At 37.6% G+C, this 144,179-nt stretch overlaps 3 protein-coding genes and 3 long non-coding RNA genes across 7 annotated transcripts; 5 read left to right on the top strand and 1 right to left on the bottom strand.

Annotated features, from left to right (window-relative positions):
* The first annotated feature begins 12,819 nt into the window (after positions 1–12,819).
* On the top strand, positions 12,820–14,364 carry LOC125781043 (uncharacterized). The gene is made up of 3 exons (XR_007424090.1): positions 12,820–13,075; positions 13,235–13,370; positions 14,315–14,364. It is a non-coding gene; the product is annotated as an uncharacterized LOC125781043 (long non-coding RNA).
* A 9,090-nt stretch (positions 14,365–23,454) lies between these two features.
* On the top strand, positions 23,455–34,463 carry ankrd1a (ankyrin repeat domain 1a (cardiac muscle)). Its single transcript, XM_049463941.1, has 9 exons — positions 23,455–23,619; positions 26,161–26,337; positions 27,205–27,330; positions 27,807–27,914; positions 28,070–28,168; positions 29,323–29,421; positions 29,522–29,620; positions 30,756–30,854; positions 32,751–34,463. The coding sequence occupies exons 1-9, from the start codon at positions 23,593–23,595 to the stop codon at positions 32,847–32,849; spliced, it is 933 nt and encodes a 310-aa protein (XP_049319898.1). The 5' UTR covers positions 23,455–23,592; the 3' UTR covers positions 32,850–34,463.
* Positions 34,464–38,550: 4,087 nt separating this feature from the next.
* kif20ba (kinesin family member 20Ba) lies at positions 38,551–87,409 on the top strand. 2 transcript variants are annotated; one of them, XM_022672689.2, is made up of 34 exons: positions 38,551–38,699; positions 42,473–42,584; positions 42,677–42,763; positions 43,290–43,409; positions 44,396–44,534; positions 45,058–45,242; positions 45,342–45,603; positions 46,749–46,860; positions 47,019–47,090; positions 47,648–47,794; positions 47,898–48,054; positions 49,887–50,144; positions 50,600–50,739; positions 50,842–50,965; positions 51,373–51,580; positions 54,404–54,453; positions 54,702–54,821; positions 57,968–58,103; positions 61,324–62,437; positions 65,481–65,619; positions 67,862–67,984; positions 68,297–68,354; positions 68,450–68,575; positions 69,559–69,701; positions 69,806–69,961; positions 71,285–71,461; positions 72,652–72,804; positions 75,563–75,655; positions 76,901–77,113; positions 80,029–80,094; positions 84,114–84,191; positions 84,373–84,499; positions 85,313–85,440; positions 86,694–87,409. In XM_022672689.2, the coding sequence occupies exons 2-34, from the start codon at positions 42,477–42,479 to the stop codon at positions 86,766–86,768; spliced, it is 5,394 nt and encodes a 1,797-aa protein (XP_022528410.2). In that variant the 5' UTR covers positions 38,551–38,699; positions 42,473–42,476; the 3' UTR covers positions 86,769–87,409. The 2 variants fall into 2 exon arrangements, with proteins under 2 accessions (XP_022528410.2, XP_022528411.2); XM_022672690.2 differs by lacking the exon at positions 80,029–80,094.
* Positions 87,410–91,715: 4,306 nt separating this feature from the next.
* Positions 91,716–114,067, bottom strand: LOC107197376 (procathepsin L-like). Its single transcript, XM_049463940.1, has 8 exons — positions 113,968–114,067; positions 105,713–105,855; positions 99,950–100,144; positions 97,930–98,118; positions 95,295–95,454; positions 95,000–95,108; positions 94,047–94,145; positions 91,716–91,969 (listed from the first exon to the last, which is right to left on the bottom strand). The coding sequence occupies exons 1-7, from the start codon at positions 114,065–114,067 to the stop codon at positions 94,049–94,051; spliced, it is 993 nt and encodes a 330-aa protein (XP_049319897.1). The 3' UTR covers positions 91,716–91,969; positions 94,047–94,048.
* Positions 114,068–136,993: 22,926 nt separating this feature from the next.
* Positions 136,994–138,300, top strand: LOC125781044 (uncharacterized). Its single transcript, XR_007424091.1, has 3 exons — positions 136,994–137,123; positions 137,789–137,851; positions 138,126–138,300. It is a non-coding gene; the product is annotated as an uncharacterized LOC125781044 (long non-coding RNA).
* Positions 138,301–138,470: 170 nt separating this feature from the next.
* LOC111195572 (uncharacterized) lies at positions 138,471–139,144 on the top strand. Its single transcript, XR_007424089.1, has 3 exons — positions 138,471–138,696; positions 138,851–138,900; positions 138,988–139,144. It is a non-coding gene; the product is annotated as an uncharacterized LOC111195572 (long non-coding RNA).
* Positions 139,145–144,179: the final 5,035 nt, after the last annotated feature.

The following is a 144,179-nucleotide window of genomic DNA, read 5'->3' on the forward strand; positions in this document are numbered from 1 at the left end:
AGCAGTTAATCTGACCAAACTATCAAATACACTACTCATATATAATATAAACTGCTGTTCAGGTGCAGTTTAAACGGATTAATTACCCAGAAATTACCATAGCTATGAACAAACTGTGTATGGTAAATTTTCTTTGTTCACTGTTAAAGGCACACTATGCAACCCTTGGTTGGTTTTCTCACAAGGCCTTCCCTTACAGGCTGGGGGAAAATATTCACTGTCGTAAAGACGTGCTGCTTGTCCTCTGTTCCCTCCCCATACTCATGCGTGATTGTTTTCGAGAACAGCAATTCGGCAAACACAACAAAAATGGGTTTGTGCATTGTGCAAGTGCATGGTTAAAAGTAAAGCTTTATGGCTAGCAAACGACTATCAACTAGATCTTGTACCGATTTCTGATTGATTCAGTTCATTTGTAAAACGCATTTCAAACCATATCTGCACCAAATAATGAGCTATTTCATAAAGTAAGTACACATAACTATATTTTTTGTATATAATTTTTTACCCCATTTTCTCCCCAATTTATAAGGCCAATTATCCGACCACTCATTAGGACTCCCCCTATCACTAGTAATGCCCCAACACACCAGGAGGGTGAAGACTAGCACATGCTTCCTCCGATACATATGAAGTCAGACTCCACCTCTTTTTCAAACTGCTGCTGATGTATCATTGCCGAGTTGCATCACAGCACGTGACATGACATGACAGTAAAACAAGTATTGGAATTTATTATATTATATTATATTATATATACTTTATGTTATATTATATAATAAATTGGAGTCAGACAGCTATTTTAAAGTATTTTAAGTAGTATGTGCATAAGTCCGCCTGTTTGTCTGCATTTGTGCTTGATGTTTGCACATCATGTTATACCACCTCAGCTGCTCCTGTAACAAAAGCCCATAAAAACCCTCAAGTCTCAAGTCCAACTGTTCATACCAGTGTGTGTGTGTTTGTTTCCATAATAGGGACACCAAATGTTGCTCTGCTTCTACTCAAGCTTTACTTTTTTGCTTGTTTCTCTATAATATTATTTATTTAAAGTTAATCTAATTAAGTGAAACAACCTTAAACTGATCAGGTATTTTCACCTTTCCTCAAGCTTTATTACTTTAAATAATCAAATAGATTGGAGAAAATGTTACTTTAATGCTGTTTTAACTGAATATTACAGATTTTAAATGATCTTACAATATTCTTTTGAAGAGTTAGCCACTTTCCTTAGCTTTAACATGCTTTCATTTTATTGCAGCCCATGCTGGACAGCAGCCAAGTTCAGCAAAGCCTTCTGAACCTCGATTCGAACCCAGATAATCTCTTCGGTCAGATCTGCTGTATCATTCTTTATCGCATGCTCAGAGCCTTAACATTCATTTCCTGTGATTTCCACTGAAGTGACTCCAGTGCGGGGAGCATCAGACTTGTTAAAATACTGTTAAACTGTGCATGCATTATAAAAACCTAATGCAAAAAAGTAACACAAAACACACTCATGATACATTAGGAGAATTAGTTCATGTCTTTTGCGCATTTTGAGCCACACAAGGTGTACATTTGTTCCCTCACAATACCACAAAGACACACCGACACGCCTTAAATCCAGCTGCGCAATGTGTAAATGACCGGTGTTTAAATAGGGCCCTAGGAGTTTTTGGATCACGTCAGATTAAAGATGTACTTGGGTATTTCAGTTAATGCCCTTTCATTACCTTTTACTAGTCATATAAAAAACATGATGTCAGTCCTGTCACTGTCTGTCTGCCTGCCATGGACTCTGATGCTCCCATTAAAAGCTCACACTTGCATGCACTTCTTGTATCGCTCTTCTACCTCATGTTTGTTTTTTTTTTCTTTTCACCATTTGTTTCTGACCTTTTTTGCCTTTTGGACTACTCTCTTGCTTGGCCCCTTTGTTTGTTTGTTAGCTTTCTCTATATTGACCTATTTTTCTATTTTGACCATCCCCTTTTGCCTTGCCCTTTTTACCTCGTTTGGATATCATGTGTATGACCTCATTGCCTGCGCACTCTGGTATGTTGTTTGCTTATGTTGCCATTTTGTTACTAACTGCCTGCCCCTGACCATTCTTATTTGCCTTGCCTTATCTATGTTTTATCCACAGTTGTCTGACCCATGTGTGGCTCCTGTGACAAATAAAAAAACGACAATTTTTTCCTTAGCATTCAGTTACAATACACTACAGCACACTAATGTTACCAAGGAGAGAACTTAAGCTAGTGATGAGCTAACTAACCTTAGCGGCTAACCTTAGTGATGAGCTAGCTAAAATACTAATGTTACCAGGGGGAGAACTAACGCTAGCGACGAGCTAACTAACCTTAGCGACAAGCTATTTAACCTTAGCATCAAGCTAGCTAACACACTAATGTTACCGGGGAGAGAACAAAAGCTAGCGACGAGCTAGATAATCTTAGCCACAAGCTAGCTAACCTTAGTGATGAGCTAGCTAAAATACTAACTTTACCGGGGAGAGAACTAAAGCTAGCGACGAGCTAACTAACCTTAGTGACAAGCTATTTAACCTTAGCATCAAGCTAGCTAACACACTAATGTTACTGGGGAGAGAACAAAAGCTAGCGACAAGCTAGATAATCTTAGCCACAACCTAGCTAACCTTAGTGATGAGCTAGCTAAAATACTAACTTTACCGGGGAAAGAACTTAAGCTAATGATGAGCTAGCTAACCTTAGTGATAAGCTAGCTAAAAAACTAATGTTATCGGGGAAAGACCTAGAGCTAGCGACGAGCTATCGAAGAGCTAGCTAACCTTAGTGACAAGCTAGCTAACTTTAGTGATGAGCTAGCTAAAATACTAATGTTACCTAGGAGAGTACCACAGGTAGTGATGAGCTAGCTAACATTAGCAACAAGCTAGCTAAACTTAGCGACAAGTTAGCTAAACTCAGTGATGAGTTAGCTAACTTTAGTGATAAGCTAGCTAAAATACTAAAGTTACTGGGAAGGAAACTACAGCTAGTGACGAGCTAGCTAATCTTAGTGATGAGCTTATTAAAATACTAATGTTACCGAAGAGAGTACTACAGGTAGCGACGAGCTAGCTAACATTATATTAATACTAGCTAACCTAAGCGATGAGCTGTAAGGGCAAATTGCGATTGTTTTTTTTTTTTTTACATTTTATACTAAAAATGAATAGAATTTGATTAAGTTGACCTCATGTGGTGACTTCTGATTAAGTTTTAGAAGAGACAGATTAAGCATAATTTTGATAAATAGAGAAATACTTTAATGTCTTTATTTTTAAATCTTAATCTGGTCTTTGTCTTGGTCTCGTTTTTTTCCAGTCTCGGTCTTGACTCAGACTCGACTGCTAAAATGTCTCGGTCTTGACTCGGACTTGACGTGTCCCGGTCTAGGTCTAGACTTGGACTCAACTAGCAGTGCTGTCGCCATGCATGCATGCTCCCCAGGACCCCCCTCTGAGAGCCACTTGTGTTTTAGAGCCCTGTGTTTCAAATCTGATCCTACACATGAAGGACAGGCCCATGTTCACAAGGCGGCAAGGCTTTGGGGACTCTCTAGGGATTCTGGAATGCCATACCACCAGCCTCAGGAATCTGCTTCCTAAAGCAGTGTCTATATGTCTATAGTGTGTGCTGCTGCTGTTGCTGTGTTGACTGCTTATGACTGGTATGCGGTCTTCACACCCCTAGAGTAACAAATGTTGTGTGGGCCGACTGCTTGTTTTACCCCCCAACACACTCGCTATATAATACCCACGCTTGTTTTGACACACAGAATTGTAAGAGTACGTCAGTGCGCAGACATCCTGTCAGAAAAGCACCTGTGAAAAGAACAACACAAGGCTGCAAGCCAAACTGACAATGCTCTGCCAGCAAGGAAACCTTAGCTTTTGGTTTACAGCTCGTAAATGAAACAGGTTGGTTGCAGAAATGGGAAAAAATAAATACCACTCAGAGACTAAATTAAGCAATAAAAAATTGCAAAAAATATAATAAAATATAATGATTCTGTTTTGGTCCTCATCCTCAATTTTGTCAAAGGACTAGAAATGACTTTTTGAGGGTGCAGAGTGGTCCAGCAGTCTAAAGTGCTGCCACTATGATCGAGAGATCACTGGTTGGAATCCCAATCATGCAGCTTGCCATAAGTTGCCGGAGCCCCGAGGGCACAATTACCCTGGGTGGGTAGATGGCGCCCTTTCCCCTCATCACTCCTAGAGTGATGTCAATCAGCACAAGGCATCTCTAAGCTGATGTATCAGAGTCAAGTCGCTGCGCTTTCCTCCGAGTGATGTGATGCTACTCGGCAATGCTGTATCAGCAGTAGTTTGAAAAGAGGCTAGTCTTCACCCTACGTGTGTTGTGGCATCACTAGTGATGGAGGGTATCCAGCTGACTAGCAGCTGAATAGAAAGGATAACTGGCCTACAAAATTGGGAGATATAAATATTTTACTTACTATAAGCTGTTCCATGTCCCATATAGTGCTTTCGGACCTCAAATAATGCAAAGAAAACAAGTACATATTAATTAAGAAACAACAACAGTACTAATATTAAAACCTTAAAAACCTGAAATCTAATCAAGAAAATGATAGTTGGCACAAGCCATCAAACAAAGCTGAACTGCTTACATTTTTGCTCCAGGAGCGGAATGAGGTCACCCAAAAGCAGTGTGTAAGACTTGTGGAGAGCATGCCATAACACATTAAAGCTGTAATACAGTGTAACCTAATAAATGTTGATTCTCTTCCTAACTTCAGAAATCAACAAAACATTAAGTTAAAACTGTTTTCTTTGCATTATTTGAGGTCTGAATGCACTGCATCTTTTTTTGTTATTTTGAACATTCTCATTTTCTGCATAATCATTGGAGTAAATTAAATGGTATTATGTAGATATAATCAATAATCTGGTAGACATTTTCATGTAAAATGAGAAAAGTGAGATTTTTCCTCTGTATAAGACATAGCACAAAACATTCAGAAAAAACAAGTTCTGCAATGAGACCATTGCACATGTGTACATATCAGTACTAAAACAACATATCGTGCAGCCCTACATCCGATGAATATTTAAAGTTTAGGCCACAACCATGTCCTGTTAGCTATTTATACATAGGAACTAAGCTCTAAACAGATACAGATAATGGCATTGCGTTCCATCGCTAGTGTGTAGTGAGGGTGTGGTGACGGGGTATTCTAGGTTGTTTATTCACGTTCCACAAAAACTCTAGTGGCCATATGGATATTCTTGTCCGGTGCCAGCTTTCTGACCACTATAAATAATAATCATCATCGCAGTGATAAATAATATTGTCAGCTGCTGCCCAAACAAACACTTGTATATCTTCAGCTGAGTCAAGCCGAGAAAGTCATTGGTGAAGGACAGTGTGTTAACAGTGCTGTAAACTAACTCTGGCTCTAAATTACAAAAAATAAGCCTTATTTACCCTTATTACTGACTCCAGATTCACCTAAACCATAAAAATCTTTAAATTATCTTAAAAAAAAGCTTTTATTCGGATTTGATAGGATTTCGGCCTCTGCTCATGAATATTCATACGCAAACATATCGCCTCTGATTGGCTTACAGCACCATGTTGCTCCTAGCACTATTAGCTCCTGTCTGACGTGATGACATCACTCGGCCAGCGAGACGGTGGCTTCAGCTCTGCCTGTGGGCAGTCTCGAGCCAAAGTGAGGCTATGAATACTAATTCACGGGTTGACATAGATACGGGTGCTTTTACTGATCAACTTGTTTTTCTGAGTATTTTCCATTTCCATTTTTTAAAGATTTAAAAGAAAAGTGTTGTCTTTTAGGTTTAATTAAAGATCTTAAAGAAAAATATCATATTAAGCCATTTTTCTACAAATGCTTCTCATTTCAGGAGCTCAAAAGGTAATTGAACAAATGATCTCAAAAGCTATTTCATGAGCTGCAAATGCCATTCTCTCATTAATCCATCATCAGTTAAGCAGGTAAATGGTCTGGAGATGATTCCAGGTGTGGTAATTGCATTTGGAAACTGTTGCTGTGAACCCACAACATGAGATCAAAGGAAACTTATCAGGGGTGTTGCCTGGGTGTCTAAAGATCCGGGGCTCAGCCCAGCCAATTATAAGATTTTTTTTACATATATATATTTTTAAGCATCCTACATCGTATGTAGTTTTTATATTTGATGGATTTAAACCTGTGCTGTAATTCAGCATGGTTGATTGTCTTATTAAAAATCTTTAAAAAACTTGGAAAAACTGCATGTGAACGAAAACTCTAAAAACATTAAAAAAAACATCACTAGCTTTCAAGACATAGAGTTTCCACAGTTTCCCCAGCATTTTATGTAACAATGTAATTTATTTTTAATTTCTAGTAGCAAAATTATAGTTACCTTTTACTTTTGCTCACAAATTAGTGAAAGGACCTCTGATATGAGGTATCAGAAGGTCTCTGATCTCCTCTAAACATTACACAGGTCCAGTTATTAGTCAGTGAGTAGTCTATAAGAAAAATGAATAGGGTTTTTAAAAACCCGCCTCTGTCACATTCTGTGGTAAATAAATCTGTTCAGACCCCTGTACGTTTTATTCTGTGTACATTTTACTCCTGAAAATCACTGGATCCTCTAAATTACGATATTTTTTAAGGGTCGTAATGAGAAAAATGCTAACTTTAAGCTAATGCTACACACTAAGAAAAGTAAGTACAGATTTGTACTTAAAAGAGTACAAAGCTTGTCGCTGGGGCTGTACCTTATATTGAGGTACAAAAAAGTACCTTTCATTGAAAGTCCTTTTTTGTACCCATGTTTTTTGTGCCAGTAAAGATTATAAAGATTATAAACATTATCATCAACTAAATATGGCTCAAAAACTTAATGATTCAAAATTGTCTGGCTTTCAAATAAAAAATGTGCAAATAAAATATATATTGTTTATTAGTATATTAGTTTATTAGTAAATGGTACAAATTTGTACTTATTGCTGTTAGAAATGACTTTGTACTTCAGAGGGAACAAATCTGATCCTGTAAAGACCAATATTGTACCTTTGAGGGTACAATTATGAAGAGTGTACCTTTGAGTACAAAAAAGTACTCATATCGTACCTCTGTTTTTTAGAGTGTACAGCGGAGTGAACTGACCTCCCGGCGCCGCTGCAGAGATTAGCAGGGGACTGTTTTTGGCGCAACACCAGAGAACTCCAGCTGTAAGTTAGGAGCTTTTAACACACAGCTGAGCCTAATAATGAACTAACTACCCTTACTGAAGAGAGCTGAGAGTGTGTCACAGCATAAAATCACTAAAACAGGTCAGTGATCCTCCAGAACCAGCTGTAACACGTCTTTATTATGCAGTAAAATAAATTGGTGTTTATGGTTGGTTGTCGCCTCAGTGAGGGCAGGTAGTTAGTTGATTAGTTAGTTGTTAGTTGATTATTTGGTTCAGGTGTTGTAATTAGTATAAACTAATAACCATAATTAAATACTAAACGTGCAGAGAAGCGCTGATCCTAAACTGAGAACCACTTTCTGAGAGTTGTCTTGATGAGCCCATGATGCCACTCTTCAGAGGAGATTCAAATAGGAGAACAACTTGCAATAGGCCACCTTAAATACCTTTTCTCATGATTGGATACACCTGGCTATGAAGTTCAAAGCTCAATGAGGTTACCAAACCAATTGTGTGCTTCAGTAAGTCAGTAAAAAGTAGTTAGGAGTATTCAAATCAATAAAATGATAAGGGTGCTCATACTTTTGCACCGGTCAAATTTTGGTTTAATGCATATTGCACATTTTCTGTTAGTACAATAAACCTCATTTCAATCCTGAAATATTACTGTGTCCATCAGTTATTAGATATATCAAACTGAAATGGCTGTTGCAAACACCCAAATATTTAGAACTAAAAATGATTAAGATTAATAGGGGTGCCCAAACTTTTTCATATGACTGTAATTTTACACATTGATTGTCCAGACCTTAACCTCATTGAGAATCATTTGTGCTGGAGCAGACTTTGCGCAGTGCTTCAAATCTCCCTTCATCAATTCAAGATCTTGCAGAAAAATTAATGCAGCTCTCGACAGTAATAAATGTTGTGACATTGCAGAAGCAATGGAAATGATGTCACGGTGGATGTTTAAAGCTGTAATCAAAGCTAAAGGCAGTTCAACCAAATATTAGTGTGTGTGAGACCGTTTTTTTTGGCCAGGCAGTGTATATTAACAAATGAAATAAAGTTGAGCAGACAAATCATTTAATATATTGGGTTTATATTTTTACCTGCAATCAAATTGGAGTAAATGGAGGAAACACTGTGTTTGTCTGTTTTGGGGTTGTATACTGTTACCAAGCACATGTGAAATAGGATGTGTATAAGCTGTTATGTAATCAGCAACTGCAAATGACAACCGAGTCAGGCAATTCATAGTTAGATAACACTGTTATAATCCCTCAGGGGTCTTTGATGTTTAGTGTAGTGTCTCCTGCATCCTGTGTCAGTAGCCCCTGTCATGGGCATTGAGAGATTAGTGATTAGATTCAGGTGTCATGGAACAGTGTGAGTGTTAGGTAATATGGGACAGTGTGTTAGATAATATGGGACATTTTATAGACCCTGAACCACAGCCATCCATTAATTCAGTAACATTTTCAATGTTATATCAAACTAATGCAATATATTTAAAGTAGGGCTGGACAGTAATTATTATCAGAAAATCATAACAGAAAATATTTAAATAATGGTAAAATTATGTTTAATTTTTTTTTCAATATAATTTCATTTCTAATTTTCATTCCATTTTCTCCCCAGTTTACAAGGCCAATTGCCCAACCCACTCTGAGCCATTTAAAACTTATTTTTGATCTTTTGATATCACTAAGAATCTGTCCGAGGACTGCATTCAACCCCTAGATATGTTGTTCAATTGTTGTTCAGATTACTGACCCTGACTTTAAATCAAATCAAATGTATTTATATAGCACTTTTTAACAAATAAGGTTGTTGAAAAGCAGCTTTACATAATTTCAGACAATATGTAAAACATGAAACATTGAACATCACCCTGCTGGAAAAAACAGCTCATACCAGCTTGGATTCTAAGATGGTCGAGCTGGTATGTAGCTGGTTTAGCTGGTTGAACATCTTGGACAAGCTGGTTAGAGCTGGTAGACCAGTTAGGTCAGCTGGTCAGTGGCTGGAAGACCAGCTAGGTTAGATGGTAGACCAGTTAGAGCAGCTGGTCGAGGCTGGAAGACCAGCTAGATCAGTTGGTAGACCAGTTAGGTCAGCTGGTCAGTGGCTGGAAGACCAGCTAGGTCAACTGGATGACCAGTTAGGTCAGCTGGTTGACCATTTAGAGGAGCTGGTCGAGGCTGGAAGACCAGCTAGGTCAGCTGGTTGACCAGTTAGAGCAGCTGGTGGAGGCTGGAAGACCAGTTAGAGAAGCTGGTTGAGGCTGAAAGATCAGCAAGGTCAGCTGGTTGACCAGTTAGAGCAGCTGGTCGAGGCTGGAAGACCAGCAAGGTTAGATGGTAGACCAGTTAGAGCAGCTAAAAAAGCGACACATAAAAAACTGCATATACTTAAACATAATAATAATTATTTATTTTAATACTATAAGTAATAATAGCTGTTCCTTAAAAACCCTTATATACATATATATTAGGGTTTTTAAGGAACAGCTATTATTACTTATAGTATTAAAATAAATAATTATTATTATGTTTAAGTATATGCAGTTTATATATAGTTTATATTTATTATATATACAGCTCTGGAAAAAGAGGCTACATCAAAATGATCAGTTTTTCTGATTTTACTATTTACAGCTATACGTTTGAATATGTTTGAGTAAAATGAACATTGCTATTTTATTCTTTAAACTACTGATAAAATTTCTCCCAAATTCCAAATAAAAATACTGTCATGTACAGCATTTATTTAAAAAAAAGAGAAATGACCAAAATACCAAAAAAAACAAAACAAAAAAAAACAGAGTTTTCAGATCAGAATAATCAGAAAGTTTATATTTATTTAAAAACAACAACACTAAAGTTTTAACTCAACAAGTTAAGAAATCAGTATTTGGTGGAATAACCCTCATATTTAATAATACAGTTTACATGCATTTTTTAACGACATTGTTCTGTAAATAAATTATGTAAATGACAATATTTTTATTTGGAATTAGGGAAAAATGTTGTCAGTAGTTTATAGAATAAAATAACAATGTTCATTTTATTCAAACACGTATACATTTAGCTATAAAGATTAAAATCAGAACATTTTTTTTTCGGGAGCTGTATATGTTAGGGTTTTTTAAGGAACAATTATTATCACTAATAGTACTATTAACATAAACAATTATTATTAAAATAATAACACTTTTGACTATCTCCTGTCACTGTGCTGCAGCAGGTTAACACTCGCTACATTTATCCTTGCTTTTAAGAAAATGTTTGCGTACATACATTACATCAATGATGGAGTGAGGGACATAGTACACGTAAAAGACATCTCTTTTGAGAACCATGACCTGCTTTCCGACCTGCATGTAGTTCTAACTGTTCTACAAGAACTACAAAAACCTATTTGGAATTGGTTTATTCTCTACAGAAGCTAACTAGTAGTGATGGGCACAGCAGCTCTTTTAGATAAACTGAATCATTAGAATCCGTTCACTAAAAAGATTCGTTCAAAAGATTAGTTCATTCGAACGAATCTTTTGTGCTGTTTGTCTGTGCTGTACTGGAGAAGCTCCAGTGAGTTCAGATCAGAAACTGTAAAAAAAGATGGACGCCGTGTCTCCGTTCCCATTCATTCAGTGAAAATGAAGCCAAAATCTTCCGCCATTTTGGTGATCCTGACAGCCGATTCTGCGCAGTAGAGACCAGAGGAGGGAGAAAGACTGTGGATAGCAACCTACTCATTTAAATAACCCCGCCCCTGAGGGCTGCCTCGTGGTCACAGACTGCAGAGCGGGGCGGAGCGGAGCTGACGGTCTGTTGTTGGTCCCGCCCATAACCAGCCCTTTTACAATAACCACACCTTTTTTGAATAGAGCTGAATAACGTTTTAAAAAACGAATTCTGTGGGGATATAAAAATTTGACAATATAAGCAGAGGTTACACTAGCTGTTGCATTTAAATAATGGAGGTAGAATTACAGTATATTAGAAAAAAACGTGTTTGAAAGTTGTCTGTTTTGCCATTGAAACCTATGGGGATGGGTGGAGTTACACAGCTTTCTGCAGCCGAACAGCAGGGGGCGCCCGACCTGTGGTGGCTTCACTTTTGAGAGACGATGCTCTGTCCAGCTATATACAGTCTATGGTTCAGATAGTACTGGAAAAGACAGATTACAGGTAAATCAGTGGGTATTTATATTTTGTAAGAAGCTTAAAATCTTAATAAGAGAGTGTAAATATGTGAGGTATAAGTTGAGTTAAAGTGTTTGTTTTAACTGCTAAAGCTGTAGGCTAGCAGGCGGAAGCTAGCAGCGATTAGCATTAGCAATTAGCATTAGCGATCGGGTTAAATGTGTAGATATATCATGTTAAGTGTAAAATATGGCTGTTTGTAAGCTTAGCTAACAGTAAATTGCCCCAAACTGAAAGATACATTTTAGTCTGGGGCTTGTAAAAGCTTTTACTGATACTGTGTTTTAGTTTTAATATTATTTCATGCTGTGCTTTTTTGGTGGTGAGGGCTAACAGTGCTACTCTGTAAACATGCTGTTTTATCAGTTGTAGACACAGAAGAAATGTCTTGTTTCAGTCAGATTACAATAAAGTAAACATTTCATGCTAAATAAGACAAATTGATGATGGTTGTAGTTATTTTAATGTGCTTTTTACTTTCTGATGGAAAAAGTAGCTTACATGCAGGTGGATTTTCAACTATTTATGTAGTACATAACAGTCTACTGTATATATGTAAAAAAAAAATACATTAAATTATATATAACATATAACATATAATCCACAATGTTAAAATTCTTAACCCTGGTTGTTTAGTTGTAGATTTGTGTTGTAAATGTTACAAGAGTTAAAACTAAGTGTTTTAATTGTGTTCATAGACACCTCTGAAGAAATAGAAGAGGTACTGGCTACAGTAGTTCTGGCAAATGTTCTACAGTACTGGCAAATGTAGTTCTAACTACTTGGGCTGCAGTATTGGAACGGCGCTTGGAGGGAAAGGAGCATTTTCCACAAAATCTGCGCACTGTAACACTAGAGCATTAATAAGCAGCGGGTTAGAAATGTAGATAACTGATGGTAATCACAGCAGCCCTGTAACAGATCATGAGCAGAAAATGCTTTAATCTCATAATATTAAGACTTTTTTCTTAAAGTCAATTATATTTTTTTAAGATTGGCCCTAAAACACCATTGTAGGTATTTTTTCCCTTAATAATTTAAATGATTTAATTAATTAAGAAAAAGCTTTTTCTATTTTGTAAGGGGTGTAAGGGGGAAAATGTAAGGGGGAAAATACTTTTTTCGTGGCATCTTACACACACACATACAATGATTTGCAAATTTTATATTTACATAAACATCATTTTATATTTTGAGCCTAGAACACATATCATATGTCGAAAGTGAGCAATTTTACCATTTCTTTATTCTTAACATTATACTAAATTAAATGTTCTGACCAGCTATGAACCAGTTACCAGGTACAAACCAACTACAAGCTTGTTTTAGATGTTCTGACCAGCTAGAAACCAATTACCAGGTACAGACCATCTACAAGCTGGTTTTAGATGTTCTGACCAGCTATACACACCAGTTACCAGGTACAGACCATCTACAAGCTGGTTTTAGATGTTCTGACCAGCTATACACCAGTTACCAGGTACAGACCAGCTACAAGCTTGTTTTAGATGTTCTGACCAGCTATACACCAGTTACCAGGTACAGACCATCTACAAGCTGGTTTTAGATGTTCGGACCAGCTATACACCAGTTACCAGGTACAGACCAGCTACAAGCTGGTTTTAGATGTTCTGACCAGCTATACACCAGTTACCAGCTAGAAACCAGTTACCAGGTACAGACCATCTACAAGCTGGTTTAGATGTCCTGACCAGCTATACACCAGTTACCAGCTAGAAACCAGTTACCAGGTACAGACCATCTACAATTACCAGGTACAGACCATCTACAAGCTGGTTTTAGATGTTCTGACCAGCTATACTCCAGTTACCAGGTACAGACCAGCTACAAGCTGGTTTTAGATGTTCTGACCAGCTATACACCAGTTACCAGCTAGAAACCAGTTGCCAGGTACAGACCAGCTACAAGCTGGTTTTAGATGTTCTGACCAGCTATACACCAGTTACCAGGTACAGACCATCTACAAGCTGGTTTTAGATGTTCTGACCAGCTATACACCAGTTACCAGGTACAGACCATCTACAAGCTGGTTTTAGATGTTCTGACCAGCTATACACCAGTTACCAGGTACAGACCATCTACAAGCTGGTTTTCGATGTTCTGACCAGCTATACACCAGTTACCAGGTACAGACCATCTACAAGCTGGTTTTAGATGTTCTGACCAGCTATACACCAGTTACCAGGTACAGACCATCTACAAGCTGGTTTTCGATGTTCTGACCAGCTATACACCAGTTACCAGGTACAGACCATCTACAAGCTTGTTTTAGATGTTCTGACCAGCTATACACCAGTTACCAGGTACAGACCATCTACAAGCTTGTTTTAGATGTTCTGACCAGCTATACACCAGTTACCAGGTACAGACCAGCTACAAGCTGGTTTTAGATGTTCTGACCAGCTATACACCAGTTACCAGGTACAGACCATCTACAAGCTGGTTTTAGATGTTCTGACCAGCTATACACCAGTTACCAGGTACAGACCATCTACAAGCTGGTTTTAGATGTTCTGACCAGCTATACACCAGTTACCAGGTACAGACCATCTACAAGCTGGTTTTAGATGCTCTGACCAGCTATACACCAGTTACCAGGTACAGACCATCTACAAGCTGGTTTTAGATGCTCTGACCAGCTATACACCAGTTACCAGGTACAGACCAGCTACAAGCTGGTTTTAGATGTTCTGACCAGCTATACACCAGTTACCAGGTACAGACCATCTACAAGCTGGTTTTAGATGTTCTGACCAGCTATACACCAGTTACCAGGTACAGACCAGCTACAAGCTGGTTTTAGATGCTCTGACCAGCTATACACCAGTTACCAGGTACAGACCAGCTACAAGCTTGTTTTAGATGTTTTGACCAGCTATACACCAGTTACCAGCTAGAAACCAGTTACCAGGTACAGACCAGCTACAAGCTGGTTTTAGATGTGCTGACCAGCTATGAACCAGTTACCAGCTAGAAACCAGTTACCAGGTTCCAAAACACAGCTTATGCTGGTTTTTCCAGTAGGGCAAACTCCCATTGAGTGACAGTGGCAGTGGCAAAGATAGACAGAGCTGGAGGAAGAAACTTTGGGGTACAAAGTAAAAAATAATAATAGAAAAAAATAAAGCAACATAACAAAACAGATTATCTTTTTCATAATATGGCTTTTTTAATGTTTCAAAAATGTTTGTACATATGGGCCTAATTCAGCGAAACACTGACGAAGGAAGGTGCCTGCCTGATGACCCCTGAGAAGAGCTTGCACTGAAGTTTGTGTTAGAGTTTGGATGAAGGGGATTGGTGTGGTCCTGCTCTTGTAATAATTTGTCTCATGAGTTTTTGTAGACGTCTGAGTACTTGGCAGTTGAGGCACGGACCATGAACATAGTTCGCTATGCTTCTGGATTCTTGTCGAGCCAGTATCAGATGGTAGTGGTTGCTGTGTTCTGCTCAAGCAACTTATAATGTGATTTATTGTGTGTGATTGTGCTTAGGTAAGTGTGTTGTTGCCATAGTTAAAGGAAGTGAGCTTAGATTAAGGAGGTATTCTGTTTGTTCATAGGTTATTTTTTGGTAGGTCTGTTACTTGGCAGTTGAGGCAATGGACCATGAACATAGTGTTAGGCTGTGCTTCTGGATTCTTGTCGAGCCAGTATCAGATGGTAGTGGTTGCTGTGTTCTGCTCAAGCAACTTATAATGTGATTTATTGTGTGTGATTGTGCTTAGGTAAGTGTGTTGTTGCCATAGTTAAAGGAAGTGAGCTTAGATTAAGGAGGGATTCTATGTGTTCATAGGTTATTTTTTGGTAGGTCTGTTACTTGGCAGTTGAGGCAATGGACCATGAACATAGTGTTAGGCTGTGCTTCTGGATTCTTGTCGAGCCAGTATCAGATTGTGGTGGTTTTGCTATTGTTGTTAGTTGAGTGAGTAGTAGATCCTGGCTGAGCCCTATGCATAACCCCAGCTGTTAGGTGCAGGATTTGTCAATTTCCTGTATTATATTACTATCACTACTGGCCAAAATTTTAGAACACCCCTATTGTTTAGATGTCCAAAAAGCAGTGCTGTATGACCCAGACAAGCAGCTTTATTTCTCACCTTATCAATGTATTTTTTTATATTGCACTTTATCAACGGTCAGACCTCTAATTCTTCTCTTCACTGCTGAAACTGAGACTAGGTCCAATCATGTTAAGCTGAGCTAACGGTTAAAGTCTAAGTTGTTGCCATGTGGGTCAGCCAGATGTGACTCTTCCTATACCAGTTTTCTTCAGTTTCCAAGAGTCTTTTGAAGGTGTAAAAAACTGTACTGTAAAAAAGACATGATACTTTTAATAGTTACAGAGTTCTCTGTGTTTCTCTGTCTTTTTCTACTTATTATGAATGATGAAAGTGTGAATGTGCTGTGTGTAAGTGTGTAAATGCTGCGAGAGCTGTAACACCATCTGTTCCAGCACTGCTTTACTACAGACAAAGTCTTTGGAAATTGACATATTTTTTTTATTAATTTCTTTTGTTCATTTTGTTTTTTCATTTATTTCCATTACTACTTACCAGCTGTAACGTATTAACCAATAAATTGTTTGCTAAAAAAATGTTTTTTTGTCTGTAAATTTTTTTGAACTTGGGGAATTTAGGGCCCTCTCTGGTGAGAATGAATAATTGCACAGAGCATGCGGAAGAATCATTTTTAACTGGCCGTGTGTGATGCGGTCTCTTTTCAGAGAGCGGATGAATCCGATTCCAGGTTATGTTCAGTCAGAGAGAGCGCGCTCAGTCAGAAACTTTACTTTATGAGCCGAGCTCTGAGTTTCTCTTCTGAAGTCTCCATTGCTCCACCAGCCGCTCGCATTCAGTAAAACTGAGCCTGATTCTGTTTTAGAGGCTGTACGTATGACGTAAGTACACGGAAATGCGTGACGTGGCCAGAATAACTCCCGCGAAAAGCATCCGACACCCCAGTTTTTAGAATGAAATATATTAGGCTTAGCAGGGATGGTCATTCCAACATACACTGGTACCATTAAACACAATATTTTATCCCATCTCCACTCAGAAATGCTTCTGCTTTCAGTTTAGAAACAAAAATAATATGGACTGCCACTTTAAATAATATATGATTTTTTTTCAGTTATTTTTTTAAATAACTTTAACTTTTACAATATACTATTTTTTCATTTAGCTTTTTTTTACAACACTAAAATGATATTTTAGCTCATTTAATTCATTTGAAGTCATGGGACTTTACTGCACAAGTGTTTACACTGTATTTTGTACCATTTCCAGTTACTGTCTGAACCTTTTGAGCAGGATCTGGCAACACAGTAGCGATAGCAGCGAGTGTGGGGCAAATTCGGGCATTTGCATAGAAGATGCTTCTGCTACTTTTAAGTTGTATGTCTGGCTGCATTTTGGCTTTCCAGTGGAAACAATAAACGGTATAAGACCTAGAAAGTTTAATTCTTATTTCTATTTCTTATAGAATCAATGTGTGAGAGAAACCAGTCTGTTAATTTTTGATGTTTTCTTTAAAATTAAATTTTTAAATCTCGTCTCGTTCTCATGAACCCAGTATCGTGTCTCGTCTCGTCTCGTAATATTAGTGTCTTGTCACACCCCTACCTATTAGAGTTGCATGATGCACCGAACATTTGATGCATTTTCAATACTACGTCGTCACAAACGATTCAATTTTTAGCGTTTAATGTTTTCAATACTGTATAAAACCCAGTTATTAGCTTTAAATGAGTCAAATTAGCGCAATTTGATTCACAGAAAATATGTTAAATCCTCCAAAGAACAAAAAAACAAGTTGAGAAATCTGTGTTTAGAAATCTAATACAGCAATTAGACAGAAAGTATGATCATTTTATTGTTGTGTTTTTTCCTTCTTCTAAGTATCATTTTGGTATTAAGAATCGTGAAACTGCAGTTGGTATTGGTATCAAAGCCAAAATTCTGGTATTGTGACAACCCTACCTCCTATACAACACCAAGAGATCTCTGTCATACATCTACCAATACATCAACTTCAACATACAAACTATTTTACTGCCTATTCTCCCCGAGTCCAAACACTTAAAATAACCTGTCAGCAAAACAATTACAAAGCACTGAGTGGAGTTGACATGCAGTAAACAGATGCGTATCAGTTGAACTAACCGAGCGCCGTTCGCTCATCAATCACTCCTAAATGTGAAGGGGTCTGACTTCATGAAGCAGCTTAACGCCACAGTGGGATTCTCACTTCTATTCGTAGATCAAACAGACAACGTTTCAGCAGCAGCTTCGTCTCTCTGGACTATTTATAATGCCTGAGCTCTCAGCAATATCCTGTCTGACTTTACGCCAGTCATCCGGAGACCGCTGCCGTACAGCCCACCGAGGAGGTGTTGAGTTTCTTACGTTTCTTCATATTGTTCTCATGGGCAACAGAAGACAGGCAGACACAAAAACATTTCATTATTAGAAGTTCATTGAGTCTGAGTGGTTCAGTGGTCTAATGCAGCGTTTCTCAACCTTTTTTCTATTACGACACCCTTTAAATATATGCGAGATGTCACGGCACCCCAGTACACGGAACGTGGGAACGTGAGAACGGGGGTGGGTGGGGGGGGTGGGTGCTGGCGCAGAACTTCAGGTGAGAACGAGGGTTGTTGCTGGCGGAATATGAAATAAAATAGCGCGTGCATCGCGTGGGGGACAAAAACTTTACAGTGTGTCCCAATTTAAGGGCTGCATCCTTCAGAGGCTGTATTAGAAGACAGATTGCGTCACAGCTGCGCAGTAATACACCGCCTCTGTGGGTCGCATCCTTCAGAGTATGCTGCCTGTGAATTGGGACACACCCCGACACGAGCTGACTCTGGAAAGGAAATATGCACGTGAGGCGCATTATTTTGACGGCACCCCCGATGAAGCCAGACGGCACCCCAGGGTGCCGCGGCACCCTGGTTGAGAAACACTGGTCTAATGCACTGCCGCTATGATCAGAAGGAGGTTGTGGTTCGAATCCCAGTCCTGCAGCTTGTCATCAGCTGCCGGAGGCATGTGAGAGCACAATTGACCTTGCTTTCTCTCTGGGTGGGTAGATGGTGCTCTTTACCCTCATTAATCCAAGGGTAATGTCAATCAGCACAGGCGTCTGTGAGCTGATGTATCAGAACTGACTCACTGTGCTTTTCTCCGAGCACACTGTGATGCTACTCAGCAATGCTACATCAGCAGCAAATTTAAAAAAGAGGCGATGGCTAACTTAACATGTAAAAAAAAAAAAAACATTAAGAAAAAAAACTTTATTAAGGATGTCATTAAGATGTACATTTTTAGGGCTGTTAATCGATTAAAAATTAATTAAAAGTACAATTATTTGATTAATAATAAACAATATTTTCTTTTTGTGGTAACAATAATAACATAATGCATTTACTAAGAAAAATACTAAAAAATCCCATTTGTATCATGTCATATAGAAAAAGTTTGTTTTGCAATACTGCACCAGTTTTTAAAAACACAGTATTGATTCTTAATTATTACTTTAGATGTACAGTTTTATGTTGTGTATAAACCCCGCCCACCTAGACAGCAACTTTATACTCTGCCGATAAAGCCCACTGTTCTGACTGCATAAAAATGTACTTTACTATTATACAGATTTAATAAATATAGCAGTGTGTTTTTATACTATGCTGTGCTAGTTCTTTTTTCTAAAATGTTTTTTAAACAATCGCAATACAGTTCAAGTCAAAGGTTTGGACACTCCTTCTCATTTAATGTTTTTTTCTTTATTTTTTTTATTATTTTCTATATTGTATATTCATTTTGAAGACATCAAGACTATATATATATATATAAACGATAAAAAAATGCATATGCAATTATCAAGTAAACAAAAAAGTGATAAACAAGCCAGAATAGGTTTTATAGTGTAGATTATTCAAAATAACAGCTTTTGCTTTCATGCCCATTTTTGGCATTACTTTGGAGAACCTGGACTGGTTCTCCAGCTGTCTTAAAGCTCTTTCTGCTTTGCCTTCACTCTGCTTAGGCTAAACCTGGATAAACCACCTGGGTTGAGTTTTTAAGTCAGGTGTGTTTGTGGAGCCAAACATTTTTGCTGACTGCATATGTATTCCTTTATAGCTTTTAAGTCTTTAATATTAATCTACAATGTAGTAAATAATACAAATAAAGAACAAATATTCCTTAGAATGTGGTACTTACTGTATATCGCAATATATTGAATTATAACTCTTGTATCGTCATATTGCCAAGTTATTGCAAATACACTGCCAACACAAATTACTTTTAAAGGAAAATTAACTTTATTTTATTTGATTATAAAACAATAAAATAATTAGACATTGGAATTTGAATACAAAAAGCTTAAATATCCTAATATATGTATATATATATATATATATATATATATATATATATATATATATATATATATATATATATATATATATATATATACATAAAGCATTGTTTTAAAAAAAAGTTTAAAAAAAATTACTCAGGGGACCAGAGGAGCCAAAATAACTAACCAATGAAAACTCAGATTTAAATTCCATTAGGTTTAAAAAGCTTGTCTCAGTGAGTAAAAACAATGTGCAAACTTGAGGATATGTCCATATATTGTACAATTAATCAATAATGTAATGATTGTGACAGACCTACATAACTTTAGAGGACGTTAAAACAGCAGCTCATGTGTTCACTGAAGGAATCTTCTTGAAGAGCAGTGCAGGGTTACGCCGTGGCTCGTGGCTCATTCCGGTCTGGCGTGAGGAGACAGACTGGCATGTCCTTTCTGAACGCCGTGGCTGGTGAGCTCACAAGGTCATGATTTATAACCTCCCATATTAAATATAGTGACTGTTTGCGGGACTTGCCTTCACCGCAAGCATGCAGTAGCCAGAAGGATGGGAAGGGTGACATCAACACTGAAGAAGCCGCAAATATAGCGCAGTTACATCAGCGCAACACGTAAAAAAGCACTACGTAAAAAAGCAAAAACAACCTTTATTTTAAAAAGTGCTTCATGCTACATCCAGCATCTCTTCGTAAAGAAGAAGTTGATAAGATCTCATGATAATTACGTTATCAAAGAAAGTACAGCAAGAACATTTTAAGATAAGTTACTTAACTGTATGTCTTTTAAGGTGATGTTTTGAACAATATACAGCTCTGGAAAAAATACAAAGACCACTTAAAATAGATGAGTTTCTTTGATTTTACCAAATTAAAAACGTCTTGAATATAATCAAGATGAAGATGCATGATCACAAGCCATTAAACCAAGCTGAACTGGTGGAGGAGAACATGCCAAGATGCATGAAAACTGATTAAAATCCAGGATTATTTTACCAAATATTGATTTCTGAACTCTTAAAACATTATGAATAAGAACTTATTTTCTTTTCATTATTTGAGGTCTGAAAGCTCTGCATCTTCATTGTTATTTCTTTATTAGTCTTTATTGCTATTTCTCATTTTCTGCAAATGAATGCTCTAAATGACAATATGTTTATTTTAATGTTCATTATACTCAAACATATACCTATAAATATCAAAATCAGATTTTTTTTTCTTATTTTTGTGGATTTATTTGTTAATTTGTTAAACCAACAGAAAAACAAACAATCACTTAAAAAACAATTTAATTAAGCAACACAATGTAATTAATTGAAATCCACAGCATTAACGTATCTTACTTGATTATGCCACTTAACTAAATTAGGTAAATGTAACTACTTGCTTCACACCAGCGACTAAATAGGAATAGAATGACAGACATGAGGTAAAATGTACAATTTACTTCATGATCATGATCTCACACTATTGGCATCCCAATGTGACCAATCAGCAGCTATCAGAAGCATGGAGCACTGAGCCAAATGTAACAGATGCTCCATTAGTCACACTTACGGGAGTGCAGCAGCACAGGTTTCAGATTTAAAATAGTTCATCCTTCACCAAGTTCTAACACTTACAGCACAGCTTAATCCAGCTCATCTTAATCCAGCTCAGCCTCACCTTATTTCAACTTTACCTCTCTTTCAGCACACAATTAAATCATCATTAATTTATTGTAGATAATTGAGACTTGATTTTATCTCAACTCAGCTCAGCTCAGTTTAAAGTCATCTCAACACAGTTCAGCTCACCTTAAATATTTAGCTCAACACAGTTTAGCTCAATTCAGGTTAGATGAACTCACATCATATTTTAGTTTAGGATTAACTCAACTCAGCTCAGTTCAGCTCATCACATCTAAATCAATTTCAATTCATCCAGTCTTATCTTAGATCCGCCTAACTCAGCTTAGCACATCTGAGTTCAACCCTTACATAAAAAAAATAATTTTGGACCATTTATAAAATGCAAATGGAAAATGGCTTAAAATGGTGTAATAATGAAATACAAAAAACGAGGTGTAATAAATTTAGGTGAGATGAGCTAAACTGAGCTAAACTGAGCTGAATCTAAGCTAAAATGTGACGGGTTCATCTAAACTGACATGATTAGCACTGAATTGAAATAAGATAACTTAAACAGAGCTAAACTGTGTTGAGATGAGATAAAATGAGTTGAACTGGACTAAGCTGAACTGAGATGAGATGACAACCTTGAGTTGAGTTGAGCTGAGATAAAATCATGTCTCAATAATACACACAAAATTTAATATGATTTAATTTTGTGCTGAAAGAGAGAAAAAGTTAAGCTAAACTGACATTAAATTACATTAAAGTTGGGTTGCTTTAAAATAGTAAAAATATAAATGAATCCTTAAAAGATAAATTAAAATATGACATTTTGAGCACATTTTTAAGCCAAATGTCTATACATTGTTTGTATTTAGCACACTGAAAAAAAAGACAAAAATGTGCAAAAGCATGTAGATGCTAGATAATTAGCTTCAACATATAGATATCATATTTTTTGCACTTAAAATCATATAATTGTTTCATTAATCGTCAGCGCATTTTATAATCCAGTGCACCTTATGTATGAATTTTACCAGTCAGGTAGTAAGGAGCAGTAAAGCCACTCAGCTGAAATACAGAGTTACACAGGAGTTTCAGTTTAGTTCTCCAACAGTATTAGTATTAGCCGCTAACCGCGCTAAGCAGTTTTAATCTTTTATCCAAGTATTATTGGCCTGTAGCCTGCTGCTAACCCCGGCCAGCCCTGTTGAAGCAGCATTAGCATTACCATTAGCAGTTAGCCGCTAATGCTAATGCTCCAGCTTAGTGGAAATCTGGAAATCTAAGCGGTATTTTCTCAGTATCTTTACTCAGCGTCTTGAAGGAATTCCTGGAGATGCTGAACAATAGTTGCTGCTTTTCCTTAACGCTGTGAAGCTCCAGCTCATCCCAAATCACCTTCTCAGTTAATCAGAGGATTGTGGAGGACAACCCCTTTTTTTACTGTTTATTAGGTAGTGCCATATGTGTTCCTTAATTGTTTTCATGTCTTTAATATTAATCTACGATGTAGAAAAAAAAAACAAAATAAAGAAAAACATCAAATTAGAAGGTAGTTTGTTCAGCTTTTGCACTAAATATTTATATATATATGTACATGTATATATATATATATATATATATATATATATATATATATATATAAATATATATGTGTATATTTATATACACATATATATGTATGTATATATATATATATATACACACATATATATATATATATATATATATACATGTGTATATATATATATATATATATATATATATATATATATATATTTATATATATATGCGTATATACGCATATATATATATATATATATATATATATATATATATATATATATATATATACACATATATTTGTTGTTTCTAACAGATAAAAGGCTTGAATAGTTGCAATAGCTCATCAGTGACATAACTAGATGTTCGCTTGAGTCAGGTGTCAGGTGTGAATCATACTGGGTCAGGAGAAACAGATGACCTCACTGTAGCACACTGTCCTGTTCCCTCCCCAGAGTGGGTATATATACCCAACAGAGGACTGAGCGCAGAGAAACAGCACAGCCAATAGCTCAGGGACGCCACACCAGCCACTGGACTATCACTTCACCAACACAGACAGAGAACAAGAGACACCTACTGACACAGACAGAGAGAAACCAGTATCCAGCTGAAATGGGATTGCTACGTGTTGAAGACTTGGTAAGTTGTCAGAGTTTCCCCCTCGTTTTTCCACCACATGTTGTGTGTTTGTGTTCTGATTTGTTCTCTTCTGTATTATACGGGTCATTATTAGAGTACGGGGCTTTTTGGCTTTCAAAATCTAAAAAAAAACCCAACAACTTTAGATTACACCTAAATCATATTTTCCAGCTTTCCAGGCAAAAGTTTTACGCAAACAAATAAAAGCTGCTATCAAAATTTTAAGAATCAAAAGTAAAAAGTGTATGTTGCGAATTAAAAAGAGGAAAAAATATAGCAAGTATATATTTTCAAATATACTTATTTGATTTACTATTCTTTGCAGTTATTTAAAACCTCTTATTTGAACAGCTTAAGCTTTATCTCAGCGAATTCTAAAGACAATGTGATAAATATTAATGGGAAATTACGTTATTATTAAATACTGATCATGCAGCAGCAAGTATCTTCAGTTCTTTGAAAATAAACAGTATGGAGGTTGCGATGTCACTATTATAAAATACAACTTTTACAGGGTGGACAGGGACTTCTCAGATACATTTAAAACTTTCGAAAATGTACGAAAACATACTTCCCCAAAAAAATTACTGAACTGAACTGTGGACAAAAGAACATCACCACATTAAAGAAATCTGTATAAACTGTACTTTAGGTTACACATAAATCATAGTTTCCAGCTTTTCATTTTGTCTTGGTTCTATTTGTCTATGGAGTGAATTTTGTGCCAAAAGTTTTATGCAAAAAAAAAAATCCGCAAACACAATTTTAAGAATCAAAAGGAAGGGGTGTAGCAATATAGCAAGTAAATATTTTTAAATATGCTTGGTTACTTTATTATTTTTTGCACAGAGTGGTTTTTGCAAAACTTGGCAGGGAATTCTCAGATACATTTAAAACCTTCAAAAAATGTAAGGAAACATACTTTCAAAAAAACAACAAAAAAAATAATTTTATTTAACCACTTTAATAATATCACTCAACCAGGCAGAACTGGTGACAAAAGCACATCCTCACATCAAATAAACTGTATATAAATTGCTTTAAGGTGAATGTATACATTTCTCTATATGTGTAATAATGTGTTTGTTCAGAGTGTATCTAATGTAAACAACTAAACTGCGGATATAAAATGCATAATGTGAATTATTACACATAAAAAAAAACTTTAGATCTCTTTTTACAACATTTGTTGCACATGGGCATTTGCACATTATTTTCATGTATTGTTTAAAAAAAAAAAAAAAAAAAAACCCTCTCAAAACCAATAGATAGAAGCTAAAAACTCTTATCCATGTGCACATATTGTCTTCATTTACTGAGACAGGAAAAGAGAGAGTGTTTTGTGTGTGTATATAAGAGAGAGGGAGAGAGAGAGAAAGACAAAGAAAGATGCGCTATCAAATTGAATTTCCAGGTGATTAAACGTAAGCCACTGTGCCTCAAATAGCACAGCTACTGTAGGGCTGTATGCTCCCAGCTAAAAGAGAACGTTATAAGAACGTTTAGCAACATTTTGAAAAGGTTCCAGGAAGGTTAGCTTGTGATGTTAAAGAAGCATGTTCCAGGAACATTCTGAAAACCTGTGCTGAAAACTTTTCTCACAAAACATTTCCAGCTAGACGAATTTTAACATTATGGAACCGTTAAAAATAACATTTCCAAAACAAAAAGTAAAACACTGACACAAGTGATGTGCAGCAACATGACCAGCGACGTTACCATTTTTAATCTTTAAAAATGTTAAATAAAATGATTTAAAGAACATTTGGAAAACGTCACAGATTGAACGTTCTAACAACATTAACTGTAGCATTCACAAAATGTTTTACTACCCAAAAATTGGGTAGGAATTGGGAAGGGAATAGATAGAATCCTATTTTAAATGACACTAATAAATAATGACTTGCACTGTCTGTATGGCTGACATCAGTCATCTTCTCACTATGCACAGCAACTGGTGTTCATTGTTGTTTTACTGTGTTTAACTGCTCTGCCTCCATTACACAGACACTAAATGACTCTACTTTTATGCTTTATATTTTATAGTATTTTTATATGTATTATTATATCTTGTTACTATGCATACAATTTCTATCTATCCAGTTACTTAGAATAACTCAGATTCTCTTACACTTATGACCATGTTTGCCTGGGCCACCTAGTTTTAACTACAAACACAGCTATAAAAATAGTTTAGGGGCTTCCAGGTGGCGCAACTGTCTAAGCGCTGTCCTTTTCAGTTGGAGATCTCAAATTTGAGACGCAGCCAGTTAAGAGCATCTGTCAGCTGATGTAAAGGAACTGTCACTTAGGGTTCTCCTCCAAGCATGTTCAGCTGTCTAGGGACTAGGGATAGTTCAAAAGAATAAAAGGATGCGACTAGCTGGTCTCACGTGTCTCAGAGGAAACACATGCTAGTCTTCACCCTCCCAGCACTTGTGGCATCATGTGACAAAGCAATTAAAAAAAACTAAACTGGTAGAAAACTGGGGAAAAGACAATGGATGGACAAAAACTGACTAGTGTTTGTGCAAATCACAGGTTACAGGCAGGAGGTCTGATGGTAAAGAGGTGGCTGGTGAGGCGTGTGCAGAAGTGTACGCTACGGGGGAGTATGAGACGGCTGTTAACAGTGAGAAACAGGACGGATTCCACGCACATGCTGACCTGAGCGCAACGGTAGACAAAGAGCAGAATGAACACAACCCCACACTTAATGTAAGTAAGAGTACAGTAGATAAATCAGAGCACCTCTATAACTCTATATATATTGTGCAAAGGATAAAGAATAAAATTCTCTATAAGATACTTATGCATACATAAGGATAAACACAAATTTGCATTACTCATGCATTTATTACCCTTTTGCAGGTACATCTACTCTATGGGTGCACTTTAAATCATTTCAATGTATAAAGATGCTATTAAAACCATTTATGAAGTTGTTACTTATTGTAGAACTAGTCAGTATCTGAGATATTATCTTTGTTTGGGGTGAAAAAGTCAGCTCAGATTTTATCTGGTCTTGAAAGGAAAAAGTATAAGGGCCCTATTTAAGCGATTGATAGGTGAGCAGTGAACCATGCAGCTTGATTTAGGGCGTGTTGGTATGTTTTTGCTATCGTAACAGCGTGAAAAGTATGTCTTGCAAGGCTCAAAACTCGCAAAAGACATGTACTAATTCTCTTAATTAATCATGGGTATGTTTTGGCCATTAAAAAATAAAAAAAGAAAAATAAAAGTGCCTCTTCCTGTTTTCTTTAAGAGCCAGGTGCGCTGTAACTGAGCCCACACCTTTCCAAGGTAGAAATGAATGTCTGACTGTTGACTGTTGTCAGGGTTTTAGTCAGTCAGTGGATCACCTGTGTTTTCCACCTCCAAGATATCAATATGCCAGAAATTTGCCTGAACGCACCTCACTTCCAGACCACCACACCCAAGTTTCCAGAAAGTTTGACCTGTAACATTACAGAAATAACGTTTCAGAAACTTTAGAAATATCACAGTCAATTCTACACATTTGTCCAATGCCAGTTAAATTTCAAAGCAAATAAATGTCAATACATTTGTCTGCCTATTGCTCAGATTGACCGGTTAGGGCACTTGAAGCTGGAGACTGTAGACGATCTCTTCGGCATCCTGCAGCTGAAGAAGAGGAGGAAAGAGAGGAAGATACTTGCTCAGAAGAAAGAGGCTGAACCAGAGATCCTGGTGAGGCTGTTTCTGTTACAGGGCCTTTAAAACTGATATACAGTACCACTCCAAAGCTTGGACATACCTTTTCATTCAGTGTTTTTCTTTATTTCTTTATTATTCTGTTTTTTTGTGTACTACATAATTCAGCATGTGTTCCTGTATAGCTTTAATATAGTCTTCAATATTAAATTTACAATGAAAGAAAATCAGAAAAAGACAGAAAACGAATTGAATGAGAAGAGACGTGTCCAAACTTTTTTTTTGATGCTTAGTTTTTCCATATGTTAAACAAGAAAACTATTTTAAATGTAACATGTTTGTGATTACGAATGACATTAAACTCATATTAAATGAAGTTAAAAAAACATATTTTTAAGAAGTTCGGAGAGTTCAGTTTTGCATCATATGAGCCCTGTAAAAGTCCAACAGTGAGACCCCTGAAAGCTGAAGGGTAACTGGAAGTAATTTAGCGCTGTCTTGTTGTATTGTAGCCGGAAACCGTGGATCAGCCCACGTTCCTCAAAGCTGCTGAGGAAAATAAGATCGCTGTGGTGGAGAAGTACCTGTCTGATGGTGGAGACCCCAACACCAGTGATCATGTAAATATTTCCTCAACTTACATTGAAAGCTACATTTTAGAGGTTTCCATGTTGAGTCAATTGTGGCACTTACACTATATTGTTCTTTCTCTCTATTTCTTTTTATATCTCTCTTTATTTCTTTCTCTCCCTCTTGCTCTTTCTTTATTTCTCAGTTCAGACGTTCTGCTCTGCACAAAGCTTGTTCCCAAGGTCACATCGAGGTCATGAAGAAACTTCTGGAGGCTGGAGCTTCCATCGAGCAAAAAGACAAGGTAAAGTAAATCAGATCATTAAAAGAGTGATTATGAAAACCCACACTCCAGAATTAGACTTTCGATACGATACCTACCTAAATATCATATACCAAGCCTGAAATTTTACTACGGCAAAAACCTCAAACATTAGAAATGAATGGAACAGTAGATAATCAAACATGATACTAAAAAATTGTAAATTAAAAATGAAAGAAAATACAACAGAAAGTATGAACAATGTGATGATGTTTAATCTTGAATTCAAGTAAGAACATATGTTCCTAGAATTTCTTTGATAGCTAACTTTGTCTTTGAGCATTCTGAAAGAAAAGCCCCTCCCAACCAGAAAATCTAAAAAAAATATAGAAAAAATATCAGTGATGTCATCAGCCTCCAGCCGTACTGCCATTTAAAATCAAAGTTGAAAAAAAGAACATTGAACAAAAGAGTCATTGTTTGGTGTTTTGATTTATTTGTTTCCTAAAAAAACTGAGAAAACTGGAAAATAAGGCATTTAAAAGCTGCAACTTAAAAATCTGCTGATATTTTTTGAATTATAATCATGTATGTGGTGTTTGGACGCTTTGAGGAACTCCCACGATGGGTTGAGGATAGAGTGGACTCATTCCGTGAATTGTTTCATGAATAGAGTGCAAATTCGAAACAATGATTCAAAACATTAACATTCTGTAAATCCAATTAAATACAAAGAAAGGTCAAATCTGTGCAAATCAGCTGAAACCCTCACACTGGAATCATATGGTCTATATGGCTCTAAATAGAACCATGCCAACTCATGGAATGCTTTGAAAGCAGAAATGGGGCTTATAATAAACCAGGAAAACCTGTCATTTACAGCATAGTTTATAGACTGACATATCAAACATCATCATGGGATAGCAATATGTAAATTGTTTATGAAGTGTTCCCTTGTGGGATTGTTTGGGAATTCCCACTCCAGTATAATATTTGATCAGATGGATGATACATTTTTTTTCAGAGGTGCTGTGGGCATTACCACTCACAGTGGACAATGCAGTGGGTGGTAATGATAGCTTCCATGACATGCAGGCAGCCCTGTCAGTGTATAATGCAACAATGCATTAGTGAAATAATAATGTAATGTGGTTGTATAAAGTCCTTTTCACTGAATAGAATGTATCTATATGCAGCTGGATGCTACAGCGGTGCACTGGGCCTGCAGAGGGGGCAGTCTGCCAGCACTGGAGCTGCTGCTAAATGAGGGAGGCAAGATCAGCTCCAGAGACAAGGTACATATTTATTACCAGCTTCAACTCTGTGGGCATGAAAGTTTCAGCCATACATGCCTCTTTAAATGAATAAATGAATTACGTCTCTGTGTGTTTGCAGCTGTACAGCACTCCTCTACACGTAGCTGTCAGGACTGGTCATTACGAGTGTGCAGAACATCTCATCCACTGTGGGGCAGATATCAGCGCTAAAGACAGGGTAAGAAATCACATTAAACTTCCAACACATCACAAGACTAGACAAGACAAGACGCACCAGTATCCTCTGCTGAGACGCACAAAAGTGTTACGCTGTTAAGAAAAGAATATGCCAAAGTCAGAGGGCACCTGCCTCTTAATGGGAATGACTACTAGCACTGATTGATTTATTTCACGTTACTCCCAAAACACACCCATGATTAATTAAAATAGTTAGTTCATGACTTTTGTGCATTTCCAGCTGCGCAAGGTGTATTTTTGCGCCCTCACAATACTAAATACACACCGACACACCCTAAATCAAGCTGCGCAATCTGCAATTGACTGGTGCACTACAGATGGCTAAAATAGGGCCCCATGTGTTTCTATTGAGACAGCTGTCACATGTGCATGATGGGTTAAACTGTGTCATATGCAGCCTACCAATAAAGCCAATACCAATACATACAAAAAAGTTCACCAAAGCTAAGCTTTTGCAAATGAGTACAGCCGCCATGCTGGATTTAGCTAATTGGGGAAAGGTGTGTTGGTGCGTCATATCCATATACAAACATCACAACACATGACTTTCATACATGGAAGAGAAACTGGATTTCCAAAGTGATAGATACTAATGAAATTGCTAAACAACAAAAAACAAATAAATAAAACTACAATTGCCTCCATCAAGACTGTTCTGTTCCTTTATGTGCATTAATAATATCTTATAGCATGGCAAACTGTGAGAGATCCAGCATAGTGTTATGCGTAGGAGAAAAGTGCTATATGGTTGTTTTGTCTTGTTTTGTACAAAGTTACAGTTTGAATCCCAGATCGTGCTGCTTGCCATCAGCAGCCAGAATCTGAGAGAGCACAATTGGCCATGCTCTCATTGGATGGGTAGATAATATCCTAATGGCTTGCTGTCACTTCTGTTTAGCCTCTCTTTTGGGCTAAAGTTTGTTTAGAGAGTTAATTAAAGTGTCCTTTAGTCCGAAAAATAATTTTAAATAATATAAAAATAATATAAAAAATATTTAAAAAAAAAATGATATTCAAGTTTTTGACTGCTTTCTGTTATAACTTGTACTTTTACTCAAGTCTAGATCTTTAGTACTTTAAACATGTCAGTTATTAATGTCTGTATGTGTGCACAGGAAGGAGACACGCCCTTGCACGATGCGGTGAGGATCAACAGGTTCAAAATGATTAAGCTGCTGCTGATGTATGGGGCCAACATGAAGACCAAGAATAACGTGAGTTTAAATATTACAAGCAGAACAGTGTGGATTTAAGGGGATTCCACTAATTGTTCAAATGTTCTAAATCAGTGTTTTTCAACCAGTGGGGGGGCGGGGTTGCTGTGAGGCTGTTAAAATGTTATTTTCTGTTTTACTTTACCTACCAAATAAGCAGTGTTTCCACTTCTCTGCAAAATAGTAAATCTGTTCATTATTAATTTAGGCACTGAATTTAAAATGAGAAATGCAGGACGAAAACAGGGAGAAGAGAGAGGATAGCCATATGATGGAACAGAGAGCCAGAGTAAATCACATTTACTGTAAATGAAACTCACAGAGAGAAAGACAGTCAGTCTTTTGGTAAACAAACAAAAGTGCTATTGGGTGCTATCTTTAATCAGCCTTCTCATTATTAAAATGTAATGTATATTCTACAGGGTCTCTCCCACAGGAATTATTTGTTATTTAATTCAAAATAAATATAAAATAACAATGTACCAGAAAATCCGTGTAGATAAGTCTTTTGTCCCATCTCATCTACATATTTTGACACTGTGACTACAATATTAAATGTTAAGGGGAGATGTAGTGATATATTTATATAGCTGGGTAAATGCCTTTTAAAAAGCTTAGCTATGGTTAATTTACAAAGTAGCCTAATAAAAAGAAAGAAAATAAGTCTTACTTAAAAAATGTAATACACCAGTTTACTGTAAAACTACTCATCTGAGTAACTAATTCCTCACTAGGTCTACTGCAGAGTATGAAGCTTTTAGTTTTGTTTTATTTACATTCCCATTCCACCTTAACAGTTTCCCTGCATTAAAACACAGTTCCCTTTTAAGACTGTAGTAGAGGATAAAGTGTTTTGAGAGTTTACACATTTCTGCTTAGGTTCTCCATATAAAACAGAACGTGGATTCCCATTTAATTGTTCTGTTCCACCTTAAAAGCGCCAAAAATATTATCTACAGTCTGAAGCCTGTGTAACGCCACAGCAGCATTTAAGGTGGAATGGTAAATTAGCAGCATTTAAGGTGGGATAACAAATTCACGTGACTTATGTAAGGAAACGTGTGTTTAAAGTGCATATTTAAGAAAGCTAAGTAGATAGCAAGCTACTTACACATAATGCTGTAACTTGAGTAACTTAGATGCAAGCCACCTGACCAATAACGAGCCAGCAGGCAGGTAAAGGAAAGGAATTATTATTAACATGGAATGGTATGATCCACTTAAGGGGTGCTTGAAATCGTATCACAATTTCCTTTCAGGCATAGATACTGCATTGTTTTTGTAGTATTTAACATTATATATAAGAAATATATATTTTTAACCACTTTAGGGGGGTTGAAGTCTTAATTGGGGGGTCTGATTCCCTCAACACCCCTCGTAATTCGCACCCTGATATTAGTGAGGTTTTTTTATGCACTGAATGATCCAGAGGCAATTCAAGTCTCTCGATCAGTCTGATGGGCTAAATTGATTGCTGTGCGGTATTCGTTTTGATTTTAAATGGTTGATTAAATTTTCATGTGGGCCTCATAAGGTTATGGTGGGTTAAGTGGGCCACGTCCTGCAAATGGACGAGAAAACTGTTCTAAATAATTTACTCATGAAATGGGTAATTGTAAAGAAAGTTACCGACAGTGGTGGTGATAGAAACTAGCGTGTGAAATGTAGACATTTTATTTAACTTCCATTAAAATTACCAGAGAACCTAGCGTAGCCTAATCTGCAAAAAATGTATGTATGCACACAGCAGCAGTTATGATTGGTCCGCTAAGCCTTGGGTTCCCACCCTTCCCAGTTTAAACCACAGAGCACCTACACATACACACAAATCATTTATTTGTTTAGAGTTTCTATTATAATATTGATCATTTCTTTCTTTCTTTCTTTGCTTTTCAGGATGGAAAGACGCCAATGGAGAGTCTTCTTGCTTGGCAAAGTGGGGCGAAGAACATCCTTTGCAACTTTAAGGAGGATGCAGCTTGCACAACTCATTAGAGAGAGAGAGAGAGAGAGAGAGAGATATGGAAAGATCATAAAATTACCAGGATGTACAATGCAAAGAACAGTTGGTTTTATTTAAATCTGTTATTTGCTTTTTATTATAATTTGACAAATACTGAATGTCGACTGAGCTCTGGAAGCTAATTGCTGGCGATAAAGCAACTGAAGCAGTGACATTTTATTTGTAAATACTGTTAAATGGTGAAGTATTTTGGAAATATTAAGTGGTATGAACAGTGTTGTAAATGAGCAGGAGAAAACAGATCTGATGTGAAGTGGGTTTAAAACTCTTTGGAAATTTCTTTACTTTATTTTGTAACCCACTGTCAGCCGGCGTGTGTATCAGGTGATGAACAGTATGTTGTGGCTGGTTAGAGGATGTAGGCCTTGTAAGGAGAGATGGACCCATAGGGCCCTATTTTAGTGATCTATAGCACAACGTTCAATTGCGCATCTCGCAGAAGGGTTTAGGGCATGTCGGTGTGGTGAGAACGCAAAAAATATGCCTTGCACAGAACACGGGTGTGTTTTAGGCATAACCTGAAATAAACCAATCAGTGAGTTACTTGTCATTCTCTTTAAGAGCCAGGTGCACTCTGACTTTGGCATAATGGTATCTTAACAGTGCGGCGCTTTTGCGCATCTTAGCAGAGGATACTGACTAAGTAAGTGTTTTACTCTATTAAACTGCTCACATTAGCGAGGTGTGCTAAATATTCATGCTTAAAGTATGCTAGTTACCTAGTCTGTGAGCTAGTGAATTTTCAACATACACATTTTGATTGCGGATTTATTTTTTTTGCTTAAAACTTCTGACACAAAAGACCAATAGTGTAACAGATTCCCGTTCAATTCCTTTTATATCTGTTTATAATTAAGGGTTAATCTTCAGTTATAGTAGATATAGCGTACCCAGTGTACTCATACATGTGAAGAGAAGTCAGATTTCCGTAGTGTTTGTTAGCAAAGTTACTTATAGCTCCAGTGCTAAACAAAAAAAGGAAGTTTTGCCCTCCTGCATTCAAAAAAAGTAAATAATTGTCCAAATATGATTATTTGCTGAATCTTTTCTTTGATGACCTTAAATTAAAGCACTTAATTTAAGATAGCTGTCATTAATATGGGCTGTACAAAAATAAATACCACTTATTATGTGATATATGGAATAATTTTTTAAATAAATTTGACAATTATTACTTAATATTACTTAACAAACTTAACACTTTGCTACGTCAGCGACTCATTGATCTTGAGCTCTTGTTATCATATGATTTACATTATTTGACTTTGTAATGAGTTTCACTGCAGGCAATTCTGGGATATTTTTTTCTCTTTCTGATTCAGCTTTTCCATTTTAATTAGCCACTGAATCTTAGCTTTTATTTTCATTGAGTTTTTGAGAGAGATTTGTTACAGCCGGCTTTGGAAAGGCTCTGGAGTTGTTTTATGACTATGATTTGTTGAATGTACATTATTTAATATACAAAGATTTCCATTTCTTCCCTTTTTTCCAAATGCCTTGATGTAATAATTATTTGATTCCGTTTTCTTTAAATAATTTATTGTATTTGATTTTAGTTTGTATGTAAATAAAGTTATTGGCTTTGCTTTTGGTTCTTGTCCTGCCCTTATTAACCTTTTCAGTACATTTACAGTCCAACATATATAAGGGGTAGTATTGGAATGAAATGATTTTTTGTGTCTGGATGAATAATGATATACAGGACCAGTCCAAAGTTATTATGTTCTTCAGTGTAGACTGAGTCATCCAAACTAGGAAGAAAAAAATATTTAGTTAGCAAATAAAACATTTGAGCACTGGGAAGCACTTTTTTGCCCTCTTGTGGCCAGACCCAGTATTTAATCAGACCCCTGTTACACCTGTTACTATTAACAGTATTATCTATATTTCTAATAACTGCATGCAGAGTTTTGCATTAATCAGGGTGCATTAGGTTTTGACATTTAGCTTTGAGTGTAAGCTGCAGTTTTTTTTTTCTTAAAGCACCTGTGGAACCTAAATCTGAGTTTTCTATTTAATTTGGAAAAAAAATTTGGGCCCTCTGATCCCCCTGTGTTAATGTATGAAGTATTTCTTATAAATATCTTTCCAAAGTCTCAAAATTTCCCAAATTTTATCAGCATCAGTCGCCTCTGGATTAAGAGTGGGAGGGTCTGAAACTGGGTCAGGTTGACATCACCAAAACTCTGACCAATCAGAAAGGCTTACCAAGCTCCGCCCTCTCTCTTCGAGTCTAAGCAACTGGAAACTACAATCTGGTGAGCTGTCACTTAGCAAAAATTTAACTAGTTAACTACCAAGCTATCCAAATAATTATCAAGTTATTCTTCTCTTTCTCTACGTACACAGCGTTGCGATGCAATGGAGAAGCAAAATCTAAACAATGGTAATCTGAACAAATCCTCCTTCAACAGTGATAGCTGAATATCACTGTTGAAGGAAGATTTGTCAGTCATGCACCGTCATTACAGTATTATGACCATGCCCAAAAAGAGAGACAGTCTAAAGGGCGTATTTTGTGTGCAGCCCATAAACTGTGCTGAATGCTTTATATAACACCCAAGATTATTATTATTCAAAAAAAGGATAAATGGACAATCTGGATTCACACCCACTAAGTAAAAGCCAAAATGCTTTCAAATCAACTAGCAAAGGAAATTATTAAATCAAAGAAAAAAAAAAATCAAAGATGCAAGAGAACATTCCTCCCTCTTCCATTTGACTGCAATCTTCTATAGGTGACTTTTTTAAAGAGTTCAAGAGAGTGAAAGTCAGTCTCTCTTGTTTGTTTAGCTGTAGAAGACAGTTGATCAGAGTGTTTCTGAGGAAAACAACCTTGCTGTGGTGGAAAAGTACCTGTCTTCTAAAGGAAACCGCAAAGCCTTTGCTAATGACTCATTTTAGCATCCTTGCCCAAACTTTCACTCTTATACTTAATGTACCATATCTTATGTACTATAAGCCAGGCGGACACTGTGCGATTTTAGCCCGATTTTAAGCCCGATCTGGTCGGATGCGACTGAATTTCATGATCGGGCCGAATTTTAGCTTGATCGTGCGTCGTTTGTCGTGCAGTGTGAGAGGGGAAGCGATGTCCGATTAATTGCCCATACGAGCTGCGAATGAGCAGTCGGACGCGACCAGGGATTTCTGACATGCCAGAAATTTTGGTCGCTTGTCTCACAGTGTGAGCTGTTTTGCGGGCCGATTTCTTAACGTCACGACCTGTTTTCCCAAAAATCTGCACAGTAACTATATATAATTATTAGTCATATTTATTTATGTCAGTTATAAGGATTTATATTTATGTTCGGTACACAGACTTATAGCTTAATATAGCAGACACAGGCATTCTGCTGTTTAAGAATTTCAACAGATGCTTATTCTCAGTCAATAGCTGGAGTTTTTGAAAAGAAAAAGTAAAAGAGAAAATATCTTTGACAAACATAAATTTATTTATTTCACTTTGCTATTATATCTGAAAAATAAAGCACATTCTCAGCCTCTGATGCTACCCGTCAATTATATAAAACTTAAAACATGCACAGAAATATAAAGCTATATTTTATTATTCGTTTCTTTTCGCCAGGGCAAATTTATTAAAATTATAAATATGTTAATTTATTAATTAAAATCTCGTCCAGTGCTCCAGAATACTAGCCACGCAAAGCCAGCTTAGCGCAGCGCGTGGCATTGCGCGCGGCATTGCCCGCATAATAACCTCTGTCTTCTAAAATAAACGTTTTAATAAATAAGGTCGGAGAAGTGTAGTAAAATTAGTGCTATTAAACTTACTAAAGCTAATAAATGTACTGATAATTAATCAAGATAAATCAGACAAAATGCGCTGCGCCTCTCTCTTGCTCTCTTTCGCAGCGCGGAGCTGAATTCAGCGCGAGGCTACAGAAACTCAGTTCAGTTGAATAAAAATAAGTAAGGGCCTGTAAGTACAAGCAAAGGACATGTAAGTAAATATTGTCAAATATAAAGAATAGTTTGAGGTTTTGGTGAGCTGTTTTCATGATTTGAAACTGAAACTAACTGAAACTTTGATTAATCTGCAGAAAGCCTGGGTTATTTTAAACGAATTTTTAATGAGTTTATATTTTATATTTATTCATTTTAATTATTTTTCTTCTTTTATTAATCAAATCATTAAATATATATCTTCATAAGATATACATTTTTTACCTTTTATGTCAATTTTTATTATCTTTTTTTTAAGGTCCTATTTTTCCTTTTTTACATATATATTTTATTCGTCTATAATAAATGTCAGTTTTTATTTCTATTTTTTATATATATTTTTAAATCCCTTTTAAACTGTTAATGCTCAGCGGAACTGTAAATGAGGGTCCCTATCCAGTGTGAATAATCGATTGCTTGTTTAATATTCAGTGTTTCAAAACCAGTTTTTACATAAACAATAAACAGAATAAAAAATAAAATTATTTTATTTTATTTAAGCTGCTGGTGTTTCTTTCGCAGCCTGACGCGCAGTCATTTTTCTATGCGCTCTCCTTCTGTAAAACGGACAACCCGTAGAGTCCACGTCGCCTCAGCCACCTGCGAGTCCATGTACGTCTCTTCCGTGGACTTTCAGCGCACAACAGGGCACAAATAAGTAAAGCTAAGCGCTTTCTTTTGCAAGGCGTTGTGTTGAAGCGAGAGTTTGTACGCAAAGAAAGCTCCGCCTACGGGCTGCGTTTAGACGTGCAGTGTAAGCTCCCCCGTCGCAGCAGGTCAGTCGGACCGTACAGTGTGTGCAGATGAATCGCAGGCGTTGTTCATACACGACAAACGATTCAAACGTGCAGTTTGAGCTCTCCAGAACGCATCCGATTAAAAAAATCGCACAGTGTCCGCCTGGCTTAAGGTGCACTACATTACAAGGTGCATTATTAATATACGCCTATTTTTGTTTGTACCACACAGTTTGTTTTATCACGGTAAACATGCTTTTATTGTTGCACATGTGTAAGTGTACACATAAAGCCCATGTACTATTAATGTCAACGCTCAATATGATTGATTTTTTGTCCTCATAATTATTATAACTAATTTAGGTATTTAGTTCCTCTGTTTTGTTTATGTCCAATTTTGGGGCGCCTACATATAACCCATTATGTTATACAATCTTGTGTGCAATATTTCCCATATATATCTATATGTGTTTGTTTTAGTCCAAAAAATAAATAGACAAGCAGTGTAAAAAAAAGGAGAGAACCTCATCATTTTTATGGCCATGGAAACTATAATAAATATAAAACATTACATCAAAGTTAAAATATGATGAACATCATACGTATTACATATTCGAGGCAAATAGTTAATTCTGGTATGTGTGTTTTAGTAAGTGTAAAAGTAAATCCCACATAAACCAACTATCAATGTTGAGAGCAATATGTCTACATAGACCATCAGTCTATCAAGGCACATAAACCTAATATGTGTAAGTTATTATTTACCCTGTGTTTAAATTAAAGTTTTCTTTTGTCCTTAATGACCGGAATACCTCCTAAAACTATTAAAGTGTGACCAGTATAACAATCACTAAGAACACCGAAGCAAGGGTCAACGCATGCGCAGAATGCCACTGGCCTGAAACTGCTGGCGTGAAACTGCTGGCTTAAATCCATGGCTCTGCGGCTCTGCAGACAGACCCCTCTCAGCGAATGCGCAGCCGCAGCTGGTCTTTCTTTACTGATTGGTCAGATTTGAATACAAGACCGCGACTGTTCGTGGAAGAAAACCCACTGTTCGGAGTTTTCCCCTGACATTTATACAGGAGATTACCTGTGGTATGACTGAGGAGCTGTTGTGTGAGTAACGCTTATAGCGGAGAAGCTCGCTATGATGTTGTGTAGCTCCGTGTTTTGTTGAGTAGTTAGGTTAGATGGTTTAACGGTATATATCTGGTGGTGAAAAGCAGCTGATGCTGCGGCTAGTTGATTAGCTTACCTGTTGTAACCTGTTGTTGTCAGAGCGGTGAGGAGCGAAACTAGCTAAAGTAGCTTAGCTGTGGAAATACAATAGAGGAGAAAGATGTTAAAACAGTTACTGATCCGTTTGAATAGTTTTCTGGAATAAAACCAATGCTTGCTAACGTTATAGGGGCCGAGAAAGGTTGTGTTTAGGTTATCTTAGCTAGCTAACTCACATTAGCGATGTAGTTTCAGGTGGAATGTTAACTAGCTAGCTAGGTTAGCTGTGTTTACTTAGGTACAGGAAGCTTAGCTTGCCAACTAACTAAATGGCACTAGCTCTGTTTAATTTTGCCAATTCCTATTTACAAAAGGACCCAGTTGGTAACGTTAGATAGCTTTTTGTTGGTGAGCTAACTGTTACATAGGGTTTACCCATAAATAACTAACTTGCATTAAAATACTTCTTTTTTAAACAAGCTATAATCATATTTAGGGGTGCACCAATGTGAGAATTCTAGGAAGATTCGATATTATAACCAACGTTTCGTCGCTTGCTAGGTCTATATCTATGTAAACCCATTCCTGCCAGCTAAAATAAAAAAACACAGCACGTTTTTCTTATTTTTATTAAATAAACTGCTCTCTTATTATGTTGAGATAGTATATCATTATACTAGCAACATCATCTTAATATTAATAAGAACACAGATTAAATGTACTGTTTTTTAATGTATGTATGTATGTATGTATGTATGTATGTATTTATTTATTTATATATTTGTTTAAGTTGTCAGGAATGGGCTTTCATCTGCTTATGGAACCATCTGTTGATTATACACATTTTGTAGTTTACAGAGAGGCTAGACACTCCAGTAAAACTTTATAAACAAATGGTACATTTATAACTAACTACATTACCAGTAAAGAGTTTGGACACACCTCTACCTCTTCTCATTTAATATTTGTTTTATTTGTTTGTTTTTATTATTTTTGCATTGTACATGAATCCTGAAGACACCAGCACTATGAAGCAATTTTAAAGTTAACAAAAATAAACAAGGCAAAATATGTTTTATAGTTACTTTTGATTTGTCAAAGTAGCACCTTTTGCTTTGATGCCAAATTTGCCATTATTTTCTAGGTCTGCTTCATGAGGTGGAACCTGTAAAGATTCTTAAAGGAGCTCTACAGTTGCTGAGCTTTTGTAAACTGGCTTTTCTTCACTTGCATACATTTTTTCCATAGTTCAAATCTAAAATTAACAAGTTAAATAAAACAATAGGTGTATATTGAAACTAATATGTAACATAAATAAATACAAAGTAGTTTCAATCAATATTCAATCAAAAACAAGTCAAACGGTTCATTGACAGGTGATTGTAATGGTGTTAGCTGGGTTTTTTTTTCTTTTCTCTCCACTTTCTGCTATAATTGAAGGCTAATGATGTGTTTGGCTGATTCCCCATTTTCTAAAGTAGCTAACTCTCTAGCATCACATCCACACATTGTTTTAGTTTAGTCCAGCTAATACACAGAAACTCAGGCAGAGCTAAAGAAACAGGTTAGTCTGGTCTTGTGAAAACAAGTGAATGTCATGCAGTCTACTTTTTACTGGACTTTAGGACTATGTCAGACCTTTCATTTTCATGCTGACACGCTTTGTATGTATTTATTTTTATTTATGTATTTGAAAAATATTTCTGTTTTATTCTAGGATTAGACTTTAAGACTCAATTGTAGTTGTTTTTTCTGCTAAAATGTGTAATATTGGATAACTTTTTTTCTTTTGTGCAATTGGAGGAATATTATTACAAAGGAAGTCTGCTGTTTTAAGCACACATTTCTAGACTTCTGAACCGACAAAGTTTGGGTCTGAAACCTGTTTGTAAAGTCAAATATGTGCCAAGCTTTGTGGGAATAATAGTCTACGTCCACAGGTATGCAGATAGTATTAAAAACAGTAAAGTTTGTAGTGCTAAGCACAGGTTATCTTGATTAACAGCAGCTTCTCTTCACTGTCGTTATTTTAGCTTCTAGCTAAACATGTGGCTTAATTCCCTTTAGCTAGGCACTGGTATAGCTGGGTTGTTGCATTTATTTTATGCTTTTTGTTGTCATTGATATTAACATCAATTAATCAAGTCTGGAACACTCCTAAGTAATAGTTTGTCATTAAAGACTGAAGACTGCAACTAGTACTGTACAATAAGGTCAAAATTGGTTAAAATAATTTTCTTTATTTAGGTTGATACTATATAATTCCAATATCGATATAAACAGTATAATGCTATAGTATTTAGTGTATGTACATACACCAGCACACACTGGCACTGCCAGGCTATGGTAGCCTATGATGTTCTGCTGTTTCTGCTTAGCTTAAATGCAGTGAACTGACAACAGTACCATGTAGAGAACATCAATCAGTCATCTTACATCACCAGTCTTTTGTTTTAATTCTAAGAATTACGAAGAAAAAAAAATTACATTTGAGGCAGACAGATGCCAATTGGTATTTTGTGGAAATCCTAGGCTGCTTTTTCTTAAAGTGTAAATGTTTCTATGTAATAATAAAATATTCCAGCCCTGTTTAAAAAGCTTACAAATGAGATGCACATATTAAAAGTTTTTAGATATTTGAACGTATTTTGATATTCTAAAGGTTTGGTTAGTATTGTCTGAATAAAATAGACTAAATAAAATGGAGAACTGATTGTTATTGATTATTTTTAGTGTGCATATTTTCATTAATACCATCTGGTGGCACGACTGGTTAGGGAGAGCAAGTCCAGTTGTTTGGTATGATGTGTGTTATATCTGTATGTTACATTGATCTTCACTTATGAAGCTCAGAACACTGGCATGTAGTTACTGGCTTAATGCAGCCCTCAAACATATCAGAAACATGTTTAATTTGTTTTAAATATGTTTCTGTCATAATGAATATTTGTGTAGAAATATTGTCCAGCCCTAACTGCAGCTATATTTCTTTGCGTTTTTTCCGGAGGACACTTATAAGAAACTGTTGAAGCAGCTTTTGGTCACAAGACCCAGCAGAATGTGGACATGGCCCTGGTTACATGAACAGGGACAACTGCTTTCTGTTTTTTCACAATGTCCATGAACCAATTTGCAAACCTGAAAAATGTTAAACATGGTTAATTTTACTGTAATGTCAAGTATAAAAAGATTCATTCGATCATTTAATCACTTTCGATTAAACAATCAAGATACTGAGAGCATGCTGCAACTCAGACATGACTCGTCTGATTTTATTCAAAAATTTGTCTGTGCATCGGTACATTGCATCAAATATGGATATTTTAATGGAAATGGGGACGCCCGGATTATAAGGCACACTGATGACTTATGTGAAATTAAAGGATTTTAAGTGCCCTTTATAGTCCGAAATATGCGGTACAAAAGTTACTGCTGTGAAGTATTGCAGAGAATTGTCTGAATATTGTGAATCACAGAATCGCAGCATTGTGTGATTATCATTATTGTGGCCAGTTTTTTGGGATAGTATTGTATCACAAGAGCCCTTTAATCAAGTTTCGGTTCTTATGCTGAATGATTATTTTACTGCTATAACAGTAGTTTGTTACTTTTGCTGGATTCTGTTGTTTTGAGCGCCTCATGTTGAAGCTTTCTTTTGATTTTAAACACAGCACCATGATGGAATCATGCCTTAACGATAAGGTCTCCAGGACCCATTTAATCACTGTGGATGACCTGAGGAAAGACCTCACCTCAGATATGACAGAAATAGCATATGCTCAGGTAAGTCACCTGCTGTCTTTGATTCTGTTAGTTTACCCCATGAAACTGACATTTGTTTTTGCCTTACGTCTTGATTTTGTCTTTCTGTGAAGGACTCAAGCTTAGAGAGAGAGCATTTGCAGGTCTACCTTCGGATACGACCTTTCTCAAATGCTGAAGTGCAGAATGGAGAATCACAGGTAACTTCAGGTTTTTACACCAGTACTTTTTAGTCCAGTTAAATTAAACTCTGCTTCATTTTCACCTTTTGTGTGATTTGTTTGGGCAGGTGCAAATACCCAACAATGCCAAATTAACCGTACTGAGACCCTTGAAAGGAAGTGGTCTCTGTTCGGTCCTAAATTGTTCTGTGGTGAGAATGTGATCCGACCCAACTCGAAGCTGGGATATTACGCAGAAAATAACTACAGCTATGAACAAATGAACAGCTATGACCCATTGCTGTCAGTGCTCCATATTAAATTGCACAGAAATATGCAGTAGTTCAGAACACTGGAGCTTCTTCCTGTATTTACTTTAAATAATCCAAACCAAGGGGAAAATACTTCGAGCTTGCAAACTGGTTAATTGGTTTGGCTCAAAGCAAATTAATCACAAGTCTGTTTAAACATCCAAAAATAGATGGTGAGTGAACTGTGCACCTGTTTAAACAAGAAGGGTAGAATGCACATTTTTATATTGTGTTAATGTGTTTCATCTCTCAAGGACTGCGTCACAATTCAGCTTCCTGACACGGTGCTTCTTAAGGCACCACGGACGTCTCTCTCAGCCAGGCTCAGCGATAAGTCCGTCCCACAAACGGCACAACGCTTTCAGTTTTCTAAGGTAAACAGAAGTCTGATTTGTGTTAATTGTTAAATTAAACTTTGTACTTTTAACCCGAAAAAACCCATGGTAACGTATGTGTCGCAGACCCGTTATAAGATGTGTAAAGTTACGGTACGTGTCCACTAGCACTTGAGCCTTAAAGCATCCTATTAATTTTAATGGAGAGTGCTGCCGCATGCCGCGTTACATGCTGGGTTGCGTTGTGCTTAACTTTATGGTACATGTCCACTAGCACTTTTTTCTTCAACGCATTCCGCCGTACGGGATCTCTTAGCTTGCCAAGTGTGGGCGTGTCTGACGTTTTTGAGTTCAAATAAAGCTACAAAAGTAGGCAATCATACGTTTAAGATTTTTAATTAACCTCATTTTAATCTTTAGTTCTAATAAATTCATTTTCCGACATTTTCGTTTTCTCTTCTGTGGTTAAAAGGCGTCCTTTCTGTGTGTGAGGCTTGTATGTGTGTGATGTTGCAGCCTACTGTTCCCTGATTTGCTGGATGATTAATAAAAAATAAAAAAAACATAAAAAAAAGTCAAGCTTTGCTGAACATTTTTTCGCCGGATGGCGGGACTGTGTTCAACACAGTGCAACCCAGCATGCACCGCGGCCAGCGGCGTCTCTCTCCATTGAAATTAATAGAATACATTGAGGCTTAAGTGCCCGTGGACCGTTATTCAAACGAATCCGGCTGCCACACTCTGTCTAGCCAACCAGGGAAGAGCATGCTGCTATGTCACACACATACAAGCTAAAAACTAGTTTTAAAAAATAAAACTAGCTCCTTTTAAAAAGTGTATTATTCGTTTAGGCTCTTGTTACATTCCATATAACTAGTTCTGACCTGAATTATTGAACAAAATATGAAAAAAATGTTACATCAGGATTTAAAAAAAAATGCACAGCCATGTGCCCTGCTGAACAGGGCTTGTGTTTAAATGGAATACATTAATTCTTTACTTTACTTATTTATTTGTTTTTCCAGGTGTTTGGACCTGACAGCTCTCAGACAGACTTCTTTGACTGTACAGTAAAAAGTCTTGTTAAGGATGTGCTGGAAGGACAAAATTCATTGGTCTTCACCTATGGAGTCACAAATGCAGGAAAGACTTTCACATTTCTAGGTTTGTGCACTTTATTTATTGTCATGTTGTAAATAAGGAGGAAAAAATCATGTTTACTTAGGGGTGGGCGATATGGCCCTAAAATAATATTATGATATTTTTAATGTTATTTTTGCGATAACAATACTCTTGGCAATATGAAAAAATACTGAATTGAGAAATAAATGTTTCAAGAATACACTAATGCAACAAAATAAAATTACATTTTATTATTGCACACACATTGCCCACCCCTAACTGAGTTATTAAAATTATACAAGAATTTTATCAGATTTGTTACAGAAAGCACTGATACTAATAATGCACTCTAAATATCTCCATATACTGAAGGACTGAAGTAAAATAAATGATACTGAACAGTCTTAGTTTCTCTTTTGCTGAAAACAAAAAAAAATAATTAGGGGTGGGTTATATAGCACGATATTTCAGGGTAAAATATCATTCACGATATTTAAAAGTTTTGACTATATTCTTGTGTGTGATGTGATATGGCACACCCTAACTCTGATATATTATATTGTAGGACCTGAGAATGATGTGGGCGTCCTGCCCCGCTCCCTAAACATGATCTTCAACAGTCTCGAAGGTCGAATCTTCAAGGAGATGAGTCTTAAGCCCCACAGGTGCCTGGACGTCCTGAAGCTCACCAAGGAGCAGCAGGCTGAGGAAGCCATCAGCAAGCGTAACCTCTTCAGGCTTTTAAAAGAGGTGAGCTGGGAGTCAGGGTTTTTAGCCTGCAGTCTTGTAGCCGCACCCACGTTTTCATTTTGCCTTCTTGATTATTTGCTCTTTTTCGTCTCTCTTTAGACTGATGCCCAAAAAAGTATGTCTAGCCTGCTGACGTCCAAGGTGTTTGAAGGTCAAGAGTTGGGTGAATTGGACGGTACAGTGAGTGTGAATAGATTCAGCCTGGATATGGACCTCCACAGCAAGTTCTCTGTGTGGGTCTCGTTTTGTGAGATCTATAATGAGAACATACATGATTTACTCGAGCAACCACCCAGCAATGCGGTACGGAGGACCAACTTGCGTCTCTGCCAGGACATCAAAGGAAACTCCTTTATAAAAGGTGAACTCATAAAAAAAATGTATGTAGTTAATTTAATATTATTGGTATCAAGTTATTTCAAGATTAATTTAAAGCATAACAGATACGTGTGCATATGCGTGTGCTTTTTTTAAATTATTAATAAAATAATTTTATTAAAATTTTTATATCTCGTTTTTCACTCTATGAGGCACGCCGGATTATAAGGCGCACTATCAAAGAACCTATTTTTTCTGGTCTCTTTTCATACATAAGGCGGACTGGATTTTAAGGTGCGTTTAAGCACTACTAGTAAGGAACAGGGGTGTCGCAATGTTTCCCCTAAGATAATATGTATTTCTTTTAAAGTCAAACGAGTGCTGGATGGTAATCTACACAGATTTCTCTCCTGAAAACTGTTTATTTGTTTGGGTAAAGTGCTTCTGTTTATTTACAGTAAGCTTAGATTCCCACATTTCTTCAGCACTATGGCTGGAGCATTAGCATTAGCCTCTATCTGCTAGTGCTATGGTTTAGGTGCTAATGCCGCTCAACAGCGTTTTACTGAGGAAACCTAAGTGTTCCGGTAAGCCAGGGCGGTATTTGCTAGTGCTACAGTCTGATAATACTCACCTCTGAATGGCGAAAGAGCTAGCGCGGTTAGTGGCTAATGCTAAAACTGCTGGAGAACTAAACTGAACTACTGTTTCACGCTTTTCAGCTGCATGGATTTACTGCTTCTTACAACCTGACTGGTAAAATTCATACCTGAAGTGCACAAAATTATAAGGCTCACTCAATTTATATATATATGCGCTATGTACGCATTTTGCATAATGAGTACACATTTTAACCTTTTTGTCTGATCTAAAATTTCACCAGTTTTAGTCAGGTTCTCACTGAAGTTGATTTACACATTTGTATCACAGAGATCTGCACAAAGAGTGCTTTCGGCCAATCTGAGCGCTTCATACTCACTTACTTACTCACTCAGCTGTCCATTAAACATATATTATCCTGTTAAAAGTGCGTGCTAGTACAATATACTTTTACAAAAACATTTGGTTAAACTGGGGGATGATTTGTATAAAATTCTTTCAAGGTCTGTAAAAAGAGCAGATCATGTAATGTGTTGGATTGATTGTGTTTTAGAAAGTGTTCTCTAGCTGTTATTTCACCTGTTTCAGATCTGCGCTGGGTACAGGTGAACAGTGCCGAGGAGGCCTTTAAAGTAATGAAACTGGGAAAGAAAAACCAGAGTATCTCCTCCACCAGACTTAACCAACTGTCCAGCAGAAGGTACACACAGGTTCTAGAGTCTCCACATTTTACTTTGTAGTTATTGAAGCTAGATTTTGTAATACGATTAGTTAATTTAAGTGCACAGATTAATTTATAAAATGTACCATTAATTTACTCTGACCTGTTTAGCTGTGTCTGTCTGTCCCTTCATTCAGTCACAGTATCTTTTCTGTCCGGATTCTGCGGATTGAGGATTTGGGCATACCTAGAGTGGAGTCTGTCAGCGAGTAAGTCTTGCTGTACATTTTTAGAAATTGTTTCTGTTTTAAATGTCAAACTGATTATAACGTATAATTAAAAACTATTTCTTTCAGCAGTAAAGGTTTTCCTGCTTGATTTTTTTTTTTTTTTTTAAGAAACTAGCTGATGTGTTGTGAGCTAGTTTAAAGAAAAAATATTTCAGTTCCAGATTTCTTAAGAACTTTACTTTCATCCTGCTTTTTCACATTCCTGAAACTTTGGCTTATGATTTTTTTTTTTTTTTTTTTGTCCTGGGAAAAATTGAACTATTTACAAGAAAGAATATCTGATCAAATTCAGTTAGCAAAAACTTTGTATCTTCAAACTTTTAGGCGTTTCTAATGGCCTATTCAACATAAAAATTTGACATTTAGAGAACAGTCTAACGCACAATTGTCAAAAATTGAGATACAAGCTTTTTCTATGAGTAGAGTATCCAGTAACCATATGAAACTGAGATGCATGTATGTAGGATCTTCATGTGTTTGTATGTGCCATGTTGTTGGAATTGATAAACATTGTTTCCCTCCAATTCTTCTGTTAGGCTGTCCTTATGCGATCTGGCGGGATCCGAAAGATGTGGCAAAACTCAGAATAAAGGCGATCGCCTAAAGGAGGCGGGAAACATCAACACCTCTCTGCTGAGCTTGGGCAAATGCATTAATGCGCTTAAAGGCAACTTGCAGGCCAAGTACTCACACTTCACTATTTACCGTTTGAGGACAAAAAAAAAAAAATAGTGTTTTATGCAAGGCAAATTTTTTTTCTAACAGTCTCCTTCTCTCTCACCACAGGCACCATGTTCCTTTCCGGGAGAGTAAGCTCACACACTACCTGCAGGGCTACTTCACCGGCCGAGGCAAAGCCTGCATGATCGTGAACATCAACCAGTGCGCGTCCATGTTCGACGAGACCCTCAACGTGCTTAAGTTCTCCGCTGTGGCGCAGAAGGTGCGTTTTTTTTTTTTTTTTTTTTTTATATATATACAAAGTTCCTAGAGGCCTGTTCCTAGAGGCCTGTTCCTAGAGGCCTGTTCCTAGAGGCCTGTTCCTAGAGGCCTGTTCCTAGAGGCCTGTTCCTAGAGGCCTGTTCCTAGAGGCCTGTTCCTAGAGGCCTGTTCCTAGAGGCCTTCTTCTTAAGACTTGTTAGTAGTGAATATTTGAATGTAAATGTAAAAAATGAATGCAAGATGTCAATTATTTTACTGTCAGGATAGGTTTGATGCTTTTAAACTTGATTAATTTAATGTGCTGAGAGCTTTAGCAGTAAATACGAGGAAACGGATGCTTTAATAGAGGAAATAACCGCTAGCATGGGTCAAGCAGTACTACTTCAGCTTCAACAAATAATAACTAGAAAGATAAACAAATGGGTAGATATGTTATGAAAAGAGTAGGTGTTATGATCACAGTTGCTAGAATGTGTATTAGTTATCAAGAGTAGTGCTGGACGGACTAGAGAAGATGCTCCAACCTGTCATCTTTGTAAAGACAGACTTACCTTAAAACACATTTTAATGGACTGCAAACCACTGCACTCAGATAGACTGAGGTTTTTTAATGAACGTGAAATGCCAAATGTGCTTAAAACTGTAGCACCTGGAAAAATTATAAATTTTTTGACTTTTTTAAATATAAAACATCTTTTATAATTATTTTTGTATAAAATAATACACAGTTTGAAGAATTGACTTAAGTACCGCCGTAAAAATGACCCTAGTGTGTCGGCACGGCGTTAAATACCTACTCAATCAATCATAGTGCTGGACGATATGACCAAACTTTATATTGCAATTTTGGTTGATACGATATAATTTCGGCCTCAGAAAAACTTCTAAACTTCTACTATGGTCTAAAAAATGTAAAGTCTTTAAAACCTCTTCTCACAAAAAACTATATAATACTTTAGAAATAAAAATGGCCCAAATAAATCAATGCTCACTTTTATTTGCATATAGCCTTTATATACCAACAGAAACATGACATCCCTGTCAAACATAAGCCTATAACCTTTATACATATTACCAATAAATTACAACAGAGGCAGAGTTTCTTATTCATTTTAAACAAATTTAACAGATTAAAACATATATATATATATATCCCTGTTAAATAAGCAAACCTATATCAACTAATAAATAACTTGTTTACAACATAAGCTAATATAAGAAAACATTGTATATAGTGGAAATGCTTGAGGTGGTGGAACAGATTGGATGTATTACCGCTGCTAGTCGGCACCACTGTCCGGCACAATTTGCAGCAAGCTGAAGTTTGTCAGACCTTCGAAAGCCGAACCATTTCCACAACACTGAATCAGTCCTCTCCCCACAACTACCTCTTCTGCTTAATCACTTGTGCAAGCTTGTGTTTTGCTGTCAGGAGCACTCATTTTGCATCCAAAATGTCCCGCGCTGAAGCCCAGCCTAGCCTATGTGGCCGTGTGCCTCCGTGATTACGTCATCATGCACTGACGTAGCCCGGCTACAGAGGCTGATTGTGTTAAGCTCTACTTGAATACAGCGAACTGATGGCAGTAAAAAACACCTTCTGTAAATAATACATATTGAAATACCAAAAATATCCCCGTTATTGAAACATTTCACAACAAATACTGATATCAAATTATTGTCCAGGCCTAATTAAGAGCAGGTTTTTTGTTTAGATGCATCCTGATGGAAGATCAGGCTTGAATGGTTAAGAGTGTAGTGAAACATGGTTTAAGTAGTTCAATAACTGTTTTTGTTCATGAGAGAAAAGGGTCATTATGTTTCTTCTCCCAGGTTGTGGTCCTCACCACTGCTACCAGTGTGCCGTTGGTGGTGAAGAAGAGCGCTCGGAAGGTTTCCTTAATCATCAATAATGCAGGTCAGCAAGGGGCGCGCCGCAGTTCACTGGTGCGGTGGGAGCACAGTCTGGAGGACGTCCAAGAGGATGCAGACTCTGAGGAGGAAGCGGAGAGCGTCATGGAGGACACCATGGAAGACTCAGATGATGAGGAAGGGAAAGAGACGGTGCTACTGGATAAAGAGGCATATGAGGTGATATTGGATATATATGTATTAGATAAACTATTTTTTTAAATAGCAAAATTATTATTATTTCCACAATAATCAGTTAAAGGAGCTGCAGTAACCCCTTAACAGCATAGAATAGAGCAAATGCAGTTTATAATTACCTGTGTGAAGCTACAGGGGGAGCTGCAAACTTCACAGTGAATGCACACACTGAACTTCTTGGCCTGTAAATAAGTGCAGCCAGTTGCTGAAACATATTTTTTAGCATTTTAATTCATTGTTTCACATTAATGTCTGGATAACAGACAGCACTAACACACCACACAAACACATAGGGTTTGTTTTATTATTTGTATTTTATTTTTTTGTCATATGGGCACACTTGTGTGTGGATTTATTTATTTATTTATTTATTTATGTATTTTATTTTATTTTTTTTCCTCCGCCTTATTTTATAAAAATTTTCCCTGTTGAAATAGAATCAGCTGATGGTGCTGGAAGAGCTCCAGGAAAAGTTGAGAACAGCAATTGCAGAAAACCAGACACTAGAATGTCGTATTCGAGCGGAAGTCACCAAAGAGTTCTCAGAGCTCTTCTCCCAAATGCAGACAGACTACAAGTAAGAATTAATGAAGAATCTGAGAAATAAAATGTATGAACATTAAATCTTTTTTTATTCACGTGTCTTTTGCTTAATCCTACTTTTTTTTTTTTTTCCTAGTGAGCGCATTTCCAAAGAGAGAGAGCTTGTTGAGGAGAGGTGTGAGCGACGAATTGAAATCTTCAAAAAACTGGTGGGGAAATCTACTGGAGAGGCTGATTGTGATGGCGAAGAATACTCCAAGGTACGTGTGCAATAAAACAGTTAGTCAGGGTCGTCAGCATGTGTTGGTGAATTAAATTGCTTTGTCGATGGTAGAGCTAGGTTATATTTTTCAAAATTCTCACTTTCACTTTTTTTTTTCAACTCAATGGTTGACGTAGACACCTAACATCTCTCTGATCAACCCTTATTTCTGAGGATTTTCTTTTATTAGCTACTGTAGACAATGGAGTTTGAAAAAACAGTTTCTTATGCAGCATGATCTACAACTCCGAGACCTATGGTATTTAACAAAGAACAAGTCAGCAACAGTGTCTGCATAGATCCTGATAGAGTTCTGGCTTTGGTGCAACACTAGGTGCTACTATTCTTCTCGTCAGTGTTGGTTTCTGATTGACACCTGTTTGTTTGTCTTTTTTCATGCTACAGGTGGACGAGCCTCCATCTCTGGATGGGATGCTGGATTCCATGTCCTGTGACCTTGCAGGGATTAGACGAGATGCTGAGGCTGCCCAGTCCTGTTTGGAGACGTCTGACGGCCAGTCAGTGACAACTCAGAGCAGTCTGGAGGAAAAGGTCTCCAAACTCACAGAACAGCTCAGTGAAGTGCAGAGACAACTGACGCTTAAAACTGAAGGTAGGAAATGAAGCTTTCGTGCTTTAAGCCAGGCGGACACTGTGCGATTTTTTTTTTAATCGGATGCGTTCTGGAGAGCTCAAACTGCAAGTTTGAATCGTTTGTCGTGTATGAACAACGCCTGCGATTCATCTGCACACACTGTATGGAGCTTACACAGTGCTTAAGGAGAGCGCATAGAAAAATGACTGCGCGTCAGGCTGCGAAAGAAACACCAGCAGCTTAAATAAAATAAAATAATTTTATTTTTTATTCTGTTTATTGTTTATGTAAAATTATGTAATATTAAAGAAGCAATCGGTTATTCACACTGGGTAGGGACCCTCATTTACAGTGCCGCTGAGCATTAACAGTTTAAAAGGGATTAAAAATATATATAAAAAAATAGGAATAAAAACTGACATTTATTATAGACGAATAAAATATATACGTAAAAAAGGAAAAATAGGACCTTAAAAAAAGATCATAAAAATTGACATAAAAGGGAAAAAAATTATATCTTATGAAGATATATATTTAATGATTTGATTAATAAAAGAAGAAAAATAATTAAAATGAATAAATAAAAAATATAAAATATAAACTCAGTAAAAATTTGTTTAAAATAACCCAGGCTTTCTGCAGAATAATCAAAGTTTCAGTTAGTTTCAGTTTCAAATCATGAAAACAGCTCACCAAAACCTCAAACTATTCTTTATATTTGACTATATTTACTTACAGGTCCTTTGCTTGTACTTACAGGCCCTTACTTATTTTTATTCAACTGAACTGAGTTTCAGTAGCCTCGCACTGAATTCAGCTCCACGCTGCGAAAGAGAGCGAGAGAGAGGCGTAGCGCATTTTGTCTGATTTATCTTGATTAATTATCAGTACATTTATTAGCTTTAGTAAGTTTAATAGCACTAATTTTACTACACTTCTCCGACCTTATTTATTAAAACGTTTATTTTAGAAGACAGAGGTTATTATGCGGGCAATGCCGCGCGCAATGCCACGCGCTGCGCTAAGCTGGCTTTGCGTGGCTAATATTCTGGAGCACTGGACGAGATTTTAATGAATAAATTAACATATTTATAATTTTAATAAATTTGCCCTGGCGAAAAGAAACGAATTATAAAATATAGCTTTATATTTCTGTGCATGTTTTAAGTTTTATATAATTGACGGGCAGCACCAGAGGCTGACAATGTGCTTTATTTTTCAGATATAATAGCAAAGTGAAATAAAATAAATTTATGTTTGTCAGATATTTTCTCTTTTAATTTTTCTTTTCAAAAACTCCAGCTATTGACTGAGAATAAGCATCTGTTGAAATTATTAAACAGCAGAATGCCTGTGTCTGATATATTAAGCTATAAGTCTGTGTACCGAACATAAATATAAATCCTTATAACTGACAGAAATAAATATGACTAATAATTATTTATAGTTACTGTGCAGATTTTTGGGAAAACAGGTCGTGACGTTAAGAAATCGGCCCGCAAAACAGCTCACACTGTGAGACAAGCAACCAAAATTTCTGGCATGTCAGAAATCCCTGGTCGCGTCCGACTGCTCATTCGCAGCTCGTATGGGCAATTAATCGGACATCGCTTCCCCTCTCACACTGCACAACAAACGACGCACGATCAAGCTAAAATTCGGCCCGATCATGAAATTCAGTCGCATCTGACCAGATCGGGCTTAAAATCGGGCTAAAATCGCACAGTGTCCGCCTGGCTTTAGGGTTTCTGGTAAGGAACACAGTGGATGTGGAGGGAATTATAGTGATGCTTCTACTTTAATACCTCAAGTCATGACACAGAAACTTGTATTGTCTCCCATGACACTTGCCATGTTCTGTGGAAGCTCTTACTGGGGCTGGGTGATATGAATAAAAAAAAAAAACATTTTATTGCTGCATGGCAATATGATTTATATCTCCTTATTTTTTTTATCCCATAAAGGTAATAACAAAAAGACACTTCTTAGACAAAACTACATGTTCTAGATTTTATACAGGCACTTTTATGATTCAGTGTCTGTATATCCTGTATACTGAGTTGAAGTATAATAACGGAAACTGGGTCAGGTCTATTCTATGGGGTCACAATTCTATTGGCCTTTTCAAATTGAACTACTAATGCTTTTAATAAATAATAAAAAAAAATTACATATTTGAAAAGAGACTTTTATTTCAGTAATTCAGTTAAAAATGGGAAACTCATTTTATGTAGATGTATTACACACAGTGATCTATTTTAAGTGTTTATTTCTTTTATTGTTTGCTTACAGCCACTGAAAACCCAATAATCATTGTGTAAAAAAAATATATATAATATTATATAAGACCAATTGGTACTTGCAGTGTGAAAAATAAAATCCTCACCTCCATAAAAGTTGTCAGCAGAAGGAAGCAGGAAGTGCTGTTCTTTACTGACTTTGGACTTGATATAAAACACAGTGGATTAACACCAGCAGATGACATGTCTCTCCAAATCATCACTGAACATCAGTAAATTTTGCATTTTATTTGTAAATCAAGGGATCAGAGTCTGGAGGAAGAGTGGAGAGACACACAGTCCAAGCTACTTGAGGTCTAGCGTGAAGTTTCTACAATCATAAATGAGTCATGTCATCTGCTGGTGTTGGTCCACTGTGTGTTGTATCAAATATAAAGTCAGTGCAGTGTTTTCCTGGAAAATTGTACTGCACTTCATGCTTCTCTCTGCTGACAACTTTTATGGAGATGCTGATTTTGTTTTCCAGAAATACATACTTAACTATAACCTTTTTTTTATTATTTTGAACCTTAACACTGTTAAAATATTAATTCTGTTTCAGAATTGGGTGCTCAGTGCAACTTGTCCAAAGAACTGGAGGAAACAAAAAAGGTAGAAGTCCTCTCTCAGTCCACCAGCATCATCATTTTCAAATGTATTGGTTAAAAAAAAACACATGTATTCGTTTTTATTGTGTATACCTTTTGTGTTTAGTCGTATGGTATAGTTAATGTCAAGGTTATGCATCTAGGGCCTGGTCCTCTTTAGATCTATTTCTTTCACAGCAATGCACATTTTAATAACGTAGTTATAGTTTTACACTTGTGTGTTTTTGTGGTACTGCATGTCTGCTTGTTTAGACCCTGGAGAGTCGTGAGCAGAGGTTGACTGATCTGATGGTAATGTGCGTGGAGAAGGATGATGCCATCAGCAAGGTCCAGACAGCTCTGGATCAAACCGTAGAGGAGGCTGCCAAAAACGTAAGTGCGAACGTATTTGTTTGGCTTTATCATGTGAACGTTATTGCACATTTAGTAGCAAATTACAGCTCCGGAAAAAATTAAGAGACCACTTCAGTTTCTGAATCAGTTTCTCTGATTTTGCTATTTATAAGTTTGTTTGAGGAAAATAAACATTGTTGTTTATTCTATAATCTACGAATAGCATTTCTTCGAAATTCTAAATAAAAAAAATATTTTCATTTAGAGCATTTATTTGCAGTAAATGAGAAATGGCTGACGGAAAATAAAAATAAAAAGATGCAGAGCTTTTAGACCTCAAATAATGTAGAGAAAACAAGTTCATATTCATAAAGTTTTAAGAGTTCCGAAATCAATATTTGGTGGAATAACCCTGTTTTTTAATCACAGTTTTCATGCATCTTGGCATCATGTTCTCCTCCACCAGTCTTACACACTGCTTTTGGATAATTTTATGCCTGCACTCCTGGTGCAAAAATTCAAGCAGTTCAGCTTTGTGAAGATTTATGATCTTCATCTTGATTATATTCCAGGTGATTTCAATTTGGTAAAATCAAAGACTCAATTTTTAAGTGGTCTTATTTTTTCAGCGCTGTATATAAATACGTGGTGTTGTTTTTTTCCAGTTTTGTTTTTTTGAGTAAATTTCTCTGAGTAAGAATATAAGATGTTTAAAGTGAGACCCACAGGTTTAAAATGCACCCTCTGCATGACCAGAACCTTTTATGAAGAGTCTGACCACTTTCTGTTCCCAGTGTTAGATCATGAAATTACAGTTAAAGAGTAACTGTTTATTTTACCTTAAGTGTATTGACAAATATCTTTCAATTATGATTACTTATCTTAGTATCTGTATTTACATAATCATTGTGTGAAACCTTGTATTCTATATGCATAACCAATACTCACATTGTATTTGATCATTTTTATTACTCACAGTGTATTTTACACGCATTTATATAGAAGATTAACCAATACTCACAATACATATTATTTACACATATAGATAAACATTGTTTGATCAGGCATGTGACTAACACATCTATTATGACAAATTAACCTACATGATACATAAGGCATTTACTAACACATAGGATTTAGTATATGGCGGACTAACCACGCGTTATTAACACATTAACATATAACATATGAAATTTATTCTTGAAGCATTCGTTCACTGCATGACCCTAATTAATGGCCATCAATCATTGACTGGTACACTCTGTATGAACTCGACTGATGCACTGTATGAACTAAATTGATACAGAGGAGGCTCTTAGACAAAGCGACCTTCTCTGTGTGGGTGCCTCCCTGAAACCTGCAGCTGCCTCAAAGCGGGGGGTGACGCACACGCACACAGATAGTGCCACGATGTTTCATTCTGGAAGAACACAGTCAAGGCCAAACACTAGTGGTCCGGTCAGACACGTGAAATGGATTACTAACACGTGAAATTACGCATGCTAACATGACATGATTTTAGCAACGCCTCATCAGCAGGTTTCACGTCATTTTGGGTATAAACATGGAGTCAGATCAGAGGGGGGGTCAGAACTTATGCTGGGACGGCTGTTAGACGGTCTTTCATGTGTTGGTTCTCCTGAATATTCGGTACTTTGTAATAAATACTTGGTTTGCTTTCAACTTCACTCCACCTGTCTGACTCTCTCTATCAAACGAACACGCAGGGGAGTTGTACCCCGGTCGAGAGGTGGGTGTTGACCCACCTTTCATTTTCTTTTCTACAACACAGTATACTCTAGAGCAGGGGTATTTAATTAGAATTCAGTTCGGTCCAGTTAGAGAAAAATACGCCAGGCCGAGGTCCAGACCGTCGTTATTTTTAGCTTGCGTTATGATTCAGTATTATATACTGTATACTGAAGAAGCCTAGTAGTTCTGTCAGTGTTTTATGTCATTAACAACTGAAAGACAAAACATTACCCACTAGTATATTTCAACAATATGTACTGTTTTAAATAGACCTGTCACAATAATTACATTATCAACCTATCATAAAATAAATGGAAACACCCTGAACTTATTAAGTCTATTAATATGAATCTGTATGTTATTCTATTTAATTTTATTTATATTAAATGTGTGCCTGCCTGTCATGATAATTACATGGATGAACTGAACTTAAAAAAATATCAGTTTTTTTTTTTTAAACAGCAGGGATCTTACAGAACACATGATTGGTCTGTGAGTTTACTGCGCTGCAAAGCATGTAAACCATAAAGACAATAAACGTTCCGCTGCTTTTAAATGAACACGGTCAGAATTAAATCCTTCTCACTAGTTTATCGGTTTGGGTCCGGATCGGACAACGTCTGTGTCCCTACCCGGACCGCGGTGATTAGTTGGCGTGCTGATCCTAGAGATATAGGTAGGGAACGTTTTAAAGGCTTATAACTGGAGTTTAAAACGATCAGTTTTAGATCAGTCATGTAGTAAGAGAATCTCAACAACTGAAAGACTCGCGATTACAGCACAGCGACTGACGACTCAAAAAGTCGTGTATTGTGAACCTGGCACAAGTAAACAGTGGTTTTTGATATGTCTGTATACTGTGTGATAAGTTGATAATGTGATTATTGTGGCAGGCCTACATAGCAGCAGTGGCTCTTGTATGAACATTTCCATGTGTTTTGCCTGTCCCTTTGCTCCAATCACACACCCTTAGAAATAATGGTGAAACAAAGAGTCCCTTGAGTGACTCCAAAGAACCACCAATTTTGGTTCTGTAAAGAACCACTTTAAAGGCTCTACATGTTTCTTTATGGAATCATGTGTGGTTTTTCTATGCCACTGCTCCCAAAAGTTTTTGTTGCACCTGTGTTTTGAAGTGTTGGCCATGTATTAATAGCAAGTGTAAGAATACACAATTTTAGACAGATGCTGGTGCTGATGCTGTATATGATATTTTCAGCACACTTTAGAAAAGTGTGGTAGGGGTTACTGTAGTAGTCATGCAACAAGGAAAAAGATGCATCAAGATGCTCAAGCATTTTATATCGTACTTTTCATTAAATTCATACGAGACACTGGATGATGAGTTTACCGTATCGTTTGTTGTCAGTGCTGTATTCTGTGATTTTCATGTGAAGGGTGTTTATTACTTCTTTTTTTTTTTTTTTTTTTAGAGCTCTATAATCAAGGACCTTCTCCAGCTGAACAGCTGCACGTGCTCAGAGAGCCGAACCAAGGCGGAAACCAGAAAGCGGCGGCAGGAAGAGGAGGAGCCTGAGGTGCTCCGTGGACAGCCCCCTCTAAAGAAAGGTACTACTTCCGCCTCTCACGCTGAAACGCGCCTCCCAGCTTCTGTCTCAACGAGAGGGGCAGGGAAAGAGAATCGGCTGAAGGGTCGGCGATACCTGCACAGCAGGAAAAGGCTGTCTTCAGTAAAGAAGTAGCTCCACTCCGGCATGTCATTTACTATTTTATACTGTTTTAAACTTTCTGATGTAAGTGAATGTAAATAAAGATTTCTTGTTTTTATGCTCATGGGTAACATTGCACAGATATCAGGGACCAGTGTGTGTTGTATAGGATGTATCAGGTGTTTTAGTCTGAAACTAAAAAGCTGGGTTCAATTTTTAAGCAACTGTTGTACGTTTATAGCTCTTTTTTTAATTCAGTGAAGTAATGAGAAATATAAAGTATTTCCATGCATATTAAATGTAGTCTTGCCAAATATATTGGTCTGTTTCACTGCTAAAAACAGTATTATGCAAGTTAAGTTTTTGTTGATAATTAACATTTTAAGAGGCTAGATTGTCATTTTCTTTTCCATCTGTTTTATTTCTGCTGTTTCTTCATGACAATGTTCACATTACAGATCTCTTAAGTCAATTCAGATTTTCTTTTGCCCAAATGACAAGTGGATTTCTTGAGCACATCTGATGCATCTGATTTTTTATGCACATCTGATTTTTTTTTTTTTTTTTTTTTATGCACATTGCATCTGTTATTGTGCAATTCTGCTGGTGTTGTGACTGAATCAGACTCCCTTCCATAATCAGTCTCCCCTAAGCCAGTGTTTCTGGATCTTGATTCTGGTCCTGCTCTAAACACATCAGATACAACTATATTATATTACATTAAATTACATTGCATTTAGCAGACATTTATCCGAAGCGACTTACAAATTATGAGGTACATTTAACAATAGAGTACATAGAATTCAAGGCACAAACATGTTTTGACAGGGCCTAAATAAGATCAAAGGGTAAAAGGGGGATAGAGGAGGAAAGGAGGTTAGAAGCAGTTAGTTAGTCTGTTAGTTAGGGGTTTTGGGAGAGTAGATGCTCTCTTTAGGGGTTTCTTAAATGTAGCGAGGGGGGAAGGTAGTTTGTTCCAGCATTGCTAGGAATTCTGTATGAGAACAGTTTGGATTGCTTTGTGTGAATGTTTGGTAAAGCTAGGCAACGTTCACTGGAGGAGCGCAGCGATCAGGAGGTAACATTTGGACCATTTGGTGTTCAAGAAGGAGGGAGCCTGTTCTGTTGTTACCTTGTAGTCAATTGTAAGAGCTTAGAATTTATTGTGAGCAGTTATCGGTATCCAGTAGAGCTCAATGAGTAGTGAGGGTGTCATTAGCCCATTGGTTTTGGTTGGTTAAAGACCAGGCGAGCTGCTGCATGCTGAACCATCTGAAGAGGCTTTACTACACAGACCAGGAGTCCCGTTACCATGGCATTGCAGTAGTCGAGGCGTGAGATGATCACTGCTTGGTTTCCTTAAAAGAGAACTCCGGTGTGAAATGGACTCTTTGCCCAAACATGCTTTAGAATGAGTAAGATGGGGCATGTCTTGCATCTGCAGATAAATCGCTTTTTACGCCGTTATTCAGGCTTAAAGTTGGAGAGCCCTGACATTTAAAAGAAGGCATTTAGAACTTTAAAACTGCACAAGAAGTTTATTAAAAGCCACTGTTTACATTCCATAAAGTAGGTAGATCTCCGGGTGCGGCCATCTTTAATTTAAGTCACAATAACTCAACCGTCAAGGATGGACAAACAGGTAGGATAGTTGAACAGACTGCAAAATGAATTCCTTGGAAATGCATGAATTTCTGCTGTTGCTAAAAATATCTGGTTACTGTCAATATTATAATGCAAAGAACCAACAACAAATTACAAAAACATTGCTCAGAAAGTTTTACCGTTCATGCTCGACAGTTGACTTTTTGTGACTTAAGGTTAAGATGGCGGCGCCTGGAGATTTACATATGCTATGGGATGTAAACAGTGGCTTTTAATAAACTTCTTGTGTGTGCAGTTTTAAAGTTCTAAATGCCTCGTTTTAAATGTTAGGGCTCTCCGGATTCTGTGTGGAGCTACTTTGAGCCTGAATAACGGTGGAAAAAGCGATTTACCTGTAAAAGCAAACTATGCTACATCTCACTAGTCTTATCTAAAGCCTGTTTGGACAAAGTGCACAAAATACAGGATCTCAGAAAGCCTCAGGAGAACGGAAGAGGGATTTCAACAAAAGTTAGTATTTAACACGTTTTAATATAACCACCATCCACACCGGGGTTCTCTTTTAAGCAATGACCCAAAAAGGGAAAACTTGAAATTTAATAGGTACTGATAACAAAAATATCATGAAGCACTAGTATAAACTGTTGCGCTCATACTGCTCTGTGGCTTGCGTACGTGTGTACGTAAAGGGGAGACAGAATTCGCCACAACACTGTTGCTGAATGATAAAGGTGACTAAAGTAAGGTAATTTTGTAAAGATCAGCTTGAACACTGCTTTAGCTTTGTAAGGTGAACATAGCCTTTGCTTCAAATTAAGGCTAATAAGTTTCCAGATGTGGATAGAAAAAAACATTTTTTACTACAAGCCACTAATAAGATAATAAATAAGATTCCCATAGTGGTTCTTTTGGCACTTGTACTAATAACATGCCTAAATCACATCAAACAACATTATTAAATGACTTAAATCACAGCGAATATTCAAGCTCCCGTCATGAAACGAATACTGATGAAAGAGGAGGTAAAAATACTAGTTTAGTTTATATCTTACCTTAAGAATGAATGAGATTCAGTTGGTCCATGATTAGGATAGGTTAGTTTTCCAAAAGCTAACATTGTTTGGGTGCTTCTTAAATATAGAGAATGGAATGGAGAATTTCCATTGATGGTAAAATATAGTCTATGACTAGGCATTTTAAACCCTGTCTTAGAGTTGCTCTATAGAGTATTCCTGCTGAACTATACCCAGTTAGGCCCAGTCAGCATGGGCGTGTCAATCAGTTCATTAGTTGGATCAGGTGCGTTGGAATTAGGCAAGACTCTAAAACCTGACTGGCAGTGGTCCAGGATTGAGAACCATTGATTTGAGGCACAGTACTGGTTATTAGTTCTATTCCTGATGAGATAGAACCCATTTTGCTAATATGTATATATATTATATGAGTAATAAATAATTGTTATTGTTCATTATATTGGGAAACAAACTCTCATACATACAACTCTCTGTCTGTAGGGTCTCTGGATGACTCTACCCTCCCAGAACATCCTGATAACCACTTACCTGTGGCAGAGGTCAAAGGTCAACTGGAGAGTTGCCAGTTAGAGTCCCACAAGAAAGATCAGCGCATCACCGATCTGGAGCGTGAACTCCAAACTCTGGAGTTCAGTATCCAGGAGATGAAATCCCAACTCCAACAAGAGAAGAGAACTCATGATGATGTTCTGCAAGAGAAGGAACGTCTGGCTTCTGAGCTCAGTGTCCTTCAGAAGAGCATGCAGGAACAGCAGCAGAAATATCTTGCCATTGAAAACAAACTGTGCAGAGCTGTGGAAGCCGGCTCCAGCCACTTGAAGCCATCTTTGGAAAATAGCTGTGGTTCCAGGATGACCGATTCCACCGGAGAAGAGGAGCTAAAAGTGACCAAGTGCCGACTGGATGAGCAGAGCCGTGAAATTGTGGAGAAAAATACAGTTATTAGAACTTTAGAGCAGCAAGTGACCCAGCTGAGGCAGGAGGCGGAACAGTTCAGCTCCTTACAGAGAAACCTGGAGAAACTTCAGGCCACACATAAGGAATGTAGTCACAGAGAGAAGGCAGTAGAATCTCTGGAGCAACAGCTGGCTGAGCACAAAGCTACTCGTGACAATCTTCAGAGAGAGAACTCTGGCCTCCAGGCTGAGGTTGAGACTCTGAATGGCCTTGTATCTGAACTACAGGAACAGGTGAAGAATATCCAAGCAGAACATGAGAAGGAGGAGGATAAAAAAGCCTCCCTTCTAGCTCAGGAGGAAGCACTGAACAAGAGGGAGGCTGAGCTCAAAAACAAACCCCTGGTGAAACAGCCAGAATCTAAAAATCTTGCAGAGGAAACTGACGATAAGCTGTCCGCCAGAGAGGCACAACTGGCTCAGAAGGAGGCAGCTCTCAGGGAGAAGGAGGCACAGCTGTCTGCACTGCAGAAGAGCCTGAAGAAAGCCCAGGAGAATCTGGAGGAGGAGGAGGTGCAGGCTGTGCAGGAGGCGCGCAGGAGGGAGGCGGAGAGGAGGCGAGAGCTGCTCGCTGTTGCTGAGGAGGCCATTGCTCAGAAAGATGCAGAACTCCTAAAGCGGCAGGAAGAGATCAACAGGTAAGTCAAACATGAGGTTAAATATCTTTATAGAGTCTGAGGCTTCTTTTAAACCTTCTCCCCTTCCTTGTTTTATTGCAAATCAGTCTTCTTTTTAATATTTGGCAACCATCCACTTGTTGTCAAAAAAAAAAAGGTAATTGGCCAAAAATCGAAGGTCCTTGAAACAAAGTTTGGTTCAGTTTGTTTTTGGTAAAAACACATTTAGAGTGTTTTCTCACCTGCATTTTTTGGTCTGGATATTCCGACTTTTCAGTTTGGGGCCGAACCAAAATAGCAGGTCTGAAAGGGGGCGCGAACCACAGTCTGGACCAAAGCATCAGAGTTTAGTCTGATTCTGACAGAGGGCTAGAATTTAGCACAACATCTGTAAAAACAAAGCAACCTGCCAAACTCTAACATAACTAACTGTCTACAAACCAATGAATATGAAATATGAGGAGGCTCCACCCACATAGCTGTTGTACGTGACCCCTTTGGAAGGATCTGTTTTACTGCATTCATTTCTTATAAAATGTATTTTGGGCTTATGGTCATAAAACACTGCTTTAACATTTTCCCATAATAAAATATATTTTTCAGGTGTTGAAAATTGAATGATTATTGTGATAATATTGTGATATAGCTGCCACCTTTACCTCTGTCTGTTGGTGGTCTCGAGCCAAGGTGGGCGAGGCCATGAATACTAATTTAGGGGTTGACGTAGACACAGTGCTTTTCCTGGTTGGTTTTTCCTGTTTTTTTCTGAACATTTTCGTTTACTAGCTACTGCAGACAATAGAGGTTGAGGAACAGTTTTGTGTGCAGCATGCATATAGAACTCTGAGAGACCGATTGTATTTTACAAAGAACAAGAAAAAGTGGATTTTAGTGGAAGGGCCATATATAGTTGAAATTAAGTTTATGTATTGGTGCGTGGTGGTCTTTAAGACAGATATTGTTTAGAGATGGGACTGATCCGATACAATATTGCTATCGGGGCCAATATTGATGTAATTAGCATATCGGATTTCGGGTAAGCGTGGCCAATCCACTTATTGATCCATATTCCAGTCCGCAGCTTGAGCTGGACAATAATCCTGCTGTAATGTTAACACGAAGCGCATCACTGATCCGGATTCCAGTTCCACAGTTTACTCTGAGCCTCTAGCAGCTTCAGTCTGTGGCTGACTGCGTAAACTTTAGCTGTTAGTCTCCAAAAAAATGTCAATTAACTGGAGACTTTTTCCTTTGGAAACGCCAAACAGCAGAACAGCTACATGTAATATTTGTGAAGTCAGTGCCCGAGGGGTGAACAGATTACCGTATTTTTCGGACTATAAGGCGCACCGTATTATAAGACGCACTATCAAAGAACGCCTATTTTCTGCTATTTTTCCATACATAGGGCGCATCGCATTATAAGGCGCGTTAAGTGACACTAGAAAGGGTGCCTATATCAAAGTGAACAGGGGTGGCGCCATGTTTCCCTTCCCCCACCGGGGGTGGTCGCTTGCCGGTGGAGCGTCTCACTATACAAATCTAGCTCTTTCAAAGTCAAACGAGTGCTGGATATTAATCTACACAGATTCCTCTCCTGAAAACTGTTTATTTGGGTGAGTAACGTGCTTCAGTTTATTTACAGTAAGCTTAGATTTCCAGATGTCCACTAAGGCTTGCTGCACCAGCGTTAGCATAGCTATCCGCTAGCACGCTAGCTAGTCACCTAAACTAGTAAAGTTAACCCAAACTTAAACGACAGCGTTACACTGAGTAATCCTGCGTGTTCTGGTAAGACAGTGAGATATTAGCTATCGATTCGTCCCCCGTAGCTTGTTTTAACACGGTAAACAAGCAGATTACAGGCTGATAAAACTCACCTCTGAGAGAGTTAGCGCTTAGCATCTAGCTAATGCTAGCCAGGCAAAGCAGCACAGACTTACAGGCCGATAACTCACCTCTGAACGGTGAACGCTTAGCGATTAGCATCTAACTCTAATAATACTGCTCCAGCAGTATTAAAAGTGCTAAATTTAGAAAATACTGATCTCTGAACAGTGAAAAAGCTAGCTAGCTAAGCGGTTAGCATCTAGCTAATGCTATTGCTGCTCCAGCCTCGGAGCGGCACGGCTCTGCACGGAGTGTGTGTTTACTGCTCCTTACACCTGATGGGTAAAATTTATATAATACTGATCTCTGAACAGTGAATAAGCTAGCTAATGCTATTTGCTGCTCCAGCCTCGGAGCTGCACGGCTCTGGACTCTGTATAGCACTGAAACTCTGTATAACGCTGCACGGAGTGTGTGTTTACTGCTCCTTACAACCTGACGAGTAAAATTTAGATAATACTGATCTCAGTGAATAAGCTAGCTAGCTTAGCGGTTAGCATCTAGCTAATGCTATTGCTGCTCAGCCTCGGAGCTGCACGGCTCTGGACTCTGTATAGCACTGAAACTCTCTATAACGCTGCACGGAGTGTGTGTTTACTGCTCCTTACAACCTGACGAGTAAAATCCATACAAAAGGCGCACCGTATTATAAGACGCACTGTCAATTTTTGTGAAAATTAAAAGTTTTTAAGTGCGCCTTATAGTCCGAAAAATACGGTAACACCAGCAGTCTGTTAGCCTAGCTAGCTTTGGAACAACAGCTGCATTCCTGCATTTTTTTTTATTTAATACAATTAAAATATTTAATTTAAAAGAAAACTATTGTGTGTTTGTATATAAAGTGTGTCAAATAAATGGCTTTGGAACGTATTTACATTAAATGCACTTGTGTATACTCCTCAAAGGACTGTGTGGTCTGTTTTAGCCTCATTATGTAACCTTAATCATAGTACTAATAATAAACTAAAAGAGACCTTTTATCGATATTTGTATCGGTATCGGCAGTTTTATACCGATATCGGGTTGGAGCTAAAAAAAAAAAGTGATCGTCCCATCACTAATGTTGTTGTGTATTTTTGCTATAATGTTGCCAGTTGTGATTGTCTGGATTCTTAAATTATTTGAGCACTTACAATCAGTTTCACCTCTCTCTCATTTATTCTCTCTGTCTAAGGTTAAAGGAGGAGGCAAAGAGCAGTTGTGAAAAAGTGAGAAGTCTCTCCGTGGACTTTGAGCGAAGAGAAGATGAGTCTGCAGATCTGAAAGAGAAACTCGCAGATTCTAAGAAACAGATCCAGCAGGTGCAGAAAGAGGTGGGTCAGAACACTCAGAACACATTCGAGAAAACTAGAAATTAAAGCAGATTAAACAAAAAGCATATCAAATAGAAGTAAAACGGCCTGTACCTTTTGGATAATCCCGGCTTTGAGTTTAGGCTAAAGAGCTCAACAAGGTTCAAAATGTCTATTATTGCTGTGAGTGATGCTCTTATTGTTGATCTTTGGATTATTCAGGTACAAAAAGCTCTGGTATGGTCTACACTCACATACCTCAGCTTCAGAGTTTAAATCGGGTCCAAAAAATCCAGCACAGGCCAGCACTGCAAAAATCACAGTATAGCTTATTAGTTATAGTTATAATCATTCTAAAGCTTTTATATAAAATAAAAATAACATAAAAAAATATAAGCTTTAGGGGTGTGATGAGATCTCGTGGCGCGAGATATCACGAGATTAAAACGTGACGATATTTCTCGTCAGGCTTAACCCTTTCTCGTGGGAAAAAAAAACAGTTTAGTGTGGACTTTTTAAGAGGGATCTGGCAACCCAGTAGCGATAGAGTATGATGGCTGAGCTGTGAGAGCAGCTCTCAGCAGAAGAGGAAAATTCGGGCATTTGTATAGAAGATGCTTCTGCTGCTTTTAAGTTGTATTCAAGTTGTTTTAAGTCTGGCTGCATTTTGGCTCCAGTGGAAACAATAAACGGTAACAGAGTGACCAACAAGACACAAACCATATATAAATACTGTAAGTAAATCCTACACATGACTGTTTCATAGGCAGCTGTACTAATCCCTTAGCTCTGGACTGTATTTAAAAAAATGTTCTGTCTCTGTCTGCACTTCAAGCATAGTCTTAATATGACGGGTTATGGTTTGCACTTATTGTTTGCACATCCAAAGACCTAAAAAAGTTAAAAAATTTTCTTAAAGAATCAATGTGTGAGAGAAATCAGTCTGTTAATTGTGCGTTATATGATTTTGTCAAATAAAACTAGTTAAAAAATATAAAAATAGTAATTTTTTTATGTTTTCTTTAAAATGTTATTTTTAAATCTCGGCCAATAGAGCCAATGATCCAATAGAGCCTAAAGAAAGTGGTGTGAAATTTGGGTTGAGCACCAGGTTGAGCTGGATCCTAAACTCCTGAAATTATGCCTTATAATTAGCCTGTTCTTTGTTCTGTCTGCTTAGATGTTTGTTTGAGTGATAGTTAATGCAACTTAAACTAGTTCTTATTGCAGTATTTAACAGTTTGGATATATATATATATATTTAAATATATAATTTCTGCAACTTTAGAACACTTTAGACTTTAAGCAGCAATACCATTTAACTCCACTGCAGTAAATACAAATCTTGCTGAACTCCCCCTATAGGAACCATTCTAAATGTGCATTTGTTTTGAGAAACTGAGAGGCACATAGAAAAATGGAATGGAAAGAAGTGGTAGAATAAAATTGCAGGAAGCTGACTAGAAACTAGGTAAAATTGCAGCTTTTAATGTTTTTTTCATTCCTAGATTATATTTTATCAGGAACCAACTAAGTTGTATTTAGAACTAATTATGATAGGGGTGTCACGATTCTCTAAATCCTTTCTAAATCCTTCTAAATTTTAGGGTCACGATTCGATTCAATTCTCGATTTTCTTTTTTTATTTTTTTTTTACAGCAGAGAGGCCTATGCCAGTTTTAGATTAGTCTATGGTCATTCATTGGTTTTATTCGTCAAATTTACAATATCTTATTTCAAAAGGTGTACTTGATATAAGTGATGCAAAGTATATATGTAATGCCATCTAGTGTTTTTTTTTGGTAGCAGCAGTGTGCACTATTAAAACAACAATGTGCAACATAACAAAATAAATACAGGAACAGTTATGTACAAAATAATAGAACAATAAGAGCCTTAACAAACTGAACTCTATTCTACTATAAGTTTTTGTCTTTAACAAAGATATATTATTAACTTTATCTGAGAGAAAGATGCTCCTTAAGGAACCAAAACTATTAACATATTTGAGGCTACACAAAACAACTGTTATTTTTATATTTTTGATGAGATGAGAATGTCCACATTCTCTGGAGAAAGGGCTCACAATGTCACAATATCCGCGGCGCCGGCTACAGTGTGCTGTGCCATTTGCGTAGCGCGCGTGTGCTTGCGTAGTTTAGAGGGAGGGATCGTCAATCATCTTTTTGACTTCGAGGCTAAAATATCGAAATCGTGACACCCCTAATAATCTAACAATTTATATGTTAAATGCTGTATTTAGATCTCTTCCATGCGCGATGCTGAAAAAACCCTGAAGCAGAAGCTGAATGATCTGGAGAAGGTTAAAACCCAGCTGCAGAATGAGCTCTCCAATCGAGACCGCACCATTCAGCAGCTGAAGAGTGTGAGTACAGAATGATTGAAACTGTTACACTTAATAAAAGTGTATTTTTTTTTTTTAAGTGTATTTAAAAAAAATACATGTACGTTTTTTGCATTAGTATATTATAAAAATTAATGAAATACTTTTCAGGTTTTTTTCTATTAAGAGGAATATTATTATTGCAATGGTATTGTGATTAAGAATTTAATTTCAGATATAACTAAACTATATTTTATATCTTAACACATTTGGCTCTGGAAAAACAATTTCTATTAGTGAAATGTAGAAAATGTGTTTATTTGGATCTTTGTTTTTCTGAATCCTTGTCAACAGCGTTCGTCGGATTCCAAAACAGAAGAGTATGTTCAGCTGTATGAGAAGACTTGTAAAGGTGCAGTACAGGAATAATAATGTATTAAGGTTTTGTATTTATTATTTTTGTTTGGTTCATTTTAATAATGTGTGTGTATGTGTGTTTGTGTGTAGATCTGCAGGCACGGGAGCGTGTTATAGAAGACATGCGTTTGGCTCTGACAGAGCAGGAGGAGACGCAGAATCAGCTGGACCTGGAGCTGGACAACAGAGAGGCTCACATTCTTGAACTGTGCCAAGGTACTATTCCATATAGGGCTGGGCGATATGGTAAAAATATTACATCACAACATTTAAAAACATTTTCACAGCTCAGAATATGTAACATGATGCATCAGTAGTGATAGATTCTTATATAAGGTTCTTGAAGACCCCAGCTTCCCCTTTAGAAGTGAAATATTGCGACATCCTTGTTCCTTACTGTTGTCGCTGAAAATGCCTCTTATAATATGGTGCACCTTATTAACAACTTCAGTTTCTGAATTAGTTTCTCTGATTTTGCTATTTTTAGGTTTATGTTTAAGTAAAATGAACATTGTTGTTTTATTCTATTAACTATGGAAAACAATTCTCCCAAATTCCTAATAAAAATATTGTCATTTAGAGCATTTATTTGCAGAAATCAGAAATGGCTAAAATAACAAAAAAAAAAGATGCAGAGCTTTCAGACCTTAAATAATGCAAAGAAAACAAGTTCATATTCAAAAAGAAAATCAATCAGAAATCAATATTTGGTAGAATATCCCTGGTTTTAATCACAGTTTTCATGCATCTTGGCATGTTCTCCTCCACCAGTCTTACACACTGCTTTTGGATAACTTTATGCTGCTTTACTCCTGGTGTAAAAATTCAAGCAGTTCAGCTTGGTTTGGTGGCTTGTGATCATCCATCTTCCTCTTTATTATATTCCCGAGGTTTTTAATTGGGTAAAATAAAAAAATAAAAAACGTATCATGTTTAAGTGGTCTCTTATTTTTTTCCCCCAGAGCTGTATTTTTTTACTGTTGGCAAAGAAATGAAGTGCTGGAAGAGAACTTAGAAATTATAAAGAGAATTATAGAGAAATTAGAATTTAGAAATTAGAAAAAATGCAATCAATTTGAGTGAAAAACAAATTCAAAAACATACTCTGAGCTCGTCAGTTAATACGTGGGAATCTTTTCCCTTTAGGTTTGGGCCAAATGTTCTCTATTTCTGATGCAAGTATTTGTATCTGTTTATAGAGCTTGAGAACCTTAAAGAGATGCTTCTGAAACAGAAAAGCAGTGATTCCGTACTTCACCATCAATCACATACACATACAACATCTGCAGAGGAGCTCACACGGGCCAAAGAGGAAGCCACCCAGGCTAAGAAAAGCTTGAATGTAAGATACAAGGGAGTGTATTTCCAGTTTTCTATTTAATAAGTGTTGTATGACCCTTTGTAATTCTTTCTTTATGACCGTGTTTGTGTGGTGTTGGGGTGCAGGTGGCCAGTGAGAAGCATCAGGCTGAGCGCAAGAAATGGTTGGAGGAGAAGCTGGTTCTGATTACTCAGGCAAAAGAGGCAGAGGAGCGGAGGAACCAGGATATGAGACGATACGCTGATGACAGAGAGCGCCATACTCGCCAGCATGCTGAGATGGTATGAAATAGAGCTGCACAAAATCTCTCTCTCTCTCTCTCTATATATATATATATATATATATATATATATGCTGTTATGAAAAAGTTAGAAGTGAAATGCAGTTTATAGGATTTACAGAAAGTGTGCAATAATTCTTTATACAAAATTAGGCAGGTTGACATTTCATTGATTTGAATACCTTTAGCACTAATTATAGAAACACAACATATGTTTGGTAAGTTAACTGACCATTGACCTACTTATACAGGTAAATACAATTATGGGAAATGGTTATGCATCTTCTCTGAGGAGTGGCAACATGGGAGCCTCTAAACAGCTCTCAAATAACCTGAACACAAAAATAGGGAAAGGATGCAGAACGCTATCACATTGATTTCAGCTGTCAGTTTCCGCTATGAGGACCATAGTAAGGAAATGGAAGAACACAGGCACAGTTCTAGTTAAGGCCTAAAGTGGCAGGCCAAGAAAAATGTCACATAAGCAGAGAAGAAGGATGGCGAGAACAGTCATAGTCAACCCACAGACACGCTCCACTGTATGGGAGAGTAATGCAGAAGAAGCCTTTTCTGCGCACACGCCACAAACAGAGTTGCTTAAGATATGCTAAAGCAAATTTAAACAAGCCAGCTTCACAGCTCAAAATCTACTAAAGCATTCATGAAGAGGATAAAGTACAACGTTATGGAATGATCATCTCAGTCCCCAGATCTGAATATTATTGAAAATCTGTGGTGTGATTTAAAGCAGGCTGTTCATGCTCGGAAATTATCAAACCTGACTAAACTGGAGATGTTTTGTAAAAAAGAATTATCTAAAATACCTTCAACCAGAAGCCAGACTCTCATTGGAAGCTATAGGAAGCATTTAGAGGCTGTTACTTCTGCAAAAAGAAGATCTAATAAATAGTGATGATTTTTTTTCTTTTAGGGTGCCTTAATTTATGCACCTGCTTAAATTTGTTTAAAGAATTGTAACACACTTTTTCTGTAAATCCTATAAACTTAATTTCACTTCTCAAATATCACTGTGTTCATCTGCTATATGATATATTTAGCTAAAATTGCTGATCCGAACAACCAATGATTTATAAAGAAACATGAAAATGATCAGGCTGTCCTAACTTTTCCATACCACTGTATATATACATGAGTTTTATTTTTGTCTCAATGTCATTCTTAACAGCTGGCTGATTAGTAGATCTTATATTGTTTTTACTTGTTCAGGAAAAAATCTGAGAATTGCATGTGTGTATCATTTTGTAATTCAGTCACAAGTACAACTTTCATTGCAAGTGTCCGTCTGCTTTTCTACATGGAACAGGAGTCACTGACAGCTCAGCTTGCAGAGCGTGATGAAGAGATGGAGAGATGGAGGAAAGAGAGAGATACGCTTGTTTCTGCTCTGGAGATCCAACTAAAGAAACTCGTCTCCTCAATAGCTGAAAAAGACAAACAGATCCAGGACCTGCAGTGTAGTGTGACTCTCCAGACACCAGAGGTCAGTATAATAAAGCTAATGTTTTATTGAAACTGTTTCAGGGTTCTGTGGCTTATCGTTTTCTCCTCTGTAACACATCTGAATGTATTTGTGGAATGCTGAATTAATTGTTAGACGATTAATTGAGTGAAATGATTGTTTAAAAAAAAAAACTGACACTGTGTTTGTTGTTCAAGGTCCAGGATTGATTACTTACATCTATATAAAACCTTCTATAGCACTTCACATATTTTCTGCTGTAGGTCTTAACTTTATCCATGGTCATATTATTTCATTACGTCCAGGACAGACTTCAGAGTTTCATTCTCCATCTGTGCTGCTGCTAAATTAGGAGTAGGAAGTGGTTTACTGTCAGCAGGGAATTCAGAGGGAGGAATCCCTTCCCTTCCCTGAAATCTGTTCAATTTTTTTCTGTTTTTAATTTTTCACATTTCAGATTTTAAGGTTTGGGTTTTTAATTGTGCTGTCGGGTGATTTAAAAGATATATTTAATTACATGCAATATTACATACGTATTATTTTATTGAGGTATGTAAAACTGTACAGTTTTAGCTGAGAAGCAAATGAATGAATGAACGAATAACTGAACCGGCAAAGAGTTAAAATCTCCCTGTAATAAACATCAGTCAGTAACAGATGCTGTAAGTACTGTATATATTTTACAACATTAGACCAGTTTATATAGATGAACATTTATTCATATAAAATGTTAAAACTTTTATAGAAGACACTCAAGCCACATACAAGCCAGAGGATCTTTTTTAGAGATTCAAGACTTCTCAAATATGTCTAAGATAAATACGCACTGATGATAGCTGATATATGTTGATCTGTAATAAAAAAAATGTACCAGTCCTGCCTAAAATGCTTAAAATTGAGATGCAATATTAACAGATTTTAGAAAAATGTACCCTAGTTTGGTAGTCAGACCTTTACTGGGTGGTGAGACCTGTAAAGCTAAGCAAAGCCAAGTAAACAAAACTGTAATTCTTTAAAAATATATATATATATATATTTATTTTAAAGTCAAAGGTGCGCTGGATGTTATTCTACACAGGTTTTTTCTCCTGAAATGCATAAAGAGAAATGCATAAAGAGGTTATAAAGCTCAGAAAAGTCACTTGATCAGTGGATACTCAGTAGTGGGCTTGTGAATGGGGGTGCTAGTGTCTTTCTGATTCTTGTTTCAGGGGCCTGAGAAGAGCAGGGCTGATGAGCTGCAGTCTCTGCTAAACAAGAAAGAGGCTGAGATACACAGACTGCAGGAGGAGCTCAGCAAGCTCGAACACACAATCAGCACCAAGGGGACTAAAGCCAGTCAACACAGAGACTCTTCCACACAGGTCAGACACAGTCAAACTGACCCACAGTGGGGATAAATCTAAATTCCACCAAAAATAAAAAATAAAATAAAAAACAGAGTGAACACAGCGCTTAGATTGATCAGACAGCACAGGTAAGCATCATTCTTGGGGGCATCATTCATATGGCATAGATTTACAATAGGGTTGCACTGAAACTAAGAGATTAGTAAACTGCCTATGATAGATTCATGTTCTTTTTTTTAAGAATATCAGCATGTCCACATTTTCTGGAAGCAGTTGAGACCTTTGGGCACTAAAGATGTCTCTTGCAGTTAAAAGACACGCTCACTTTGGGCAGTGTTTTTGCATTGTGCTTGTATTAGTTGTTAGTTAGTGTATTGGTTTACGGCACATTTTTCTTACAGTATGGTTCGTGTCTTTTTGGTCACTCTACCGTTTTATTGTTTCCAATGGGAAGCCAAAGTAAACCCAGACATACAACCTCAATGTAGCGGGAGCATCTGTTATGTGAATACCCAAATTTTCCTCTTTTGCTGAGAGCTGCTCTGACTACTCAGCCGCCGCACTCACCGCTATTACTACTGTGTTGCCAGATCCCTCTTAAACAGTCCATATTAAACTGTTTTTTGTTTTTTTTTTTCTTTCCTGAGAGACAGGTTAAAGCTTGACGTATTAATCTTTAGGGTTCATACGGTCAAGAAAAACCTGGAAAAGTCATGGAATTTGAAAATAGCAATTTCAATAGCATACCCATATATTTATATTGTAGGTAATGTCACATACTTACTAAGTAAAATGTACAGAGAAAGACAGATGATCTTTTAGTAAACAAACAAATGTTAAGGCTAAGTTACTTCAGCTAGAATTACTATCCTAAAGCTGTACATCTGAAAAACTTTTGACTGGAAAACAGCCCGTTTGAACAGAAATAATGATGTTAAACTAAAACTTTGTTAAGCAGGTGATGTATAAAGCTTAATTTCTATATTTTAAAAAAGTGTAAATAGAGCGTAAGAGTTAGATTAAATCTCCCTCACTCCCTGCAGACTGTGTAGATATACAGCAGAGCTCTGATATGCAGGTATGTTTACACACACCCCAATGTTTGTGTGGGTTAATAGGGACGTATCATAGAATTGCCCAGTGAAGCTCTGAACCTGCCTACAGGAAAGAAATGTCTTCTTACATAAATAACCCATAATTTCTCATCTCAAATATAACAGTAACTCAAATATTCCAAAAATAGATACACACTATTTTAGATCCCTTTAAACAGTTACAGACTGACTGCTGAAGCTGAGAGGTTGGAAGATGGTTTGTTGTAGCTAAAAGCACATTTTCCAGGTTTTTCAGATGAACAGTGGTTTTATCACTGCTTTTACCATTTCTGTGAAACCTGCATCTTTATGTGCGTAGCTAGAAATTCATAAACCTCGCTTTAACATAAACATTTATACACATACAGTATGAATGTTTTAGAGCATATTAATGTTCAGCTTGGATGGATGGGTGGACGGATGGATGAGCCAATCAGATGATATTGGGATTACAGCAGCTCTGCACAAAACTTCTGTCTAAAGATTCTACAGCTCTATGATTTCTGTGATTCCTAAAACATGGAATAAATCACAGATTTGAGGAATAAAAGTGTATAAATATCCAAATTCTGTTAATATTTGCATTTAGTGCTGGGCGGTATAGCGGCTCATACGGTATACAGGAGGGGAATTAAGAACTGAGGCACCGGTGAGTGCTGTGTAGAACAGCACCGCCAAAAAAGCACAGTAGCAGAGCTCGCTAGATAATGCTAGCCAGTTAGCATAACAAGCTAACAAAGCTCGATGGAGCCTCACACTGTCCTGACTGGAGAAACATGAGAACAGAACTCCTGGAGTTTCTGCTGCTGCTGGTCCTTGCAATATGAGTAACTATAGCCCTTTAAAATATATTAATACTGTAAATTAAAGGATAATATTAAAGCACACTGAACGGAATGTATTTGTTAACTGGAGAACCAAGAGAATTGTGATAATCAGATAAACAGCTGGTTAAATACTGTAATGGCTTCAATAATAATTGAGTATTTTAGGTCCATTTATGGCGTTTATGGAAAAATAAATATTTAGCTAGTTTTGTAAAGGAAGCATTGTTAAAGTTGTGGGCGTATCCCTTTTTAAGGTGTATTGTTTACATAGTTCAGCTGTTTTTATGCTAATGAAGTCTTGATTTCTGATTTCTTCATATATTGTGTCATTTTGTGGGATAAAGTATGCCCAATAATAATCAAAGACTTAATTTACAGCCTTAGTGTTTTATATTATATGTACTCCTAACTGTACAGTAACTCACAAACGATATGAAAGCCCAGTCTAGCAAAAAATATATAAATGAATAATTATATTAAAAAGACCTTGTTAGTCCGTGAAACCATCAGAATCTTGCAAAATACCATGATATGCATTGTTTATTCTACCAGTCATTAAAGGCAGTGAAAAATGAACACTCTATAATGATATACACAGTTGGGTCAGTATTCTTTTAATACTTATGCTATCCTGAATGCTTATTGTAAATACAATAACAAAAATGTACTACTTTGCGGTAAAATGTGTGTAAAAGGTGTAATTTTACAGCAGTAGTTTCAGTAAGGGTGTGTATACACGCATATGTACACACATGTAAAATCATATTAGCCATATTAGAATGCTAATTACTGAATATCTTGTTGAATGCTAAATGTTTACTGATATCCATGTCCCTGTTTGTGCTGTATTAGACTGTAGCTGCAGAAGACTTGGTGATCGAACAGCCTTTAGACAACAGTACTCTGAAACACAAACGCAAAACCAGAGGATCCGTCACCAGCCAGGTAAATCACCTTTCCTACATGTCAGAACAATTAGTCCCTGTTTTCCTTTTAAAGATTAATCCAAGATAGCAATACATATTTTAAAACTGGAATTCAAGCTTAGATTGTTCCCAAAATATCCAGCCTGATTCTACCTGGGTTAGATTATACATGATCACAGCAGTTACTGAGGTAGAGAATATATAGTTCTTAGTGGAAAATAGAATTAGTAGTAATTTTGTACAAAAAAAAATAATTATGTACTACATAATGCACATTAGCTTAATAAAAATATGCATCATTAAATTTGGATTATCTGTGTTTAATAAGTGGATTTGTACCATTTTTTCATACTATAAAACACATTTAAAATCTTTTTTTTTTTTCTTCCTAAAATCATTAGTGCACTTTTTAATTCAGTGCGCCTTATGTATGAATTTTACCAGTCAGGTTATGGGGAGCAGTAAAGCCACTCCGCCAAATTGCAGTGTTCATTTAAGTTTCAGTTAAGTTCTCTATCACCGGGGCTGGAGTAGCATTAGCATTAGATGATAACCACTATTTCCCCATTCAGAGGGGAGTATTATTGGCCTGTAGCCTGCTCCTAACCCTGGCTAAACACTGCTGGAGTAGCATTAGCATTACCCGCTAACCACGCTCGCCATTTCCCCGTTCAGATGGGAGTATTATTGGCCTGTAACCTGCTCCTGACCCCAGCTAGCACTCCTGGAGCAGCATTAGTATTACCCGCTTACCGCACTCACTATTTACCGTTAGAGGTGAGTAATAACGGCCTGTAGGCTGCTACTAACCCCGGCTAGCACTGCTGGAACGGTTTGCCTCTAATGCTAATACTCCAGCCTTATCCTGGAGAAATTTGAAAATCTAAGCTTACTGTAAATAAACAAAAGCGCTATAAGCTGGTGTACCTTATATTGCGAAAAATACAGTATGTAAAATTGTGTGGATAATTTCTATCTACATTGTTTTTTCTCGTCATCAGGGATATATTTATTTATTGTATGCTATGTTATAAGATCTGTAGGTTAAATACATTAGTCATTTAGGTAATATATGTGTATTGATCTATTGGTCTATATACAAATCAAGGGTAGAATATGTAAATTGATCATGAATTGTTACCATGTGTAATGTCTTGGGATGCCCACACCTCTATATGTACAGTGTTATCTTGTGAGTGTGAATGAACTCTAGTAAAGGTGAAGGTGATGATGATGATAAAAAATCTGATAATCATTTCTTCAGGGTTCCTGTGGCAGTTATCCATCCGTACTCGACTCCTCTGAGGTTTCCACAGAGATGGGCCGACGTTCCCGGTTTCCACGACCTGAGGTAGAGATTGCCTTCAGCTCCCTGCAGCCGGATCGCTTCGCTCTTAAACGCCATGGGGAAGATTCCTCCGTCACCGTTAAAATCTCTCGTGCGGCTCGCAAGAGAAAGAGTGGAGAGATGGACAAGGTAAAAAAAGAAAAACAATCACAACATCAAAGAGTAATGGCTATTTACGCTTTTATATAGAGACATTTCCAGCTGTAGCCAATCATAATCACTAACAGGAAGTTAAGAGATCTTGGACTTGGCAAGTTAATAATATAAGTAGTGATGGGCAGTAAACTGCAGTGCACTGTGTGAAACAGCACCAGCATATTGGTACATATTAGTTAGCACAACTCGCTAACACAGTCTGGACAGGAGTGAGGGGACTGTATCTCAGCTCTGTGAAATCATTTACTCATTTTGCTGTTGTCCAGCCTGGAAAAACACCCTAATATGAGAACAACACTTTATCAGAGCAGCTGCTTCTGCTTCTCATGGAAGGAGTGTTTTTATCTGAGTAAAATAGAAAAACAACAGCAAACAACCACAGCTTTCACAATTAATCTGTAAGGGCTGGTGGCCAACCGAGGCATCCTCCAGGGCATCGGAGGGTGCGCCAGACCAGCGCTGAGGGTTAATTAGGCTAATTACCAACACCTGCTATCAACACCTTAAAAGCAACGCCAACCAGCCACTCGGCGCTGGATCTTTGATGCTATCAGAGCGAATCTATGCCGGTTTCTCGAGCGAGCCTCGGCTCTTTCTTTTCCTCCCTGCTCTATCTACGGCAACAGCCGGTTTCCTGACTTACCCTTTGCAGAGAGCATTGATCAGCATCGCTGGCGTGCCTCTCCCGCCAAAGTATTTTCTTCTATCCCTTTTTCTTTCGAGTTTGGTGTGGCTGTGTAGAGCAGTGAGCTCCACTGAGTCTCTGTGTGTGTGTGTGTGTGTGTGTGTGTGTGTGTGTGTGTGTGTGTGTGTGTGTGTGTGTGTGTGTGTGTGACAGCGGCAGCGCGCTGACGTGGCCGCCCTCTTTGTTTGGCTCCTCGCGGTTCCCCCTTCCTCCCCCCGGTGGAACCGCAGTTCCCCCCACAAGCACCAATTGTCCTACCTTTGTTTCAGTTGGGAAGTTGTTTCTTTTATCTCCCAGAAAATAAGGGGCAGCCTCGCTTCCCAGGCGATCCTCGGTTCTCCCTCACTCGCGCTCGGCGCCATTTTGTGTTTGTCCGCCTGTTCTCGGGTTTGTTTTGTTTTACGTCCGTTTCCGGGTTTTGTTTTACGCTCGTTTTTATTCTCCGCCCGTTTTTGTTGCTCCGCCCCTTTCGGCGGCTGCTCGCTGGTGCAGCGGTTAGAGCATTGGGCCGTGACCGCGACAGCCCGGGTTCGATCCCCACGTAGGGTGGGGTTGAATTATAAAAATTATACATATTTATATATATATATAGATATATAGATATAGTATTATTATATATCCTGTTAATATATATATATATATATATATATATATATATATATATATATACTACTGATTATTTATTATTACAATTTTTATTTTTTTATTTTTTCTTGGGTTTACCTGCTTTGAGATCTGCTGCTCTGCACTTGGGTCCTACAACCTTCTGGGCTGGAGAGCTACTGCTCCCACCCCATTACATAATCATTTAGGAAAGAGATAAAGGGAATTGCAAAATTAATCCACAGCTCAGGAAAAAGTTCCCCTTATTCCCCAGACCAGCCCAGAATTGGTCTTGTGCACGAAATAATTTATTTGGGATAAGTGCCAAAATGTATTTAGGCAACTTTAACAGTGTTGCATGAAGTATACTATTAATGCACAGTTAAATTAGAAATGTTTTATATGTTAACTGGAGAACCAAGGGAAAATTGACTGATAAACAGCTATTCTAATACTTTTAATTAGAAAATGATGATTCCTTCATATCGTCTCTGTCCAATGAAAAATATCATCAAAACAGCAACTTTACAGGAGAGAGAAAAAACCTTTACTGCCAGTCAATGTAAAAAGAGTTTATTTCAGGTCATTTTAGAGTTTTTCTATTGTGACAGTGAAAAATGGGCTGTAACAGTTGGAAGAATAGATGTAGCGCACACATTCAATTCAGATGTAATAGCTTGAGGGTGATGGGCCAGTGTACTGAAGCTATTACGGTAATGGTCTTTTCAGTGACGGCACATTCAACAGGACAGAGTTATTGTTGGTAGAACATTAAGGAGCTGTCGGCTCTTAAACTCTCACACACACACACACACTCACACACAGTGGCAAACACAAGAAATATCTGTTGAGACTGTTCGATATTTCACCCAGGACAGTAAGTTGGGTCTTACATGGTGTTTGTTAATTATCCCTTTGTGAGATGGGCCGTGGACTAGGGGTGGGCGATATGGCCCTAAAATAATATCATAGTATTTCATGGTATTATCGCGATAACGATACTCTTGGCATTATGACAAAAAAATACACTACTGCAACAAAACGTACATTTTATTATTGTATACGATATGTTACAGCACTCCCCTAACTGAGATATAAAAAAATACAAGAAATCTAGCAGATTTCTAACAGAAGTCAATGATACAGAATGTCATGATACTAATAATGCACTCCATATATCTCCATATATCCAGGATTAAAGTATAATAAATGATACTGGACAAATATAATCTGTCTCTAGTAGATATTTAATTGTAAATGAGAAATGTTTTTATTCTGCTTAAACAGCAAAAAAGTAGTACCCTGATGTGATAATTGGGGGTGGGTGTTATGGCACGATATTTCAGGGTATAATATCGTTCACGATATTCAAAAATGTTGGGGATATTATCACGTACGATATGATATGGCACACCCATACCGTGGACCCATGGACATGTCCAACTCCCCGTGGGTGTGAAAACACCCATAGTTTACTTTCTCCCTGGTGTGGTCTTCCCAGGCAACCATGTCCATGACGTCTGTGTGTTTTCTTTCTGAAGCCAGTGCCAATTGTGCCTTTAATTAGACTGTGTTTTTGACTGATTGTGTGTTCTTCAAGAAAACAGGCAGCAGCAGCAGAAAGCGCAAGACCAAACCCAACTCCACACCCCAGTCTGAATCTCAGGTACCCTGTCCTCGTTAATGCCAATGGGAGTGATTTTTCCCTGAACATCTTGTTTTGTTTTTTTTTTTTTTTTTTTTTTTTTTTTTTTTTTTTTTTTGCTTAAATTGCTTTAAAAAAGAAGGGCTGTCATTGCATTAACAATCAATTTAGTTTCTTGTCGTTAAAATACATATTATTAAGCATAAACTTTTTTTACTGAACTGAACAATAAAAAAACATTTAAGATACTTAACTGGTAATAAATATAGATTAGGATTAGAAATAGAGTTTGTGTATTTATTGTTATTACAGACATGTCAAACATGAAAGATACCAAAATTTAAAGTACTCAGTATAAAAGACCTGTCATAGATCATAGATAAGCAAGGAGGTCAAACAGTGCCTGCACTGATATGCACTGAAGTGTAAAAGCAGCAAGTCTAAATAAGACGGTAATATCAGCATTTGTACCGAAGGAATTTTTTAATTCAGTCTTAAGGTGAAGTATGATGATAATGTCAATTGTACACTAGAGAAAAAAATGCTGATTTTTTTCAATTTTACAAGGGCAGGATTATCAAAACGTAAAGATCATCAGCAGTGCCGATGTGATGTGAATTACCGTGTTTTTCGCACAATAAGGCGCATTGGATTATAAGGGAGATTTTATGAAATGCTAGTAAGGAACAGGGGTGCCACCATGTTTCCTTTCTAATTCAGCAGGTCTCGCTGTTGGGTGGTGGTGGGGGGCACTAAAAGCTAAACTAATTTCTTTCGTAATTCTTAAAAAAAAAAAAAACGATTATTTCAAAGTCAACCGAGCACTGCCTGGTAATCTACACAGATTTCTTTCATAGGGGCTAACCGCTAGTGGGATGTAAATGCCGCCCGACAGCACTACATTAAGGAACCCTGAGTGTCCCGGGAGGCCTATATATATTATTAGCTAGCTGTTCGTCCCACGTAGCTGTTTTAACATGGTAAACATGCAGGCTATGGTAATGCTAATGCTGCTCCTGCAGTGCTAGTCACACACCTCTGAACGGCAAAAAGAGCTAGCATTTAGCACAGTTAGGGACTAATTCTGATTCTGCTGTAAAAACTAAACTGAAACTCCTGTATATATTTAAGTGCGCCGAAAAATATATTAATAATATTGATAATAGAGGCATTAGATTGTTCCATAAAATAAAGAATTCATCATTCTTTTTTGATTTTGTCATATCAAAATATGCATTGCCATCATCCTGCACATTGCCTGCTAGCAAGTAGATAAATTACTATTTAAAGGTAATAATTCAGTTTTTTAAGATGGCGTTCCAGCCTCCTTGAGCGAGACCTTCATCAAATATTTTTTGCTACTTTTACTTTTATTTTTTTAAGTTTTGACTGTAACCAAAATTAAGAATTAATACTCATTTTCTTCTGTAAATTGAACAGCATAGGAAAAAAGTCCCATGAGTTTTTCTCATTGGTGAAGATTAAAAGAGATGCTACTCAGGAGAAATCACTCCTTGGCTGCCGAAATAGGACATTCCATCCATTACAACCCATGAGCCATCAGTCACTCCATAATCCAGAAACCTCTCACTCTCCACTTTTAAGTCTTGCTAATTGGGTGAATATGATTGGGTTTTTCACTGAATCACTGCAGCTATCAGTGACCTAATTTTATGCTGTTGAGTAGCAGACAGAAGTGGTGTAACTCCTGTGCATCCAACATGGCTGAGTTGAAGGTGTTTAACCCCCTCTTTCTCCAGGACAACTGTCCATCTAAATATGCAGGTTTCTTCAGGAACTGGCACCACATGTAGTTTATGTTATAGTTATCTTCAGTGTACACACTGCTCTGTAGGTCTCTGTGATTAGTGTAGAGACACTGGTGGAATCACAGAATAAAGTCAAAAACTGATTTTAAATATAAAGACAGGCTTATGTAAGATGAAAAAGAAAAACTGTGTATTAGTAATACAGATTTTATCATTCAGATAGAGCGGTAGCATCATAATAAGCAATATTAATAGAGGAATCTGCCGATGCTCCCAACAGGATTACAATGTTAGCGATAGAGGCATAGCGTTACCCATGCAAAAAAAATCACAATTTTTACACTGTTAACAAGCTCAAAGTACCAGTAGCTCCACACTATGCTACTGTAAGTTTTATTATTATGCGCCATTTTGTACATTCGTTGTGTGAGTGCAAAAATGAGCTTGTTCAGCTTTGATATATTTTCAAAAGCTATGTAGGTGTGTACCCACCTGCTAAAAGGAGAAACTGCTAAATTAAATCATAGATGTATTGATTTTCTACAAGTGAATAAAAGCCTTCATTGATATTTCCGTAATCATTTTAATAAATACAATGACATTTTGCTATTGTTTTTATAATTAGAGTTAGAATTGATTATGCATACTTCTTTAAAGGATAAATAAAACTAAATCTGAACAGGAAAAAAAGAAATCTGAATCTCTGAGTCTGGCTGCCTTTCTCTGTGTAAATTGAACTTGCATGAGACTTGAGTAGCACTGCTGAGGAAAGCTTTTAACTAAAATAGCACTGCTAGGGTAAATTTATGAATAGTTGCTTTGAATGTATGATTAAAAATGCACTTTTTTAGGTATGCTGGGAATTTTGTAGCTTTGTGGTTTTCCCTGAAATACAAGACAAAAGTACATTAAGACTGTTTCATTTTTTTAGTGGTGAAAAAAGTGACAAAATGAATAAAAACTGAAAAATCACATCCAATATTCAGTATGTTTTTTTATTGTTTGGTTTCCTGTTTCGGACAAAAATGTTATTTTTGGTCTATCTCTAGAAATAAAACACAATTTAAGAGAAGAAAAAAAAATCAAATTTCATAAGGACCTGTTAGGGTATGTTTCCTAAAGGACAGCACAGCTCTTTATGGGAGTAAGTTCAGGAGGCAGCTCTGACAGATGCAGATCCGGAAGACGGATGGAGGAGGAGAGCGAGACTGATGAGTCAGTGAGAACGCTAATTCCTTCAGCTTAACTTTTATTTGATATTGATGTACCTTTTTATTTAAAAATCCATCCCTAATCATAATAAAACGTGTTCTAAATAACATAAAATTAGTAAAAAGGAAAAAAAAGTGCTCTGTCCATGCCTCATTGACTTTAAGGCTGCCATGCCATAATGTCTGAGTTAAGTGTTGATTTTTTCAGTGCAGTGGGAGGGGCTAAGCTACTGTTTACTTGCCATATAAACTTTTTTATCTATTCAGATTAACAATATGTCTTAATTAGTGTTATGTGCAACAAAACACTTTAAAAAATGTGATGTCCATTGTAATGTTCGCAAGGTCTTAAAGGGTTAAACCTGGTGAAAACATTGACATGCTTGTATTTCAGTCAAAGAAAAGTGTAGTATAAGAAAATCACAAAAGATTTCTGACAGAATCTACAGTGAGTCACTCTGCAGCTTCTCTATGTATCTCTATGTATGCGTCTATATCTACATTATCCTACTTAAATAATTGCATTAAAACAGTAATTCGATTAATCAAATCAATGTGATTAACCTCCTAGCCTCCTCTATTTTGGGAATCCCAAGCAATTTCATTTCTTAGTAAGGAAAACACTTTTTTTAAGAAGGTGATATTGTCATGGATGATGGAGCACCATCATTCCACACATAATACTGAGCAGGGGTGTAAAAAGTATAAATACTAGTGCATCTAAAAAATATATATATAGATGTATTACAAACAGAGTCATTTATTTTAAACGTTCATTTCTTCTATTGTTGATGGTTATGGTTTACAAATGTCTGTTACTGAAGTTCTTTGCATTTTTAATCAACAATAATTATAATAATTATTACAAATATAGCAACCCTAAATCACGTAATACTTCATTATATCATCATATATGTTTTCTCAGTCTTCATTACTTTTTTCTCCAAATAAACAGAAATAATGGGGTTAAAATTTGGTTGAAATTATTTATTTCCTTGTCTCTTTGCTTTGTTTTCTCTCTCTTTCTCTCTCTTCCTCTCTCTCTCTCTCTCTCTCTCAGGATGGGGTGGATATGGAGAACAGGAGGAACATGAGATGCAGGAACACACCCAGACTGCCTGCACACCAAGAGGAAGAGGTGAGGGTGAGAGTTTATGAATGGTAGTGGCAGACAGTGCTTTGTATAGCATATGGACACTTAAAGGCTACAGTAGTGCAACCTGGTGGACGTAATGTGGTGTATGTTAAGTGTTGTGTTTTTTTCTGTTTAATCATTCATAGGTGTGTACTAATGTTTATTTGTTTTCTCATTTCTTTAGGGTTCCCCTGCACTGGTTGGCAAAAATTCTAATGGTTCACAGTCCAGCCTGAGAGGAAAGAAAGAGGGGACGCTGCAGAAAATCGGAGGCTTCCTGAACAGCTCGCCCACTTTCCTAGGCAGCAAAGGTACACCAGTCTGAATGGAATTAGCTTGGTAATGGAAAAGGGTTTCTCTTTCTGTTAGTGTCTGTCTGTAGTTTTGGCTTCTTTTATTTTGTTCAAGACTTAAAATGTCCTAGTCTGATTGGTGTTCTGAATTATATAATGTTTTTCATTTATTATGTTTCTAAAAATGCTACGTGTTTTTCTTCAGGAGAATTGTTTTTTTCATTACTATGGTAAACATGTCAGTGTATTTTTTGCAGAATAAGCGGTATGTTCCGTGTAGCTTGTTTTAAAATGGTAAACAGTCTGAATATATATTCCTTTAGGCTTATTTAGCCTTTAAAAAAAAAAAGAAAAACAAAGCAACCCATGGCTGAACATGTGGCTCCTTGATAGGTCCTGCAATTCCGCCAAGGATGAAACTGAAACTTCATGTGAAACACTGCTGTTCAGACGAATGTTAGATATAGGTCCAAAAAACAGCCCAAAATAAACATTTAATTTGGTGAAGAAAATTTGGGACACTTTTACCTACTGTAAACAAATGTCGGTCTGGATGGGACTAAAATTACTGGAGGACCACGGAATTCGGGGAAAAACAGTACGTAATTCAGCCTGTGATTTCCTCAGAAGACGTCTAAGAAAAGCACATTCATGGTCATTCTGGACAGGAATAAAATCACAGAGGACCCCCCAAAAAACAAGAAAATACCCCAGGACCCCCTGAGAAACAAATCCCATCCAGATGGGGCTTTTGATTTAACAACTCGTGTTTGATTTTGCTTGCTTTTTCTGTTTTTAATCTTTCTCATATCTATACTTCATTTTGTACAGCTAAGAAGATAATGGGCTTGATGAGTGGGAAATCTCCGGAAGACAGTGGCTCTCTCAGTCTTAAACGATCCAAAAGGAAACTCAACAGGCCCAACATCTCCTCTCCTATGGACATACCAGTTCACCAGGTACGCCTGCATTTGATTTGCTGTATTTAACTGTCACCTTCAGCACAGAAATGATCTCTGAATAGGGGTGTGACGAGACACTAATATCACGAGACGAGACATGCTATTGGGTTCACGAGAACAAGACAAGATTTAAAAATTACATTTTAAAGAAAACGCTAAAAATGAAAAATGGCTTGAAAACTAGAGTTTTATTAAACAAAATCATATAAATCAAACTTTACAGACTGGTTTCTCTCACACATTGATTTTATAAGAAATAGAAATAAGAATAAAAATAAAAATAAAACTTTCTATAGTGCAAACAATAAGTGCAAACCACAACCAGTCATATTAAGACTATGGTTTGTGTTTTTTTCTCCTAAATTTCTTGTAATTTAACTATGCAGAACCATAACCAGTCATATTAAGACTGGTTAAATGCAAACAGAGACAGAACATTTTTTTAAATACAGTCCAGAGCTAAGGGATTAGTACACCTGTGAAACAGTAACGTGTACGATTTACTTACAGTATTTACTAGGGCTGTGAATCTTTGGGACAGTAAGAGCACTGTCGCGCGGAGCTTTTTAACTCTACCACGGAGCTCATACTGTACTGCGGAGCTCACTTACTGTCGCGCGGAGCTGTTGAACTGTACCGCGGAGCTCATCTACTGTCGCACAGAGCTTTTTATAAGGCGCACTTTAATTTTTCCCAAAAAATAATCAGTGTGCCTTAAGTATAAATTTTACTACTCAGGTTGTAAGAAGCAGTAAAGCCACACCGCTGAAGTGCAGCATTATACAGGAGTTTCAGCACAGAGACTGGAGCATTACTAGCATTAGCAACTATCCATGTTAAGTGCTAGCTCTTTCACCATTCAGAGGTGGTGAGTATTATCAGCCTGAAGCCTGCTTCGTTGTTAAATACACTTTAACTATCTTTTGAATTTCATTGAATTTCATAAAAATAAAATTCCGCTTCCTGTTTGCAATCTTAATTCAGTTCTGAATTTTGTGCAACCTTTGTAGGAACTATTTAGCTTAATAAATTTAAAACCAAAAACAATGAAACGTTTCATTTTCAATTTTTGGTTTCAATTTTACAGTTGGTTAAAAGCTAATAAGTCGTCTCTATTTAACCTTCTTAATATTTACTAGTGCAAGGTACAAATTCCTGCTATTTTTTAACTGGTCTTAATATTTTGGTGAGGAGTCTATACCTTGTAAAAGAGGCATAACTATTGATATACATCCTTTTCTCTTTTTCAGATTATCGGTCATGATTCAGGGGAAAAGACGAGTGAAAATCTTATTAAGAGACTGCGCATGAGAACTCCAAAGTGAAAGTCGCTGCTGTGGAATGTTAATGATGTGCCAAAATATATATATAAATGTGTATATCACTACATTCATCATTTTTTCCTTTTTTTCTCTTAATCTGTTGCACTTTTAAAAATTGTTTTATTGCACACTTGCAACATATACTGTTTTACATTTGTCTAAATAGTCTATTATATGATTCTAATACTACATTAATTGGACAATCGTACATAAAAGTATAGAAACTACATAACACTTTTTGTTTATTTTCTTTCTTCTTTAACTTCTAGACCTAAATCTAAATTATGGACAATAATGAACACTTACTTTTATTGTATTTAAACATTCTTTTTATATATAAAAATGAAGAACACATAATTTGATAAGGGGCCAGAATTTTGCATAACATCTAATGTAACAGTTCTGTGATATAAAGTGCTGTTTAGACTTTGTTGTAGATTTTGATCATTTTATTATTTGTTTTTAAGTGACCTGAATTGAAATGTTTGGCCTGGGGTTGTTTGTTTGTTTAGATTCCTCCTTTTTTTCTAGTGAGATTTAGCTGACTGACACTGTTAAGTTTCTGCCGCTGCTGTATTGGCTGCATACTCTCAAGCAGTCTATCCTGTGTACATGCTGTCTAGCAAATAAATGTAAAGGCTCTAGCACCAGTTTCAGTGTTTTCAGATCTGCATAGTAAATACTGTGGCTGTGACCCAATATTTTTTACAGTGCATCCGGAAAGTATTGTACTGTCTGGTACAATTCATACATATGGTGCACAGGATTAATGTAATGGCTTTCAGTTCAGCAGCGCTTCCCTAAAGGTTTAGTAATTACAGTCATCAGTTTATACTAATTACAACACATGACCCAAATAATCAACTAACAACTAGGGTTGCAACGGTATGAGATTTTCACGGTATGATAACCGTCTCGGAAAATACCGCGGTATCACGGTTATCACGGTATCACAGTTTGTTACATATATTATTAAACTGACCCTTAAAGAAATTACAACAAAGTTTTTTTGTTCAATTAACTATTTATTGTAGAAACTACACCATCAGGTGAAGGAAACCATGTTTTTCCACTACTCTTAAGGGCATTAAAAAAAAAAGTTGCTATATAACCAGATACTGCAGAAAGAGGGGATTTATTTCTGACATGATCCTCACAATAGAGATTTCTATTTTAAGGCTTTCACACCTTAAAACCTTCAACATATGAAAAACAGGCACGTCAGAATTTGAAAATAAACGCATGTAAATGAATGGCGTCTTTCACATCCAGTCCGGTCAGGACCTTTACACGGACACGTGAATCCATCGTAGCACGCACTTCACGCCTGTACCTGCGTGCCCGAATTTCGGATAACTCAGCGCTTTTGAAGGCGCTTAGCGCATGGGTTGTGCACGACTACAAAGAAGTTTTATTTAGGTTAGTCAGTCATTAGTCATTATCAACCGCTTCATCCATTGAGGGTCGCGGGGGGGTGCTGGAGCCTATCCCAGCCGGCATCGGGCGGAAGGCAGGATACACCCTGGACAGGCCGCCAATCCATCGCAGGGCAGACAGACACAGACAGACACACAGACACATTCACTCACACACTCACACCTAAGGGGCAATTTCAACCAAGTTCCAATTAGTCTGAACGTGCCGTCTTTGGCCTGTGGGAGGAAACCGGAGAACCCGGAGGAAACCCACGCAGACACGGGGAGAACGTGCAAACTCCACACAGAAAGACCCGGGACGCCCCAGCCGGGAATCGAACCCAGGCCGTCTTGCTGTGAGGCGGAAGTGCTACCCACTGCGCCACCGTGCCGCCCTTATTTAGGTTATTTAGGTAAAATTATAAACTGAACACATACTTTGCGCTGCACAGCGGGGTGGTGTTCTCGGAGATGGGAGAACAGGTTTGATGTATTTCCTCCTTTAGCTGTGACTACGGCCACATTGATTACAAGCTTGTTGATTACAAGATTACAAGTCTGTTTTCAGGCTGTTTGAATGAGCGAAATATGATCAGAATTATGTTAATTAACACTAACATAGAAGCATAGAACTATTATTTAATAAAAATGATTTTTAAGAACAGCTAAACACATTGCGGAGAAGTTCACGTGCGAGAGAGAGAGACACAGAGAGAGAGAGAGATTTGCGTGTTCTGATGTGAGCTACTCACAGGTAAAGGTTCTCTTTTATCTCCTCGTGCTCATTTTAGTCCAATTCATAATTCTGCAGTTTCTCAGTGTTTTCTGTCGTATTTTGCGGCTAGCGCGAGCGCTTACAACTAACACCGCGGACCGCGAGGTGCAGCCGCGCTGCCGCTGTTATGCCGAATCCGACTCCCTGCTCAATCCGACTCCCGCTTCGCGGACAGAATCGGCACAACACCTCCCGCTGTAGAACTGCGGGAGTGAAAACAGCGCTTATAAATAATGTTAGTTAAGTTTCACTTTCAGTTTTCGTTATTTGGTTCGTTTTCATTAACAATAATAATTGGTTACTTAGCATTAACATTGTGATTATCACACCAGAGCTTTATTTAAAAATAAAATATATAATTAAAAAACAGATGCCTACATCTCAGACTATTTTCTGGAGCCCAACCCGACCCGGCCCGAGGAATGTGGTGGGAAATCTCGGCCCGAACGGACCCGATTTCGGGTCGGTCCTCGGGTCAGGTCTGGTTCGGGCAGAGAATCTAGGCTCTAGTCTGATGCACTTTCTGCCGTTCTCACCGCTGTGTGCTGAGTAGCTGAAGCGGAGCAGAGTTGCGCATGCGCGGGTGACTTTCTCCGCTGGCTTGCGTTTTACCGGTAATAAGCAAACACACATGGTATGATAACCGTGCATTTTAATACCACGGTATACCGTGAAACCGGTTACCGCTGCAACCCTACTAACAACTAATTAATTAACTAATCAACTAACTACCTGCCCTCACTGAGGCGACATCCAACCAGAAACACCCATTTATTTATTTCACTGCATAATAAAGACGGTAAATGTTAAAACGTGTTACAGCTGGTTCTGGAGTATCACTGACCTGTTTTAGTGATTTTATGCTGTGACACACGCTCAGCTCTCCTCAGTAAGTGCAGTTAGTTCATTAGTTAGCTCAGCTGTGTTTAATACGCTGTATAGTTACGGCCGGAGTTCGCTGGTGTTGTGCCTAAAACAGTCCCCTGCTAATCTCTGCAGCTGCGCTGGGAGGTCAGTTCACTCCGCTGTAGCTTTAGCTTAAAGCTAGCATTTTTCTTATTACGACTCTTAAACGATCTTGTAATTCAGAGGATCCAGTGATGTTCAGGAGTAAAATGTATACAGAATAAAACGTACAGAGATTTATTTACCACAGAATGTTTCATTTTTCTAATAGGGGAAAAAACGCTTAGACACGGAAGATGCACGAGGATTACAGAATGACGCACGACTTCAGTGGTCTATGGGATGACAGAAAAAGAGAACCACAGGTCCAAAACACATTCTAGAGGGAGCCAGTGAATGGGGTGAATGGAGCTAAAAGGCTATGTTTAAAAGGCTTATAACCGGAGTTCAAAAATATTAAAATGATGTCTGCGGTACTGAAACATCCATTGGTGTAGGAAAGGGGGTGGGGGGATATGGGGGGTTGGTCCCACAAATATTAGAAACAGGTAGATTTGTACCCCCAAAAAATTATATAATTTCTCTCTTCTTTCTGTACTATTAATGAGGAGACAGACCGCTGTGTGAGTGGGAAATCTCTTAACGCCAATCAAGTTCCGCCTTTCAGTAGACGGCTTGCTGGTTGCTGGAGGTGAGTCAGTGTGCTGGCTTGCTGTGAGATTTAGCAGCGGGACCTGGATGCAGCAGCAGCTTATTTAAAGACATATCTGGATATACGAAGAAAGGTAACAGAGCTGACCATATAAACTGTGATGAGATTGTTTCTGATAGCTGGTTAAAAAGACTTGTCTCTGAATCAATCACTTAAATCTAGTTCTGAATTAAACTGGCACAATGGTGCCTACTAGAGCATAGGATGGTGATGTGTAAGAACATAATTGGAGACACTCTGTCACATTTAGAAATTATCAAAAGTCTTTCACCTGTTATTAATGTTGAGCAGAGGCACAAAGGAGTGAAAGTTCTGATAAGACATGTAATTACAAAGTTATTCTAAATCTCGTTCTGAATTAAATGGCGCTTCATTAGAGTGATATTGTACAGAGGTCTTTAACATTGTGAGATTACAGCAAATACTGCAGAGTTACAGCAATTTAGGTTAGAAATTCCAATGACACACAGATTGCTTGATGCCTGGACACTATTGTATGTGAAATTTTCACAAATGTTTTATATGCAAAAGGTCTTATGGTTTTTGAGTTATTGAGAAAATTGTGAAAAATGAATTTCCTTGTTTATAGCGCCACCACTTGACCAATCTGTGCCATTTTTGTTGTCCGCCAAGATGCACTGATACTACATCTACTTACCAAGTGCCATATCTGTAGGAGTTTGTTATGGCTTAGGCTGCACAACTGCTTTTTCAGAGGAAAAAGAATAATAATAATAATAATAATAATAATAATAATAATAAGAAGAAGAAGAAGAAGAAGAAGAAGAAGAAAAATCTGAGCAAAAACAATAGGGTTCTACGTACCTTCGGTGCTTGAACCCTAATAAACGCTAATAAACCCCTAAAAAAAGATCCCTCTGTGTGTAATACATCTATATAATATATGAGTTTCACATTTTTAACTGAACTACTGAAATAAAGTAACTTTTCAAAGATTCTAATTTTTTGAGATGACTCTGTATATGCATGATAACATAAACTATATTTACTTTTATTTGGTTCCAGGTAAAAACAAAAAAAAGACACAATAATGCTTAATTGTGTATTGTTTTCATTCTTAGAAAATGTGCGTGTGTGTGTGCATAAATGTTTACAAAAATAAATGAAGGCCTACCAACATATATTTTTGAATGCAAAGGGTTTATTTTTTAGATTTTTTCATGCATATGTTAGAAGGAAAGAGTTAATGTTGTGCAAGTAAAAGTTGGAAAGAGAATGAAAAATAAAAAGGAAAATATCAGCAACTGTAGATGGCAGGTAACTGGTAACAGGTAACAGGTAACTGCAGTAAATCCACCACATCCTGATGATTAAGTCATGCAGATGCTCAGATCAAGCATCCTCTCTGAAATCTTCCATTTACTCTTAGTCCAATCTGTAAAGAAAAATCAGGTTTCTGAGCATTTTATTGATAAAGATACAAAGCACAAATGTGCACTTCAGATATATCTGCCACCTAAATTATCTAAAACATCAAAAACAACCATGAAAAACACCCTAGCAACCACCTGGAACTTCACAGCAACTACAACAACACCCTACTACCTGTAAAATGTTCTTTTCTAGTGACAAGGTTTGAAGCAGCACTGCCCACTGCAATAAGATCATCTGAAATATTAGAGAGAAAATGTGATGTTCAGTCTACCATGTAATATTCAGGGCCCTATTTTAGCGATCTATAGCACACTGGTCAATTGTGCCGCTGGATTTAGGGGCGTGACCTGTGTCTTTGGTATTGTGACAGTGTGCCAGTTGTCATTCCCTTTAAGAGGCAGAAGGCAGACATTGGCGTGCTGAGATCTTGAGAGAGCAGCCCTTTGTGCGTCTCAGCAGAAGATACTGACCTACACCATTACGCTGTGAAGAGACACCAGCAGCTCATTTAAGGGAAGAGTAATGTTACCTTATTCTTTATTCTGTTTATTGTTTATGTAAAAACTGGGTTTGCAACACTGAATAACTGAAAATGGTATTAGTTTCAAATCATGGACACAGCCATCAAATCCTCAACCTATCCTTTATATTTGACAATATTTGATTAACTTTACAGGTCCTCACTCATCTTAAGTTTATTTTACTGAACTGAGTTTATATCTGCAGCTTTGCTCTGAACATGCTCTGTTGTTACCTGGTGATAAGAGACGAACGCTAACATATAGCTTTATAGACCTGTGTATTTTTTTAAGGTTTTGAATAATTGATGGGCTTAAAATTGACTTTTAAAATATGAACAATTTAAAAGCGATATTTTTTTCCCCAAAACTGCAGGATATGAGTGAGAATGAGCATCTGGTAAAATTCTCAAACAGCAGAATGCCTATATCTGCTATATTAAGCTACAGTTATTAAGTCTGTGTACTGAACATAAATATAAATCCTTCTAAATGTCAGAAATACATTTATCAGTTCAGTTAAGTTTAGTTTGCTTTATATAACTAATAATAACTTATAGTTACTGTGCATCTTTTTTAAGTATATTTTATTTTATAGTTGATTGCTGAATCCTCTTTTGCTGTGGTAAAGAAGTGATTGTATGTGTTATTGTGCTTGGGCTGAGCAGTGCACATGGTGATCCAGACATAATTGCGCGGCTGACTGTTGACTGGTTTAAATCGGTCAATGGCGTACCTGTGTTTCCCGTCACCATGATAGAAATACGCCAAATATTTACCTGAACACACGTCACTTCCCGACCACCACGCCCCTCCACGTAAATATATTCCTAAACTCCAACACTATATTAACGACGTGTGCGCAAAGCGTGAAAATAGATTGTTGACTGAGTAAGATAGCAACAAGCATGGCAACGCACCTTGCGCAGGGTGCACGATAGGGCCCTCAATCTTAGCACAACTACAAATCCAGCTCTCTCCAGGCTACACTCACCACTTTGTTGGAATAAGTGTAAATCGTGGCCAACCAGGATCAACACCTACAGCTTTTTTATCAGGGTCTTGGCGCACCCTTGCCTAGCATATTTTAGAGGATTTTCTGTTCTAACACATCCATTGCAACAGTGAAACAGCTTGTTAATGAGCTTTATTAATGTGAGATAAGTTGAATCAAGTGTGTTGGAAGGAAAAAAGCTTTAAATATGCATGGCAGAGCGGCACCAGGACCCAATCATGCATAACATTATGACCATTCTTGTCAAACAGCAGGTATTTTTTGGGTGGTGGGTTATTCTCAGCTCTGTAGTAACACTGGCATGGTGGTGGTGTTTTAGTGTGTGTGTGTTCTGCCACTCATGCCAGCACAACACACCACCCCCATGTCAGTGTCTCTGCAGTGTCTTTTTTTATTAGCCTTATCTTAATTTAATGGACAGCACTTTAATAATGTGCTTTATAATTTAAATCTACATTGGACTTTACACTGCATAAAAAAACATCTTAATAAGCGGCTGACAAAAACAGCTGAAACTACACAGAACCCCCTTAAACGAAACTTACCTTTAAACCACGGGGTAGACAGCATTGGAGGCTATACCACACATGTTTTTGTTCCGAGCCATCTTGATGTAGCCCTTTTCACCCCAGGCAACGCCCCAGCTGCAAAACAAAGCACTCTTAGTGAGGGTTTTATGCTGTTTGGATTTAAGTATCATATAGTTCATAGTCTTACATAGTTAATTAAAACTCTCGTGGATTCTGGACAGTCATGGCCCAGGTACTGTTGCATTCCAAAGTTTGTAGCCAAGTGCAGTGCAAATATCCAGGTGTGTTCTTGCTCTTCCCACGTTACTGGGGATGCATTGGGAGTTGACTTGTGTCGACTTGATACGGTCCAGTATCACCGCAATGGCGGAGGAGAAAACTCATATCCAATTGCACGTTTTCAAAATATTACTGTTGTGTGACTAAATAAATTCAGTTATTTTTAAGCGATTTTTTTTTTAATAATTGGGTTCATTCTGTACATCTGTAGATTGTTACAGTGCAATTCCAATCATCTGGATGTAATGTTTATAGCTAAATGCATCAAGTACACAACTGTTCCAATTGCATAATGACCATACATCATCCTCAGGAGTACTCCTAAGTCTGTACTGGCGAACACATTATTCCCAACTTTGCATACGGATAGTGTGTCATTGTTGTGCGACAGTTGTGAAGTATGCTTGGGGGGCATTATAAAAGTTGCTTAACTGTCTGTTTAAAATAAATTGACTAAATGAAGCACTCTTTTGGCACCGAAATCACACTAAACCGTGGGGTTTATACAGAGGTGTGAACCAAACGGGGTGTTTTGTGTACCGCTACACCATTACCTCTGATTTGCATTGCAGTTCCTTCTATGTGTACTGGGTGTATTTCTTTATGATTAGTTTTAAAAATGTATTATATTATTATATTTCTCCAACTGTGATCTAGCTTTTATTATTAAGTTTCTGTGTTTCTTTTACCTGTTCTTTACCAGCCAGTATTCCTGTCCATTTACAGTAACATCGTAACCGACAACCAGGACAGCGTGATTTAGTGAAGAGCTGCTGCAGAATGGATCGTCATACACACCTAGAGTTTGTAATCTGTTAGTAAAGAGGTCCACACAACACACACTAATAATCTTTTTAGTCAGACATGCTAAATAGAGATACCAGTTACTTTGCAATGGCAAACATTTACAGTTGACTTCTAAGTATGGCAGTCTGACCTTGGCTAAAGTCTAATGTGCTTATCTTAAAGGAATTTGAGGGTTACCTGAGTCATAGAGTCTAAAGGTGATTCGGCTGACGTCTATACCTGCAGAAATGGGTCCTTCTTTGGCCACAGCTTCATGAAGGGTTTGTTCCCTGTTCAAAACCTTAACATCTCTGCAGGTGGCGTAAACCTTATCTTTATTGAACCTGCACTTCCCTTCCTGATGAGAGATGTGAAAAAAGAGTTTACACTGTAATATCACTAGCATTTTAAGATATTTTAGCAAACCGTCAATGGATTAAATGTGATGTAGTGCTCTATATGTGCCCTCACCATAGAAGAAACTGCATTTGATGGTACAAAGCAATGAAGTTCTCAGTGATGGTAGAAAAAAAATCCAGTTTTTAAATGTGCATCTAAATTTTCAGTTTTAGCCATACCCTGCTCCTTTGTCCTGGTCAAACTATTCCTCTCCCTTATCCTGACCCAACTATTCCTCTCTCTTATCCTGAACAAACTGTTCCTCTCCTTTATCCTGACCCAACTAGTCCTATCCTTTATCCTGACCCAACTATTCATCCATCTTATCCTGACTCAACTATTCTTCTCCTTTATCCTGACCCAACTATTTCTATCCTTTATCCTGATCCAACTATTCCTCCAACTTATCCTGACTCAACTATTCCTCTCTCTTATCCTGAACAAACTGTTCCTCTCCTTTATCCTGACCCAACTATTCCTCTCTCTTATCCTGAACAAACTGTTCCTCTCCTTTATCCTGACCCAACTATTCCTCTCTCTTATCCTGAACAAACTGTTCCCCTCCTTTATCCTGACCCAACTATTCCTCTCTCTTATCCTGAACAAACTGTTCCTATCCTTTATCCTGACCCAACTATTCCTCTCTCTTATCCTGAACAAACTGTTCCTCTCCTTTATCCTGACCCAATTATTCTTCTCCTTAATCCTGATCCAACTGTTCATCTACCTTATCCTGATCCAACTATTCCCACCCCCCCTTATCCTACAATTCCTCTCCTTTATCCTGACCTAACTATTCTTCTCCTTTATCCTGACCCAACTAATCCTCTCCTTTATCCTGATCCAACTATTCCTCTCCCTTATCCTGCACAAACTATTCCTTTCCCTTGGGTCCCTTATAATCCTGTTGCAAGACCAATGATCTTCAACTGAGACGAAGCTTTCTGACCCTGGACAGCACATTTTTCTCTAAATAGATAGATAGATACTTTATTGATCCCTGAGGGGAAATTTTGGAAGAATCCCTTCTTTAGAATCCCTTGACAGTCTTGACATTACATTGTACCCTGTACAGATTCAGGACACCCTGTGCCAGGTGCAGCAAGCAGCCCCTGAACATTACAGAGATTCCTCCATGTTTACAGTAGGGACAGTGTTCTTTTCTGACTGTAAACATACAGTTGATGTACCTTGGCAAAAAGTAAATGGTTAGCCTCATCTGTCCAGGAAGGTTGGCTACAGTCCCATGGACATTAAATTTATGAATAATATATGCAGCTGTAGTCACAGGAATATCACGCTGCATGGAGATGGTCTTATAATGTGAGACAACTCTTTCCTTCGCTTCCTTTGGTCCATGTTGAGTGTGGTACACACCACATCACTAGCAGCACAGTGACAACCTGTAGTCCTATATATATAGACCCACTGATTAATTACAAGATTGTAGACACATGTGATGCTAATTAGTAGACACAACTTGATTTAACATGCCCCTTTGGTCACATTATTTTCAGGGGTACCATCATTTCTGTCCAAGCTTGTTTAATGAGTTTATTTTTTTTTTATATAATTCTGTCGAAGCACGGTTTAAAGCCAGTGCCGGATTTTCATTTGTTCATTTTCATAGATTTTTTGTTTAATATTACTTTTTGTTAGATTCAAGCTATTTCTGTGACCATTGTGGGATTTTCTTTCATTAACCGAGGGGAAATAACAATTTTATCCATGTGTGTATACTACTGTAGTGACACTCCATCTAAAAGTTAAATTTTTGTACCACAACTGAGTACAGACAACGCCTGCGATTCATACGCTCACACTGTACAATCTGACTGACATGTTATGAAAATGCAAACCTTTCCTAACTTGTGCCCTGTTCTGCGCTAAAATTCCACGTAAAAAAAAGAGACATGTACACGGACTCGCAGATAGCTGAGACAAAGTGAACTTTGTGGTTGGTCCATTTTACAGAGACAATTGGAGGTATGCTGCTACTTTAGAGTACACATGTGTAGGAGTGTCCGAAATATTGTCCACTTGCTATGTGTATTCAGTGACTTGGATTTTGTCTGCTGGTTATTAAATATCCAATATCAGTATGTAACGGTCCATGCAATCTACAATACTGGTTTTCCTCTTTTATACTATATTTAGATGGATTCTATGAAGGGTTTTTCGTGAACTGCTGCAAATATCATTTGAGGACTTCTCCTTTTTGAAAGCTTTTCCATGTATCCAGAAGCACACTGCATGACAAACAACACACAATAAAGCTGAAATTCAGTGGCATCCCACTAGATCAGGCTAAAATTGCACAGTGTACGCTTGTCTTTAGAAACAGCCATGATTTAAATTTGTTTTGTTTATTTCTGTATTGCGGCTTTTACAATGCAGGAAGAGCTCGACCCATCTAGGAGCACACTAGACTCACCTTTTCTGTATAAGGATAAGACTCTTCTGTCTGCAAGCCTTTGTCCTTGACATATTCAAGAGCCATTTTCATAGTACCCCCTTTACAGCCATTGTTTCCTTCAACCCAGGAGCAGTCCACCAGTTGTTGCTCGCTCAAGGACACCAGCTTCCCCGTCTTCTTGAATATCTGACCTTCTAGCGCCCCTGTCTGCGTCGAGGATGATGGAGAAAGGGAGGAAAAGAGAAAATAATCGTTATTTTCTACATTAAACATTGTAAGTGTTGTACTCTTTCCACTGTTCTGATTGGCAGAAAAAACTGGCAGATTCTTAAGCCTGTGAAATAAGCAAAAATAAGACAGTGTGTCACAGTAATAATGTACTAGCATAATAATACTATTACACCATTTTACAGTTAAACTAACGTTTTATTACTAAGAACAGACACTGGGCTTCCAATAAACAAATATTTTAATGTCCAAAATAACTAAAACAAATAAAGTACAAGCACTCTGGACTCTGAGAAAACTGCACTAAATATTAAACAACAAAAAGTAACAACATTTATATTTAATTCAAAAAATGTTAAACTCTGGACACAGCACAGAGGCACTTGCAGTTCTTTTTTTTTCATTATATGTATATGTGCGTGCACGTGTGCAGACGCAGTCTCTGATGAGCTCCGTCTGCCACTACACTCATTTCCTAACCGATAGATGTCGCTTTTGGCGAGAGAGCCGCACAGCGCGACTCGTTCTCATGTAAACAAACTCACGCGCCCAATGGCTGTTATCGACATCGGCAAAAATGATGTGTAGACACACCAATCTTTTTTTTTTTGTTCGAGACTGGCCCATCACTACTGTGGATTGTTTTCTGCAGCACAGTTGTGGTACGAAAATGGAACATATAAATGTAATTCCACTACATGCTATCTCCACAGTTCACTCTCATGGGGTCATTTATGGGACACTTACTAACAATAAACTGTTTAGTTTAATGCAGTGAGAGAATTTTACAGTATAAATTCTGTCCAAAACCACAGTGGTATATAGTGTTGAATTCTGCACCAGATTTAAAACATAGCTAACATGACTTGTTTTTTTATTTTTATTTTAACTAGCTTTGGTTAATAATGCCCAGGGTACACTGGTCACTATTATGGCCACCCTTAAGTTGCACCCTAAAGTTTTATTAAAATTTAGAGGGGACGTCTTTATTGTCTGTCCTTTTTTTCTCTCTTCTCTTATTTTATAACTAACTCACACACTGTAAAACCCAATAAGTTCACTAAACTCAAAACTTTTGTTGTAACCGATTACCTAAGAAACTTTAAGTTCATGTAAAATACATTTTGAGTACTGTGAACTTAAATAAATAGATATACATATATTTTCCTGAACATATATATATATTTTTTTACAAAATTATTTTTCTCAAGTACTATATACTACATTGGATGTGGCCAGAATTACATAATTAATATAATTTCTGCCAACTTGTCCAGAAAACAAAATAGTTGGTAGTATATTATTATTATTATTATTATTTTTTGATAAAGAAAGAAAATGCTATTGAGTGAACAGTATTTTAAGCAAAGACATCACATAGTTACTGCAGCTCAAAAAATGATGCTTGTTCTTACAGCCTACAACCAAGCAGTTAATTATAATAATCATATGATCTACAAGTTTTCCTATGGTAGCCCAGGAGGAATCACTACACACTGATGGTGAGTGTCAGAAACTTGGGGACACACCCAATATGCAAATAGATTGTGCCAGAAGCCAATTGAAACGAAGCTGGCAATTGCAACAGACTAAACTCAGTATTTATTAAGTTGGTTCAACTCATAGATGTCTGTTTGAATGTATATGTGGCCACAAATGTTTAGCTAATCTAAAATAGTTGAGTATTGTTTAGAAATATAAAATTTGTATGTAAAACCGGCTTAATTTTTTTTTTTGAGTTCAGACAAATAGTGGATTTAAAGTGCATCTTTCCATTCTCTGCCTGTTAGCTCGATTGGCTGCTGCTTACCGCACTGAAGGCCCAGCAGCTTCCACATTTCAATTGATCTTTCACTGCAGTCACATAGCCCTTATCCTTCCAATTCACAGCCTTAGGTAATGAAGCAGCCTCTGCCTGTCTGTGGAATGAAGCTGCAGGGTGGGTCTTGGTCCTGTTGAAGGATCTCAGGCAGCTAGCAAACCTGGCTTGGTACTCCTGGTCATCCTGTTAGAGAGGGAGATTAAGGGGAAATTAATTGCTGTCTGTTTTTTAAATGGCTTCTTCCATAGTTCCATAGTTGCAACATATTAATGTAGCACTAAAAGTTTATAATATTATATTTATTATATTACATTATAGAAGCACACACAGTACATATGAATCAAATGTGTTATTCAAATAAATGACAATGTAACTTGATCCAGGTTAGGACAAAATGTTAGCTTCATGACCTAGAGCCTCAGGACTGACACTTCTTTATTACTGCTGACATTGATTGTAATGATTTCAGTACATACTTTAATGATAAAATTGAAAATATTAGACTAAAATTCAGTTTAAACCACAGCAGTATGTATTGATAAATGCTCAGAGATGTATAGTAATTAAGTGAAACTATTTCCTTATTGTACTTCTGTAAAAAAAAAAAATAAGTATCTGTACTTTACTGGAGTATTGTTTTCTACTACTTCCACTTTTCCATGAGTTTAAGGGCCTTATTGTACACCTTGCACAAGGCGTGTCGCAACGCTGGTTGCTATTTTACGTCCCGTCAACAGTCCATTTTCTCACCTTGCTTACCTTGTTATAATGGTGTGTCATAATGGTGTGACAGTGAGGTGTGTTTTGGTAAATTTCTGGGATGTGAGAGAGAATGAGTGAGAAGGATCATCTGTCAAATTCTCAAACAGCAGAATGCCTATATCTCCTATATTAAGCTACGATTATTAAGTCTGTGTACTGAACATAAATATACATCCTTATGTCAGAAAACAAAATAATATCTTACAGTTACTGTGCACATTTTTAAGCATATTTTATTTTATAGTACATTTTTAAGCATATTTTATTTTATAGTACATATTATATATATATATATATATATATATATATATATATATATATATATATATATATATATATATATATATATATATATATATATTTATTGCTTCTTAAAGGGAATGACAATTGGCACACTGACTGGGCCCAAAACACAACTTTTGCATGTTTCTAGCTGTGCAAGGTGTCATTTTTGCACCCTCATGATACTAAAGACACGCACGCGCCACTAAATTAAGCGGTGCAATGCACATAGATCACTTTAGATCACTAAAATAGGGCCCTAATACTTTTACTCCAATACATTCTTTCCAATCGAGCAAACTATCACATGCTTTCTGAATAACTGACATTAGTTTCAGTTTCAAATCATTGAAACAGCTCACCAAAACCTCAACTTATCCTTTATATTTGACAATGTTTGATTAACTTTACAGGTCCTCATCTTAATTTATTGAACTGAACTAAGTTTTATTTATTATTTGTAGCCTCGCTCTGAATTCAGCTCCCCGCTGCGAGAGAGAGAAAGAGAGAGAGAGAGAGAGAGAGATGCAGCACATTTTGCCTAAATTCTCTCTTGGTTAAATAACAGTAAATATTGTGGCTATAGTGAGTTTTATACCATGGTTTTGCTGTTTGAACTTGACTTGATCTGACGTTATTTATTAAAACAGAGGCAATCCCGCGTGCTGTCAAGCTCCGCTACATGTGCCTGCAACATTTTAGAGCGCTGGATGAGATTTTAATTAATGAATTAAAATATTTAATATTTTTATAAATGTGACCTGGTGAAGAAACGAATGCTTACATATAGCTTTATATTTCTGGGCAGCACCAGACGCCAGGGTGACAATGTGCTTTATTTCATACCTGTCAAGTTTTAGATTTAAAAATAAGGGATATTTTCCTCTGTACTCCTAAAGCCGTCCCACCAGCCCAACGAAGGTTCAGTATCCCTTCCATTTTAAGACAGGTTTACAAAAAATCTAAAATAACCACAAGTGAACCACTTACACACTACAATTAGATTATAAGAATCTGAAATGTTGTGGACATTCCTACATATGTCATTCTTTTAATACAGCCAAATTAAAAATCCTTTTCTTTTTTAAAAAAAATAAGATTTCATGTCTTTTTTGTAATAAATGCACTCTTTTATATGATATTTTTTATTTATTTAATGGATTTAAAATTGAAAAAAGGGTGCACAAATTCTGCAAAATGACTGTTGGTGACCTAAAAATAGTTTCATGAGCTTTTACTAAAAGGACATGGACCAGATATATTCCATCAGTAAAAATTAGTCCTAAGGGGCTGCACAATAATTTTTAATTAATACTTCTTTCTTTTGATCACTCCACCCCTGATCAGTTCAGTTAATTTCGGTCCTCTCCACATTTCTAGTTAAACTGAGTCACAAGCTGTAAATTTGTTTATTTTAAAAGGTTTAATCTGTGTGTTTTATTTCGGAGACGAGTATTTTTAAGCAGCTATCAGAAAAATTTCATCACAGTTTACATGATTAGCCTACCGTTACCTTTCTTTAAGAAAAATCGCTGTATATCCAGATCTGTTTTAACATCAGCAGCTCCAACTGCGACGGGGGGCTTCCCCACACTGACCCTCCTTTGCAAGCTGATTGGCTGTTTCTCCTGAAAGGCGGGACTTTCTCCTTGAACCGGCTGCACGATTGGTTAAGAGACACAGAGCGGTCAGTGCCCTGTCTCCTCAATAATATATATTTTTTTATTTTAATATAATACGGGAAATTTACGGGAAAATACTAATACGGGAGGACGGCGGGAAAGAGGAGTAAAATACGGTAGTTTCCCGGCCAAAACGGGAGACTTGACAGGTATGCTTTATTTTTCAGATATTAAAAATATATATATAAGTTAAATAAAATAAATAAATAAATAATTTATGTTCAGTCGAAGTTCTTTCTCTTTTAGATGTTTATTTTAAAAACTCCAGCATTTGAGTGAGAATAAGCATCTGTTGAAATTCTTAAATAGCAGAATGTCTATAACTGCTATATTAATATAGCTTAATATAGCAGTTATATAATATAGTCAGAAAAAAATATAACTAATAATACGTATAGTTACTGTGCAGTATGTTGTGGGTATATTTTATAGTTTTATAGTTTCTGAAGGCTCTGGGTGAGTTGTTTTTTGCTGTGGTAAAGAAGTGTGGTATAGTGAATAGGGAGCGCAGTGCTCCTGGTGATCGTGATTCAGTTCAAGATAGAAACACGCCAGAAATTTACCTGAACACACATCATTTTAATACCACCACACCCATTGGTGTTAATATATTCCTAAAGTCCATGGCTATTGTAAGGACGTGTGCACAAGGCATAAAAATAGACAGTTGACGGTGTGTTTTATGGCAACACGCCACACTACACGCCTTGTGCAGGGTGTACGATAGGGCCCCTTGTCTTCTGATAAGACACATTCACCAGTCCTGGAAACTCCTCTCAAATTCTTTTACAGTTGCAATACACATTACTTGCAATACTTAAGTACAAAAAATGTTGAATACTTTAGTAATTTCACTTAAGTATGATGCTTCAAGAACACTTCAACTTCTACTCAAGTCACTTTTTTTGACAGAGCACTTTTACTTCTACTTAAGTTTGGATTTTTAGTATTTTATACATGTCTGTGGATGCTGTTTATTTGTTTATTTTTTATCATTATAAATTCATTGCCATTTCTTTTCATACGGTTATTAAAAAGTGCTCAAAACAAAAAAAGATGTGCTTAAAAATCTACGTATCTAAATTAACATTTGGTTAAAAAATAAGGAACTTGGTTTAGTTTAGTTTTGCTGTGGAATGTAATAAGTCATGTGATATGAGTTAGTTATGTGGATAACTGAGTAAATGAGAACTTACAACAACCACAGCTAACACAAGATCTAAAAGACGCACTCGGAAAATGTTTATATTTGTTTCATATTGCGTGATGTGTTTTTATATGCCTTTTGTGATTAATCCTGTGTATTTTGAGTTGTACACAGTATTGTTGAGCTAGCTAACTTGTTTCAGCATAACTAGCAATAGACACTAGCTCAAAGCACTTAGAAACAATGAATATGTTGAGTGATTGCTATGTTTTTGTTGTAGTTTTTACGATATCCGGTGAAGGACAAGAGAAAGAGCGAGAAATAAATCTTTATTATAATTTTCCCCCCAATTTACACGGCCAATTACCCAACCCACTCCCCATATCACTAGTAATGCCTCAACACACCAGGAGATTGAAGACTAACACATGCTTCCTCCGATACATGTGAAGTCAGCCACCGCTTCTTTTCAAGCTGCTGCTGATGCAGCATTGCTGAGCAGCATCACAGTGCGCTCGGAGGAAAGCGCAGAGACTCAGTTCCGGAACATCAGCTCACAGACGCCCTGTGCTGTGGACATCACCCTAGGAGTGATGTGGGTAGAGCGCCATCTCTGAGAGCCGGCAGCTTGATGGCAAAGTTGCATGAGAGGGGGTTCGAACCTGCGACCTCCCGCTCATAGTGGCAGCGTTTTAGACTACTGGACCACTCTGCGCCCCTGGATATAAATCTTTAACAGACATCAGTATGACTCGTGGCCATTATTACATTTGACTGATGTAGCAACACCCCTTGAACTTTTCACATTTTGTCACCCTACAACCACAACCTCCAGCACATAATTGTGAAGTGAAATGAAAATGATACGTGGTTTTAAAAACCTGAAAAGTGTGACGTGCAAAAGTATCCAGTCCCCTGTATCAGTACTTGGTAGAGACACCTTTTGCTGCAGTTACAGCTGCACGTTTTTTGAGGTTTGTCTCTACCAGCTTTGCACATACAAAGACTAAGATTTCTACCCCATTTTTCTTAATAAAACAGCTCAAGCTCAGCCTAGTTGAAGCCGAGCTTGATGGGATTTAGGTCAGGACTTCGACTGCCCACTGTGATGCTGCTATTATTCAAATTTCTACAGTAATAACATGTAGCAACATGTTATGTCTACTGTTATTTTCTATTTTCATTTTCTGTCAATGTGCACATGGGCTAATGTAGAACAGGGAATGAAATGTTGTTACAAGGAATGCATGAACATTGCATTACCATCAGTATAGCTCAAGATTTGGAAAGTCTAATTCAAATTTATACCCAGAAGCCTTTTTCCTCTCTAGCAAATCCAACTGGCCTTTATACATAGAAGCTGGTGCTGATATGTTATTTGGAAGATGTAATTGTGTTGTGACAAATCATAGTGTGAACAACCTAACTTACTTAACATTTTTTTATAAATCAAAACAGTTCAAAAACAGTAGCATTTTTTGCATCAGAATGCTCAATGGAATAAAATAAAATTGTGCTTGTGTGCAATCTCTAAATATTCTTTCAGGATTTGCACAAGCCTGTTTCTGCCAAATAATCACAGCATAAACCATATTTGTGAGGGGAAACCCTATTTGTAGTTGCAATAATGCTAGTGCAGTTACATTCTGACCGGCGAGTATGCTGACATAAACCTGATTTACTTTTACAACTGTCCATACTACATTTAGAGGAGATAAATGCTGGTAACATATTTTTGGTAGACTTGGAGAAAATATTTATCAGATATTTCAGATGGGGGAATAAAATTGTATTGTATGTATTGTGACGTGTGCAAAACATGTGAACTGGAAAAATTCAACACACTTTTTTTTAGTTTGTTTGTATGTGCCTTTTTACCATGTCTGCAAAGATGTTCATGCCGAGTCTGTAGCTTTTGAGACCCTGGTCAGCCAGCATGTTGTGCTCCAGGACCAGCTTACGATTGTTCAGCCAGGTCATCTTACGCTGAGACTCTTCTTCCTCAGAACCATAACTCTTACCTGAAACAAACAGGTACATTCAGTAAACATACAGAAATGTTAAATATATATATATATATATATATATATATATATATATATATATATATATATATATATATATATATATATATATACCGTATTTTTCGGACTATAAGGCGCACCGTATTATAAGACGCACTATCAAAGAACGCCTATTTTCTGCTATTTTTCCATACATAGGGCGCATCGCATTATAAGGCGCGTTAAGTGACACTAGAAAGGGTGCCTATATCAAAGTGAACAGGGGTGGCGCCATGTTTCCCTGCCCCCACCGGGGGTGGTCGCTTGCCGGTGGAGCGTCTCAGTATACAAATCTAGCTCTTTCAAAGTCAAACGAGTGCTGGATATTAATCTACACAGATTCCTCTCCTGAAAACTGTTTATTTGGGTGAGTAACGTGCTTCAGTTTATTTACAGTAAGCTTAGATTTCCAGATGTCCACTAAGGCTTGCTGCACCAGCGTTAGCATAGCTATCCGCTAGCACGCTAGCTAGTCACCTAAACTAGTAAAGTTAACCCAAACTTAAACGACAGCGTTACACTGAGTAATCCTGCGTGTTCTGGTAAGACAGTGAGATATTAGCTAGCGATTCGTCCCCCGTAGCTTGTTTTAACACGGTAAACAAGCAGATTACAGGCTGATAAAACTCACCTCTGAGAGAGTTAGCGCTTAGCATCTAGCTAATGCTAGCCAGGCAAAGCAGCACAGACTTACAGGCCGATAACTCACCTCTGAACGGTGAACGCTTAGCGATTAGCATCTAACTCTAATAATACTGCTCCAGCAGTATTAAAAGTGCTAAATTTAGAAAATACTGATCTCTGAACAGTGAAAAAGCTAGCTAGCTAAGCGGTTAGCATCTAGCTAATGCTATTGCTGCTCCAGCCTCGGAGCTGCACGGCTCTGGACTCTGTATAGCACTGAAACTCTCTATAACGCTGCACGGAGTGTGTGTTTACTGCTCCTTACAACCTGACGAGTAAAATTTAGATAATACTGATCTCTGAACAGTGAATAAGCTAGCTAATGCTATTGCTGCTCCAGCCTCGGAGCGGCACGGCTCTGCACGGAGTGTGTGTTTACTGCTCCTTACACCTGACGGGTAAAATTTAGATAATACTGATCTCTGAACAGTGAATAAGCTAGCTAATGCTATTTGCTGCTCCAGCCTCGGAGCTGCACGGCTCTGGACTCTGTATAGCACTGAAACTCTGTATAACGCTGCACGGAGTGTGTGTTTACTGCTCCTTACAACCTGACGAGTAAAATTTAGATAATACTGATCTCAGTGAATAAGCTAGCTAGCTTAGCGGTTAGCATCTAGCTAATGCTATTGCTGCTCCAGCCTCGGAGCTGCACGGCTCTGGACTCTGTATAGCACTGAAACTCTCTATAACGCTGCACGGAGTGTGTGTTTACTGCTCCTTACAACCTGACGAGTAAAATCCATACAAAAGGCGCACCGTATTATAAGACGCACTGTCAATTTTTGTGAAAATTAAAAGTTTTTAAGTGCGCCTTATAGTCCGAAAAATACGGTATATATATATATATATAAATCACATAATTTTTTTATTGAATTGAAAATAGTCCTGGTGCTAAAACTGAGCCCTGAAGCACCCCTTTCATGACTAAAAAAACCCAGAATCACAGCTTCTCAGGACAACACTCTATTGTCTTTCAGAAAGGTAGTTCTGAAACTTTTTTATAGCCAGGGCTCTCTAGTCTCATGCATTCAAAGGTTTCAAAAGTATTCACTTTCATTACTCAAGTAGAAGTATAGATACTGAGGTTTAAATATACTTCTGTAGAAGTTGAAGTATCAACTTAAACTGTTTACTTAGGTAAAAGTATATAAAAAAGTACTGCTTTTAAAAATACTTAAAGTATTAAAGTAAAAGTAATGAAAGGGGAAAAATAACCTTATAAACAGAAGCCTAGGCCGCACTACAGGGGCCTATAGAGCACTACCCCCGATGACTAGATGACTATAAGAACTGAAATGGTGCTAAAAAAGGGCTGGCGACGCATAACTGGGAGCTTCCATAAGAATACATGCATCGGTTTTGCTCTTGCGGGAGTTTGACGTGACGTGCAGGTGGGAATAATCAAATACAAACCAAAAGGGGGTATATGTTTCTCAGAGGTGAAAAGTTGTCACGGAATGACCCAGGCAGGGTGACGAGGAAAGCGGACACAAGTGCAGGTAAGGGCTAAATAAATAATAATTTAATAAATAAATAACAAATAAACAAAGAAACAAGGAACGAGTAACACTAAACAAAGAAACACAAATAACCAATAACCAAAACAAACGAGCGATAATAATAAACAAACCAAACAGGGCAGGGAAATATAAACAAGGGAATAAACTAATAAACACAAAGCAGGGTAATATACAAGGAACTAGGGAACACGGAAATAAACAAGAAACTAGAGATAAACAAAGGACAAGGGCTAAAGCTAAGAAAATGAGGGCTAGGCTAGAAAACACGAGAACGACAAAACAACAGAGGAAGGTGCAAAGACCGACGGAGACAAAGTGGCACATGGGATCTATTTAAAGAAACAGGAAACACACTAGAATTGGAAACACCTGGGGAAGGGGCGGAGCTACAAATAGACACAGGTGGAAAAGTACTGACAGGAGACACAGAGGGGCACAGGTCACGTGGGAATAACACAGAGACATGAGACAAGACCAGGATGTGACAAAAGTAACGAATTACATTTACTCACGTTACTGTAATTGAGTAGATTTTATAAGTAATTTGTAATTTTTAAAGTAGTTCTTAAAATAGGTAATTTTACTTTTACTCAAGTACATTTTGACACAAGTAATTTACTTCGCTACATTGGAAAACTTCCCATTACTGAGTAAAAAATAAAATGCTGGGGAAAAAACAATTGTCTGAATAAAAAAAAATGTATATATTGTATATATTGGTTAGCGGGAGAGACGCTGTGTGAATCAGCTGTGTAGCCTGGGGTCTGTGTGCACGGTTCGGGGGAACCGGTGTTCTGTCGTGTTATGCTACCCATTGATATGTGCTTCTTTACAGCACTGCGCATGCGCCCACCAACAGTTTTTTAAATGATTCCATGTTTAATGATAATTCCTTAAGTTTTTATTGGGAACATTAAACAATCTGCTTGATTGTTAAAAAAACATGTACATAGCAGTAAAAGCATAGCAATGGAAAGTAAATAATGTAATAAAAAAATAATGAACTGTAAAACAAAAAAAATACGGTTGATAGTCGCCTATATGACCATAACTTTTTAACAGTAAAGAAAAAAAATGGATCATAGAAACCTCTCCCACTTGTTCTTGAAAATGTTTTATGGGCTGTTCTGAAAAAAATACTGTCTGAAAGGTCCAAACTATTATGTGGAATAATATTTAATTAAAAATGATTTAATTTATGATTTGTTTTACTTTTTTACATCAAATAATTAAAAGTAACTATGTAACTTTTACTCAAAGTACTGTGGCGTGAGGAGGCGGGGGAACCGTGGGTCCGCCCCACGCCGGAACTGGAGAGGGGGTTTGATCCTCAAACGGCAACTGGCAACAGGAAGTGACACCTACTGGCACCTGCCTTTCAGGAGTGGCACTGGCCACGAACGCTACTGGCCAGCGGCGCTCGCTAGCGGCATCTGCCATTCAGAAACGGATACATGCCGCTTAGCAAAGACACTTGCCACAGCTCCTGTGGCTTTGCACACAGCCATACGCGATCGGGCATATTAATTTTCAGGAATGTGTCGTTCACAGCTTAGTTGGTAGTTGGATTTATTATTTTTTAACGAGCAGATTACACGTTTGTTTTGGACTTCTATGGACAGCTAATGGGCTATTTTGGATGTGTTTGTGGTAACTTGATTTAATAGAGCAATTGTGGTAAAGGTAATTTAAATGCTTATTAAAAACAGGAGAAAGTCGGGCTTGTGTCCATGTTTTATTTATTTTTTGGTTCGCGGACAAAGATCCAATTTTTTATGTGCACGTATTATGTAACAATACTACTGTCTCCCTCATAGGCACCTGCCTTTCAGTAGAGGCCACAGCGATCTCCTGTGGCACATGCCATTAGATCTATAGGCACCTGCCTTTCAGTACAGGCCACAGCAAGCTCCCGTGGCACATGCACATGTGCCACGGGAGCTCGCTATAGCCTCTACTGAAAGGCAGGTGCCTAAGGATCTAATGGCATGTGCCACGGGTGCTCGCTATATCCTCTACTGAAAGGCAGGTGCCTAAGAATCTAATGGCATGTGTCACGGGAGCTCGCTATAGCCTCTACTGAAAGGCAGGTGCCTAAGAATCTAATGGCATGTGTCACGGGAGCTCGCTATAGCCTCTACTGAAAGGCAGGTGCCTATGGATCTAATGGCATGTGCCACGAGAGCTCGCTGTAGCCTCTACTGAAAGGCAGGTGCCTATGGATCTAATGGCATGTGCCACAGGAGCTCGCTGTGGCCTCTACTGAAAGGCAGGTGCCTATGAGGGAGACAGTAGTATTGTTACATAATACGTGCACATAAAAAATTGGATCTTTGCCCGCGAACCAAAAAATAAATAAAACATGGACACAAGCCCGACTTTCTCCTGTTTTTAATAAGCATTTAAATTACCTTTACCACAATTGCTCTATTAAATCAAGTTACCACAAACACGTCCAAAATAGCCCATTGTCCATGGAAGTCCAAAACAAACGCATAATCTGCTCGTTAAAAAATAATAAATCCAACTACCAACTAAGCTGTGAACGACACATTCCTGAAAGTCCTCAAATTAATATGCCCAAACGTATGGCTGTGTGCAAAGCCACAGGAGCTGTGGCAAGTGTCTTTGCTAAGCGGCATATATACGTTTCTGAATGGCAGATGCCGCTAGCGAGCGCCGCTGGCCAGTAGCGTTCGTGGCCAGTGCCACTCCTCAAAGGCAGGTGCCAGTAGGTGTCACTTCCTGTTGCCACAGTTGAATGGCAGGTGCCAGTGGGTGTCACTTCCTGTTGCCAGTTGCCATTTGAGGATCGAACCCTTACTGCGGCTGGGACAGGTATAAAAACTCAGCCTCAGCTCACTGAAAGGAGGACTCTTGACTGGGGAGCTGAGGGCTGAGGCTGCACGGACCTTTAAACGACCACTAAAGCTAATTCTACGGACTCTAGAGCCCCATTGGGCTATGTTTATTTAAGTTGTTTTTGGGTGTGGTGGAGGGCAGTTTAAAAGCCAAATAAAAGGTACGTTTTGAGTTCATTTACTCCCCGTGTCTGTGTTCTCTGTGTGCTTCCTCCTTCTGGGTCACAGTGGTCACGCCCCTAACCCCAGGGCCTACCACAGTACATTTTAAATTGAGTACTTTTTTTAATTACTTTTACTCGAGTAGATTTTTAGATGGGTACTTTTACTTTTACTTGAGTAGAATTTTTGAGTAGAATCTAATGAAGCCGGTATGAAATATGAGTAACGAGGCTATTTTTAAAATGTAAGGAGCAGAAAATACTGATAACTGCGTAAAAAAGTATGGAGTAGAAGTGAAAAGTTTTTTTAAAAAAGGATTACTACACTAGTAGTATGTATAGACACCCAAAATTTCTACCTAAGTAACTTCGTTACTTGACACCTCTGCATGCATTGAAACACATGCAAGCAGCTCACATGCCACACCATGTATCTCTCACACACAGAAGTTTCTAGGACAAAATCCTCTAATGTGCACTACTATTTTTTAACTGTGAAGGAAGGGCAGCTGCAGGCATTAAGTGCTTTTCCTGAGTTCCAAAGCAGCTTCTCACACACCAGTCAATACACTGAGAAAAGTTGCTACCCAACAGCCAGTCCAAAAATAGCATTGTTGTATCTGAGTAAAAATGACGTGATCCCGCCAATAACTTCCAAAAGAAGACCCTTAAATGCAAAAAGTTGTGTTTTGTTTTTTGATTTTTTACTTTTTTGGGAGTTTTTCTCTAATAAGCTAAATACTAAAATATAGCAATCTCCCCCTCGCCATGGAAATGACATGATCCACCTTTTCTTCTCTGTTCACACTGGCTATATCTGCTACCATTGGTTGGTCTGTGTGTTTGTTATGTTATGTTTATGTTATGTATCAGATAATGTTTGATAAAATATTTAAAAGTGTTTTATCTTCAACAGTTTTATCTCCTTATCTGCTAAAAAGACGTTTAAAATGAAAGTAACACACCTGTCCTCTATAGTTCTGTGTCTGACTTAAATCTAAATTATTTAAGTTCTTCTGATATGCGCTACTCATTCTACTTTGAAATATCTCAATTTTATTTACAGTCCATAGTTGTTTTTAAAGGGGACCTTTTAAAAACTTTGTACTTAAAAGAGTACAAAGCTTGTCGCTGGGGTTGTACCTTATATTGAGGTACAAAAAAGTACCTTTCAGTGAAAGTCCTTTTTTGTACCCATGTTTTTTGTGCCAGTAAAGATTATAAAGATTATAAACATTATCATCATCATAATATCATCATAATCATCAACTAAATATGGCTCCAAAACTTGATGATTGAAAATTGTTTCAAATAAAAAATGTGCAATTAAAATATATCTTGTTTTATTAGTGCAGTGATACAGAATACTGAATGTACCCTTTGGCTGGTTAAATGGTACAAATTTGTACTTATTTCTGTTAGAAATGACTTTGTACTTCAGAGAGAACAAATCTGACCCTGTAAAGACCAATTTTGTACCTTTGAGGGTACAATTATGAAGAGTGTACCTTTTGAGTACAAAAAAGTACTCATATCGTACCTCTGTTTTTTAGAGTGCACAGACTGACGCACAATGGACAACGTAAGAGCAAGTAGCCTACAGTACAGTAATTCATCTCATGATTTTATTTTATATTTCCTAATCAAAATAAGTAAAATGTCAGGCCTGGAACCGCTGTGCTTCAAGTTACCCCCGTACAGAAGGCCTCAAAATCCCAACCCAAGGGGACCATGGTCTGAACCAAGGATTGGTTGAATGGAGGGGGAAATGTTTTGGATGATGGTGGTGGGTGTTTGTTAAACAGAGGTAGACATTTGTTAGATGCTGGTCAACATTTGACTTATTTGATGATAATAATTTCAAACAATGAAATACTTATGCTACTTGCTGTAAGCCAAGGTCTCTTTTCCATCCACCCTTTCACTCCTCATATAGTAGCTAAAGTCCTCAGCCCTATCTAAAAAGGGCACAGGAGAGGACAGGCTGCACCCCTTCTTTCTCAAACTCACATCTTCAGTCGTTTTAAAACACATGATGTATATTTTGAACCTCTACATTTTATTAAGCAGAATTTCTAGTTCCTGGAAAACACTTGACAAAGGAGGTGATGTTTTAGATCTTAACAATTTTAGACCAATTCCAAAACTGTCAAGCCTAGCTAAAATTTTTGCATCTTAGCTTAAAACATTTCTCAGTGTAAACTCAGTCTTATCAGAATATTAAATAGATTTAGAGAGAAACAAAGCACAATCCCTGCTACTACTCGGATACTTCTATCAATCGAAAGAAACACTGGTGCCATTTTCATTGATCTTATTAAAGCTTTTGATAAAGTTGAAAAATGACAATGCCTTAGAATGGATTAGTAATTATCTCATTATCTCATAGACAGCAGTGTGTGGCCCTGGGTCAGAGTACATCTGAACCGCTACACATCACTAAGAATGACCTGCAAGGTTCAATCTTTGGGCCAATATTATTATATATATACATAAATTATATTGTCACCTCCATTGTTGACTGTAAAATACATTTATATGCTGATGACAGATTTAAATAGCTCTGTTGACCACATTAGTGCTGCAGTAGGTAAACTGCAGCTCACTTTTAATGCTGCACAGTCTGCCTTTTGCTACCACCTTGTTTAAATCTTATTAAAATTTTGGGTCCTTTTTTTCTTTGATAATCCCTTTCCTGGGTATTGGCTCAGCTACATTGTAAAAGAGGGCCACCCTCAGTGTACTCTGAGTTTAAATTACTTGACTTGGATGAATATGTAAATTTGCTGGACGGAGATGGAGGTTGGTTTTGCAGAGGTATCTGTAATGCATATGTCTCACCATGCTGCAGTTTCCAGGCTCGGAACTCCAGCTCCTCGTGGGAGACACTGGCGGCACCAGCCACGGCTACAAGAGCAGCGACAGCGAGCACCACCTTCATTCTGTAAGTTACAGTAAAGTTACAGTATGAGGAATTTCAAACTCTAAATGATCTATATAAATGAATGAGAATTATCTGCTTTGAAAAGCAAACTGACATTGTTATGTTTAATAAATATTTTTTAAGAAATTTAGTTCTGATCAGTAAATTGCTCCAAAGTGACAAACTGTAAATTAGGATTGTGTGTGTTTGTGTAAGATTCAGAACTTGCCTGTATGATTTGCGTTGATCTTGGCTCTCTCTGGTTGTGCAGGATGAAGTGATGAAGTGAGGGTCAGTAATGTGAATGTCTGTCCTGAGCAGTGGCCTTTTATACAGGCCCTATCTGACGTCATCCAGATTTTATCTATGTATTCCAGTTAACCTACACTTTTCACCACAAACTTCACACCCCAAACTGCTCTCACAGTTCAAACCACACTCACGCCACAATGAGCAGATACCAAGGGCGTAGGAGCGGGCTTGATATTGGGGGGGACACATTTGCCAATATGAACCCAAGCCCACCCTATAGTTTCCTAGAACAATTTGTGGAAATTACTTTAAATTAAAAGTAAATTATTATTATAAGGTGATTTTACAACCTAAACAGGTTACTCCACGTTACAGTTACTGTTGTTAGAAAAAAATATGCATGCAATGTCTGAATTATATACATATAACAAAAATTATCAGTTATCACCTAATATTTAAAATAATATAACAGATTTGGTTATTATTATTATTATTATTATTATTATGTATTGGCATGTCAATTCTATCATATATTTACATTTTCTCCTGCGCTTTTATTTCTTTTTCTACTGAGAGCTCTTCTTAAGATGGTGTCCTTTTATGTAAAAGAATGTAACTTTACGTTGCATAGAGATTTTTATAAACGTCAGGACATGTGGTCTTACTGTGAACTACAAATGAACAGAACGGTTAGCCTCCCACAAAACAACCTGAGAGATGTAAAACGTTGACTGCAACCTAGCTGGCTGTCGGGTTTTTTTGCTACCTAAACGTGGCACAGTAGGTGCTTTCAGATTATTTAGGATCACTAAACGTCCTAAAATCGGATTTTAGAGAGTTGATTGTGATCATGTCTTGTAATACTGTGAATGCTACATTACAAGCTCACCTTCAAACTCCTGCTAGTCGGCTGAAGTGCCGCCCGGTCGTGTGCTGCGCTTTTTCTTTTTTTTTCTAGTGAAGTGTCCCCCGCTACGCCCGAGCCCCTCCCTTTTGCCTATCTCTCGAGGTGTCTCGAGGTATCTCTGAAAGCTTTGTTTTACGAATCTTCAATCAAAATGACAAATTATAAAGAAAATATTGTTGAAATATGAAATCATATTTGCCTATATTATTTTTTCCCCTCCCTCGGAAGGGCAATATCAGCCAAGGACGGCAAATAGGCAGTTGCCCAAGCACATTGGGGCATAGCGTCTGCACGTCACTGTTGTGCAGCATTTTCTGACACACTTTTTCCTTCCCACAGAATTCCCACTGAGGTGGCTTGATACAGCACTCTGGGAACAGCCTATTCATTCAGAAATTTCTTTCTGTGTCTTACCCTCTTGCTTGAGGGTGTCAATGATGGCCTTTAGGACAGCAGTCAGGTCGGCAGTCTTACCCATGATTGCGGGTTTTAGTAATGAATCAGGCTGGGAGTTTTTAAAAGCCTCAGGAATCTTTTGCAGGTGTTTATCTAATTCAAACTCCTACCCAAAGCTCTGAACACTTCCCACAATAACTAACTGTGACCACAATATGTTTCCTGTTCAGTGAACTAATGATTAACATGGAAACCAAGGGTCTTAACCTGACCAGTCTGAAGTCTAAAATTGGTCCTTGGCTCTGTGCTCCATCGGCCCACGCTGCATTTTCTGTGAACATTAAATTCAGAATTCTGATAATGTCGAGGGACAGTTTTACCAGAACGAATCTGGAGACAAAAAATAGACATATGCAAATATACAGACAAATTTAATCTTAATTCAGTTTTAAAAATACTTATTTGAACATATAAAAAAGGTTAAAGACTTGGGCAAAAGTCCATCTTTAGCCAAGGTCAGGTCACATCTGGACTCAAGTTCTGTTATTGTGGTGTACAGTACTGATTTGAGCAGAGGCGGTAAAAGTACTGAAAAATTGTAATAAAAAAAAAAAGTACCTTTACGTTGCTAAAATTTTACTAAGGTATAAGTAAAAGTACCCATCTAATAATCTACTCGAGTAAAAGTAAAAAAGTACTTAATTTAAAATGTAGTTTAAGTAAAAGTTACATAGTTACTATAGTTACTGTAAAAAAGTAAAAACAAATCATAAATTAAATTGTATTTTAATGAACTATTATTGTACATAATAATTTGGATCTTTCAGGCAGTATTTGTTCAGACCACCCCAAAAACATTTTCAAGAACAGTGGTATAGGTTTCTATGATCCATTTTTTTTCTTTATTAAAACGTTATGGTCATATAGGCGACTATAAACGTGTTTTTTTTTATAGTTTTACAGGTCATTATTATTTTTTTAACTTGCCATTGCTAGGCTTTAACTGCTATTTACGTGTTTTTTTTTTTTTACATTTAAGCAGATTGTTTAATGTTCCCAATAAAAACTTAAGGAATTATCATTAAAAACATAAAATCATAAAAAAAAACTGTTAGTTGGCGCGTGCGCAGTGCTGTAAAGATGCACATATCGATGGGTAGCATAACTGGACAGAACACCGGTTCCCCTGAGCCATGCACACAGACCCAGCTGATTAACACAGCGTCTCTCCTGCTAACCATAATAAACATTACTGGAAAAAGTTCAGCTGCGCTGCCATGGAGCACAAAACTCAGCACAAACTATGTGTGATAAAATCAGTGGAACATAAACACAGCGAACAATATGAGGCATTTCTCTCACCACCAAGACTTTCAGAAAGGTAAACTCAGAGAGGTAAAGCACGTAACGTAGCGTAGCTCTGTTAGCTAGATTAGCTAGCTAACTAACTTGTTAGCTAACCTAGGCAGTTTAATATGTCTCCAGTTTAGTTCAGCATTGTTTAATGTCTAAAAGGAATCTATGTAATCCATGATCATTAGCTAAGGTATTTAGGTTATATTCACCTCAATCGCCTGTTAAAATTGCGCCGACAGATGCGTTTCATACAGCTTTCAGTTCATTTAATATACTAATAATTTAGGCGATAATACACGTTAGTAGATGAATTAACATACAGGATAGCAAACACCTTTTCTCTCCATTAACCTTCACTATTTTTCCGAAAACCCTGAAGGCAGAATTCTGTCAAAGAATTAGCTTAGGTTGTAAAATTTTTAATAAAGGGTTTATTGTGCTGAATATTTTACTAAATACAGAAGATTGTATAATCTGTGTAGCTGCATATGAATGGAGATTACTGGTGTTTATAAAGTAAATCCACAGCTAACCAGTGAATTTAGAATATACATATAACTTACCACCACATGTTTTCTCAGGTTTGATGTGGAAGTTTTAAAAAGCAGGCAGCTCTGTCCGGCAGGGCAGGCACAATTGAACTGAATCGAGTTCTGTGGTGGTGCGGTACAGTACTTAATCGAGTTCTGTGGTGGTGGGTTACAGTACTTGATTGAGTTCTGTGGTGGTGGGGTACAGTACTTAATCGAGTTCTGTGGTGGTGGGGTACTGTACTTAATCGAGTTCTGTGGTGGTGGGGTACAGTACTTGATTGAGTTCTGTGGTGGTGGGGTACAGTACTTGATTGAGTTCTGCGGTGGTGGAGTACAGTACTTAATCAGGTTCGGTGGTGGTGGGGTACTGTACTTAATCGAGTTCTGTGGTGGTGGGTTACAGTACTTGATCGAGTTCTGTTGTGGTGGGGTACAGTACTTGATTGAGTTCTGCGGTGGTGGAGTACAGTACTTAATCAGGTTCGGTGGTGTTGGGGTACAGTACTTGATCGAGTTCTGTGCTGGTGGGTTACAGTACTTGATTGAGTTCTGTGGTGGTGGGTTACAGTACTTAATCGAGTTCTGTGGTGGTGGGGTACAGTACTTAATCGAGTTCTGTGGTGGTGCGGTACAGTTCTGAATCGAGTTCTGTGGTGATGCGGTACAGTTCTGAATCGAGTTCTGTGGTGGTGCGGTACAGTACTTAATCGAGTTCTGTGGTGGTGGGTTACAGTACTTGATTGAGTTCTGTGGTGGTGGGTTACAGTACTTGATCGAGTTCTGTGGTGGTGGGGTACAGTACTTAATCGAGTTCTGTGGTGGTGGGGTACAGTACTTGATCGAGTTCTGTGGTGGTGGGTTACAGTACTTGATCGAGTTCTGTGGTGGTGGGGTACATTACTTGATAGAGTTCTGTGGTGGGTTACAGTACTTGATCGAGTTCTGTGGTGGTGGGATACAGTACTTGATCGAGTTCTGTGGTGGTGGGGTACAGTACTTGATCGAGTTCTGTGGTGGTGGGTTACAGTACTTGATCGAGTTCTGTGGTGGTGGGGTACAGTACTTGATCAAGTTCTGTGGTGGTGGGTTACAGTACTTGATCGAGTTCTGTGGTGGTGGGTACAGTACGGTGGGGTACAGTACTTGATTGAGTTCTGTGGTGGTGGGTTACAGTACTTGATCGAGTTCTGTGGTGGTGCGGTACAGTACTTGATCGAGTTCTGTGGTGGTGGGGTACAGTACTTAATTGATTTCTGTGGCGGTGGGGTACAGTACTTGATCAAGTTCTGTGGCGGTGGGGTACAGTACTTGATCGAGTTCTGTGGCGGTGGGGTACAGTACTTGATCAAGTTCTGTGGCGGTGGGGTACAGTACTTGATCGAGTTCTGTGGCGGTGGGGTACAGTACTTGATCAAGTTCTGTGGCGGTTGGGTACAGTACTTGATCAAGTTCTGTGGCGGTGGGGTACAGTACTTGATCGAGTTCTGTGGCGGTGGGGTACAGTACTTGATCAAGTTCTGTGGCGGTGGGGTACAGTACTTGATCAAGTTCTGTGGTGGTGGGTTACAGTACTTGATCGAGTTCTGTGGTGGTGGGGTACAGTACTTGATCGAGTTCTGTGGTGGGTTACAGTACTTGATCGAGTTCTGTGGTGGTGGGGTACAGTACTTGATCAAGTTCTGTGGTGGTGGGGTACAGTACTTGATTGAGTTTTGTGGTGGTGGGGTACAGTACTTAATTGAGTTCTGTGGCGGTGGGGTACAGTACTTGATCAAGTTCTGTGGCGGTGGGGTACAGTACTTGATCAAGTTCTGTGGCGGTGGGGTACAGTACTTGATCGAGTTCTGTGGCGGTGGGGTACAGTACTTGATCAAGTTCTGTGGCGGTGGGGTACAGTACTTGATCAAGTTCTGTGGCGGTGGGGTACAGTACTTGATCGAGTTCTGTGGCGGTGGGGTACAGTACTTGATCAAGTTCTGTGGTGGTGGGGTACAGTACTTGATTGAGTTTTGTGGTGGTGGGGTACAGTACTTGATTGAGTTGTGTTTCCAGTGATGTGCAGGGGTGGCCTAATTGCGTTGATATTAGAATGGGCCACAGGCCCCAAATGCAGACATTCGCTGAGCTACAAGCCTATTCAAACATGGGGATCGCCCCCCAAAGCATGTATGAGCCATGGGCCCCACATGCAGACATTTGCAAGGTAACAAGCCCAATCATGATTGGCCCTTTTAAAACGTTGCTGGAAAATGCCACCGTCCCCTTTTTTTGCAAATATAGTGTAAGCTTCAAACTTAAAAAGTGATGGAATGACATTTGAACTAAGCATTGCAGGTAGTAAAGGTGATATGCCCTAGTGAATAATTACAATAAAATTATGGAGGTGTAGCTCTGAATCATTTCATGACTGGGTAACACTTGTTACTAGTTGACTAAAGCATGTCAAACAATGATCAGTACGTAGTGTAGCGTAGATGGTGAAACCATACTTATTGTTATAAAATCAAGATATATGTTAACGACGTATGAGATAAAATTGCATTTAAGGCTCACCACCTCCAGTATGTGCTTAGGAAAAAAAAATAAAAACATACATAGAAAGTGTTTGAAATGAATCCAGAATTGTTATGCTGAGGATGCAAAGCGGGCCCAGACTGTCACACTAAAATCACCATGTTTAACTTTTAGTTTGATGCCCTTTTTTCTGAAATGATGTGTCAGGATCAGACCTTTTTAAAACGATTGACATTTTTCTCATCTCTGGGCATCCTGGGAATCATCAAGATGTTTGTTTGCTGAAAGTTTAACCCATGGAGACCATTTTTACCCAGTCTTTTTCTTACTATTGAATCAGTGACACTGACCTTCATGTTGTCAGGCAGGTTATAGTTAAGTGATTTCTTGATTCTACAGGTCTGGCAGTAATCAGGCCAAGTGTTGGCTAGAGAAATTGACCTCAGTTTTCCCAATAATAACAGTTATTTCATGGGGGGTGGGCCAGGTTGGTTTGTACAGCTTTTTTGACAGCTTCTCTTAAGAAATTAAAAAAAGAAATCATTATTTTCAAACTGCTTTTGATATTTACTCAAATGTTTTCTTTGTCTGATATTAAAATTTGTTTTAATCTGAAAAAATGTAAGCATTTAAATCTGTAAGGGGACAATTCCTTTTTCGCGTCACTATACGTGCACATTTGCATGTATTTTAATCAGCTAAAATGTGGTGTGAGCAGTCCATGATGAGCAGGGTATGATGTGAAGTTTTGGAGTGTAAACTGTGTGATGAGCACTGTGGGGTGGGAATTTTGTGGCTGCCTCCCCCACAAGGCCTCCACGCGATCTTCACGTCCTCAGCGGCCTCTCTGCCTCTCTTTCTCTCGCCGTCTACAGCACACCAGCTGCTGCTACCCTCGTGGGGCCTCCTCGCATCGTCTCCGGACTCTGGACTTCCTTGTCGACGCTGCCTGCTCACCTCCGGCGGCTCACTGCATTGTTTTGGAACTGTCTCTGGTTTGCAGTCAGAACTTCGATTCTTCGACTTTCACCTTCATCTCACCCTCATCATGGCCATTTCCATCACCATAGTCATCATTGCTACCATCTCTGAATGCATAATCTTCATCATCACCAACGTACTCGTCATCATGGCTATCATCATCATCATCATCATCATGGCTATCTTCATCCTAATCATTGCCACCATCTCTCCCTACATCACCACCATCATCATCATCGCCGCCATCTTCTCACCTGCATCTTCATTGCTTTCACCTTCTTCGCTTGCATCTTCCTGCCTTTCTTTCCATAGACCTCCACAGTGCCTTCCTCATCTCGCCTCATCTTCCTTCTCTAGTTTACAGCTCTGCTTTAATCCTCTCTCAACAGCTACTCAGATCTCCTCACCCTTTCCAACCACCACATATTCGCTGGTCATCAGAGATCTCAATCTGCATCTCCTTCTCTTCTCATTTTGTGTCTTACTGCATTCATGCTCTGCACATGTGCCTCCCTTCTTTCCGCAACACTCTATCCCTCTTCCACTTTACCTAATTCCACTCTTTATGCTCTTGCCCCCGATTTATACACAGCAACTCACCAGCTCGCATCGGCTCAGCCTCTGGACTACACTCAGACGCTGGAGTTTCCAAGCCTTTCACCATCAGACCTCTTCTTAAATCCTTGCAGTGGTCAAAAGTCCTGATTTAACTTTTGGGGCTTCGGCTTCATGCTTTACAGCAAAGCTGCCCCGAACTCCACCCCAAATACTCTGAGTTCGCCCCCCTCTTCTTCTCTGCCCAGTCAGTGGCATGGGTCAATACTAGCAAAGTGGAGCTATGTATTATAGCTTAGTTTTGGGAGTTGATCCACACCCTCACTCCTCCCACTTTTGTTCCCTATTTAAACCATCTCTTCCTCTCTACCTGCTCGTTAAGCAACCTCTCACCCACCTCCTCCCCATTTTCCTCCTTCTTTAATTGTATTATTTTTCCTCATGTTTCTCTTCCTGTGAGGGGGGGCTTCGGCTTCACGCTTTACAGCGTGCCACCTTTGGCAGCAACAACTGCAATTAAACATTTGTGATAATGTGTCTTTCCATCTCTGTGGAGGAATTTTGTTCCACTTTTCTTTACAGAATTGTTTTAATTCAGACACATTTGGAGGGTTTTCCAGCATGAACGACCTGTTTAAGATGATCCACAGCATCTCAATCAGACTTTGACTAGACCACTCCAAAACCTTAATTCAGTTTTTTTAGCCATTGTGAGGTGGACTTGCTGCTGTTCTTGGGATCATTGTCCTCCTGCAGAACCCAAGTTCAAGTGAAACCCAGAACCCAAGGTCACAAACTGATGGATGAAGATTCTCCACTAGAAGTTTCTGGTAGAGAGCAGAATTCCTGTTTACATCACGTTTATGGTTACAGCAAGTTGTTCAGGTCCTGAAGCAGCAAAGCAGCCCCAGACCATCACACTACCACCACCATGTTTTACATTCAGTATGATGTTATTTTTCTGAAATGATGTGTCAGGATCAGACTTTTTAAAAAGCCAAAAAAATATTTTCCCTGGGCATCCTGGGACTCATCAAGATGTTAAATGGTAAATGTAAGAAGTGTTGTGTGATCTTCTTGTTCAGCAATGTTTTGACTTGAAACCCATGGAGACCATTTTCACAAAAGTCTCTTCCTTATTATTGAATCAATGACACTGACCTTAACTGAGGCAAGTGAGCCCTGCAGTTATTTAAATGTTGTTCTGGGCTCTTTTGGGACCTCCTGGACAAGTTTTTCATGCCCTTTTGGAATAATTTCGGTCGGCCGGCCACTCCTGGGACGGTTTACCAATGTTGCATGTTTTTTTCCATTTGTGAATAATAGCTCTTACTGTGGTCCTGTGAAGTCCCAAAGCCCTTGAAATGACATTGTTACCTTTTCCAGACGGATAGATGTCAATGACTTTTTTTCTCATCTGTTTATGAACTCAGATCAGGGCATAATGTGTTGCTTTTTAGATCTTTTATCTTCTTCATGTTGTCAGACAGGTTGTATTTAAGTGATTTCTTGATTCTACAGGTCCGGTACTAATCAGGCCATGTTGTGGCTAGAGAAATTGAGGGGATGGGGGGATGCCGTGTGTCAGGGCTAGGTTGGTTTGTATAGCTTTTTGGATAGCTTTTCTTAATAAAAGAAAAATAAATAAATCAACAAACTGCTTTTGATATTTACTCCAATGTTTTCTTTGTGTCTGATATTACTTTTTCACGACACTATATGTGCACATTTGCATGTATTTTAATCAACTAATGTTGGGTGAGCAGTCCATGATGAGCAGAGTATGGTGTGAATTTTTTAGGTGTAAACTTTGTGATGAGAAGTGTGGGGTGTGAATTTTTTAGGTGTAAACTTTGTGATGAGAAGTGTGGGGTGTGAATTTTGTGGTGAGCAAAGCAGGTTTACTGGCATCTTCAGTGGTATATAAAAGTTTGAGCACCCCAGATAATTTTCTTTTTTTTTCTTTTTTATAAATATTAAATATATTATGTAGCAGACAAACACGGTGATATTACAGTAGATGTGCAATAATTCTTTAAACTAAATTAGGCAGGTCCATTAATTTGTGCACCCCAACAGAAAAATTACATCAGTATTTACTAAATTCTCCTTTTGCAGAAATAACAGCCTTCAAACACTTCCTATAGCTTCCAATGAGAGTCTAGCTTCTGGTTGAAGGTATTTTGGAGTCTGACCAGAATTTATTTTTCACATGCAGCAACTTAATGGTTTCTTATTGTTTTAAATTTTTTATGTTTTATGTTCTGCATTGTAGATTAATACTAAAGTCATCCAAACTATGAAGAAAAATATATGAAATTATTTAGTAAACAAAAAAGTGTTAAACAAACCAGAATGTTTTAGATTTAAATTTAAATTAATCAAAGTAGCACCTCTTGCTTAGATACCAGCTTTGCACAGCTTTATGAGGTAGAGTCACCTGGAATTCAGGCTTTCAGTTAACAGCTGTGCTTAACAGTTGTGAAGAGGTAGAGTCGGTATAGTGTGAATAGCCTTATTTAAGTAATGTTCTAATCCATATTATGGCAAGAACTACTTATCTCAACTTTAAGATTCGTCTTTATAACAGGCAGTTATAACGCGCAGTTCTTCAGTAGTTAAAGGGGGGGGGGGGTGTTGTTCACCAATGTGTGTTTCAGAACATTCGAATCGGACAGTTCTTTGCATCTGACACTCTGGCTGAAACTCCACCCTCTGTGACTAGGTCTGCCTAACAACAGAGCAATCTATATTCTGATTGGCTCATGGAAAGTACATTATAATATACAGCCGATGGATTGAAATACCATGTGTGGCGTATGAGCGTAAGAACTCGCTGAGAGTTGAAAACACTGCTAATGCTATACTGCTGTATGGCTCAGCTCGCCTCAGCAAAGTAGGGCTGGACCCGAATATTCGGGTATTCGGATATTCGTTTGTTGAGTAGGTATTCGGTTTTTAATTTTGGTATTCGGATATTCGTTTTTTTTCTCCTTTCCAGAGTTCCACCTCACTCTAACCACTTCTGTTCTCGCGGGTCCCGTCAGAATATCTTGCGCGCGGGACAGAACTGAACTGTTATTGGCTGGAGCGGGAGTTTAATCCAGACGATGCGGGAGCAAATTAATAAATAGTTAAGAAAACTGTAATAATTGTAAAAAAAAAAAAACCTAAAGAAAACTCTCAACACGCAGGATGGACCGACACACACACGCACACACCGATGGTGTTTGGACTGGGGTAAGGAACGGGACCACACTATTCAGCGCTGCTGTTTTAATAAATATATAAGTAAATTTGAAGCATTAAATGTAGTTTATTTAATTTATATTAGGAACGTGGGGCGGGAGCGGCAGAAATGTGTATGTGGCGGGCGGGCGCGGGATTAAAAGAAGCTATTTTTTTGCGGCGCGGTAACGAGACAGAAACGCGGGAGCGTGGAAGAGTGGGTTTAAAAATCAGTCTCGCGCAGACCTGTATTATACATGATAAACCTCTATTATACATGATAAAAAAAAATGCAGGCTCTTCGAAACTGATTTATATAATAAAACGTAAGTGGTAATGTGGCAACAGTAGGGGCTAAATCGGTTACAAAAGCCTGGCCTACAAAAATGATGTCTGAACAAATTTCCTCTTATCTAATATAATTTAAAATGGTTTAAAAATGTAAAATAATTTCTAAGCAAACGAAATATTTAATATTTTTTTGCAAATATAGTGTAAGCTTCAAACTTAAAAAGTGATGGAATGACATTTGAACTAAGCATTGCAGGTAGTAAAGGTGATATGCCCTAGTGAATAATTACAATAAAATTATGGAGGTGTAGCTCTGAATCATTTCATGACTGGGTAACACTTGTTACTAGTTGACTAAAGCATGTCAAACAATGATCAGTACGTAGTGTAGCGTAGATGGTGAAACCATACTTATTGTTATAAAATCAAGATATATGTTAACGACGTATGAGATAAAATTGCATTTAAGGCTCACCACCTCCAGTATGTGCTTAGGAAAAAAAAAATAAAAACATACATAGAAAGTGTTTGAAATGAATCCAGAATTGTTATGCTGAGGATGCAAAGCGGGCCCAGACTGTCACACTAAAATCACCATGTTTAACTTTTAGTTTGATGCCCTTTTTTCTGAAATGATGTGTCAGGATCAGACCTTTTTAAAACGATTGACATTTTTCTCATCTCTGGGCATCCTGGGAATCATCAAGATGTTTGTTTGCTGAAAGTTTAACCCATGGAGACCATTTTTACCCAGTCTTTTTCTTACTATTGAATCAGTGACACTGACCTTCATGTTGTCAGGCAGGTTATAGTTAAGTGATTTCTTGATTCTACAGGTCTGACAGTAATCCGGCCAAGTGTTGGCTAGAGAAATTGACCTCAGTTTTCCCAATAATAACAGTTATTTCATGGGGGGTGGGCCAGGTTGGTTTGTACAGCTTTTTTGACAGCTTCTCTTAAGAAATAAAAAAAAAGAAATCATTATTTTCAAACTGCTTTTGATATTTACTCAAATGTTTTCTTTGTCTGATATTAAAATTTGTTTTAATCTGAAAAATGTAAGCATTTAAATCTGTAAGGGGACAATTCCTTTTTCGCGTCACTATACGTGCACATTTGCATGTATTTTAATCAGCTAAAATGTGGTGTGAGCAGTCCATGATGAGCAGGGTATGATGTGAAGTTTTGGAGTGTAAACTGTGTGATGAGCACTGTGGGGTGGGAATTTTGTGGCTGCCTCCCCCACAAGGCCTCCATGCGATCTTCACGTCCTCAGCGGCCTCTCTGCCTCTCTTTCTCTCGCCGTCTACAGCACACCAGCTGCTGCTACCCTCGTGGGGCCTCCTCGCATCGTCTCCGGACTCTGGACTTCCTTGTCGACGCTGCCTGCTCACCTCCAGCGGCTCACTGCATTGTTTTGGAACTGTCTCTGGTTTGCAGTCAGAACTTCGATTCTTCGACTTTCACCTTCATCTCACCCTCATCATGGCCATTTCCATCACCATAGTCATCATTGCTACCATCTCTGAATGCATAACCTTCATCATCACCAACGTACTCGTCATCATGGCTATCATCATCATCATCATCATGGCTATCTTCATCCTAATCATTGCCACCATCTCTCCCTACATCACCACCATCATCGTCATCGCCGCCATCTTCTCACCTGCATCTTCATTGCTTTCACCTTCTTCGCTTGCATCTTCCTGCCTTTCTTTCCATAGACCTCCACAGTGCCTTCCTCATCTCGCCTCATCTTCCTTCTCTAGTTTACAGCTCTGCTTTAATCCTCTCTCAACTGCTACTCAGATCTCCTCACCCTTTCCAACCACCACATATTCGCTGGTCATCAGAGATCTCAATCTGCATCTCCTTCTCTTCTCATTTTGTGTCTTACTGCATTCATGCTCTGCACATGTGCCTCCCTTCTTTCCGCAACACTCTATCCCTCTTCCACTTTACCTAATTCCACTCTTTATGCTCTTGCCCCCGATTTATACACAGCAACTCACCAGCTCGCATCGGCTCAGCCTCTGGACTACACTCAGACGCTGGAGTTTCCAAGCCTTTCACCATCAGACCTCTTCTTAAATCCTTGCAGTGGTCAAAAGTCCTGATTTAACTTTTGGGGCTTCGGCTTCATGCTTTACAGCAAAGCTGCCCCGAACTCCACCCCAAATACTCTGAGTTCGCCCCCCTCTTCTTCTCTGCCCAGTCAGTGGCATGGGTCAATACTAGCAAAGTGGAGCTATGTATTATAGCTTAGTTTTGGGAGTTGATCCACACCCTCACTCCTCCCACTTTTGTTCCCTATTTAAACCATCTCTTCCTCTCTACCTGCTCGTTAAGCAACCTTGCACCCACCTCCTCCCCATTTTCCTCCTTCTTTAATTGTATTATTTTTCCTCATGTTTCTCTTCCTGTGAGGGGGGGCTTCGGCTTCACGCTTTACAGCGTGCCACCTTTGGCAGCAACAACTGCAATTAAACATTTGTGATAATGTGTCTTTCCATCTCTGTGGAGGAATTTTGTTCCACTTTTCTTTACAGAATTGTTTTAATTCAGACACATTTGGAGGGTTTTCCAGCATGAACGACCTGTTTAAGATGATCCACAGCATCTCAATCAGACTTTGACTAGACCACTCCAAAACCTTAATTCAGTTTTTTTAGCCATTGTGAGGTGGACTTGCTGCTGTTCTTGGGATCATTGTCCTACTGCAGAACCCAAGTTCAAGTGAAACCCAGAACCCAAGGTCACAAACTGATGGATGAAGATTCTCCACTAGAAGTTTCTGGTAGAGAGCAGAATTCCTGTTTACATCACGTTTATGGTTACAGCAAGTTGTTCAGGTCCTGAAGCAGCAAAGCAGCCCCAGACCATCACACTACCACCACCATGTTTTACATTCAGTATGATGTTATTTTTCTGAAATGATGTGTCAGGATCAGACTTTTTAAAAAGCCAAAAAAATATTTTCCCTGGGCATCCTGGGACTCATCAAGATGTTAAATGGTAAATGTAAGAAGTGTTGTGTGATCTTCTTGTTCAGCAATGTTTTGACTTGAAACCCATGGAGACCATTTTCACAAAAGTCTCTTCCTTATTATTGAATCAATGACACTGACCTTAACTGAGGCAAGTGAGCCCTGCAGTTATTTAAATGTTGTTCTGGGCTCTTTTGGGACCTCCTGGACAAGTTTTTCATGCCCTTTTGGAATAATTTCGGTCGGCCGGCCACTCCTGGGACGGTTTACCAATGTTGCATGTTTTTTTCCATTTGTGAATAATAGCTCTTACTGTGGTCCTGTGAAGTCCCAAAGCCCTTGAAATGACATTGTTACCTTTTCCAGACGGATAGATGTCAATGACTTTTTTTCTCATCTGTTTATGAACTCAGATCAGGGCATAATGTGTTGCTTTTTAGATCTTTTATCTTCTTCATGTTGTCAGACAGGTTGTATTTAAGTGATTTCTTGATTCTACAGGTCCGGTACTAATCAGGCCATGTTGTGGCTAGAGAAATTGAGGGGATGGGGGGATGCCGTGTGTCAGGGCTAGGTTGGTTTGTATAGCTTTTTGGATAGCTTTTCTTAATAAAAGAAAAAGAAATAAATCAACAAACTGCTTTTGATATTTACTCCAATGTTTTCTTTGTGTCTGATATTACTTTTTCACGACACTATATGTGCACATTTGCATGTATTTTAATCAACTAATGTTGGGTGAGCAGTCCATGATGAGCAGAGTATGGTGTGAATTTTTTAGGTGTAAACTTTGTGATGAGAAGTGTGGGGTGTGAATTTTTTAGGTGTAAACTTTGTGATGAGAAGTGTGGGGTGTGAATTTTGTGGTGAGCAAAGCAGGTTTACTGGCATCTTCAGTGGTATATAAAAGTTTGAGCACCCCAGATAATTTTCTTTTTTTTTCTTTTTTATAAATATTAAATATATTATTTAGCAGACAAACACGGTGATATTACAGTAGATGTGCAATAATTCTTTAAACTAAATTAGGCAGGTCCATTAATTTGTGCACCCCAACAGAAAAATTACATCAGTATTTACTAAATTCTCCTTTTGCAGAAATAACAGCCTTCAAACACTTCCTATAGCTTCCAATGAGAGTCTAGCTTCTGGTTGAAGGTATTTTGGAGTCTGACCAGAATTTATTTTTCACATGCAGCAACTTGGTGGTTTCTTATTGTTTTAAATTTTTTATGTTTTATGTTCTGCATTGTAGATTAATACTAAAGTCATCCAAACTATGAAGAAAAATATATGAAATTATTTAGTAAACAAAAAAGTGTTAAACAAACCAGAATGTTTTAGATTTAAATTTAAATTAATCAAAGTAGCACCTCTTGCTTAGATACCAGCTTTGCACAGCTTTATGAGGTAGAGTCACCTGGAATTCAGGCTTTCAGTTAACAGCTGTGCTTAACAGTTGTGAAGAGGTAGAGTCGGTATAGTGTGAATAGCCTTATTTAAGTAATGTTCTAATCCATATTATGGCAAGAACTACTTATCTCAACTTTAAGATTCGTCTTTATAACAGGCAGTTATAACGCGCAGTTCTTCAGTAGTTAAAGGGGGGGGGGTGTTGTTCACCAATGTGTGTTTCAGAACATTCGAATCGGACAGTTCTTTGCATCTGACACTCTGGCTGAAACTCCACCCTCTGTGACTAGGTCTGCCTAACAACAGAGCAATCTATATTCTGATTGGCTCATGGAAAGTACATTATAATATACAGCCGATGGATTGAAATACCATGTGTGGCGTATGAGCGTAAGAACTCGCTGAGAGTTGAAAACACTGCTAATGCTATACTGCTGTATGGCTCAGCTCGCCTCAGCAAAGGCAGTTAGTTAGTTGATAAGCTAGTTGTTAGTTAATTAGTTGGATCAGTGTGTTATAATCAGTATAAACAAGTGACCTTAATTTACCTGACCATAAAGCCTGAAACAGGGACAGCGCCTGGATCGGTTCTGTTCTTTCTGCAATTTGCGGACTATTAACATTCACAGCTTAATTTAATGTTACTCTCACATTACCCAACTCAGCGGAGGTTACTGTGCGCAGTTTCTTCCTATCCCCCTGTCCAGAGGTAGAAAACTTACCACGAACGGGACAATTAACAAAAAATTAGTTAGTTGTTGGTGAGGAGTGACGATAAAACGTCCAAATGTCTAGAGAATCCCTGTCATTTCAGCGTTTTTGAGTGGTATGCCGTTTCTGTGTTGACGGAAATATTTCTGAAAACCCTCGTGTGGATGAAGATATTTTAAAAAACGGAGACAAAAACCTCAGTTTTTAAAAATCTCCGGCTTCGTGTGGACGGAGCTTGAGAGGTGGCAGTATGGAACTATTTTTCCATCCAAAAACCCACAGAAGCAGAAGCTGGAGCTCGAGCTTTCAGCTAGTAATACTATAGGACCAGTTCCAGTCTTCGCTGTGGATCAGAGGAGTTCGTTCTAAGAAAGAAATGATCATTTAGATGGTAAGTCTTTCTCGTGCAGTCAAATAGGCCATATCCACATTTTACAGAGATTTCCAAACTCCACCACCTTCTATCTCTTGCTCTTTCAGTCATTCAGTGATGGTAGTAACGGCGTTGAAACGGCGTTCCTTTTTTTAGTAAGGAGTAATCTATCTAATTACTCTGACTGTAACTATAACGCGTTACCATTTCCGACACCCCAATGAACTTTTTTTTACTTCGTGCATACAGACAAAGGGCCCCATCATACACCCCACGCAAGCCGTGTAGCTGGGTGCGTTGCCATCATACACCCCTTCAACAGTCTATTTTTAGGCCTTTTAGGGCTTCCTTAAAATAGCATTGGACTTTTGGAATATATTAATGCCGATGGGCGTGGTGGTCTGTAAATGATGTGTGTTGAGCAGTGTTGGGCACATTACTTTGAAAAACTAATTAGTTATAGTTACTAGTTACTTCTCCAAAAAAGTAATGGAGTTACTAACGGAGTTACTCCACTATAAAAGTAACTAGTTACCAGTAACAGTAACTATTGCGTTACTTGCCCCATAAAAAAAATGATCAAAAGAAAATAAATGATGTAATTACTATTATTATTAGAAAAATAACAAACGAAAATAAACCCACAATGTTGACAAAAATATAATCTAAAGAATTTTTAAAAAATAAGAAACGAAAAACTCCACAGTACCAAAGAAAATTACTAAGGGCCCTATGGTACACCCCTCAAGGGTGTAGCATGGCGCGTTGCCATGGTACACCCCATCAACAGTTTATTTTTATGCCTTGCCCACAGGTCCTTAAAATAGCAATGAACTTCTGGAATATATTAAGCTGATGGGCGTGGTGGTCTGGAAATGAGTGTGTTCAGGTAAATTTTTGGCCTGTTTCTATCTTGGCCGCGGAAAAACGCGTTGCGCGATTGATTCTATGAAAGGACGTCGAAATTCAATGGTCAGTCCAGCACCCAAAACTGAATCACGATCACCCTGCACCCTGCACTACAAAAAAACCCCATACCATCACTTCTTTACCACAGTAAAAAAAAACACCTTACCCAGAGCCGTCCAATTAACTATAAAAATAAAATATATTTAAAAATCTGCATGACAGTTATAAGGATTTATATTTATGTTCAATACACAGACTTAATAACTTAATTTCAGCAGACACATGCATTCTGCTGTTTGAGAATTTTAACAGATGCTTATTCTCACTTAAATGCTGGATTTTTAGAAATAAAAAATAAAGATAATGGACAAATCGACTAAACATGATTTTTTTTTATATTTCACTTCGCTATTATTTAACTAAAAATTAAATTGTATTATTATTTTTTTTATATATCTGAAAAATAAAGCACATTGCATGGTCTCTGGGGCTGTCCGTCAATTATATAAAACTTTAAACTTTTAAAATACACAGAAATATAAAGCTATATGTTAGCGTTCGTTTCTTATCACCAGGGCAAATGTATTAAAATATTAAATATATTAATTCATTAACGAAAATTTGGTCCAGCGCTCGAAAAAGACCGCAGGCGCGCGTAGCGGGTTTGGCAGCGCGCGCGGCGCGGGATTACCTCTGTTTTCTATTTAAAAGTCTTTTAATAAATAAGGTCGTATCAAGTGTAATACAATTCATGGTATAAAGTTACTACATTTACGTATAATTAATCAAAAGAAATCAAGCAAAATGCGCTGCGCCTCTCTCTCGCTCTCTCTCTCTCTCTCTCTCTCTCTCTCTCTTTTGCAGCTCAGAGCTGAATTCAGCGCGAGGCAACCAATAATATAAACTCAGTTCAGTTAAATAAATTAAGATGAGTAAGGACCTGTAAAGTTAATCAAATATTGTCAAATATAAAGGATAGGTTGAGGTTTTGATGAGCTGTTTCAATGATGTGAAACTGAAACTAACTGAAACTGAAACTTTTATTATTCTGCCCACTATCAGAAAGCCTGTGATTGTTTTAAATTAGTTTTTCATACGTTTATATTTAATATTATTTATTTTTTAATTCATGCATTCATGTATATATGTATCTATTTTTTTATTCTTTAAAAAAAATCATATTTTTCCTTTTTTACGTATATATTTTAATTGTCTATAGTAAATGTCAGTTTTTATTTCTAATTTTTAAAAAATATGTTTAATCCCTTTTAAACTGTAAATGCTCAGTGGCATTGTAAATGAGAGTCCCTATCCAGTGTTAATGATGGTTAATTGCTTGATTAATATTCAATGTTGCAAACCCAGTTTTTACATAAACAATAAACAGAATAAATAATAAAATAACATTACACTTCTCTTATTTCAGCTGCTTCCCTTATTTTGAACAGCATGAGGAGCAGTCAGTTTATGCGCTCTTAAAATAGGAGTGAACAGAAGACAGAGCGCAGCTGCCTCTAAAAGGGGATGGATACAGACACACTGATTGGTTTATTTCACGTTACGCCTAAAACACACCCATGAATATTTAAGGTAATTTAAACACACCCTTTGCGCCGTTGGAGCTGCAAGGTGTATTTTTTGGCCCCCAAGGTACCAAAGACAGAGGACACGCCCCTAAATCCAGCTGTGCAAAGCGTAACTAACTAGTGCCCTATAGATCGTTAGGGCCCTAAGACTTAATACTGAAAAAAACGGAAAAACCATCTGGGGATAAAAATGAAAAAAAAACAAACCACACTCAAAGGAAAAATGTATATATAAACAAAACAAAAGAATGGACAAAAACAACAATCCATTATAAACTTATTTAAAACAATCACAGGCTTTCTGCACATAATAATAAAAGTTTTGGTTAGTTTCAGTTTCAGGCGCAGCGCATTTTTCCTGATTTCTCTTGATTAATTATCAGTACATTTGTTGGCTTTAGTGAATTTAATAACATAAATTTAACTACACCTGTCCGACCTTATTTATTAAAACGTTTTTTTTTAGAAGAGAGATGTTATTCTGCAGGCAATGCCGCGTGCTGCGCCAAGCACCACTTTGCGTGCCTGTAACATTTAAGAGCGCTGGATGATACTTTAATTAATGAATTAATATATTTAATATTTTAATACATTTGCCCTGGTGATAAGAAACGAATTCTAACGTATAGCTTTATATTTCTGTGTATTTCAAATGTTTTAAGTTTTATATAATTGACGGGCAGCGCCGACAATGTGCTTTATTTTTCACTTTATAAAGTGAAATTCAGTTAAATAATAGCAAAGTTAAATAAAATAAATTTATGTTTAGTCAAAGTTCTTTTCTCTTTTAATTTTCCATTTCTAAAACTCCAGCTTTTAAGTGAGAATGAGCATCTGTTGAAATTCTTAAACAGCAGAATGCCTGTCTGCTACAGTTATAGTTACAGTCATTGGCGTAGGAACGGGGGGGGATGGGTGGGATAGGAGAAACAGGTGGATTTGTCCCCACCAAAAATGATATCGTTTCGCTCTGGGGTGCGTTTCCCGTACAACGACGGAGCCTAGCATTGAACTAACGTGGTACAATGCATCGTTAAACTAACTAACATCTGAAGTACGACCGTTTCCCGAAACCACCGTACTTTGTTGGTACCACAGAAGTCTGAACTATGTTGGTTTGAACCACCGTGGTCTTAACTAAGGTGTTTCCAGATGTGTTCGGTCAGACTTTCCCAGCAGAAAAGGTGCAAAACTCACAATCTTTAAAATACTATGCCAAAAATATGTTACTAATGTATCATGGCTATTTATATTGTAATTATCACCAGAACATAACGGACAACAATACTATTAATAAAATAACAATGAGCTGCAAGTAAAATGTAGACAATAATTGCTATATATTCATTATTATTTGTAACAGACAGTGTTACTTAAAAAAAACATACACATATTTGCTATTGCAATATTTTTTTTTAAATAAAATAATCACCATTCTGAAGAAGTCTTATTAAAATGAGACATGAGAAATGTGTTACTCAGTGGTTCAGCAGAGCGCCTACGACGTGCAGCGCGCGGTGTTCTGTCGAATTGTGCAACCCATTGAGATGTGCTTCTCAACACCAGCGCCCATGCGTGGAAACATTTTTTATTTATTTATTATTTTTTTTATGGTAATTCTGTTCTTTTTGGTTGCATTAAACAACCAGAAACCCCTTGCCATTATTTCTGAGTATTACAAATGCGTAAATGACAGCTGATGATAATGAAAGTAATTATAAGTTAGCAATAATAAAAAATAAGGTTTATAATCACCCTAATAACCCTAAACTGTCTCCTGATATTTTGATTCAGGCTTTCCAAATATTCTACCGAAAGCATGTTTAAATATGGGGCTTTTTCTAGCAATTTTATATTTAAAAATTAAATATGCACTAGGATAATACGGTTTGACAGGGTAGCAAAACTCGACAGACACCGGATGGAAGCCTAGGTCGAATCCCAGTCGTGGTTTTATTCTCTTAATGTTTTTTTTCATAATGGCAATTAATGTTATTGTTTTTCTACATATATATTAATGTAGCCTACATATTTCTACGTATTTCCTGTAATATATTATTTAACAAATACTAATTGATAACATTTGTATAGGCCTAGAGACAAGTTGTATTGGCTAAATAATACATTTTCTTTATTCACACTGCACACTTTATTTACCTGCAGAGGATAATTAGGTAATTCAAAACACCTGCTTATTGCATATCTTATTCACAGAGTGCATATAGCACAGTGGGTTTAAAAAAATAATTATTAACTATTTCATAAATGTTCACAGCACAAGTTATCTTTACTCAAGAGATGCCTGCTTGAATAATTGACATACATCTTTCCAAGACTGTAAAATACATTTTAGCTAAATAGCACTTCTCTTTTCACTACACTGAATTCATGTTTGCCAAATAAAGCTAAATGTTACATACATTACAAGACATACATTAAAAAAAGGACTGAATTTTATTATTTTACCTGGGCGCACATTGGTAAATGTGAAGTGGCTCAATTAATGTAATTAACACAAACATTAAAAAAGTAGGTACACTTGATATCTTAAATCCTCGTGCAGCAATATTAATGTGATTTATCAGCTTTCTGAATCCTACCGTCCATCGTCTGCACTAACCACCAGGAACTAAGCTCTTAACGACAGGTCTAGAGCTGTAGTTGGAACGACGCAGCTGAACCACGGTAGTTGCGAACATTCGCTGGAACCACGGTTCTGGGAAACACCTGAGTAGCTTAACTAAGGTTCGCACTATGCAAGTTACTACACTCACAGAAATGATTCATGGCAGAGTTAATTTTTATGCATTTAAATCTACTTGACTTTATTTAAAAGCTCATATTTTCTATATTTATGCATTTAAATTTATTATTATCTAGTGTTGTAGAAAAGAAAATGAAAGGTGGGCTACTCCCACCTCTCGTCCGGGGTACAACTCCCCTGCGTGTTCGTTTGATAGAGAGAGTCAGACAGTGGAGTGAAGTTGAAAGCAAACCAAGTATTTATTACAAAGTACTGAATATTCAGGAGAACCCACACATGAAAGACCGTCTAACAGCCGTCCCAGCATAAGTTCTGACCCCCCTCTTATCTGACTCCATGTTTTATACCCAAAATGACGTGAGACCTGCTGATGAGGCGTTACTAACGATTAGCTCATGTTAATATGCATAATTTCACGTGTTAGTACTCAAGTTTCACGTGTCTGACCAGACCACTAATGTTTGGCCTTGACTGTGTTCTTCCAGAATGAAACATCGTGGCACTATCTGTGTGAGTGCGTCATCCCCCGCTTTGAAGCAGAGGGTTTTTAGGGAGGCACTCACTCACCAAAAGGCTGCTTTGATCTAATAGCCTTTTTTGTAGCAATTTAGCCCCGTACCAGTCGAATTGATGACCGTTAGTTAGGGTCATGCAGTATTAAACAAAATACTTCAAGCCTGAGCTACATCTCATATGTTATATGTTAATGTGTTAGTAAATGTATCATGTGGGTTAAGTTGTCATATAATAGAGTCTGTGTTAGTCACATGCCTGATCAAACAATGTTTTACTATATATGTGCAGAATATATTGTGATTATTGGTTAATCTTTTATATAAATGCGTGTAAAATACACTGTGAGTAATAAAGATGATCAAATACAATGTGAGTATTGGTTATGCATATAAAATACAAGGTTTCACACAATGATTATGTAATTACAGATACTAAGATAAGTAATCATAATTGAAAGATATTTGTCAATACACTCAAGGTAAAATAAACAGTTACTCTTCACTAGATAATTTAACCAATTTTAAAATGTATTGAATGTAATTAGTTAATACATACTAACATGGTTTAAATAATCAGAGCCCTAAAATAAACAAGAATCTGTTATGTAAAATGTATGTGATTGTTTTTCATAAAAGTTGAAGTGAAATGGGGAAAATGGAAACGATGTCCTGCCAGTAGGTGGCGGTAATGCCCCTTTAAGTTTGTTACCAACTGCTGTAAAACTCGAAGAAGAAGAAGAAAACTATTATGGGCTGGACTGGCGGTTGAATGTAGCTACAACTTACGTCCATGTGAGAAGGTAAGCAATCCAATACGTAATACAATATGTTGTATTACTCCCAAATGTGACCTAAATGTGTAGTTTACTTCATATTACACAGATATTAATTCATTTATGTAAGTTAGTGTGTGATTATTTTAGGCAGTTTTATCTTGGCCACGTTGCTGTTCCAGACAATGCCATTAGCATTACAGCTAACAAACTAGCTATTGCATGGCATCTTGGCTAATTTGGTAATACAGCTCAATAATGGATTAAACTAACCCTTTCCAGTTTGTTTTCATGCCAGTTAAAATGAATACTATTAACATTAAGCAGGCCAGATAGCATTCCCTTTGTCCACAGCATTTAGCCTATTCATTTTATATTAAGTTAGGCTCTGTCTGTTTGCTTAAAGATTAACTTGAAAACTATGTGATTGTTTTTTTTTTTTTACAAACGCATTTGTATGAAAAATTAGTGTAGATCAAAGATGTAAAGATTTTCATATAGTAAAGTGAGCTTTTCAACTGCAATTATCTAAACCAAAAAACTGAACGAGTCATGAATCAGGACTTTGTTAGCTAGCTATTGTTAGGTGAGTGACTGCCTTTTAGAGTACTATATTTAAATTCTATATTTAATTTATTTATTTATTTACTGGCTTGGGTTACAGAACTTAATGTTAGATTATTTTTCCCCAGGTACCTAGTATTTTTCTACTTCTCCTATCCTGTTTCTCACCTCCATGTTGCAACATAGATTTAGTAAGTATAAGTTTAAAAATGTACACGTCAAAATATAGTTCATATTGTAGTTTGTAAATTATTATTTACAGTCCATTGTATAAAATGTTTACAATTCCAAATGTTTAGAGTAAGCATGTTAAAACAGTAAATTATTGATTTCCCAGTACAACAAAACTCATTAGGCTTACAAAGTTTGATTTTGGACAAGGTTGGATGTGTTGGTTTTTCAGGTATTTTCAGCTCATTTTACAGATGATCTAATTGATTCATTGTTCTTTTTCTTCATTTACAGGTGCTGCAAATTGTGTGACAGTTCATTACCTACTAGGTGTGAGTCAGGTATGGACAGTCAGACAGACAACCTGATTAAGGTGATTAATGCCAAATCTGAAGCTGCAGGAGGAAAGATCACCGCCATAATGGCCCAGATGGATGGTGTACGTCTCTCTCTCTCTCTCTCTCTCTCTCTCTCTCTCTCTCTCTCTATATATATATATATATATATATATATATATATATATATATATATATATATATATAAGCATATGTTATGTGTTACTGAACTATAAGGAAAAGCTAATATTTAAGTAAATATAAGTTTTTCTGGTCTTTCACAATTACTGTTTTCTGAGTGAGCTTTACCTGAGTGGGGTAAAGCAAGGTGCTGGTGTGGTGAAGTAGGTAAATGTAACTGACATTGTTAGCCTCAGCTCCTGTGTGTTAGTGTGTCTTTGTCACTGACAAGCATAAATTATGTTTTCTTTTTGTAGAATGAAGACATCAATGTGAAGTGTGATTGTGTTATGAGCTGTCTGAGTATCTACCTCAGTAAAGACCTGGATACATTGGTTAAAGAATACATGGTATGTTTGATTCTTTGTTCTTATTCCTTTTTTTGATGAACTATGTTGTTTACAGAGATAATGTTGTTTTCCTCCTTAAGCAGACCATTAATGTTTAGGATTGCTGCCCATGAAGAGAAACAATGGGATAATTTTTGTTTTTCTCTGTCAAAAGGCAGCTGAGGATCTGAGACAGTCCATAAAGCTGAAGCCATATGTCAAAAGGTAAGTCATAAAGCAGTGTAGTTGGAAACATGAATTGTTTTTGCTTTAGGTGTTTAATATTAACAAGAAGGGGGTTGTTTCTAACAGGTGAGCGGTAAATGGGGAGAGAGAAGATTAGGATAGAGAATGGTTGGTCCTTTCTCTTCCCTATCATCCTCCATCCAACTCCACCATGAGTGAAGGTTTGGAGAGGGTTGGATAGGAGAGGAGTAAACCTTAACCTTATCCAGGAGCTTAGGAGAGAGGAGGTGAGTAGAGAAGGCAGAAGGTAGAAGAGAGGGAGCGGTTTGCCTCTTTTCTTCAATTTTCCCTGCATCAATGAACAGTTTATTTCATATCTACATAACTGATCTTTCAACAAAATAAGTGGGGGTTCCTGATTCTGTATTTTTATATATTTACATATTTTTAGTTGGTGTTTTGTTAATTGTATTTTTTTCTGGCAGGTCAAACGCTTCATTGGGAAAAGAGCAGTCTTTGCAGTCGAACCAAAAATCCCTGTATTAAAGTGAGGAGATCGACCTCAGTGGGGGATCAACCCATAAACATATGAGAGTTAGTCTACTACTGTAAAGGATAATGGTCAGTTTTAATTGTTGTTGTCACCTTCATAGAAAAGTGCACAATTTGACAGTAGTCTGTGTATAATCTCATGTTAACAAGAACACAAAATGCATCTTGGAGCTGCTTAGATTTTGGTGGTCATGGTTAGGGTCACACAGAACATCATTCTGTTCTCTTTATATTCCAGGACATTGAATCCAGAGAGGCTGAGGCTGGCATTGCAGAGAAGACTATGGGAATCTACACTGTCTGAGCAGAGGGACATTGTTCTGATTGTCCAGGTGATGGATGCTTTGCAGATGTTGGTGTTGTGCTGGAAGGCGTGGACGTGCTCCGTTCTCTCTGCTTTATGGGCAGATTTATGCACCCAATTTGAGCTATCCAAAAAGCCTGAAGCGTACATTTGAGGTGTTCCAGAAAACCCTGATGGACCTGGACTCAACTAAGCTTACACCAAAAGTACATGCACTGAAACTCAAATTGCTCCAGTGATTCGGTTGGCAACTACCACCTCACCCGCACACAGTAAGACTGTATATTGTTGAAATGGTCCCTTGGTTCTTGAAGGTTACACCAGGGAAATAGCTGTTTGATAAATTTGTACATTGGTTGTCGAAGCATTAAAATTTTGTTGAAAGATCAGTTATGTAGATATGAAATAAACTGTTCATTGATTCAGGGAAAATTGTAGGAAAGGAGGCAAACCTCTCCCTCTCTTCTACCCTCTGCTTTCTCTACTCACCTCCTCTTTCCTAAGCTCCTGTAGGGGTAAGGTTTACTCCTCTCCTATCCAACCCTCTCCAAACCTTCTCATTGGGGATGTGTATTTTCTAAAATGTTAGCTGGCATTGTTGTAGTGGCTCAGCTCAAACCAGATTTTTAAAGTTAAAAGAGAATTCAGGTGTGAAATTGACTTAGGCTGTAGTAAACATGATAGAATACTAACCTTTGGTGAATATCCCACCTCTGTTCTCCCTCAGCAATCCGAGATCCAGCAATTTGGTTCTTTTGTCCAAACAGGCTTTAGAATGGGTGATACAGCGCATATTTTTGCCCTTGCAGATAAATCACTTTTTACACCATTATCCAGCTCAAAGTAGCTCCACAACTCAATGCTAAAATCCGCAGAGCCCTGAAATCTAAAACAAGGCATCCCACAGAGTCCAGGCACCGCCATCTTAAAATAAAGTCATGGCAGGTCAAGTGCTGAGCATGAACAATAATTTTTTTAGTGTGTGTGTTCTTCCATCTCATATCACCAGTAACCAGATATTTTCAGCAATAGCTGGAATGCATGCATTTCCACTGAATTAATTAAAAAAACGGCTCCTCTATACTAATTCAATTGTGCTCAGCATTCAACTTGCAATGACTTAACTTTAAGATGGCTGCGCCTGGAGATTTATCTTACACTACGGATTGGAAACAGATTTATTTTTTTTAAATAAATTTTTAAAGTTCTTAATGCCTTGCTTTAGATGTCAGGGTTCTCCGGATTCTACCAATGAGTTGTGGAGCTACTTTGAGCTGGATAACCATGTAAAAAGGGGTTAAGTATGTTTGGACAAACGAACACAATTGCTTTATCTTCTGGTTGTGGGAGAATGGAGGTGGGATATTCATCAAAGGTTAGTATTCTTTATCATGTTTTACTATAGCCAAAGTCAATTTTACACTCGAGTTCTCTAAGTGTTTAAATTATATTTGTTCTAAAAAAGTACTTTAGTTCCTACCAAAGTCTGTTGTCACTCAAGTAGCCTTTTTTTTTCTTGTATTACTGAAGGAAAATTTTGCCAAACTAGGGTCTTGTGAATGTACAAACGCCAAACTTTCATTTAACTACATAAGTATGATTGAAATGTGATTTTAAGAAATGGTAATTTTGTGTCTCTTTTTTATGCTAGGCTTTAATATTAATAAAGCTTTGATTAAACAACAAGGGGTCTGATTGTTTTTATTAAGATTGTACTGAATTGAAATGAATTGCATAAATGTGATGCATTTTATTTAATTTGGTTTATTTTATAAACATAAATGACATGTAATTCAAATAAATATATGCTATTTATTTTGTGTAGGTAACCTGACTGTGCTTATTGTAATTCGAACAATATACTTTATGTATTTGAATTAAATACACTCATTAGTATTATTAATTTAGAGTACTTATACTTTATTTATACTCAGTACATAAACCTGGTTATTATGCATTTAAAATAAATAGGCTTTATTACACGAATGAATATGCATCATGTAACATTTATTTGATAGGTTTGTGTTAAAATTATCTAAAAAAAGTACATGGGAATTTGTCATGTAATAAAATTACATAAATCTTAAAAGTTAGGGTTAAATATTTCTGTGAGTGTAACGTGGTTACCTCCATAGTTCCAACCACGCTTTTGGGAAACACCTGCGTCGCAGCTGCATCGTCCAGACTAAGGCTGCGTTCAGAAACCCCAAAAGTGTCTCCTTTTTCCTACCGATCCTCCTCCTCTCCTCCATGACCCGGAAACTGATTTCGTGACGCCATCTTGCCGCCTGTCCGAATACGTAGGAGACGAAAGAAGACGCTTAAAATCCACCTGTAGTAGGCTTCCAACGGAGGTTACATCAGTGTATCCTACTCCGGAAGACTTTTAAGGATTTTCCAATGACATCACTGCATCCACGCCCACAGAGCACACGAAAATGGGGAAGGCAACGCCCAAATATACGTCATAAACATATTAATTAACTAGGTTCCTTATCTAATTAAACAGCCAGTAAAGCAGTAATATAATTTATAGTTTAGATAAACTGTATGCTCAGTAAAACTATATTTATGTCCCTATGTGTATCATGTTATACATATAAAACATATATTATTTATAATATATATATATATATATATATATATATATATATATATATATATATATATATATATATCATTTTAATTAATTCATTTATTTACTTATTTATTTTAACTTAGGGACTGATGAGGAACTGGATCCCTCATAAGGCTGAGGTCAGACAGGGCTGCCAGAGTCACTGGCCAGAGATGCGGCCAAAAATGCGGCTGGGAGTAAACAGGATTTTATTGGAATATCTGAATTTTTAGCTGTGTGTGATAGTAATGTTCTGAAACGTGCTGAAAGTGAGCGTTGTGATTGGCTCAGTTCAACGGTAGTCAACATCCTATCTAAAAGGGATCAGCTGTCCCATTTCCCCAATTACAGCTCCTTCCCTCCATTCCTCCTCCTCCTCTCCTCTCCTCGATTCCTCCACCTTCTTCCGGGGTAGGAGAGGAGGAGTAGGAAAGGAGGAGTAGGAGAGGAGGAGTAGCAAAAGTTTCTGGACGCAGCCTAAGTAAGTTGCTAACGTAGTTAGCAACTACGCTTTTGGGAAACGTACCCCCGATCAGCTGTACTATTAATGAGGAGACAGACCGGACCAATCACGCAGCCAGTTTAGGTATTAAGTCCCGCCACTCAGTAGAAACAGCCAATCAGCTTGCTGCTTTTGCGGGCGCAGAGGAGAGGCAGTTTGCTGATGGGGAAAGCCCCTCCCTCGCTGTGAGATTTAGCAGCGGGATCGGAACGCAGCAGCTTCAGCTGATTTTAAAACAGATCTGGATATACGGTGATTTTTCTAAAAGAAAGGTAACTGTAGGCTAACCACGTAAACTGTGATGATATGTTTCTGATAGCTGGTTAAAAATACACGTCTCTAGGTGGGGTTCCGGTTGGCGAGCGGAATGGAGTAGTGGTGTTTTTTTGGGCTCCTGCCACACAGTTCGTTTTCGACCTTCTACTCGCTCAAATTCATTAAGGATTGTGTCAACGACCGTCTGAATGTGTTTTGCATGCATTGTCTACCAAGATGTCATCTAAATCAAGCAAACCGGACAAGAAAAAAGAACAAGTTTCTGCTGCTAGCCCCGCTGTCGACAACGCTACGCTGGCTAGCATGCTAGACAACCTCAAAGCGGACCTGCTAACTAAACCTGACTCTCTCTCTGCAAGATTTGAAAACAAGCTCGGTGCCATTGAAACGAAGTTAGACGGAATTCAGTCTACACTGAACAATCATGAACAACGAATTTCCGATGTGGAATCTGGGCTGAACGATTTGCAGCGCCTAGAAACGCAGGTGATTTGCATGGCTGAAGATAACGCAAAGCTGAAAGCTAAGCTCCTGGGGCCTCATGTACTAAGACTTGCGTGGACTTCCTACTAAAATGTTCCGTACGCTCAGATCTGAAAAGTTCCGTACGCACAAAAAAATCCGGATTTATCAAACCGTGCGTAGGCAGAATTCCACGTACTTTCTCTTAGTACATCACAATCAACTTGAAATCAAGCGCAAATGCACGAAAGCATCACACTTGCCACGACTCCTCCCTCAATTACGCAGAGTATAATGTTATATTATTATTATTATTGTTATTATTATTATTGTTATTATTAATAATAATAACAATAATAATAATAACAATAATAATAATAATAATATTATATACGCATAGCGTATAATTACCCATGTTTTAAGTTTTATTATTCTAAGATAAATGCTTTCATTTAAATGCTTTAAATGAGTTGCCTACCAAAAAGACACACGTCACACACTCAGCTTGTTTTCTTATGCTCTTGGAAATCTAAAACTGCTTATAAGCCAGTCATCATCATGGGCCAAAAAAACATAATGGTCACGGAAAATGCGCGCTCAATGAA

The sequence above is a fragment of the Astyanax mexicanus genome, chromosome 14 (assembly GCF_023375975.1).
Source record: "Astyanax mexicanus isolate ESR-SI-001 chromosome 14, AstMex3_surface, whole genome shotgun sequence".
NCBI classification, from domain to species: domain Eukaryota; kingdom Metazoa; phylum Chordata; class Actinopteri; order Characiformes; family Acestrorhamphidae; genus Astyanax; species Astyanax mexicanus.

Excerpts from the sequence above, each read along its gene's own strand:
- ankrd1a (XM_049463941.1), top strand. The coding sequence starts at position 23,593 with ATGGGATTGCTACGTGTTGAAGACTTG. Across the intron at positions 27,331-27,806 it reads AGGCTGAACCAGAGATCCTG|CCGGAAACCGTGGATCAGCC; the intron begins GTGAGGCTGTTT and ends GTTGTATTGTAG. Across the intron at positions 30,855-32,750 it reads ACATGAAGACCAAGAATAAC|GATGGAAAGACGCCAATGGA; the intron begins GTGAGTTTAAAT and ends TTTGCTTTTCAG.
- LOC107197376 (XM_049463940.1), bottom strand. The coding sequence starts at position 114,067 with ATGAAGGTGGTGCTCGCTGTCGCTGCTCTTGTAGCCGTGGCTGGTGCC. Across the intron at positions 105,856-113,967 it reads AGCCTGGAAACTGCAGCATG|GTAAGAGTTATGGTTCTGAG; the intron begins GTGAGACATATG and ends TGTTTGTTTCAG. Across the intron at positions 94,146-94,999 it reads TACTGGCTGGTAAAGAACAG|CTGGGGCGTTGCCTGGGGTG; the intron begins GTAAAAGAAACA and ends TTTGTTTTGCAG.
- kif20ba (XM_022672689.2), top strand. The coding sequence starts at position 42,477 with ATGATGGAATCATGCCTTAACGATAAGGTCTCCAGGACCCATTTAATC. Across the intron at positions 47,795-47,897 it reads AAAGGCAACTTGCAGGCCAA|GCACCATGTTCCTTTCCGGG; the intron begins GTACTCACACTT and ends CTCTCACCACAG. Across the intron at positions 71,462-72,651 it reads TGACTCTCCAGACACCAGAG|GGGCCTGAGAAGAGCAGGGC; the intron begins GTCAGTATAATA and ends TTCTTGTTTCAG.